Source organism: Melitaea cinxia, chromosome 30 (genome assembly GCF_905220565.1).
Source record: "Melitaea cinxia chromosome 30, ilMelCinx1.1, whole genome shotgun sequence".
In the NCBI taxonomy this organism is placed as follows: domain Eukaryota; kingdom Metazoa; phylum Arthropoda; class Insecta; order Lepidoptera; family Nymphalidae; genus Melitaea; species Melitaea cinxia.
The window spans coordinates 2,466,840-2,604,155 of NC_059423.1; the positions used below are offsets into that span (position 1 = coordinate 2,466,840).

At 34.9% G+C, this 137,316-nt stretch overlaps 2 protein-coding genes across 2 annotated transcripts; one reads left to right on the plus strand and one right to left on the minus strand.

Moving 5' to 3' along the window:
- The first annotated feature begins 1,546 nt into the window (after nt 1–1,546).
- On the plus strand, nt 1,547–3,991 carry LOC123668319 (THAP domain-containing protein 5-like). The gene is made up of 3 exons (XM_045602078.1): nt 1,547–1,729; nt 2,671–2,857; nt 3,619–3,991. The coding sequence occupies exons 1-3, from the start codon at nt 1,653–1,655 to the stop codon at nt 3,976–3,978; spliced, it is 624 nt and encodes a 207-aa protein (XP_045458034.1). The 5' UTR covers nt 1,547–1,652; the 3' UTR covers nt 3,979–3,991.
- Nucleotides 3,992–6,684: 2,693 nt separating this feature from the next.
- On the minus strand, nt 6,685–99,135 carry LOC123668318 (scavenger receptor class B member 1). Its single transcript, XM_045602076.1, has 12 exons — nt 99,015–99,135; nt 58,911–59,002; nt 54,827–54,987; nt 30,644–30,782; nt 29,377–29,504; nt 28,512–28,596; nt 26,720–26,850; nt 13,319–13,440; nt 10,078–10,212; nt 8,532–8,650; nt 8,172–8,303; nt 6,685–7,203 (listed from the first exon to the last, which is right to left on the minus strand). The coding sequence occupies exons 1-12, from the start codon at nt 99,133–99,135 to the stop codon at nt 6,685–6,687; spliced, it is 1,884 nt and encodes a 627-aa protein (XP_045458032.1).
- Nucleotides 99,136–137,316: the final 38,181 nt, after the last annotated feature.

Consider the following 137,316-nt stretch of genomic DNA (forward strand, 5'->3'; position numbering starts at 1 on the left):
AACTCACAATCCACAACACTTGTCAGAAAGTTTACATAAACAGTTGTTCTAGTTCGTACAATATCGTAACTTACGAGGGCATGGCACTCTGATATTGCCAGATTAAAAGATAACGTTAGCAATAAAACCAACTAAGCAGGTAATTTTGTACAAGATTAATTTAGTTTAGTCATTTATTTAGCTTTAAAACATGTTGTATAAACAAAATATATTAATGAAATTAGTCAAATGGTATGGTAATTGTTTTGATATTATTTGAGATCATTAAAACAAAAAAATACAATTGGATTGAAAGTGAATATCTTAGCATGAATTTTGACAAAAAAAAAAAATACAATTTAGTAACTTTTCAAAGTAACAATTATATTTGTATTTTAAATTTGGGGAGAATGTGGTTTTGGCAGATAAGCACTAAGTGCGTAATAAGGAAATTTTAAAAGATTGTTTAAAGTTAAAATATCACAACTTATAGTTATTTTGTACAAAACCTACCCCCTGATGATAAAATATAATTTAATATTGCTGTAAGGATGTAATATATTATGTAAATCGTATAAAACTACACTCAAATTTCAAAATTCCAGTATAGCGCCATCTACTGTTATATATGAAAAACAAAAAAAAAATTATAATTGGAAATGAATTTGAAATAGATATCGGCAAATAACATACACAAGTTAATTAAGTATACATTTAACAATAACACACGAAACGAAACGAAAGAGTACACTTGAAGACTTCCGACTGAGAATGAATGGTTTGTAAATATAGGGATTTTCGAATGTCCATTTTCTTAAATAAATTTAGGTATAACTGCTCCTTTAAGTAAAGTCTTTAAAACGTATAATAATGTTTATAAAGAGGCAGATATTGATTTGTCTAGTTAGAATATAACAGCAAACAATATATATATATATATATATATATATATATATATATATATATATATATATATATATATATATATATATATATATATATATATTATAATAGTTGAAATAAATAAGTAATATACCTAGTCTGTTTCGGTTAATTTTTATTTAATGCTAATTTAAATTTTATTATTCTATCATTATTATATTTTTATTTCCGTATATAGAATAATTAGAATACTTTTTTGTTTTTTTTTTTTCTCCTATTTGACGTAGTGTTTTTTTCTTCTTTTTCTTCTTTGTAATTTCCAAAGATAAGTTGAGTTAGCTTATAATTGCAATGTACCAAAAAAATATTATTTATACAGTCAATTTTTAAGAAAACAAATGATAAATTATGCATGTATTGGCTTGGAAATAAGAGAGCAATATTTTTAAGACATCCTTGTAGCGCCACCTAGCCTAACTCTTCTATACTACAATCTAAATGCCTTTTAGATAAACGCCGATACTGATAGATGTCGCTACTATATAGGAGTGTTTTAAACATCTAAAATAAATTTATTATAGAATTTAAATATTACAAAACATATTATGTTAAATAAAGACAAAAGGGGTTAAATGTTAAAAATCACGCGTTATTATAACATTTTAATTACGTTATAAAAACGTTACCGACCAACATATGATCGCAGCCATATGCCTGCCATTTTACTATCAGTAATGCATTTGACGTCTTATAAGTGACACGTACTTCATAAATCAAAAAAAAAATAAAAGATGGGAAAATGTGTTGTAAAAGAATGCAGTTCTCGATCTCAAAGTCATAACAAAGCAAGTGGTGTCACATTTCACATGTAAGATAATTATATATATACATATATTTCTTTAAAATATGAAATTTTTATCGAGCATTCATTTTGTGTCGAGTGCTGCCAGCTTAGGAGTGTTTAAATTTCCCACTTTTAAGGACATTTGTAGTAAAAATATCAAATAAATTATTTATTATTTATCGTGTATATATATATATATATATATATATATACTTCAGATCCGGGAGCCAGGTGCAAATTTGGTCAATTATTTCCTCCCAGTCAAAAGTTCGTAAAATGCATTAGAGATGCATATGCGGTGTCGTATAGACTATCATCTCATTTGCAGAAGGTTACAATCTTCATAACTTGTGTGACTTATAAGCGGTCACGCGGTTCGTATTAAATATAAATAATATCAAGCTGAATAGTTTGTTTGTTGGTAAGCTCAGGAAATGGCTATTGGTTCAAATTGAAATAATATTTTTATATTGGATACCGATTTTACTGAGAAAGACTTAATTACTTACTTACTCACTTACTTACTGATTACTTACTGGGACTTATTGGTTAAATGGGTTGTCTGGAAGAAATGGCTAATTAGCCATAAGTCCGCCCATTGTACTTCACTGTTTGTAACTATCTTTATGCTTTGTTTGCAATATATTTGTGGCGTACAATAAAGTATAAAATAAATAAATAAATAAGTAACTTGTATATATATATAGCTTCAAGTTAAGCTTGTCTTTACAGTCTTTGTCTTGTCTTTTTGTCCGGGTTTCCTTATCATGGTACCAAACTAGAGATACCCCCTTTCCAACAAAAAAAGAATTATCAAAATCGGTACATCCAGTAGAAAGTTATGTGGTGTAATACAACGTAAACGAGAAAGATATAGCCTTTAAGGCTATATAAAATGTTAGTACATTTTTTCCTCGTGGGTGAAACTGCGAAAAGCAGCTAATGAAATATATTTTATTTTACAGAATCCCAAAAGACCCAGACCGTCAAGAGAAGTGGATAAAAAACATTCGCTTACTAAGAAAGGAAACGGACTGGTTACCGACGAAATCGACAATTATTTGCTCACATCATTTCAAGGAAGACGACAAAATATTTCCTACGAGTGATAAGGGCCGTGTTTATCTCACAGATGATGCTGTTCCCGTGTATGTGAGTATAGATAATCCGCTCTGATTCACACATGTTTTAGCTTAGTACAACAATTTCTGTTTCGTATTCTTTCTGTATTTAAAAGCCAGTGCTTTTCATATAGTGTTATTGAAAAGCCTGTGGTGTATACTTGTAATTGATTGGCAATTATCGCAAATATATTAAGTATCATGTTTATATATATATTTATATATATTATATTTATATATATTTGATATATATATATATATATATATATATATATATATATATATATGTATGTGTGTATGTGTATGTATGTATATATATATATATGTGTGTGTGTGTGTGTGTGTGTGTAATGTGTATATGTATGTATATTCACGTATTATATGTATATATTATGTATGTACACCTCCATGCCGTCTAATTCTTTAGTCATGTCCTTTTCATGCTAGAGGTTGTCTGGAAGAGATCGCTCTTTTAGCGATAAGACCGCCTTTTGTACATGTCTATATTTTCTTTTACGGTGTAAAATTTTTCTCTGATAGTGTACAATAAAGAGTATTTGTATTTGTATTTGTATTTGTATCATACCGTAGATGTAGGTAAAATTGTAACAATCGTTGGTTTACCAAATAAATAAATTTGAATGAGATTTGACGAGCACTTTTTGAATTATGCCTAATTATGCATGTTTAATTACAATGGCTATGTTGATGACTTTCTAATTAAACTATGTTATAACTAGCATTCCTATGTTTAATAAGTAATAATGATATATGTATAATATGTATTTTCAGGAAGACTACAACTATGAGAGGTACTCTCCAATTGACACAAATAAAGCGAATTTATGTGAAAATATAGAAACAGATGACGAAATAGAAGAATTGACCGAATCTCTCAAACTACAGAACATGAGGACGAAAATAGAACGATTACAAACAGTATCTAGAAGGAGGCTTAAGAAGATAAAGTGCTTAGAACAAAGAATTAGGAGGTTGACAGCAAGAAATAAATATTTAAAGGATGTTATCATGGAAATGAGAAAAAATATATATAATGTTAAAATGAAACCAAAGAAAAGACGGTGTATAAGAAATAGTAAAAGTTCTTCAACAGAAGTAAAAAGAGAATACAAAGAAGAAGAGTGTGAGTAAGTGTAATTCCTAATAGGATAAAGTGCTACGAACAAAGAATTAGGAGTTTTAATAAAAGTAACTTTTTCTTATATAGCTTTCTAGTGGTGAAAGAATTTTCAAAATCAGATCAGTAGTTTTCTAAATTAGCACTTAAAATCTGAAAGTCTTACCTGGTTATAAATTAGCGTACACCGTTTTTTATCCGTATTAGTTAAGTACGTACCTCACCAAATGTTTGTCTGAAGAAGAAAATCAATAACAAGTGACTAGCACGTACAAAAGAAGAAAAAAATTACCAATTTCATCGGTTGCCCACTTTGCTGAATTAATAATAATTGTATACGAACAATTTTAGTACATATAAAATAATACAAAACACCTCGATATTATTTTTTTATTATAACAAGGTACACACTGAATACAAAATTTCGACCTTAAAAATTATTTATTTACAAAATTACATTATTTATTTATAATATAATAATTTCCTCAATACCCTCTTTATTACGTACATATTGGAATGTCTTACAAATGGAGGTGAAACCAGGAAAACGAAGGTATGACGAAATAGTTCCTTTTCTATCCAATCGTGGCGCTGGCATCAATGATTACAATTTACGAGTAAGAAATAAACGTTCGGTTTCAACGATTGTGTATAAAGTTTATACATAAGTTAAGAATAAACTTTAAAAGAAGAAGGTAGATGCAATAATTTATTGTAACATATACATAGATTGCGTTTGACAATTTAGTGATGACTATTTTAAGCCCTTGAAATAAGTCTAGACTCGTTTTCCCAGTCTTTAACCTCCATCTTCTCATGTAAACCATTTACATACCTACAATATTAATCTGAAGTCTTTATTCTTAAAGCTTAATGTGAGCTTTCCTATAATATTATAAAGTTTGTGGGAACATGATAAAATTAAGGAGAAATATATATAAATAGAAGAAAAACAATAACTCTTAGAAGTAAAAAATACCCACAAACTATATAATACTTACAAAATTGAGACATTCACAAATACACCTCTATAGGAAAAATACTAAAATTGAGCAAATTTAAGGAAGAACCTAATCGCCTGAATTTTATCGTTTTTTAAACAATTCAATAATATTTAAAATAATTGACAGTAAAAAAAAGTTTTTATATATAAAATTACAAGAACTTTAATGAGGTATTTTAAAAAGAGATTATATACCTTGAAATAAAATTTAAATGTTGTATTGGTCTCTTTACAATCTGTATTTCTATTTATTTTCTATAATAAATAAATGTAAATGGTAACTTTATTTTGTAACATTACGTATTAAATATATAAAGAATAATAAGGAAAATAATAAAAAGGAAGTCAAAATTATTGCCATAACAAATTGTACAATTAAAAAAATCACCATATATTAAGTACACAGAAATACGTCATAAGATATCTATTAAAACCATTAACCCTGGATGCCATAATGTTTTATTTTCCATTTAACAAACCCTCACCAGGCTTATTTGGTAAAAAACTATGAAAATTATTTAAAATTTTTCACACTATCAACATTGGAAAAAGAAACATCCATCTATCTGTCGCTTTCATTTGACAGATATTTGGATGCTAATATATTTTTTTAAATATATATATAAAAAAATTATATTCAGAAAATTGTAAATAGGTTTAATAATCAACAGTTACACTGTTTGAGAATCAGTTAAATATACTAAAATATATATAAAAATATTTCTAATGATTTTTATTAATAAGGCACACTTCAAGGCAAATTTCAAATATGGTTTCAATTTTGACGCACCATTAAATTATTGCTGTTGTATCGTTATAATTATAAAAATGTTGAAATAATTATTTTTTCTGAGTAAAGATAAATGTTAAGAAAATCAGTATAAACATTAAGTAGTAACTGAATTAGAAACTTTACCTAAATCGACTAGTATCGGTCAATTTTCGTATGAGTAAATAATTTTAAAAAATCTATTCATATTTATATATATTTTTTAATGATATTATCGATACTTATACATATTTGTACAACACTATTGTTCTCAATTGTATATATATGTTTATTATTAAACTATGGAGTAATTGTAAAAAGTATCATTTATGCTCTATGACTACAAATATTTATGGTTAGAACAATTTTCATTTATTAAACCACCAAAAAAAATTGAAACATAATTATTGTTCAAAAGTTTGATTACTTTATTTATGTTAGTAAATATGTGCTGTGTCATATACAAACTTTTTTCTCTTATTAAACTTAAAACCTTAAACTTTTTCTTTCTTAATCTTGTTAAATTTTATCTTATACAATAAAATCATGTAGTATTTATGATATACTTATATTCAAATTAATATTTGGTAAATTCTAATCATTTTCCAATTGAGCAAAATTACATGAATATAGATGTAAAAGTTCGCATTTCGAAAATATTAATATTACAATGTTTCCAAATCCATAATGATCTCATAATAAAATTAAAAAGGGAGATTCAAAGATTTATAATTTATATTTAGGTACCTATTGTAAAAATAATCTTCCGCGAGGCTTTGGCCATTGGATACATAATATTAAAAAGGTGTCTTTTTATTGTAACCTTTTTGAAACGTCACGCTGACAGTTGTCAAATGTGACAGTGACATTTACATTCTTTTGCAGATGACAAAGACGCCCAAAGTAAAAAAAAAAATACTAATTCAATTTTTAAAACTAAATTAAACACTAAAAACTGTCTGTTACTTTGTATATCCTACTTCGACGATGTTCCGACATTATGAACGTATTGTCTGACTGTATTAATGATTCCCGTTCCATTTCCGAGAAGTTCGCTTTTACGAAATCTCTATTTAAAATTGATTTCAATTCATCAATGCTTGTACTTAAATTATTTGATTGATTCATAAAATTTAACTCCTGTATGTTTTCTTCTTGACGCCCATTTGGTGTAGAAGAGTTTGATTGGTTCAAAGGTTGGTACGACGTCTCCTTATGGGGCAAGATTTTGTGTGAACTATTTATTATAAGAGTAGAACCACGCCGTATAGTTTCTCGACCAATGTCTACTATTTCTAAAGTGTTTTGACCTATCACGAAGTTTTTGTACGCTTTTATAAAAACACTTATTAAAATACCTACACCTATTGCTATTAAGGAGTAAGATATGATTGGTGCGGCTATTGGACCAAATGTTGTACCCAAGAATATCCATCTCCATATCGACGTGGGTATGCCGTCGATACCCTGAAAAGATAAATCATTAAAATAATAAATAAAAACATTATAATATTTCTTCTACATGGACAAAGAGGCCTATGCCCAGCAGTGGGATGTTAAAGGATGAATCGTGACTATGATAATTTACTACTGCGTTGTGAATGTGGGAACACACTATCCAAAAGCACAAACACCCAGACCGCGGCAAACATCTGTATGGCTGATACAAATATATGCCCTGCACGAAGATGGAACCCGCTAGTTAGTGCTGTGACCGTTGCGCTAAGGCGTCCTACATGAGGAAGGAGGCCTATGCCCAGCAGTAGGACATATTACAGACTGAAGCGAAGCGAATAATTAAAATAAAAAAAAAAATGTTCAATATTGATGGTGGTTATTTCGTATATTATTTATTTATGACGAGAGACCGACGACCTTTCGATAACTTGTGTGTTGAAGGGAGCCAGAAAACAGAGAGTACGCTGTATAGACGCTTGTCTAATAGTCTCCAATAGATGGCGTTTGATAACAGATATTAATCATTGCGTAGCTCGATTATGACGTATTAGTTACTGGTTGTAAATTATATTTATGTAGAATGTGGATAGAAAAATTATATTCATAAATTAATAATAAAGAAAAGGTGTGTGGATTTACCGTCGCTATATTTTATGCAGGATATTACTAATCTATATAAATAAAAATGAACGTTGACAAGCGTATAACTCGAGAATGGCTCGACGAAGAAGTTTATATGTGTCCAGGTATTAAAGTATTACCTAACTACTGGAAAACATTGTTATTATAAATTGACAAAATAATAATATTGTGACCATTTAAACAACGTTTTCCCTAAAAGTATTATGTTTCTTTACGTTTTGTTAAAAATTGTCCAAAACGCGGGAATTAGCACTTGAAAATTCATTATTCAAATTTACGTAGTTTAGAGACATGATAAATCTATACATTTTAAATATTAAGATCAATTTTCTCACCTCTTGTGCCCACATCACAGGGAATATGATGCTCGGAAATTTGTGTATGCTGTTGACTCTGATGTTAGGAGCCTGGTCCACTTTTATGTTGAGCTGCACTCGCACTTGTGCTTCAATGGGTACTCCGATTTTCTGGAAATTTATAAAATGATCTCAAATCATCGCAATTTAAATGAAATTAGAATTTCTTAAAACTTTATTATTATTGTCAACGATAGTCATTTTATTTTCCAAAATTTGTCATTCATTCAATTTATAAATAATTATTTATTTATGTGTTTATTTAATTTTAGACAAAAAACAACAATAATAACTTTTACTATTTCTACAGTAAAATTATAAACACTGAAAGGCAATTACTTGTTGCAGCAGGATATAGCTTTCATGTTTCTTCTGATCTGGCTTGAGGCCTTCAAACTCTTCTAGAAGAGATGGTTCCGCATCGTAGAAATGAGGGTACGAGAGATAGACTGGAGCATCTGAAGGAAAATAGTTTTTTAATGATTTACCACTGCTTTTTTAGCTGTGTGGTTACGGCAGTAAAGAATGTAGCCACCCCTTCTCTTCCAGCGTATGTCTTATGAGGCGACTAGGGGATGGCACAGTTTCACTACCACCTTGGTATTTAAGGGCTTTTAAATACACAGCGTCTTCGGTGCTACAAAGCCAATCCTGCGATCACCAACCCGCCTACCCAGCGTGGTGACTATGGGCAAAACATATGAGTTCGCGCCATTTTTGCCGCAAACTAGGGAAGGCCTATGTTCAGCAGTGGACTGTGATAGGCTGAAGTGAATGATTTACCACATTATAATCATTGGCCTTAGTCCGTCTGTTGCAGACGATTTAGAAAAGTGTCCTCTTCACAGAGAGATACTCTCGCCTAGGACACTCTTCAGGAACACGCAGAATTGCCTAAGCTCTGTGCCACCCTCTCGACCTCACTGACTAGGCCCACAGGAACGAAGAGTCGATAAGTGTGGAGCTAGTCCGGCTGCAGGAGTCTTTCGCATTTTATTGCTATGCCACGAATGCTTGACAGAGACCCCATTCCGGGTTTCAAATGAAATTTTTCCTTCTCTAGGACTCTGATGATTTTGAGCCATGTTTAACCCGCGGTCGCCTTTTACGACCCCCACGGGAAGAAGGAGGGAGGCGCTATTCTACTCGGCCGACATCACATGGCAACACATTATAATAAGGATGCCATAAGGACAAACGAACATCGCAAACACGTGAAACTTCTCCCGAGGAGTTCTGGCCACCTTACTCACCAAAATAACACAACACTGCCTGAAAGTAGTATTATATAGCTGTGACCTTCTGTAAGGTCGAGGTAATTCCCCAGTCAGCTTCAGATTTTGAGCAGAACATATCTTGCTGTGGCCTAGCCTGGCCCTACTTCAATAAAATATTTATATTTATTTATTATATTTTTCTAAATCAACGTCTACGTTGAAATAGAAACATAAAAATAATTGTGTTTGCTCGCAAACGAAAAAAACATCGACAAGTAATACAGCGTAAGTAGACAAAAAAATTAACTAACGTAACTAGTCATCACTACGATTTTCAAAAGTTTCCTTCGATTTCTCTGGGATTACATCATCAGATCCTGGTTTCCTTATCATGGTACAAAACACGGCGTTTTCTCCTTTCCAACAAAAAAAGAATTATCAAAATCGGTTCATAAACGACGAAGTTATCCCCAAACATACATAATATATACGTATATTGAATTCTGTTAAAAATAGAAAAGAAATTCGATACTAGATTCTATGACATCGAATGTAGATAAGAGCAATTTATTTAACCGAAAGGCAACAAAATTGTTACGGAAAATAAAATCGTTCAATAACAGCGCGATCATGACATATGACTTACTGTTACTAAAAGGATTACTTACTATATTGGCACGGGCTTATGTTCTGTATACCTCTCGGAGGACATTTATCGTTTTGACAGTAGCACTTGTTCGCTTCATTGATGTCTGCGTTTTCTAAAAAGTTACTCGGAGGAGTGTAGAGACCCGCTTGGATACCTTAAAAATATAGACAAGGTTTTATTTTAATACCTATATAATAACTAATAATAAAAACTCATCTGCTACTAAGTTATACACGGTCGTAAGAGACGCCATGGACAGAGACCGATGGAGGCACATCATCCGCTCCAGATGCAACCCTGATGCTGACCACGATCCTCAGACATGAGGGACCGACAAGAGAGAGAGATAATAAAAAAAGTCCTGGAAAATTTGCAAATACACTTAACGCCACACATACACACACGCACACACACACACACACACACATACAACACATAATTGTCTTTAGTAGATAGTTATCGTTTGGGTAAAAATATAACAATTAAAGAAAATGAATACGCGTATTCTGTATCATTTATATTAACTACATTTTAGATGTGATCAAAGTAATATTTAATACTAATACTTTATAAGAGATAAAAATTCGTTATTCGCTTATTGTTTGTAATCGACGAACTCTGAAATAAATAAGTTTACTGTTTTATTTACATTTGAAAACCATATTTAAATACAATGTACAAAAACAAACAATTTGAACTCGTACAGATTTTTTTGAACTATTAACTTCAATTACGTAGGCATTAAGCCCAAGAATAATAATAATAATAATTTAACTACGTATATGTTTAAACCGTGTGTATGTGTACTGTATGGCTACGGTACTAAAGAATATAGCCACCCCCTCTCTTCCCGTGGGTGTCGTAAGAGGCGACTAAGGGATAACACAGTTCCGCTACCACTTGGAACTTAAAAAGCCGACCGATGGCGGGATAACCATCCAACTGCTGGCTTTGAAATACACAGACCGAAGACGGGCAGCAGCGTCTTTGGTGCGACAAAGCCAGCCCTACGGTCACCAACCCGCCTGCCCAGCGTGGTGACTATGGGCAAAACACATGAGTTCACGTTATTTTTGACTGTATAGGCTGTAATGATGATGATGTTTAAAGCTTTATGTATAAAATATCGCTTGCAACAGTGTCTATACATCGGGTCCCGTTTTACATACAGTTCCTGGGTGACCGAGCCTAGCTCGGTATTTTTAGTAAATCGTGTTTTTTGGAATTCATATTTAAATTCGAATTACATATTTATAAAATATGAATAATATTTTTTTTTTTAAATAACGAGTGCAATTAAAAAAAAAGGAAAAAAATAATTGATCAGGGACATTGGGATTTGAACCATGATCTCCTCGGTTGATCCCGACCGGCCGATTTCCCACCGAGCTATTACAACTTTAATGACAGTTGCGAAATTTACCTTCGTATTCTAACGATATTGTAGCTATTTTTTCACTCCCTAAAAACAGGGATAAAACGTCATTTTCTAAAAATGAATCCTAGTTAGATGGATTTATCTCCCCCGAAACCTCCTATATACTAAATTTTATGGAAATCGTTGGAGCCGTTTCCGAGATTCAGATTATATATATATATATATATATACAGGGTGTCCCAAAAAGTAGTGATAAGCGGAATTCCAGAGATAGGGCACCCCTTGGGGTATCCGAATCACCCCTATGTATGTTCAGCGATTTTGCATAGTTTTCGAGTTATGAATTTTTTTATATGTTTTTGAGAATTTTCCACCTTAACAACTTTAAAAATTTCTAAAAAAAAAAATTGAATATTTTTTAGAATTTTTGTTTTTGTATCTAAATAATCATGAGTTGTAGCTTCCCGCTTAAAAGATTCAGCTTCTTAACTTTGATGGAAATTGTGAAAATCTAAGTGTAAAGTGAAAATTTTACGTTTTGAGAACTATGACTTCAATTTTCAACTTAGAATTAAAAATCTAAACAGGCAATTTTATGGTTTCTAATTAGGCTTAAAAACTTTTCCAGAGTCTCAGCTTTCATAATCATAAATAAAAAATTGTACTTAATGGGGCTACTTTTGCTAAAATTTGCCTTCAAAGACATCAAGGTGGAAAATTCTTAAAATTACCAATTTGAATAAAAAATTTTTTTTTTGCTCAATTTATTATTCCTTTAAGGTTAAATAGTTTTGTCGGCGCTTTAGCTGGGTCATACGTATAGGATTCGTGCGGAGGAAAATGATAAATCCGTAGACTGAGTGATATGGTTCCAAAACGATGGTGCTCCATGCCACTTTGCAAGAATAGTCAGACAAAATTTAACAGAAAGATTTAGAGACAGATGGATCGGCCGTGGAGGGCCCATTGCATGGCCGCCGCGGTCCCCAGACTTGAATCCAATCGATTTCTTTCTCTGGGGATATTATAAAGAAATAGTTTACGCTAAAAACATAGCGGATAGCAACGTAGCGGAGTTAAGACGAAAATTGAGGCAGGCAGAAGAAACAATTAAAAACAACAGAATAGCAACCAACCAAAAGATTGTAAGAAAACTAAGATCGAAGATTTAATAAACATTTGGAGGTTATTTAGGTTTAATTAATAAAACGAAAAGTAATCGTCTTAAAATTATTTATTATAAAAAGTTTTCAATATGTCGACCTTCGTGCTCGATACATGTTCTAACATCGTCTTAAAAAGTTTTCTTTGTGTCTTACGAAAGCTAAGCGCAAAACTCGAGAACGATTGGACCGATTTCGCTAATTCTTTTTTTAAAATATTCCTTGAAGTACGAGGATGGTTCTTACGGAGAGAAAAATTCTAAAAAAAAAAATTAAATTTCCTGTAAAAGTCTAAAAACAACACTTTTCTATACTACCATACAAAAGATTTGTGATAATACTTAAAAGTCAATTTGAACTTTAATACCATACGATAAAGTTTGTGTTAGGCGATACGAAGTTCGCCGGGTCAGCTAGTAGGTATATATTTTTTAGTAATCAAGCGTAAGGCCTTCTTGATGATAAGCGGTTACCGTAGCTTAGCATTTGCCTGCAACGCCAGAAGCATCCCACGCACATTGCCAACCTTACCGCTGATCCTACCCAGGAGCTCCGGTCCCCTCGTTCTCCACAAGAAGACAACACTATTCAGAGCAGTGTTATTTGGCTGTGATCTTCTGCAAGGTTGAAGTATTTCTCCAGACGTGCTGTTCCCGACTTTGAGCTGGATTTTTCGTGCTATGGCCTATCCTAATTAAACTATTAAGAACAAAACTAACCTTCTTTGTACAGGCTCTTCCTGTATTTGAACGGCATAATCCTGCATAAGTCCTTATCATACACGTATACTATGTCGCTCTTCGCTATCAGCTTCGGTGGAAAGAATGACCCTTCAGATGCCCTGAAAATAAGACAAATTCTTATCAGTTTTGTATTATTCGATTTATTGTGTTCTAAATACAATCAATATATTTGACGATGCCGCCATTGTCAACGAGCAAAAACTACCCTCCTAAAAGTTTATAAAAAGAAGCGCGCCACGTAGGGAGTAGCATTATTTGTTCGGCAGTCGATCGATGCACATGCTGTCTTAATTTATTTCTTAACAATTACATTAATTCATTACTATTTTTTTGGTGTTTTTTAATAATCAAATCAATATGTCGTCCTTTGTGCTTAGATATATATAAAATCTGAGAATCACACTTAGAAAATATGCTATGAACGAGAGATAAATCTGTATTGGTTATTAGAAATATATTTACAAGGAGACTTTTGAATAACTTGTTCCAAAATGGAGACGGGAAAACACCGAAGGCGCTGTTTTATCAACGCACCCGTTTGTTAACAAACTCCTAGAGATGGCGTTTGACTAGCCTGTTGGCGCAGTTCGTAGTGCTTTCTGTTCCGCGGGTTGCAGTTGTTGGGGTAATATTTGTATTTATATTTTTATATATGTATTATGTCTGTGTATGTTTATCAAAAAAAAAAAATAGTTCTAACAGTCGGCTGTTACCTGTAACACAAGTATTAAGTTGCTTAACATAGGAACAGACGACCGTCTTTGTGTGTTATAATTAAATAAAATAAAATAAAATAAAATTATGAAATCTAAATGTACTGTAAGTGTATGTAATTATGAATTTAATGAATGTAGACCATCATTGACAATTGATATACAATAAGTAAAAAAAAATAAGAACATACAAATACGCATTATTAAAAATAATTAGAAACAAGCACCAGCTGTCAATTTAAAAAAAAATCATCACCTTTTTTGAACTCGGTTATCAGCTCCGAGTGAGAATCACAGCTTAAATCGTCAGAACTTACCACCACTACATTAGAACTTTCGTCGACAAACTGATAAGTTTTTCATTTATTATTCTTTTTTATCATCGAATTCCACTGTTTTTTTTTTTGAGATATTTTAGAGTTTACTCCTTAACAATTGACTTTCATTTAAGGCCCCGGTATAAAAAAAAATGAGGAGTAAAATTTACTGAACGAATGACCTCGTTACATTTTTGTCAACGCCATCTATCGGAACCCCATACAACGTTTTAGTATTAATCTTTTTCTTAGACTAGTAAGCCTTTTTTGTGCCTATTTACACAGTCGATCTGAAGGAGTAAACTACAGTCGTGTATCGGAGCTGACAGACACACTTTTTTATCCGCAAAGGCCGCAAATATGAATCTAAAAGTGGTAGTTTATTGATTGAGGTGAGAAAGGTCCTGATGGCCTATTCTACCTCTTGCTTAAAGTCTAAACCAAGTTTGCAGCATAAACTGTATCCACAAATGGTGTAACCAGCCTTAAATATACCCATTTCGCATTCAAAGGACCCTACTTCCTATATATAAAACCATTAACTGAACAAATAAGTTAGCTTTGTTAGTGTTTCTATATACGGAACTAAGCAAGCGACATGTCGTCATTTGTTATCTCTATTGATTTTACTTAATAGAAAACGTATATAATTTTTTAATTATTTTCCTTAAACATTTCCATGGAAATATGATAATGTAGCTCTATTTTTATGACAAGGTTATATTACTTAATGGTCTTGTTATTTTCTATGGATTCTAAATATAAATTAAGCTTCAGTATGTAATATTCCACTGCTGGGCATAGGCCTCTTTCTTCATGTAGGAGAAGGATCAGAGCTTAACCCATGATGCTGCTTCAATGTGGGTTGGCGGATATGTTCCCTACTGAGTAACGATCGCTATCAGGTGTAGATGATAACATCCGGGACCGACAGCTTATCGTGCTCAAATATAGATTACGTCTATACAAATATTATTACGCTAAAAAGTTTGTTTATTTATAATAAAATAAAGAAAGAAATAAATTACCATCCATTACAGTAATTAATATAGTACAAAAAAAATACAACAAAGAAAACTAAAAAACTAAAACTAACTTCTAGAAGGGTTTATCTACATCATCCCTCTTTTTGTTACGGCTATATACTATTATGTTTACTATAATACTAGAATGGCAAAAATGAAACAAGCATACTGCCTACCTGATGGTAAACGGTTACCATAACCTTCGTACACCGGCTTGACGACGAAGCCATGTCCTATAAATTTCCACAATTAATATTACACCGAAATATAGCAAGCCTACTTGATACATGTATTTCGTGTTTGAATTTTACATTTGTGGAGCACTTATACCCTCAACCTTTCCCAGGAGCTCTGGCCACGTTACCCATCACAGGAACACAAAGTTAATTCAGAGTGGCTAAATAAGCTGTAAAGTTCTGTCAGGTTGAAGTACTTTCCCAGACTGGCTGCTCCAGATTTTGAGCAGGATATTTCCTCAATGAAAACTTACTGATCTGTTTGATAACCTTCTTCTGTAAATGTACTGAAGGCTACAGCGAAGATTATTCTCGAAATTGCACCAGTCGAAAATCAATCAAATTTATTAATTTTGTTGAAATAAAAAATCATCAATTTGACCTAACGGAGGTACGTCGCAATAAATAGGAAATAAAATCATCGACTGCAACTCATGACGAAACTCATTTAAGTTAGGTATTTTCATAAACAAATATAAATACGAATCCTCATTTTCACACGAACGAAACAATGCGACAATAACTCAAATTGACTCACTAACTGACTAAACAAATGGTTAGTCGGAGAGTAAATATAATGGTATACTAGCTTTTGGTCCCGACTTTGTCTGAGGGATTACTTGAAAATATTCATTTTATTACTCTGGCATATTCTCAAGGAATTATTATCACTTTCTGTTTAGCTATTTATTCATGTTTTAATATACGCTTTACACTATTATCGCGGCAAATAAGCATGTGGTTCACGCGATGATAAGTGGAATGGCCTATAGATTGTAATACTAAAAGCATTACAAACACATTGCTGACCCTACCCCTGTTCCTCCCCAAGAACTCTGGCCACCTTACTCGCCACAGGAACACAACACTACTCCAGAGCAGTTATAGTTAGCTGTGATCTTCTGTAAGGTAGAGGTACCTCCTCGGACAGGCTGATCCAGATTTTAAGTAGAAGTTTCCTGCTGTGCCCTACCTTAAATTTTATATATCCTATATACAATTATATTGTTACTAAATAAAAACTTTACCTCTTAGAAAGAACTTATAGGGTACTAAATATTTCGTGAAATATGTATCAGGATTATACTAAAATGTTTAAATGACATTTACAGAAGATAGCAGATAAATAAGCGTCCATAAGCTGTGTGGCTACGGCACCAAAGAATATAGCCACCCCCTCTTTTCCCGTGGGTGTCGTAAGAGACGACTAAGGGATAACAAGGTTCCACTGCCACCTTGGAACTTAAGAAGCCGACCGATGGCGGGATAACCATCTAACCGCTGGCTTTGAAACACACAGGCCGAAGACGGGCAGCAGCGTCTTCGATGCGACAAAGCCAGCCCTGCGGTCACCAACCCGCCTGCCCAGCGTGGTGACTATGGGCAACACACATGAGTTCACGCATTTTTGGCGTGAACTTGTGGAGGCATATGTCCAACAGTGGACTGCAATAGGCTGGAATGATGAAGCGTCCATAGGATACTTCAACCGTTTACTATCTGGCAGACTGTACGCTCATTTGCCACTATAGTGACATAAAAAATTGCAGATTAAACCGTGGAAGTTTGGTCGTCTAAACGAATATCTTAAAACAATTTCAAGTTTTGCATTTACTATATCTGATCTGACATCAACATCCTGTACAGCTCGAGAATTTTAAAAACTTCATTATCACTGGTCCAATCACTTAGCACCACATTGAAAGATAAGCATAACTTTTAATATTCCGCAATGTTAATATTGAGACGTTCTGAGCAAGGTTAAGATGAAAAAAAAATCCAAAAAGTTTCTCCTTAAACCTTGGTTAAGTACGTAGAATGGGCTCGTCACGATATCTTTGTGTATCGATCTGTTTGTGTGAAGAATCCAAATTCTTTTCATAATTCTGTCTACACTTTTAAAAACCATTTTGAAGCTCCCGAGTTTCGGCGACTCACCCGTTACCATAGCGTCTGCAACGTCACTAATATCTGGAGTTTGAGCCATGGGTCCCGTAGAATCAAATGCCCATAGTGATCGTGAATTAAAGAAATTATATCATTCTGCCTTTCGTTTGTCTGTCTAAGATTAAGAACAAAGATTCTTAGTTGAAATAAGCTGGAATTTAGTATGTATATGATTATTACTAGCTGTGCCCGCGGCTTCGCCCGCGTTTAAATCAGTGAGTCACAAAGATTTCCCGGCAAACTTCCAGTGAAACTCAAAATCTCATCAAAATCGGCTTAGTCGTTCCGTAAACCTTCCTCTTGAAGCCCTCTCTCCATTGGTAAAACCGCATGAAAAGCCGTTCAGTAAATTTTGAGGGAATCGATCACATACACTTTTGGGGACTTATTGTTATAATACACGAACTGTTGCCCGCGATTACATTCGCGTGGTTATGAAGATATGCATTACTATCAAGATGTTTAAGCAAATTATTTTTTTATTTCAGTCACTTGAAATGCTTATCACGCTGAGTAATTTTTTAAAAGGCACAATTTAGTATAATTTATTAGTTATTTTTATAAAACCTCTCTATACACCATATTTTTAGTTTTATTTTCAGGCTGCAGTATAAATAACCTAGCAGGCGAACTTATAGCTGCTGTATATGTTTCATACAAACTATCAACCCCAATCAAACGCCCTTAGCAGTGGAATATCAAAAAATCCGTTCTTAGCGGACGTTTACTAACTAGAATCTACCTCCCTGCTAAATTTCATCTTTGTCCATCCTGGATGGATGGACCATCCAGCGGTTTTTGAGTTCTCGTGATGAGTGAGTCAGTGACCTTTCTCTTTTATATATATAGACTATGATGCATTATTTGGACTCCTTTTCACCATCTATAGAGTACATTTTAAATTTCGTCTCTCACTTTAAAAACATAGGCCTTTCATACAAACTTCCGAACCCCGTTTTATCCTCTTAGGTGTCGAGTTTCGTAAAATTCGTTCTTAGCGGATGTTTACGTACTATACAAAACCTACTTGCCAAATTTCAAGTATGTAGGTGTTATAGTTTCGGAGATTTTTTGATGAGTGAGTCAACCTACCATCTCCCGTTTTAACCCCAAAAGGGAGTTGGTTTCTAAAGATACATTATTTGGACATCTTCTCACCATCTATAGACCATACATTTTAAATTTCAAGTCTCTTACTTCAAAAACATAGAACTTTCATACAAACTTCCAACCCCCGTTTTACCCCTTTAGGGGTCGAGTTTCGTAAAATCCGTTCTTAACGGATGTCTACGCTTTATAAAAAACCTACCTGCCAAATTTCAAGTTTCTAGGTGTTATAGTTTCGGATATTTCGTGATGAGTGGGTCAACCTACCATCCCCCGTTTTAACCCAAAAAGGGAGTTGATTTCTAAATATACATTATTTGAACACCTTCTCATCATTTATAGAGCATACATTATAAATATTAAGCATCTTTCTTCAAAAACATAGAACTTTCATACAAACTTCCAACCCCTGTTTTACCCCCTTAGGGGTCAAGTTTCGTAAAATTCGTTCTTAGCGGATGTCTACGCTCTATAAGGAACCTATCTGCCAAAAACATAGAACTTTCATACAAACTTCCAACCCCTGTTTTACCCCCTTAGGGGTCAAGTTTCGTAAAATTCGTTCTTAGCGGATGTCTACGCTCTATAAGGAACCTATCTGCCAAATTTCAAGTTTCTAGGTGTTATAGTTTCGGAGATTTCGTGATGAATGACCTTTCGCTTTTATATATATTATAGATTAAGGCCGACCTGATAAAATAAAAACCACATAAATAGGAGGATTTTTAGTGCATCGAATGTGCAAAGGTGGGAAAAAGGCGTTCGTTCCGCATATGGAACCATCTAGGAGCACTCCAAGCGCGTTTCTACTCTATTTTTTTTTATATATGTAGGCAAACGAGCTCACCTGATGGTAAGTGTTTACCGTAGCTTATAGACGCCTGCAACACCAGAAGAATCGCAAGCGCGTTGCCTACCCTATCCCTAATCCGTCAAGGATCTCTGGTCACCTTATTCACCAATAGGAAGAAAAGACTGCTTGAAAATAGTATCATTTAGCTGTGGTCTTCTGTAAGGTTGAGATACTACCCCCCCCCTAACCCTGACCTTTCCCCAGGAGCTCTTGTTATATTATTTACCATAGTAACTCTGCTAATTAAGAGCACTTTTATTTAGCTGTGATCTTCTGTTAGACTGAGTTACCACCAGTTAGGCTGTTACAAATTTTGAACAAGAAGTTTCCTGCTGTGCACTACCTCAAAAAAGGCAGTTTATCAAGGACATTATTGATAAGTGAAAATCTATCCAAAAAACCTCTTCTTATAATGGATCTAGATAAAGAATAACTTTACGAATACCTATTTAAAAAGGTTTATTTCGAAACAAACCTTTTTAAATAAACATAACTTTTAACGAATACTTGATTTAAATTCTAAATTGAAATTCTGTAAATGCAACTACACTGCAAAAAGATAATCTAATCTATCTCTTAATTAGCAGTATAACCTTTAAAAGGGATTTTTACAATTTTGTAGTACCTACGGTTGATTACCTATTCAACTATAGTATTTCTAAAGAATATAAAAGATCTCATTTGAAGTAAATAGTTCATTAATTGAGCAAAACTAAGGCAATTTTTTTTTCGCTAAAGGAAAAACCTGAGTTGATCTTGATGAGATGAGATGAATTTTAAAATAAGTATGTACGTGACTACAAATTATACACACATAAAAAGGTTAAAACAAAACATTGTTGCTATGTCAGCAGATTGAACGCGTTACTTGATATCGTAGTTTTAACACCGTAGATACAAACTATCATCCTTTTTCTCCCCCCTGACCCTCTCCAGGAGCTTTGGCCACATTGCCCACCACAGAAACACAATAACTTGAAAAATAACTTGAAAGATTTATTATTTAGCTGTGATCGTCCATAACGGTGAGGTGTTTTCCAATCGGGCTGTCCCAGATTTTGAGCAAGATGTATCACTAAGGGTTGGGTTCTTTAAGACGCTAGAATACGTGTTTATATATACCCAATTGAAATTCTAAAAATAACGTTTAATGCTTCTTAGATTTATTAATAATCAGTTTACCGAGCGATAAATTAAAATAAGTTGACTGAAGACTTTTAATGATTTAAGCTTTTTGTACAACAAAACTAATGTTAATTAATTTTAGACAAATTATAAATATTTTATCAGTGCACGTATCCGTTTTATTTAAAAAGTGCATCGAAACACATTAAGAGCGGATGTCGATAATAATTTATTAAGGTCATTACCATGTTGACAATTTATATTTAACGAATTTATCATCTACTAGCTGTGGCCGCGACTTCGTCCACGTGGAATTAAAAAAAATTCAGTTCGTAGAGTTTCAAAATAAATAAATTTCTAAAATAAAAGTAGCCTAAATCAATCTTTACTTCATCAGCTGTCTGCCAGTGAAAGTCCTGTCAAAATCGATCAAGCCGATTCAGAGATTAATAGCAAATTGCTGGTAGGATGATGATGAAACAATTTCCAAAATCGTGTTAGCACAGTGGTAAAGCAATAAGTTCAAAATCAAAATTAACTGCACTCAAATAGGCTCCAAAAGCCCTTTAGAATCGTAATTTTACAAATTAAAATTTTAAAGTAATTAAATTGGGTGGACGAAGGAGTATGAAATTTCGTACATTTACAGTTTATATAGAGAAGGAGAGCAGAATGCTATTTTTTCTTAAATTATACATAAAATGTATTAAACCAATAAAAAAAAATATTACACACTGCCATGTATTTGACATACACACACACATATACTCTTTTGTTTATTTTTAGTCTATGGTTAATTTCTTTTTGTTATGTTTTAATCTGCAATCAGTCCTTGGACTATAAGCGGATAGCTGGTGCGATAGTTGGCGCGATGAGTGAGCCCTCTATCGAGAGCACTTCTCGGGTTATGAGGGTGCTACACCCTCTCGTGCAGCTGTAGTACATCATGCCCCTTTAGGCGCCCAAGATGTTTTTGGCTTTTCAGCTGGGTTGCCAATTGATTAGGTTGTAGGGCAAGCCGTTATTGGTATATTTTTGAGGCAGCTCTTATTTTCTCCTTCACTGTGGTCATTTACAAGGTGGCATGGATTTCACTGTTTGTGATGAACCAAGGAATATTGGAAATGTTGCGCAAGATGATATTTTGTGATCTTTGTATCATAGCAATATTTTAGTTACTGGCCCTTCCCCAGAGCTGTATCCCATACGTTCACACTGGTTTCAGGAGCGTTTTGTAGATTAGGAGTTTATTGTCCGTTGACAATTTGTTGTTTTGTCCTAGCAGCCAGAGCATGGTTATATTTTATGTTCAACTCATCTCTTTTGGTTTTAACATGATTTTTCCATGTTAGTCTGCGGTCCAAATGGAGACCAAGGTATTTAACTCCGTCCGAGTGGGGAAGTATGTTATCTCCGAGGTGTACTGGAGGGAAATCTCTTTTTTTAACCGACTTACAAAAAAGGAGGAGGTTCTCAATTCGACTGTATTTTTTTTTTATGTATGTTACATCAGAACTTTTGACCGGGTAGACCGATTTCAACAAATTTTGTTTTAATCGAAAGGTGGTGTGTGCCGATTGGTCACAGTTGGTTTTTTGTTGGAAAGGGGATATCCCTAGTTTGGTACCGTGATAAGGAAACCAGGATCTGATGATGGGATCCCGGAGAAATCGAGGGAACCTCTCGAAAATCCGTAATAACTTTTTACTGGGTGTACCGATTTTGATAATTTTTAATTTAATCGAAAGCTGATGTTTATCATGTAGTCACATATAAATTTTATCGAGATCTGATAACTACTTTTTGCGTAATCTTTGATAACGCGTAGTTGCTTGACTATTTTTTCGTCGATCTACGTTGTATTACTTGTCGATGTAATTGAAGTCGGTTTTTTTTTCGTTTGCGAGCAAACACAATTATTCAGAGTGAACGTTATGTGAGTCGATTGTGGTTAAATTATGGCCGAATTTTGACCACTGGCCGACAACTAGTAAGGAGTTATATACATATCGATGTAGATATAATTGACGATTCTTTTACTCCATAATAAGGAAACTATTTTGTATTGATACACGTGACGCACGGACAGATTAATTCAAATCGTAAGTTAAAGATGAAAAGATAAAATCTTTACGACTCGTTTATGAGGAAAACGTGATTATATTGTGACATAAATCAGGTTTGCTTGATGTTTTAGATGAACGTATCATCTATATTAATGTGTGTTGAAGAGTTTGTACGTATTAACGTAAACCGCAAGAAATAAATAAAACCCATGTGTTTGTCGTGGTTTGATAGTTTCTGTTCAAGTAAAAACTTAATCGGAATCAAAAAAAATTCTATTCAAAGTTCAAAATCGCTTTTGAATCGCCAGGCTGTAGAAAGAATCAGCACGAAGCTCGAAAGTTTTTAAAAACAACAATCAATAAGATATTCAAAGATTAAATGTCGTCATATACATCATATACACACGCATCAGCCTATCGCAGTCCACTGCAAAATGGTGTGAACTCATGTGTTTTGCTCATAGTCACCACGCTAGGTAGGCGGGTTAGTAAATAATAAATAATGATAAATTCTTTATTTGACCACATACTGTACAATTTTATAATCCGCCAAACTGCGTGACATTTTATTGGCGGAATTAATGGTTGGTGACCGCAGGTTAGTCGCATCGAAGACGCTGCTGCCCGTCTTCGGCCTGTGTTGTTGTTTTTTATTTTTATTTAACAATTAACACCTACGGGCTCAAAATGCCTATACCTTTTGTTAAATATGCATGCATTACATATCAAAGGCGATTTTGCAGTACAATTACAAATCGACAGTCCTATCACTGCCTAGTAAAACTAGGACGTGGTCCGACGCTGACGGTTTTTTTCCCTTACAAGTACTCTTTGATCACTCATCATTCATCCATTCATAATTTTTGAACATTTTATTATTTTTCTTATCTATGTCTATATTTACACTTATTTGCTAGTTACCATATATGTACACTTACGTTCTACTTACAATATACACTTAGCCTATGTTACTGTTAGTAGGGGATTTTTTAAATATATGTATTTATTTATATCTGTTATTTACTTACATTCCACTACATTAAAAAGGCCTGTGTAGTTTATAGCCAGCGGTTGGATGTTTATCCCGCCAACGGTCGACTTTATAAGTTCCAAGTTGGTAGTGGAACTGTGTTATCCCTTAGTCACCTCGTATCCTTAGTCGCCTCTTACGACACCCACGGGAAGAGAGGGGGTGGCTAAATTCTTTAGTGCCGTAGCCACACAGCATTTGATGAATATAAAATTTTTAGTAAATTAATGTTGATCATTGAGGTAGTGCGCAGCGGGACATATCCTGCTCAAAATCTGGAGCAGGATGCCTGGGAAGTCCCTCAATCTTATCACTATCACAAATCAGATCACTGCTCCTGAATAACACTGGTATCAAGGTGTGTTGTGCTCGAGTGGTGAGTAAAGTGGCCAGAGCTTCAGGACAGGGTTAGTACGGCGCTTCCAATGCTTCTAATGTTGCAGACGTCCACAGTATACGGTAACCGCTGCACGTTTGTGTGCCATCGTAGTTGTATAAAAATAATCTATACTAATACAGTAATACCCCGGACTTACGCGATTGGTGGGACTGAGCGCTTTCCGCGTAAGTCGAATTCGCGTAAGTCGGGGTACAGTTTTGCGGGGTATTTTTCGTAATTGATCTGACTGTCGATTCCCAAAAAACACAAAATCGTAACTTATGTACCTACGCGCCAATTCCGCACTACGCGTCTGTGCCTGTTGTAAACTGAACGAATAATAATACGGGTGGGGGGAGTCAAACAAAAAAGGAATAGACGAGAAAATTAAATCGCGTAACTCCGAATTCGCGTAAGTCGAGGTAGCGTAAGTCGGAGTATTACTGTATTATAAAGAGGTAAAGTTTCTAACTTTGTTCGTTTACTTCGCAAATACTTATCTGATCACGAAAATTCTTTCACTAACAGAAAGCTACACTATGCAGGAGTGCATACGCTATATTTTATTGTGATTGAAAAAAAAAATTCAGTGAAAAATCTTTGTATATAAAATTCTCGTGTCACAATGTTAGTTACAATACTCCTCGGAAATGGCTGGACTCATTTTTATGAAATTTTGTGTGCATATCGGGTAGGTCTGTAAATCGGCCACCATCTAATTTTCATACAGCTAAGTTATAAGGGGGAGGGGATTATGGGGGGTTAATAACATATATGGCAAAACAACGTTTGCGGGGTCAGCTAGTGTGATATAAGCCAATATAGTCTCATCTCTCATTGGCCTTACTCCGTCTTTTGCAGACGATTTAGACAGTGTCAGACAGACACTGTGTCGCCTAGGTCACTCTTCAGGAAAACGCAGAGTTACCTAAGCTCTGCGCCACCCTCTCAACCTCACTGGCTAGGCCCACAGGAACGACGAGTCGATACGTGTGGAGCCAGTTCGGTTGCATGAGTCTTTCGCATTTTAGAGCTATTCCACGAATGCTTGACGGAGACCCCATTCCGGGTTTCAAATGAAGTTTTCCTTCTCCAGGAGTCTGATGATTTTGGGCCAGGTTTATCCTTCGGTCGCCTTTTACGACCCCCACGGGAAGAAAGGGGGTGGTGCTATTCTACTCGACCGACCACACGGCATGTATGAACAAAAGCCAATACAGTAATAAACTAATATTATGACTAATCGAAGGTTTCCTAGTTCTTGTCCAAAAGTTGCTGTGGTCCATAACCATGTATAATTGCCACATTTTACCTTGGGAAAATTAAGGTTTTTGGATGCCAACCACTATGGGCTAGCAGCGTCGTGATAAGACCTTCCAAGGACGAGGGAGCTTAGCTTAACAATGGGATATTTATTCATTTAATAAATTCAACGCATTATTGCAAATTTAGAATTAAATTAAATAACAATATTTTAATATAAAAAGGCCAAAGGCGGTCTTGTCGCTTATAGTGATTTCTTACAGACAACCTCTGACAATAGATTTATAAAATATAAATTAAAACAATATTTCTTATCGTTAATAAAAATAAACATTAAATAATATTGTTCAACTTAAATCACCCCGTGTGTATCCTCAAGCTAATGCGACTGCATTATCGTGTTGTGTATGTTCTCACAAACTGACACACAGTGTGTATAAAACTTGGAGGGTAGTTATGTAAAAATGTTGATTGTATTATCATTTTATTGTCATTATTAACTTGTTATATGCTATTAACTTATTTCGATATTGTAAGCATACAATGTGGAATGCTGGTGTGCGGGTAAAACAACAATGATTTTTTAACCGACTTCAAAAAATGAGGTTTCTCGATTGGACCGTATATGTATTTTTTATGTGTATTCGAAGATTACTTCGTTGTTTGTGAACCGATTTTCTTAATTCTTTTTTGTTGGAAAGGAGATATCCCAAGGGATTTACTGATGGCATACCAGAGAAATTGAGGCTAACCTTCTTAAATCTTAGTAGCGACTAGTGCGTTTGTTAATTTTGTTCGTCTTCTTACGCTGTATTAGTCGATGTAATTGAAGTCGGTTTTTTTCGTTTGCATACAAACACAATTATGGTACATGGTAATCTTTTTAGTTAAGATCTTTTATATTTTAAATAAATAAATAGAGAAAAAATTGATAACATGACACAACTATGTAAATGGACAAATGACTTAGAATTTTAGTTATCGTAAACAAATAAAATATGAAAATTAATTATTCAAAATTACATATTATGTACAGTAATATTTATAGTTGTTAGAGTTGTTTATCCGTTGCTTATTATAATAATTTTATTATGGATTATTTATTTTTCAGGAAAATCGATTTGGCTGTGTAATAAGCGGTCCATCTGATGGTAACTGACTACTGTAGCTTATAGACGCCTGGCAACACCACAGAAGCATCTCAAGCGCTTTGCTGACATTACCCCCGACCTCCCCCAGGAGTTTTAGGTACCTTGCTCAACACAGGAACACAACACTGCTTGAGAGCAGTATTTAGCTTTCAAAACGGTTCTTACCTTATATCATTGCAAGGACTCTCAGGCCAGTAGGGCAGGTGATCCAGTCCATTCAACTTGTCCAGATAGCCGAACTTCTCCATATCTTGACCCGCGTAGATTGTCGATACCTCTTCTAGTGTTCCGTTTCTCTTGAAACAAATATCAAAGTACATAAACTTATTTTTATTATTTGATATAAAACTTTAAATAAAGTAATTAATGATGTTTCAACCATTTATCTCTTATTTAGCTGACATTGTGTTTTATTAGTCCCGTAGCAGCTGGATATCCAGTGATTAATATCAGGCTGAATCTAGTGAGTTGGTTTGATGAAGAGACACCCAGTTTTTTCCGTCGTGAAAATTATCGATACGGGTTATTATTGCCGCTACACATTTATCTAGGTCAGTGCTTAGAAGTGTTGTTCTAGTTCATAAAGTTACAGCTCGTTAATAATCACTGAAAAAAATATTCGGTAGCTACTGGACTACATTATTCGTTTCAGCCAGTAATATCTCACTGCTGGGCATAGGCGTTTTTCCTCATGTAGGAAAAGAAAAATGCGGGTTGGCGGATATATTCCCTAATATGAGTAACGATATCTATCAAGTTTACATGATGACAACCGGGACCGACGGCTTAACGTGCTCTCCGAGACACGATCGGGGGGACCAAAAAGGACTGTACAAACCCAGACCACGGTAAACATCTGTATGGCCTATGCAAATGTCTGTCATGTGCAGGGATCGAACCCGCAACTGTCAGCGCAACAGCCACAAACCAGTGCTGTGACCGTTGCGCCAACGCGTTATCAATTATACTACATTTTTTTAAATTTTATTTTATTTGACCAAATAATATGTTTTTTTTTTATCTTTTTTAACAAATCTCTGAAGCTATGCTAGTAAGACATAAATTTTTGTCATAATTCTTGCGAAACAATAAAAACTTTTTACAGCGCATCGCAAGCATAGCCTGCTTGCGGTTCAGCGTGTTATTAGAATTTTAGAAGAAAAAAAAAACCAGTACGGTTTTTTCATTCAAACTACTAACTAGCACGAAGGAATTTGACTATGTTTTTTCTGTATAGTAATCTTTTTTTTTTTTTTTCTTTAAGAAAATGTAACTATTTTTTATCAATAAATCAGATTGTTAAGCTCGCTAGGCACCGACCTAATAAATGGAATGGTGAATGACAAAGCTAACTGTCGAAATACAAGTAGCCCTAGCAGTAGCGTATTTATCAGTAGGGTGAGTATGGATGTGGATGAGCGAATTTTCGGGTTTGCGGTAAATTTGGTTTAGTTTTTTTGTGTTACAAAAAAAAAAAAATATTCAGAAAATGGGTCTCGAAAATTTGACAAAAATATCAATATTCCAGATACACACTGTCCAGAGTACTTACCACTCACAATCTCCGAATTACCACACGCTCTGTAAAATATACTTTTGGGACGATGAATTATAAAAACAATTTTTAAAGATCAGGGATTCGTCTTTTAAATGCACATTAAATATAACATCTAAGTCTAAACGCTTTTAACGCCGAGCGAGAGAGAGAAAGAGAGAGAAAGAAAGAGAAAGAGAGAGAAAGAGGAAGAGAGAGAAAGAGAGAGAGATACTAGAAGCTGGAGAAAGTTTTTCTCCTATAATTTTCTCCTATAATGTTGGAATAAGAAACATTGGATATAAATATTGAAGAGCGTTGAATTATTTCACTCTTCGGTAGTTACAAGATGCCCTTTAAAATATCATATTACGTACATGAGCATAATATGTAAATCAAATTATTTAAAGTATCTATACTTACGGCGAGCAAAAGTCCCATCTGACTGTTTGGTCTCTTTCCTTTAGGGTAGAAGTAGTGTGCAAGAGTCACTAGAGGGTCGTTGTACCTGTAAAAATATTTTATGTTAATCAAAAATAATGAAGTGATTTCGGTTTATTAATTTTCATTGCAGTATTAAGTGAAGTCCAGAATTTCAAAAAGAAATCAATGAGGTAGGACACAGGAGGAAGTTTCCTGCTAAAAATATGGAGCAGCCCGACTGGGGTACCTCGACCTTACAGAAGATCACAGCTAAATAATACTGCTTTTAAGCAGTGTTTTATTCCTATTGGTGAGTACGGTAAACAAAGCTTCCGGGGGGAATTAGGGATAGGGTCGGCAAAGCGCTTGCTTCTGGTGTTGCAGACGTCTATAAGCTATGGTGATCGCTTACAATTAGGTGAGCCGTACGCTTGTTTGCTGACTTAGTTATACATTCAAAAAAATTGCCACATTGTCACGTTATTTAACAGTAACTCAGATCGATCATAGATTTTTTTAAACAAATGTATTATGAACTAGTAAAGGATTTGATTTTAATTTTGGTTTTATGAAATTTTCATAGACTAAAATGTAGTTTTCTAGTCTATCGCATTATATTAAAAATCTTTTGACGCAAAAAAAATCAAAAAGAAAGAAAAAAGCCTTCTGCCTTTTGGCTATTCCACTAGTTAGCTAGTTATGGGTTCGATCGTCACGCATGACAATGTTACATGATAATGTAATACAAATATTTGCCATGGTCTGGGCGTTTGTTCTTGTGTATGTTTCTGGACACCAACACAGAAGTATATCCTAGTTAGCGCCGTTGAATGTGAGCCGTTAGTTTATTAATGTTATAACTTACCCAAAGACCAATTCTTCAGCGGTAACATGAACAAATGGTTTAGCTCTTTCTCTGTACGTAATTGCTAAGCCAGAAACGAGCAAGTTGAACAGCCAGCCCGCGAGGTTTGGTGAGAATGAGGTGACTGTCTGAGGAGAAAGTATTTTTGAAAAAACTATGGAAGTTATATATACTTTATTTCACCAATGAAACGAACCAACTAAAATGGGTCTTCAGGAAATTTTTATAAAGGTTATTTACATTTTTTTAATGCAAAGTTGGTATTCTTTGTACTGACTTCAAAAAGAGTACAAGGAAAATTCGACAATTTTTTTTATTTTTGTTGTCTCATAACTTTGTACTGGGTGTACCGATTTTGATGATTCATTTTTATAATCGAAAACTGGTTCTTGTCATGTGGTTCCATCTAAATTAGAGCGAGTTCTGACGAGTACTTCTTGAGTTATCCCTAACAATACGAAGGATCAGAGCTTAATCCACCACGCTGCTCCAATGCGGATTGGCGGATATATTCCCTACTATGAGTAACGATCGCTATCAGGTGTACATGATAACAACCGGGATCGACGGCTTAACATGCTTTCTGAGGCACGGTGGGGAGACCCACAAGGACTGCACAAACACCCAGACCACGGCAAACACCTGTATGGCCAATACAAATGTTTGTCATGTGCGGGGATCGAACCCGCAACCGCCAGCGCAACAGGTAAAATCCATGGCTGTAACCCTTGCGCCAACGCGGCAGAGATTTAGCTCCCTTCCATTAAAAAGAATTTTATAGCTAAAGTATTCGGTTCAAGATAACATTAACGGTGAAGATGTACTGAGGTAAAGCACAGTAGGAATTACCTGCTCAAAATATGGAGCAGCCCTACTGGGGTAGACCTTACAGAAGACCACAGCTAAATAATACTGTTTTCAAGTAGTAATGTGTTTCTGTTGGTGAGTAAGGCGATCAGAACCTTGGAGAGGGGGGTGGGATTGGGTCGGCAACGCGCTTATTATATATTAAAACACAATTTTTAAAAGAGTACATGCGAAGTTACATTCCGATTTTTCTCTGCAGAATCTACATTCAGAGTCGTAACTTCAGTTCGAACGATAATTAATTCATTGAAACAAATATAATTTATTTTGTAAAATGATGATTCGAAAGAGCTCTTATGGACTACTTAAATAATGTAATTTTTCATTTCGATTTTGACTTCTATATGGAGCAGCTCGTGCCCAACGGTGGGACGTTATATACACACGTGTACGTACTTACCAAAAGCGGTATGTTTGGTACGACGAGTTTTTGATTCTTGTCGACAGATAGTTCAGGAACGAATCGCAATATTTTGTTGTGTTGGTACGTAACCGTGTCGTTATCGTGGAATTTGATGTTGACCTTCTCCATATCTTCTCTGTGAACAAAAATAATTTATATAAATAAAAAAGTAATTTTATTTATTTATTAATTTATTAAACTTTACTCCACACACAAAAAAGATACATTTCAGAACGATTAGATATAAAAACAAGTAATGTATGCAAAGGCGGCCTTATCGCTTATAGCGATTTCTTCCAGGCAACCTTTAATAAAAGCAGTATATGAAAAATATGTCGGTAATAATAAAGTAATCGCTAAATGTGTCATAATTTCACGAGCACCGAACTAAACGCAGTTAAAACCATGAAAGTAATATACTAAATATAATAAAGTATATTATTAACGACAATAAATACACTAAAATAAATGTAGGCTATAAAACATACCAGTATAAAATCCGACGTTAATAGCTTATCACTCTTGTAAGTATACCTTGTATCCCTTTTATATGGAATTCCTCAGATTAAATAGATATTATTTAGCAAAAACTAATAAATATTTTTAAAAACAAAACTTAGCCGAATCGCTGCTGTTCTGAGGATTTTATATTCTTTTATTTATTCGATTACAAACATAAGATACCTCACAAGACATTCTAAAAGTACGAAAAAAAATAGGTTTTATTTATCTAACTGTTCAGGTGATCAAAGCATGCGTGATAAGCCTGTACCTTGTTGCTGACGTTGCAATTAAACACAAATAACAGAAATAATGCTGTGTGGTTACGGCATTAAAGAATATAGCCACCCCTCTCCTCTCGTGGGTGTCGTATAAGGAGACTAAGGGATACAGAATTCCACTACCACCTTGGAACTTATAAAGCCGACCGATGGCGGGATAACCATCCGACTGCTGGCTTTGAAATACACAGGTCGAAGACGAGCAGCAGCGTCTTCGGTGCGACAAAGCCAACCCTGCGGTCACCAACCCGCCTAGCGCTTGCCCAGTGTGGTGACTTTGGGCAACACACATAAGTTCACGCCATTTTTTTTTGGCGCGAACTTGTGGAGGCCAATGTCCAACAGTGGACTGCGATAGGCTGAAGTGAGTGGCACAGTAGTCACAGTGGTGAGCTGATGAGCTAGTGGCCGAGAGTTCCATCCTCATTCTTTGTCGTTGTCTGTGTGTTTGTGTTTATTTTATGTGTTTCTGGACTCAAGACACAGAATTTAAATTCGTGTTTGATGTTTGATATTAATTTATTGATTTATAAAGAAACTAGCTGTACCCGCGACTTCTTCCGCGTCTAATTGACACCACTTACCCAATTTAGATACTAAGTTTCCTTTCTATGTATGGGTTGTCTGGAAGAAATGGCTAATTAGCCATAAGTCCGCCCATTGTACTTCACTGTCTGTAACTATTATATATTTGTGGTGTACAATAAAGTATAAAATAAAATAAATAAAAAATTTAACAAAAAAGTTGTTGTTCAGTTCGCAGAGTTCTTATAATTGTGTTTGCTCGCAAACGAAAAAAAACCGACTTCAATTACATCGACGAGTAATACAACGTAAGGTGACGAAAATAATGTCAAGTAACTACGCGTTATTAAAGATTACTCAGAAAGTAGTTATCAGATCTCAATAAAATTTATATGTGACCACATGACAAACATCAGCTTTCGATTAAATTAAAAATTATTAAAATGACCGATTTTCATAATTCTTTTTTTGTTGGAAAGAAGATATCCCTAGTTTAGTACCATGATAAGGAAACCAGGATCTGATGATGGGTCCCAGAGAAAACGAGGGAACTTTTTGAAAATCCGCAATAACTTTTTACTGGGTGTACCGATTTTGATAATTTTTAATTTAATCGATAGCTGATGTTTGTCATGTGGTCACATATAAATTTTATTGAGATCTGATTAATACTTTTTGAGTAATCTTTGATAACGCGTAGTTACTTGACTATTTTTGCGTCGATCTACGTTGTATTACTCGTCGATGTAATTGAAGTCGGTTTTTTTTTTGTCATATGTTCCGTAAAACTAAAACTTGTTTGTAAACTAAACTATAATTAATACTTATTTAAATTTAAGATTGAACACGGAAAATTTTTTCTTTGATATATTAAGGTGGTGATAGACGTGCGAACTTTAAGTACGCGGTTTTAAGGATCGCCTACTTACTCGGCTCGACGTCGGTGACACGCGTGAAGCTTACTCATTCTGTATTGCGATATCGTCGACAGAAGAAGCTTTGTGTTACTTAGGAATTGTATCGTATTACATTATAAAAACCAAAAAAAGATGAAGTTCTGAAATAATTCATTTTGAGTAATTTCTCAATCAAAATTAACAAAAATTACAAATACCTATACTACAAGCGTTGCGCGTCCACGGACTAGCGAAACATAATTGTGTTTAAAAAAAACCGACTTCAATTACATCGACAAGTAACACATCGTAGGTAGACGAAAAAACAGTCACGTAAATACGCATTATTAGATATAACTCAAAAACTACTTATTAGATCGCAATAAAATTTAAATGGGAACACACGATGTAGAAAACCTTTTGATTAAAATAAAAATCATGGAAATCAGTCCACCTAGTCAAAAGTTCTAAAGTTCTTAATCGAATTGAGAACCTCCTCCTTTTTTGAAAGTCAGTTAAAATTGGCGGCTTGCGGCTCGCAGTGCTGCCACACGTACGAGCGGAGGCGGGTTACGAGCAAAATTTCAAACTTGTCGGATCGCCAACGAACTTACTCGGCGGTTTTAAAGTACGCGTACTTAGGGTGACACACTAACGAAAAAAATCGTCGAGTCACAAGTTCGCGAACTTACTCGCACGTCTATCACCCCCTTTATAGATCAAACAATATATAAATATTTATCACTTTACGTCATTAGTTGAGTTCTTCAAAACAAATTTTTAAATTTTATTTAAAACTAGGTTTTTGCTTGCGGCTTCGCCTGTTTAGACTACACGATTTAGTCTGTTCTGTTATCACCCGTATGTTATAACGTAATCTCCTGGTGAAAGAATTTTTAAAATACGTTTAATTATTATTTGAGTCTATGTATTACAAAGACACTTACAAATTTTTATACTACAAAGATGGCTAACAAGCCTACTGTCAGCTCAATGTCTCCTCAGGTGATCTGATCACCTTACTCACCACAGGAACACAACACTGCTTGAAAGTAGTATAATTTAGCTGTGATCTTCTGTAAGGTTTAAGATACTTCCCCAGTCGGGCTGCTTCAGACTTTGAGCCGGATACTTCTTGCTCTCATCATCATCAGTTCAGCCTATTACAGTCCACTGCTGGACATAGGCCTCCACAAGTTCGCGCCAAAAAAGGAATGAACTCATGTGTTTTGCCCATAGTCACCACGCTGGGCAGGCGGGTTGGTGACCGTAGGACTGGCTTTGTCGTGTCGAAGATGCTGCTGCCTGTCTTCGACCTGTGTATTTCAAAGCCAGCAGTTGGATGGTTATTCCGCCATCGGTCGGCTTTATAAGTTCCAAGGTGGTAGTGGAACTTTTTTATCCCTTAGTCGCCTCTTACGACACCCACAGGAAGACCCACAGGCATCAATGCTCTACCCTACCTCAATACTTTATATTATTTAAGGTGGGTTTTTAAAACAAGTAATTTGATAATAAGCGCAACGAAAAAAAATATAATTAATTACTTTAAGCACTTTCGCGAATTTTAACGTCCGTTTTTAAAATAATTGTTTATGTTAATTATAATTTCTCTTTTTAATGATTTTATATAATTAGTTCTTATTATTATTGACATACAGTAACAGTAACATTGCTGTTCAACCAACAACAACCCTGTTGTTGGTTTGATTTCAGGGCTCAGGATTGATGCGATATTTATATACATTGTAAGCGACGCAATATTATCTGTGACCCATGTACAATATAATCTGTAATGTGGTACAAATTGGTATGTTGGTAAAATGTTAATATAGTGTAAGGTATATTATAAGACATTATGGTAGTCGTCCAGTAACCGTCGCTGCGATCGGCACGTTTAAATTAAGTCATTTGTAAAAGCTTCCATCTATCCTCAATAAATATATCCTCACCACAAGTGTTTTCTATCCGTCCAAGATCGACCTTCTACATACATATATACCATGAATTTACAAAAAAATTATATTAACCAGCTATTATTACCTAAGGCGTTAAGCTGTCTATATTTGATAATTATTTTTCTCATGATCATTCATAATTTTCATAAAATCAGCGTTACGAAGTTCGTCCTGTCATTTACTAAGTAATATAAATTGCCAATATTTTTTTTTTTTTGTAAACAGGAATTAAAATTAGCGTTTACCTGAGTTATAGAAATATGGTTATTTATTTTATTTAAAAAATTATAACCGTTGACTTTATAAAATAAAATTCACACGTATCACTTTACCTGCTTCAAGACAAGGAGGTGAAGTGACAGATGGTATGGGTACTAAATGTTTGAAATCAAATTTATAAATTAGCGCTTGATTATAATCCTATAACACACATTTTTTTTAATTAGGCCATACAGATGTTTATCGTAGTCTGGGCGCTTGTGCTTATGATAGATGGATTTACATCTCAGTACCTGTTTTAATGAAGAGATGGACCTACAATACCACCATATGGAGAGGACCACAAGGAAAAAGAAAGAGAGAAAGACACTCTCACCCGATGAAAGGATGAAATAAAAAAAGTTGCTGGCCCAAAGTGGTGGCTAATCGCACAGGACAGAGAGAAGTGGGCATCATTGGAGGAGGCCTTTACCCAACCTGGGGACCTTGTTTAACCTAAGTAATTTAGTATAAGTAAAAGTAAATAATTATAAGCAACTAGTAAAACTTTATAATAATATATTAATAATAGTTTCTCTTGTACTATAGCACGGTCAAATAAAGACTTTTATTTATTTATTTATTTTTAATTTATTTTTTATTTTTTTATTTTATTTATTTATTTACCTGTTTTAATAAAGAATAAAAATAAACGCTTCACATTCTACGGCCCTCGGTAGGATTTTTCCTATGTCAGGGGTCCGGAAACACAACATCTATATGGCCAATACAAATGTCTGTCGTGAGCGGGGATCGAACCCGCGATCGCCACCGCAACAGCCAGTGCTGTGACTTCTGCGCTAACGCGTCGTCACGGTTCAATGGTTATTATAAACGCTATTTGACGGATGACTGTATCCACCGGATATAAGTTTATAATATATTTTTGTTTTTTAACATCGAATTCTATTATACGTATGAGATAAGCTTGAGCGACTACAAAATCTCGCTATCCGGTTGTCTGGGTGTTTGTGCAGTCCTTGTGGGTCTCCAGCCGTCGGTCCCGGTTGTTATCATGTACACCTGATAGCGATCGTTACTCATAGTAGGGAATATATCCGCCAACCCGCATTGGAGCAGCGTGGTGGATTAAGCTCTGATTCCTCTCCTACATGGGAAAAAAGGCCTATGCCCAGTAGTGGGATATTACAAGCTGAAGCGTAAATTTAACCATGTTTCTGAATTTCACTTAAAGCTCAAGTGGCTTTTTTTACGCTCTCGCCGGAACCTGCATAATCTTCCTCTACTGTACTGTGTTATTTGATACTAAGGCTCCGTCTTACTTAAAGAAAAATTTGAATATTTGAGGAATGCTTCGGTATCAAGGACATTGCGAAGTCATGTAGTGAAGATGCCGATGCACAAAAGTAAGTTTTTCAGTCAGTCCTTTACTGTTGAAGCTATAAGTTTATGAAATAGTCTGCCGTTGTATATAAAAGAGGTTGAGCCACTACAGGCATTTAGTATGTAAAAATTTACTATGTTAAACGGACGACATAAAATGAGTTTTTAGCCTACTTCAAAAAAGGAGGATGTTACTCAATTCGACCGTATATATTTTTTTTATGTATGTTCGGGGATAACTCCGTCGTTTATGAATCGATTTTGATAATTCTTTTTTTGTCGGAAAGGAGATATCTCTAGTTTAGTACCATGATAAGGAAACCAGGATCTGATGATGGGATCCTAGAGAAATCGAGGGAAACCCTCGAAAATCCGCATAACTTTTTACTGAGTGTACCGATTTTAATGATTTAATCGAAAGCCGATGTTTATCATGTAGTCACATTTAAATTTCATCGAGATCTGACGACAATTTTTTTGAGTAATCTTTGACAATGCGTATTTACTTGACTAATTTTTCGTCTACCTACGTTGTATTACTTGTCGATATAATTGAAGTCGGTTTTTCTTCGTTTGCCTGCAAACACAATTATGTTCTAATATGTTTTCCCTCAGAGTTTAATATGTTTATTATTAATTTTGTCAATTATAATAATAAGATTGTTTTTTATTTATTTATTAGTTTATAATAAGGTTATGTATTATTAATGTATGTGTGTAAGTATGTATGTATTCATGTGTGTATGTATGCATTTATAAAAGTATAGTCTGTAGTAATGTGTATGTATTAGCATGTAAGTTTATCATATAACTACACCACCTACCCTGTCTCGAGATTATATTAAATTTATCCTTCCTTTACTTGGGTTGTCTGGAAGAAATGGGTAAATAGTCATAAGTCCGCTCATTGTACTTCACAGTCTGTAAATGTTTTTCAATGTGTTTAATGTTTAAAATGTAGTTGTGGTGTACAATAAAGTATAAATAAATAAATAAATATTTCTATTCTTAATTGTGAATCAGGAAGTTGTAGTTTCTTTATTGAGACAAAAAACGTTTATCACTTCTACAGGTGAGTCTATTCGTAACTTATGTGCAAGATTAACTTGCATGCATAACGGGTGAAAAAGGCCCTTGGTGGGGGCCTTTGAGTTAATTATGTATACCAGTGGTCGCCCGGTGGTCGAAAATTCGAGAAATATTTAATTCAAATTATAATTTTGACCATTGTTACCGTTCTGTTGTCAAAAACTTTAAATAATAAACAAAAGGGTATATTTGTGTGTGTGGTAGTGTGTGTCATGTTTTTATTTTTTATTGATTTAGTGTATTTTTTATTCATAATTGTAAAAAAATATTAGCATTCATCACTCCTTCTTTATATAAATATGCTTTTTTACCACTATAGAAACGACGCCGCGTTGGCGCAACGGTTACAGCCATGGATTGTACCTGTTGCGCTTGTTTGTTTGTTGCGGGTTCGATCCCCACACATGACAAACATTTGTATTGGCCATACAGGTGTTTTCCGTGATCTGAGTGTTTGTGCAGTCCTTGTGGGTCTCCCCACGTGCCTTGTATAGCACGTTAGGCCGTTGGTCCCGGTTGTTATCATGTACACCTGATAGCGATCGTTACTCTTAGTAGGCAATATATCCGCTAACTCGCATTGGAGTAGCGCGGTGAATCATCATCGCTCTGATCCTTCTCCTACATGGGGAAAAAAGCCTATGCCCAGTAGTGGGATATTACAGGATGAAGCGAATAACTTGCTAAGTATTCGTCAATTTTTATTTTAAGGGCAATTTAAGTGTATCAACAATTACCATAATCAATCATCAACCAAATACATTTACGTAAAACTAAATTGAAATAGAACAAATTCGCATGTCTGCATTACTGTGTATTAAAATAAATAACAAATTAAATATGAATTTTAACCTTTCCAAGTCCTAATTGTGGAGTTTCTTATATATGCGCACACTTACTCGCATACACACAAATAAACAGATACCCAGACACTCACACACATACAAATACACACGCACAAAATTAGTATTTTTATATTATCTACCATAAAAAAAAAATTGGCCTCGCAGCCTATGCTGAAATCCGACCCCTAAAGTTGATTAATTTTCAGTGACCTCCAGATAAGTATTCTAGGTATTATAAGCGTGAAGTTTGGGTGGAGGTGTGTTTTATTGTTATTGTTAATACGATTATAATAAACGATAGATATATTGTATGATTTCGATTTCTTTTAAAATATTGTATCTGCGCGGTCTCGCTTATCTGTTGACTGGCGACAAAAAATCAATCAAAAAAAGTAACAAACGCACTAGACGCCACTACGATTTTCGAAGGTTCCCCTCGATTTCTCTGAGATGCCATCTTCAGATTCTGGTTTCCAACCAAATCCACTCCAACCAACACAATCCAAACCAATCGGTTCATAAACGACAAAGTTATCCGCGAAATAAATAAACAAAGAATGATCAAAATCGCTATGTGCACATAAAAACTACAGGCAATTTGGGAGCCCCCTCCCTATTTTAAAAAACGATTCGTTTTACATACGAACCGTTAAATTAAATTAGGAACTGGGCTATAGGGCACTCGAACAAGGCCCGTCAAAATATTATGATATGATATCAACGTCCGCTAAATCAGGTGATATTTTTTGACGCTTCCGTTTAAACTATAGATAAAAATTCCTGTGAAGTGTGGAAAGTTGCATTTACGCTGATGGCAGCGTATTCTAGTTCCGTTCTAAGTAAATTTATTTATATAAATAATATCTAGCTAAGCGAACTTCGTTACGCTTCAGCCTGTATTATCCCTCTTCTGAGCATTGGCCTCTTTCCCCGTGTAGGAGAAGGATCAGAGCTTAATTGACAACACTGCTCCAATGCGGGTTGGCGGATACATTCCCTGCTATGAGTAACGATCTCTATCATATATTTATGATAACAACCGGAACCGGCTTAACGTGCTCTCCGAGGCACGGTGGGGAGATCTACAAGGGCAGACATCCAAACCGGAAAGACATATTTGCATAAATACAAATACCCACCCCGAGCGGGCATCGAACCCGTAAACCGTCGGTGTTCTAGGCGATTACTCGCGCCGCTACACTAGAACGGTTGATGTTACATTGTTCAGTTTAATATAATTTGACGTAAGGATTTGTATACTAATACTTTGTTTAATGAAGGTATTATAATGAAACAACTTTTTCAGGGAGGACTTCTCGTGACCATGGTTGCATGGTTTCATTATAATGAATAATTCATTATTTATTTATAAATACTGTATATCTTAATATATATAAATCTCGTGTCACAATGTTTGTCCTCAATGGACTCCTAAACTACTTAACCGATTTTAGTCAAATTTGCACACCGTGTGCAGTTTGATCCAACTTAAAAGATAGGCTATATTTTATTTTGATATATTATGTTATTATTATATTTCAGAAAAAAATAAGGTGATACGAAGTTCGCCAGGTCAGCTAGTAACTGTATATGTTTATGTTATGTTTACTGTACTGTTATGTTTTTGATAATTAATTTTCATATTATATTGTTAATTTAATTTTATCATTTTTTATACATTTTTTATACAACTATGTCCGCAATCAAACGTACGGCTCGATGATGGTAAGCAATTACTGCAGCTTACAGACGCCAGAAGCATAGCAAGCGCGTTGCCGACCTTACCCCCAGTCCCCCCAGGAGCTCTGGTCACCAACAGGAACACAACATGTCTTGAAAAATATCCAATTCATATTTAAATAAATACTAGACGATACAAACTGTAAAGTCATTGTTTTTACTGAATATTTGGAGCAGGAATTTCCTGCTGTGCCTTATCTCAGTTTAAATTATTATCTCTATTGATAGGGGTTGTATGTAGTCTAACTTTAGGAGCGTAGAATCACGTCGGCCATCGAAAAGGGAGGATCCTCCGACCAGACGGTTGTTGTGTCTGGCGGGCTAACGCCCCGACGGTTGTTGTCGGGATTTTGTATATATACTTATTCACTTTGAAAACTCTGATAGCGCGATGTAGCATACGTCAGTTTTCTCTAATTACGTAGTTTGTAGTCGTTCGTATTTCGCGCGATAGATGTCGCCACATAACTAATAACTAATAAGATCTGTATCTAATATCTAATCTAACTAATAAGAAGACCGCCTTTTTACTTTCATAAAAGAAAATTTAATGTAAACCTTAATATAAAGAATTAAATAAAATAATAAATAATTTGATGAATGAAAAAACTAACACGCAAAAAATATATTTTAGTGATTATTAATTTGAAGATAACGCAGGGTATTTGATGTAAAAAGGTTTGAAACGTATCATTAATTATAAAGATAAACTTGACAAATACGTAAGCAATTACACGAGTTTCTTAGAAATTGCTAAAAAGGTCCTCGTAAAGGCATACACTGGGGTCAAGGGCATATCACATTGGTATTTGTATAAAGAACACAATTATAAAAACAGAAAATGATTTTAATTCCGAAAATCGAAGATTTGATTGTACATGAATAATTGTATTTGCGCGCAGTGAAAAAAAAACCGACTTCAACACAACGAACTATATAACGTAGGTGTGTAGCCACAAAAATAGTCAATTAAATGCGCATTATTATTTAACTCAAAAAGTACTTATCAGATCTCAATCAAATTCAACTGGGATCACACTACAAGCGCAAGCTTTAAAAAAAATAATCATCTAAATCGGTACTCTCAGTTAAAGTCTAAATTAGATTTATCACTACACATTTTTTTTATAAAACTAAGTCGGCAAACAAGCGTACGGCTCACCTGATGGTAAGCGATTACCGTAGCTTATAGACGCCTGCAACACCAGAAGCATCGCAAGCGCGTTGCCGACCCAATCCCCAATCCCCCAGGAGCTCTGGTCACCTTACTCACCAACAGGAATACAATACTGCTTGAAAACAGTATTATTTAGCTGTGATCTTCTGTAAGGTCGAGGTACTTCCCCGGGCGGACTACTTCATATTTTGAGCAGAAAATTTCCTGCTGTCTGAGTAAACATATGTATAATTTAATACGCGACATAGGGAAATTCTAATACTTTGTATTTGCATACGAATTATTCTGCTAGTTAGATACGTTTGTTGTGCGTTCGTGCGTATGTCAGAACGAAACAAAAAATTTCAAAATGTTTAACAGTTTTTTGGTAGCCATAATGTCATATATATAAATAACTACATATGCCTGTTTCTGAAGGACATCCTCATGAATAAATACGAACGAATATTGTATATTTATTTGTCGTTTATATTATAATTAGGTGAACATTCTCGAAAAATACAAAACACGTCTTTGCAATAGTTCAAAATTTGTTAGTTAAATTTTTTTTAACAAATTGCTATTTTAGTAGTTTATGTGAGGTCATAATTAAAATATTAACTGGTATTATTCAATTTAAATAGACTTTTGAATATTTGAATAAATCGTAATTCAGATTTCTTAAATTTACTTAATGTTTATGTAGGGCTCAGCACGAGAGATTTTTTTTTTAAATCTGGAATGGTCCATTTGGCAAGTAACTCAATTTTATAGAAGATCACAGCTAAATAGCGCTGCTCTTAAGTATTCTTGTGTTCTTGTAGTGAGTAAGGTGGCCAGAGCTCCTGGGAAGGGTTGGGGATAGGGGTCGGTAATGCGCTAGAAATGCTCCTGGTCTTGCGGGCGTCAATACTATCTATCAGAGAGACCGTACGCTTGCCAAAGAAGCAAGCTTTTAAATTGTCATTTTACAAATTAAAATTATATATATTTTTTTATTAATTAATTATAGTTATAGTAAACAAAATGAAAAAAAAATAGTTAAGGTGAAACTACTACCGGTTCGGAATGTAGAAGCTCCAGAAAAACTCCGCAATTACTATTTTAGAATCTTTTGTTTAATCTACAAAGTATCTATGTATGTATGTATGTTGCATGTAAGCTGTAAATACCTAAAATTCTAATCTGAGCATTATTAACAACTGTAGTCGATTCTTTGGATTATCTGTTTATTCCAGCAAGTCACAACTCTCTGTTTTAGGATTGTTTTGCGTTGAATTGGTCGCGTTTTAAATTATTCCAACGTGGTTAAAAATCTTGGCGTCCACAGCTCTTTTTCTAGGTGACCATAAATGACTGAAATTAATCGCAGAATTTTTGCAACCTGAAATCTACGGCAACTAGATTCTTACGCCATTTCCTGCCTCGCACGACCACTATATGGAGTCAGCTGCGACCAACGGTATTTCCGAACCGATACGACTTAAAGACCTTCAAAAGAAGAGTATACTCCTATTTTAATGGCCAGCGACGCGCCTGCTAATCCGATACCGGTCTTGGTATGACTTTGTTGTTAAACATTTAAAGATAATATTCAAACTAGTCGCATCCAGAGGAACAAAAGTTCTAATAGGCCCCAAGAGCACTTTCAAATCGTCATTTTACAAATTAAAACTTTAAATATCAATAATTATATTTGTAGATGTAAAGTTACCACCGATCCGGAATGTAGATTCTGCAGAGAAGAATCGGCAAGAAACTCCGCAGTTACTCTTTTGAAAAATAATATATAAACTGTGTTTTACTACAAAATTAGTAACATGTTGCATAAAATGCAGCGTCACTAAGTCCACACATCTTTGTATGTGTATTATCTTAAAATACTTATAGAATTTCGAAATCCACACAATTGAATGCATCACTAAAGTCTAGTAACACACTACATCGTAGGCTTTCGACTCTCCATGGCATATCTAATATCCTCGTAACCCTTAGGAGCGTGATCACAGTGCTATCTCCGGTTCTGAATCCGGAGTGCCAAGGACTTAATAGACATTTAGACGCCAAGTACTGAGATAATTGGTCTTCCAAAATATGTTCTAGAACTTGCTTGAACTTTGTTGGAAAGACTGTGGGGATGGTGAAGTAGGTTTGTTGACTTTAGACATTGAAACAACGTAAGCTTTTGTCCATATAGAGGGTAATGAGCAAGTAGATATGGAACAGTTAAACAAGTGAATTAATAAAGAAAGCAATTCTGGGAGTATGAGGTGAATCATCGTGGAACATATCTCATCATAACTTCACGAGTATATGTTTCACAACTTCCTTCTGAGTAACCGATTGCAAGACAAAGGAATAACGCGACCGTAACATAATTTTAGACAAATTGGAGATAGTATTTGATGTTACGAGCACGTCCAATGCCATAGGAGAAGTTGAGAAATGATTGTTTAAGGCGTTCAAATCTACTGAATTGTCACCAGAATTTGATGATACGATTCATTCGTTTCAGTAGTGCTGTGGGTATAACGATGCTTCGCTACACGACACATTTTATAGAATCAGTTATGCTGGGACCTGTACTGATCAAAGTTGGCGTCAGTTAGGTATTTCCTCACATGAGACCTTGCTTTATCACACTTACTCATACACTGCTTTATTTCTGCTGAAATCCACGACGCTGGACTATTTTTTATTTTAACATGTTTTAAAGGAACGTGTTTATTGAACAAATTAAATACTGTAGATTTAGGCCTGGAAACCTTTGCGTCGGTGAGTACCTCATTAAAAACGGTTCGCAATCGAAGTCTAATGAAATCAGATTTTAACAAATGAAAACTGAACAAGTCTTCGCCTATAAGAACACCCAACCTTACGCTTTGAGCGGTGAGTCTGAGTTATTTGTGCTGTTCTTTTTCCAAATATTAAACGAATAAATAAATATCATGTAAATTGTGTAATGACGTTATACATTGGTATTAAAAGTTACAAAGGAATAGTTTAATTTATTGTTTTTAGCGCATTTTAAATAAAAGCTTGTTTTTTAGTCTTTTTATTTTTAATTTATTTAATAAATAAAAACGACGATAATCGAAGAATTCAAAATTTAACTTAAAATAAAATTCACATAGAAATTTTTTTACTTGCATTGCTTTATACTCGTAATTAGCTTAATATATGCTTCATTAAAATTTAATTAATCATTTATTTTAATTAAAAGACGTTGGCACTTAATTTATACTTATCTTATTACAATCTAAGTGATCATAACAAAAACACCATTTTCGAATCAGATTTTATCAGAATCTTACATACTTTAATTTAATTTATTTTAAAACAAATACGTACTAAATAATTAAATTATTTTTCATGAGAAATTTTTCATAAAACCACAAGAATAACTCTAAAAATTAAATCAACTAAAAATCATTTATATCATTGAGTAGAGTATAACGTTAAAATAAATAGTTATATAACACTAGCTGACTCGGCAAGTTGTCTTGCCGCTAAACGCTATTTAAAAATAGGGGTTGGTGTTAGAGGGGTTAAAATTTAGGGTAATTTGTATTTTTCAATACCAAATCATAATAAAATAAAAAATAAATAATTTATCTAAAAATTAACCCTTAATATTTAAGGGACATCTATATGGGATGGGGGGAAGGGGATATGGAGGAAATAGATGTTGTTCGATTCTCAGACCTACCCAATATGCACACAAAATTTCATGAGAATCGCTCAAGCCGTTTCGGAGGATTTTAGCTACAAACACCGCGACACGAGAATTTTATATACTCGTATTAGATTTTATATACGTTTTTTTATACAACTTAGTCGGCAAACAAGCGCTCACCTGATGGTAAGCGATTACTGTAGCTTATAGACGCCTGCAACACCAAAAGCATCGCAAGCGCGTTACCGACCCAATCCCCAATCCCCCCAGGAGCTCTGGTCACCTTACTCACCAACAGGAACACAATACTGCTTGAAAACAGCATTATTTAGCTGTGATCTTCTGTGATGTCGAGGTACTACCCCAGTCGGGCTGCTCCATATTTTGAGCAGGAATTCCTACCTCAGTTAAAAAGTTACCGTACCATGGCGTTTAGGCGAATGCAACACCAGAATCATCGCAAGTCCGACTGTTGCCAACTTTACCTCCGACTATGCGAGTAGTCGCATAAGACACGGCGGGCTCGACGTTTTAGACGGGATGGATATTTTGTATGTGTACAAATGTTACTTTCGGGTTTGGATGTTAATCTTTGTGAGTCTCCCCACCGTGCCTCGGAAAGCACGTTAAGCCGTCGGATCCGTTTGTTATCATAAATACCTCATAGCGCTCCTTACTTATAATAGGTAACATATCCACCAACCCGCACTGGAACAGTGTGGTGGATTAAGCTCCAATCATTTTTCTTCATGGAGAAAGAGACCTATGCCCAACAGTGGGATAAGCTATATGATATTATTATTTCACTACGATTTTTCCTTAAATTAACCTGAAGCCACGTATGTACCTTGTAATTGATAACATTGTTTTGTATTTTCACATCGAACGCGGAAGTTAGACACGCGGAACCAATTAATTTTTTAATTTAAATTTTAAATATTTATTTAATTTTAAGAATTATTTAAATACCCACGACAGATCTCCGACCAGATTTTTTGATTATTCATATTTCGAAAAAAAAACCTCAATATTTTGTATTATATTAACTAGAATAGGATACGCCAGTTCTTAGTTCGTTTGTTGCGAGATAGATGTCGCTACATAGTTATCCGTCAGATAGCTTTATTCTCAATCGGCGAAACAGAAAGGCACTTGAAACGTCTGTTTTAGATTAAATGAAATATATAAAATATAAGAATATGCATTTAATATTTTATTAATTTATTGAAACAACTAAAATTAAATATCAATATTCATAAAATATTAATAAAGCATTATAATAAATTAATATTTATACACTAAAATACGACAACCGTCTGTGTAGTGCTGCGTGTTCCGTGTGGCCGCCGGTGCTTATCGCCGGTTATGTTTTCGATTGCCCCTCGGAGTATTTGTATGAATATTTCTTGTCGATCTCGCTATCTGTCTTTGTTAGTCTTCAGAGAGCACGTTATGCCATCGGTCCCGGTTGTTATCATGTACACCTGATAGCGATCGTTACTCATAGTAGGGAATATTTTCGCCAACCCGCATTGGATCAGCGTGGCCTTCTCCTACATGGGGAAAGAGGCCTATGCCCAGCAAGCGGATATTACAGGTTGAAACGTTATTATCTATACATATAATAAAATGGTAGGAAAGTCAAAACTGTACATTAAATATTTTTTTAAAAGAATACTTGGGGTGTGATCTATAATCGATACCGAAGCCAAAAATATAGTTTTTAGAATCTTTGTCTGTTTGTCTGTATGTATGTCCGGGATAAACTTAAAAAGTATCGCATGGATTTACTTCAAATTAGGCACGAATATTATTAAGAAGTCGGGTCAACATAATTATAGGCTACATATTATCATGCTTATCACCTACCGGGAACGAGCAGTGAACCTTTATTTCCTCAACGCATTCTGTAACAACGTATAATCTAAGGACGCATATTTGAATATTGTTGTTATTATGTTAATAACCATGCTATATAAGCTAGCTTCATACTATAAAAATCACGCAATATAAGTAACAAGCCGATAAACATAATTAAATGAATATAAGTAGATAAGACAATTTTAAAGCAGCGCCATCTATGAGATTTTTCTGTAGATATGAAATGTAAAGAAGAAACGGGTAAATGAATGTTATTTTAAAAGGTATAATCGTAGGTATTTTTGATGCTATATAACGATCACGCAGACGACGTCGCGGGCAGCAGCTAGTATTATATAAAAATAATCGATATTTTTTTGAATACACGTTGTAAATCATCAACATTAGACTAATATTATTGATCAACAAATTTTGTCCTTAAAGAAAGGGTATCTTTACACCTGTTATAATATACACCTGATAGCGATCGTTACTTCTGCTGCGCCAACCCGCATTGGAGCAGCGTGGTGACTTGAGCTTTGATTCTTCTCCTATATGGGGAAAAAGGCTTATGCCCAGCAGTGGGATATTACAGGCTGAAGCGTCAAGCGTCATGTAAACTTGAAGTAAAAAATATTATCTTGTTTACCATTTCCTTGCGTTAATATGATATAAATTAAATCTACTGTTATAATTATAATAGTGTAAGAAATAATAATGTCATAAAGAAGAGAAATAATAAAAGAGAAAGAGAGAAATAATAATGTCAATAATCTTATCTTATGTATAAATAAAAATGAATGTAGCTAAGCGCATAACTCGAGAATGCCTCGACCAATTCGGCTAATTTATTTTTTGTGTGTTCCTTAAAGACTACTGTGTTCCTTAAGGAAGGAAGGAAGGTTTTAATACCACAATAAAAAAAAAATACTTTTAACAGAACGAAGTCCCGGGCAGCTAGTTTATTAATAATAATACGGAACTATTTTTAATTTGATTGACGTAAATTTTATTTTTAAAAGTGACTAAATGTTGACGAGACCAGTTACATTGATTCTATCTAATTATTTTTAACCGACTTCCAAAAAAGGAGGAGGTTCTCAATTCGACTGTTTTTTTTTTTATATAAACAGATACCACGTGTGCTATCATATCATTCACGTTGTTAATATGGGTATTAATTTACCAGCTGCTTCTACTGAGTAGTCAAAAAATTGACATTCTCTAGTAATACCCTTAGTACTACTTCTAGTAATAATAATTTGAATCAATTGATCAGAGGACAGAGGAACAAGGCTCTAGCTATCAATTACACAAAACAAGTTATATACCTATTAAGTAATCAATATTTAAGTAACAAGCGTTGTTAATAATGAACGGTTCACACTTAACGGTTCCCCCAGTAGGGTTTTCTCATGTGTTGATCCGGAAATGCATACAATACACAAACACAACGCCCAGACCACGACCAACATCTATATGGACGATACAAATCGAACTCGCGACCGCCAGCGCAACAGCCAGTGCGCCGCTGCGCTAAAATAATACAAAGCCTTTTTGGTAAGGAATTTGAACATGCATAACCGAACACTGGCTTAAAATAAATAAATAAAATCACTATCAGTTTGTTTTTAATTTTGATATGCATCAAGTTGCCAGTTTCTTTTGTAGGAATATAGCCATACATTATGACTCATTCATCACAATATTCAAAAATATTTAAGCTTGTTTATGCCCCGGATAACATTAGAAATAAAATTAAGTTTATTAAAAACAAAATTAAAATGTCTTTAAATATTATAATGCCAAAACTGGAAGAGCTAAAGATCGTAATAGTGTTAGTGAGCTGATCATTGACAATCGCTGTATTAAATCAGATAATCAGTTGACAATAGCTTTGGAAAAAGCAGTTTGTAATGACCCTGCTTTCTGTTCCGTGGGATGCAAGTTCGATTCCCGCTTGAATCTGGGTGTAATATTTGTATTTATAAAATATATGTATTATTTGTGTCTATATTTAAAAAAAAAAATAGTTCTAACAGTTGGATATTACCTGTAACACAAGCATTAAGTTGCTTATCATAGGAACAGACGACTGTGTGTGTATGTTATAAGATATTTATTTATATTTATTTAATACTCTCTGAAGTGGTGCGCTAGTTTAGCGTTAATACCTTATTTCTAAATAGTAAAAAAAAATATCAAATTTCAGCTCCAAATGTAAGATAAGCCGTTGACCACTCAGTGGTGATAACTTAGTTAACCGTTTTTTTTGGGATCACCATTGATTTAAAGTTACAGTTTTACCCCATATTTGTCGATAATGGATGGATTGGGGATTGGGTCGACAACGCGCTTGCGATGCTTCTGGTGTTGCAGACGTCTATAAGCTACAGTAATCGCTTACCATCAGGTGAACCATACGCTTGTTTGCCGACCTAGTGGCATAAAAAAAAGATTGATTTCTGCAGCTTATGCGGTTAAGAGAATACGATTATTAACGGATGTCGATACCGCTAGATTGGTTTATTTAAGCTAGCTCCATAGTATAATGTTCTATGGCATTTTGCTATGAGGTAATGCGTCTGATATTAATGCTATTTATATTGTGGAGAAAAGAGTTATTCGTTACGTATATAAAATGGGATGTAAAAAATCACCGAGAGTAATGAAAGCGATCAACATCCTGACCTTTGCATCGCAGTATATCTATGAAAATACAATGTATATACGTAAAATTAGGTATTTGTTTGTTAGTCGTAGTAATCGACATGCCTCAAATAATGTAATACTCAGGAACGGCCACAAATTAAAATTTATTAAATGCCAGCTTAGGAAAGAAAGTTTTAAGAATGTCTATTATAAAATATTTATTTATTTATTTATTAAGGATAACCAAGAGAAGATACAATATAAATGTTTTAATACGTACTTAATAGATACACAAAGATCGCTTCAGCCTGTAATATACACTACTGGGCATAGACCTCTTTCCCCATGTAGAAGAAGGATCAGAGCTTAATTCACCACGCTGCTCCAATGCGGGTTGGCGGATATATTCCCTACTATGAGTAACGATCGCTATCAGGTGTACATGATAACAACCGGGACCGACGGCTTAACGTGCTCTCCGAGGCACGGTGGGGAGACCCACTAGGACTGCACAAACACCCAGACCACGGCAAACACCTGTATGACCAGTACAAATGTTTGTCATGTTCGGGGATCGAACCCGCAACCGCCAGCGCAACAGGTACAATCCATGACTGTGACCGCTGCGCCAACGCGGCGTCACAAAGTACAAAGTACAAAGATCATTGTACTCTTTTTTATAGGCAGTTACTATATGCTATATTGCTCAGTGTAAATTAAATTTAATATATAAAATCACAAAAAAAATATTTATAAGGAAAATAAAGATAATATAAGAATAACATTAAAAACAAGTAAAAAATTTTAAACAGCGCAGCTAGTTTAACCAAGACCATAAGCGTAAAATGAAATAAATTTACATTCCAAATTTAAATGTAAAAAAATTTAAATGAAAAAAAAAACAGGCACATCAGTTCAAAAAGATAATCACAAAAAATATATACACAGAAGATCATATCATAAAATAAAAAAAAGGAAAAATACCAAAATACTAACATGAATAAAATTGATATAATAATATTCCGGTTACGGTTCAATCTCTGTAAAGTTTATTCTGACATCCATAACTACCTTAATGATGAAAAGGCATAAGGTTGAAGGAAGCTCATCCAGGCTATGTCTATGACTCGCCTTGAAATAGATACAGTTACAAATATTTTAAGCAGGTGACATGTGGTGATTTCTACGCACACAATTGGCTGTCTCGTGTTTGTCGGGAACGTTTTAGGTCCATACTGTTGCAATTTCAATTTTTTGTATATGATTTTAAAATTAAAAGTGTACCGAGAGTTTTTTTTCCTCCGGTTTTTTGTTCCCAATCAATCAATTTGTTAATCAATTTATCGTAATACTTAATAAAGCCTACCGAACAATGTCTACCGAGGAAGGTGATGTCCAATGAGACATTATGATTTAATGTAAAATAATTCTGTGACGAAGATATTAAGATTGCTGGATAACACTCGGTACATTATCTAAGTTTGTAATGTACTTAATGTCAAGATATAGATATTTTTTAAATTGTTTGTTCTTTTGCTGCCTTGACCTTTTGTTTTTTTTTTTTTATGTTTGTGTAACTATGTTTTTGAGGATGTAGATGATTTTGTAACATTCGCTAAGTGTGTATAATCACATTATGGCAAAACTTTTTTTTGACTTTTGACTTTTGGCTTGACTGAAACTTTTGATTGCCGTAGCTTATAGACGCCTGCAACACCAGAAGCATTGCAAGCGCGTTGCCGACTACCCCAATTCTCCCAGGAGCTTTGGTCACCTTACTCTTTAATTTGTAAAATGACGATTCGAAAGTGCTTTTGAAGCATTTTTGAATAAATTTGTTTTTGATTTGATTTGATATGAACCAAGGCCACTTACGGTCAGTTTCAATGTTCTATCTCTGAATTTGCCAGAGATAGAATTCGGTCGTAAGCTCCATACAAATTTTGCCAAAGCTCAATCGCTAGTAGGCAAAACCAGATAAAGATCGACCATTCAAAACGGCCGTCAGTTCACGAACAAGAATTTTTTAAAATCTTGTTTTTTGCTCTCCTTTAAAATGATGATTTTCGACTTGTGTCACTTGTCACAGGAGGCACAGTATTTATTTTCTGACGACTGCAAATATATGCGAATACCATTGCTTTGTGACTATGCAAAACTATGGAAACTTGGGGTTACGATTTTATCATTCCTTATGGTGTTTATACTGCGTTTATTATATTGGTCCAACAGTCGCAGCACTGGTTTGTGGCTGCTGAGCTGGCGGTTACGAATTCGATCCCCGCACATGACAAACTTGTATTGGCCTGTCTGGGTGTTTGTGCAGTCCTTGTGGGTCTTCCTAACGTGTCTCGGAGAGCACGTTAAGCCGTCGGTCCCAGTCGTTATCATGTACACCTGATAGCGATTGTTATTCGTAGTAGAGAATTTATCCGCCAACCCGCATTGGAGCTCTAATCGTTCTCCTGCACGGGGTAAGAGGCCTATGCCCAGCAGTGGGGTATTATAGACTGAAGCGTTATTATATTATATCGAAATAATTGATATTTATTTGAATACGCATACGCATTCAACATTACACTAATATTACTGATTAATTGTAATTGTAAAACTTTTTTAAATAGTCTGTTTTATACTTTTGCTGATGAGCTAATTTGTCATAAGATAGATATTTATTGTTACTATAAGTTTCGAAAAAACTGTTTAAAGTGTATTGCATGCTGAATTAGCCTTTAAGCGTGGTACATATTCTGTTTAACTATGTACGAATGATAGAAACAAGTCTATACTACGTTGGCTTCCTATATAAATAAATAAATTAATTAATCAACAAATTTTTATTAATTTATTTAAACTTTATTGCACAACTCAAAAAAAAAACAACATAACACATCGAGAATAACAGGTTGCGCAAAAGGCGGACTTAAGGCCGTATAGCCTTATCCTTAAAGAAAAAAAAAATAGTTCTCCTTAAGTGAATAGAATATTTTTACCACTGTCACGAACGTGGTTTTAATTACAATTATTCATTTGCATGTTGTCGTCAACTGTAATTATGCTGGCACTTGATATACTACTGTGGATTATTATATTACTAGCTGCTGCCCGCGACGTCGTCTGCGTGAACGCTAAACAACACCAAAAAATACCTAGGATTATACCTTTTAAAATAACATTCATTTACCCGTTTCTTCTTTACATTTCATATCTACAGAAAAATCTAATAGTTGGCGCTGCTTTAAAATCGTCTTGTCTACTTATAATCATTTAATTATGTTTATCGGCCTAAGTTACTTATATTGCGTGATATTTATAGTGTGAAGCTAGCTTATAGCATGGTTATTATTAACATAATAACAACAACATTCAAATATGCGTCGTTAGATTACGCGTTGTTACAGAATGCGTTGAGGAAATAAAGGTTCACTGCTCGTTCCCCGTAAGTGATAGCGTGATAATATGTAGCCTATATGTTGACCCGACTTAATAATATTCCTGCCAAATTTGAAGTAAATCCATGCAGTACTTTTTGAGTTTATCCCGGACATACATACAGACAAACAGATAAGCAGACAAACAGACAAAAATTCTAAAAACCATATTTTTGGTTTCGGTATCGATTGTAGATCACACCCCAAGTATTCTTTTAAAAAAAATATTCAATGTACAGTTTTGACTTTCCTACCATTGTATTATATGTATAGAAGATATGTAGCAACAGTGTACAGTATGTTGATGATCTTATAAATAACTAGCTGACCCCGCAAACTTTGTTTTGCCATATATTTTATTCATCTTCTCAATCCCCCCCCCCCTTATAACGTAGGGGAATGAAAAATAGATGTTGGCCGATTCTTAGACCTACCCGATATGCACACAAAATTTCACAATATTTTATTAACCCTCTAACCTCCCCCCATAAATTAGGGGTATGAAAAATAGATGTTGTTCGATTGTCAGACCTACCCGATATGCACACAAAATTTCATGAGAATCGGTCAAGCCGTTTCGGAGGAGTTTAACTACAAACACTGCGACACGAGAATTTTATATATTAGATAAGAAAGGCTATCTTTGTAATTTATCTTATTATCATTATTATAATTTATTATTATTATATTTATTATTTTATTTATCTTGTTATCATTATTATAATAATATTACACACCTTTCATCTTTGTGTAATATATAATATGTAAATATAATACGTAATACACTCTGGTGATTTCATATACTCTAAAACACGTTTCCAGACCGTAAAACGAAAAAACAAAATTCCATTATTCGGTCAGTATTTATAGCCTCAATAATAAATAAACAGGCGTGGAAAATTTGGCAAGCAAAATAATTATAAAATATTTTATTTACATAAAGCGTATGGTACATCTGATGGTAGGCGGTTACCGTAGGCTATGGTTTGACTGTTTAACTACGGTATTGATGCCTGCAACACGAGGACTTTACCCTAGCTCACCACAGGAGCTCTGACAAACCTTACAACAGGAACACAATAATATTTGAAAGAAGTGCTATTTAGCTGTTGTTTTAGGATATGTTGGACTTCATTACATAATAAAAAAAAGTCGCTTCCCGCTGTCTGTATGCTTAGATCTTTAAAACTACGCAACGGATTTTGATGCGGTTTTCTTTAGTAAATAAAATGATTCTAGGGGAAGGTTTATATGTATAATACATGCATAATATAGTAGAAGAACAGTGATAGTTTTTGAAACCGTGCGAAGCCAGGGCGGGTCGCTAGTTTTTTTATTAATGAAATAAAATTACGTAATAACGTAATAACCAAAAGAAGCAGATTAATATATATATTTTTTAAATATATAGATTAGCGCTTGACTGCGATCTCACCTGATGGCAAGTGAAGATGCAGCCCAAAGTGGTGCGCGCCTGCCTAGAAGATGCCTATTCACTCTTGATACCCAAGTTATAGTCTGTTGGAAAAACGGAAGCCGGAAGGGCATTCCAAATTTTTGCGGTGCGTATTAGGAACGAGGAAGCAAACCGTTTAGTTAATTACAAACGGATGTCGTGTTGTGACGTTTTGTTCACGTCTGATTAAAAACAATTATTTGTAATTAAAAATAATCAATATTTTTATGTATCATACATAAAACACTGAATCATAACTAATTTAATGAAGCTATTTACTTATTTACTAATGCGTTAGCTATCAAATATTTGCATTTGTCATACAGACCTATGTTTTCGCGCTCGTGCTTTTCTGTTGTGTGTTTTTCGACTCCCGACACATGTGTGTAATTTCTTGACGCCGTTCAGTAAGAGAGTTATTGATTTATTAATTTTCTATTTATTTTTTACTTAAAAATATTGATAGGTCAATAAAATCAATGTGCCCAATGAAAAAGAGTTAAATTTCTTACCTATAAACGAAAGGGCCAACTTCATTCAACTTGGGCTTCTCCCCATTCTCCAGAAACCCTTGAGGGTTTGTGACGTTAAAGATATACACTTTGGTTAATCTGATGACACCCGGACGCTGCCAGTAGCTGTAGCTCAGTGAACCATTCCATAACCTTAATTCCTGTTGACAAAAATTATAAGTTATGGCAAAATCACACTTTCACTGTACAATATATTAGAATACAATAATTCTTTGTTGTACACTAGAAAAAAAACCAAAAAAAAACCGACAAAGTGCGAAATGGACTCGCGCACCGAGGGTTCGGTACTAACATAATTATTAAAAATACTTTTATTATATGATGTAACTAAAATTTTATGCTTATCGCAATTGTTCTTTTATCTGTGCTATAAGACATGGCTTCGTACCAAATTTCAATATTCCGAGTTCATAGAAAGTAGCCTGTAGGTTTTGATTCCCTTGCGAGTGTCGAAAATTTGCAGCATATACGGCTGTATCTTTTGATTGCGTTGGCTAGAGACTTGAGTATTCGATATATATTTAATCCAGCAAGATGCAAAATCATGGACGAAATTGAATGAAATTAAAGCTATGATACTAGACATCTTAAAATCCGGTGTAGGTTTCGTCCCTCCACATCGTCTGGAACTGCAACTATTACTCTATAAGAAGCGACTCTCTGTGCGTACGTGTGTATTTGAGGACAAACCGTACAACAATATTCCATAACCTATATAGCCTATAATGTGTGTGTACGCGGTAAATGGACTATCTGATACAAATAATTTTACAACTCGTACCAGTAGTTTCTGAGATTAATGCGTTCAAACAAACAACCAAACAGAACTTCAGATTTATGATGGATTGTAGTGAAATCATCATAAAGCAGTTTTGTATATTTAGCACGGGTGAAACTGCGTGGAACGTGTAGTTAAGTATTCTCTCATTAAACAATACATAAATGGTTTTATATTTGCGTTAAATTGTTAAAATGGCTCAATGATCTTTAATATAGCCTATAACCTGCCTCAACAACAAGGCAGGCTAGGCTATAATGTTAAAAATATGTTAATAATATAAGACCGGTATTTCCGATATATGTATATATATAAGTATTTAATAATTTATGTAAGATCTTAAACATCGATAAAATTAAACAAAATAATAAATGTACCTATTCTTTATTCTCTATATAATTAAAAGAAATATACAAAAAAATTTAGTAGAATATACGCAATATATTTACGCAATCAAAATTTTCAGAGCTAAGCAAGTACCTCTTTTCCTGCGAAGAAAAGAGTTTCGATGTTTATTTAAATCACACTAGTACAAACTACTTTATGCGATGAGGCCATCTTTTGTACTTTTTTTTGTTTTTATAATTTATTAAAAAAAAACTGGCCTATAATAATGAATATATTAGAATAATTATAATCACTTAGTAAACACATGATCTGCGTATGTGGGAATTTTATTAAATTTCCACACATCTCGTCTGATCATCACGTCATCGGAAAAATTATATCGTAGTCGTACCTATTTCCATGGAGTTTACGTGAAATTGAGCTGGTGTCCACCAATGGAATTCCACATTAACTCATGACACATGAGGTGCGATTAAAACTCTCCAAAATTACGTACCGTTTCATGCGTAATTACCTTTTTTTTTATATTTTTTCCTAATGAGTTTTTAATATAAACTTTGTGGTTCCAAATTTAAAAAGATGCTGGCAAAAAGGTGAAAAACGAAAAAAAAAAGTCGTTTGTGACTTCCTGTTTGCGAACTAACGTCATACCCATAACATTTTATTTTTATTTTTTTGTTTACTGCCATAATAAAGACATATTTTTTTCGTGGGATAAACTGATTATTTAAAGAGTAGTCTTAAGAGAATGGAATTTTTGCGTTATTACATGTGTGATCATATCATCAATACATATAATAAAAATGTAACAGGTCGCTGTCTGTACATGGAAGATATATAAAAAAAATATGATTAGGACTTTTATCAACACAAATAGCATCCAAAACAATGATTGTTAGAATTTTTGTCTGTTTGTTTGTTTCTCTGTACGTTTGTACGCGCTATACTCAGAAACGGCTTATCCGATTTAGATGTGGTTTTCACTAATATATTTTAGTAAACTTCACTTAACATTTAGTATTTTTTTTTTTGTTAATAGGTTCTTAAATAAAAAAAAATATGTCAATTTAAAGAATCACGTTGGACATGTAAATACCCAAAAGACGGTATTTATAATCCATATAATAATACTGTGTACTGGTGCGTGTCCCATGTATGCACTTAAACATCGGCGTTTCCAATTCGATTCTCACTCGGAAAGGATATTTCAATTTGTACAAATATTTCTTTCTGGTCTCAGTTGTTATAATAAGCACCTAATAGCAATCGTTACACATAACTGGGAATACATCCGCCAATCCGCAGTGGAGCAGTGTGGTGGATTCAGATCCGATCCTTGTCAAATACAGGTTGAATAAGTGAAAAAAAAAACAAGTTTAAGTGATAGCTGTTACAGACATGTCATCAAAATGCAACTATTATAGTGTCAATCAGTTTTTAGTACGTTATTGTACTCCTACAATATATCAACATTTGCCGTGTTATCAAAATACAAAGGCAACACTTCTGTTCTTTGCTGTTCCACATTTATTATAACCCAAATCGGTAATACGATTGATAAATAGTTATAATTAATCTCTATTTTTCCTAGTTCTGCCACATCTTGAGGAATTTTTTTTACTTCTGTTCTTGACCTTTTCTTATACGTAGAAGGAGATTAATACGGAATGGAAAATTATGAAAATCGCGCAGAAAATTGTAAAAATCCTGCTAAATTAACCATTATTTAATCGTAACGTGTGGAGCGTTTGACTGTTACCAAAACAGAATATCTTTCGGTTCATACTCCATAATATAATCATATTTATTTGAATTAATCAAATCTTTCATATGCATATTTATTACGTAGAGGTTAAGAACCTGGACTTTTTTGTTTCCGATGCGAGAGGGCAGTAACCCAAGAGCAGGATGACGCAAATATTCATCGTGAACGTCATCTCCAAAGTTCCATTAAATTTTAATAAGGGTTTAGTTATTTTATTTAATTTATTTTTAATTATTTTTATTTGAAATCGCACATAAAGCTGTAGGTCCCGGTTGTTATAATAGTTACATGGTAGCGATCGTCACTTGTGATAGGGATATGTCCGCCAACCCGTAGTGGAGGACATGGCGGATTACGCTCCATTGCTTCTTTTATGTTAAGTATATTCAGTAAAAAATAACAATAATTTATATTGCATATCACATAAAGAAACTTAAGTAACACTGTTACACAGATAAACTTAAAACCTAGATTCAGAATAAGGCGTTCTTATCACTTAGTAGCGACATCTTCCATCTCCAGACAACCTTATATGTGTTTGGAAACAACGTTTATAAATTTACATAAATCAAAAGTGAGTTTATCCAACTAGCTTTAAACGCACCTTTGAATCGTCATTTTTACAAATAAATAGTCTAAGGATATGACAAAATTTTGGCGCAAATTATCCGGTTCAACTTCTTTCTTATTACTCAAATATTTAAATGTCATATCACGTAAAAACATGAATTAGATAAGTGCGTCACAATATTATTAACGCTGTCAGAAATGACTTTTTGTTCCTTATGCATTAGTTTTACGAGGGTATAAGTAAGATAAAAAATAAATCATCATATATATTAAAACGCTAAGGTTAAGATGTTTGCCTCCCTTTTAAGAAATAACCTCACAATTACTCCACATAAATTACATCGTTTTATAGATAACTGCCTGCTCTACCAGCATCAACAACTAAAAAAAATATTATTGCTTTTGTTTTATTCTTATAGTTATTTAGTGCGAATTTTTCGCACGGGTATTGCTAGTTTTTACAAATAATAATTATATTAGTTTTCAAATACAGTTACAGTGAAACTACCGCCGATTCGGAATGTTAATTTTGCTGAGATGAATAACCAAGAAACTCTACAGATAATCATTAAAAAAATAAGTGATTACATTTATATACATACCCTAAATATAATATAGTCCAGCCAAGGCACAAATGATAGTATGACACCCAGGACGACAGTGCATATACTGAACGTGATAACTGCGAGGTGACCTGCAACAAAATATACATGTTACATATAAAAATATATACATAGTATATTATACTTATTGTTTTCTAATGTTTACGCGAATTTTACTAATGATAATGTAACAACTTTTTCGGATTTTATTGCGCTTTATTAGGTTTTTTACATGCCTGATATTTCGGATACTTTACAGCAACCGTGATCGCCTTTGGACTGTACTTTTTTTACCCACTTCCTTCTTCTTAAAGGCGGAGGTTCTCAATTCAATTGTATTTTTTTATGTATCAGAACTTTTGATCACCCAGTCCAATCCAGGACCAATTTCGATGATTTTTTTTTAAATCGAAAGGTGATGCGTGTCATGTGCTCCTATTTAAATTTAATTGAGGTCTGACAAGTACTTTCGAGTTATATAGCATGAGTAATTAGGCATTATTATGCGTATTTATTTGACTATTTCTTCGTCGAACTACGTTGTATTACCGCATAACTTTTTACTGGGTGTACCGATTTTGATGATCTTTAATTAAATCGAAAGCTAATATTTGTCCTGTGATGCCATTTTGAATGAGATTTGATGCCTACTTTTTGAGTAATCTTTGATAACGCGTATTTACTTGATTATGTTTTCGTTGTATTACTTGTTGATGTAATTGAAGCCGGTTTTTTTTTCGTCAAACAATTATTATTATACGTGTATGTCTTTACTTGACGTTGTCTCCGAGGCATGGTAGGAGACCACGACCACAAAGACAGACCGGAAAGAAATATTTGTACAAATCCAAATATCTGAAATCTTATAGTATGATTTTCGAAATTGTTACTTAATTATACATTCTAATCTTTTTACTTGACGAACCATAAAATTTGACAAAATTGTTGATATTAATTTTAAATACTTTGTAATAAATGTTTACATGTCATATTGTTGACTAAAAATGTATATGTATTAACAATATTGTATAATGTATGTTATTTTTAATGTAAATAATATTATTATTATTATCAATCCCAAGGAGGAACCGAATCTTTAAACCATCGGTGTTTTAGACGACTACTCGCAGCACTACACCAGAGCGGTTATTATTAAATAAAAAGTAATAACAAATTATACAAAGATATAATTATTTCTCAGGCAATTAAAGCAATGAATGAAAATCAGATAGCTTCTCATTATGTTGTCAGATAAGGATATAATAAGAAGAAAAATCCTTCCATTACACTAACATTGCGACATAAAAACTAATATTACCATTATTATACAAAATTTGTTTAAAGTTTTTTACGTATTCTTAAATAGCTCTTGAAGTCCCATTTAAGAGATATTTAAGAATAATTTTTTGGGTGTATTTCTTATACTATTAAATCAAAATCAAAATCAAAATCAAAAATAGCTTTATTCAAATACGCTCCAAGAGCACTTTCGAATCGTCATTTTACAAATTAAAACTTTAAAAATTAATTATTATTTTTGTAAAAGTGAAGCTACCACCGATTCGGAATGTAGATTCTGCAGAGAAGAATCGGCAAGAAACTCCGCCTTAGGGTGGTCCACTTAGGGTGGTCAACAAACTTTCGGTCCATCTGGTGGCCGTCGAGAGCATTACAAGCTAGTTGACGACCCAACGCCAACCCTCTCCAAGATTTCTCCTTACTTTACACACCACAGGAACATAATACTACTTGTGAACAGATTATCTAATATACAAAATCCTCGTGTCGCGGTGTTTGTAGTTAAACTCCTCCGAAACGGCTTGACCGATTCTCATGAAATTTCGCGTGCATATCGGACATCATTTTTCATCATCCCCCATCTATTCTTCATCTATTTTTCATCTATTTTTCATTCCCCTAAGTTATAAGGGGGGGGGGGGGATTGAGAAGGTTAATAGAATATATGGCAAAACAACGTTTGCGGGGTCAGCTAGTCTTCTATAATATTTAAAGCGCATAATTCGAGAATGGCTCGACCAATTCGGCTCATTTTTTTTTGTATGCTCCTTAAGGTTATGTTCCTTAATAGAAGGTTTTAATACAAAAAAAAAATAAAAAAATCTATATATATATATATATATATATATATAATTAACTTTTGACAGAACGAAGTCTGTCCGGTCATCTAGTCTTATATATAAAATTCTCGTGTCACAATACTTAGTTACAATATTCCTCCGAAACGCCTACACCGATTTTTATGAAATTTTGTGTGTCGGGTGCTGAGAATCGGTTAACATCTATTTTTCAAAAACTATTCAAAAAAGGAATGTTTACCATGTTTTTTATTTTCATATGGCGGAGCTCGATATTTCGACATTGCGAATGCGAATGTCTTGTTCACGAGACTGAAATTTGCGGGTAGATTTTGAAGGCTTTGCCAGTGTCCATACTGGACTACCTCCTTTCTCACACGTTTGCTACGTAATTACTGGTCACCACTACCATTATTACTTTTACCCCTATCATTGTCCCCTGATTATATGTGTGTGTGTGTGTGTGTGTGTGTGTGTGTGTGTGTGTGTATGTGTGTGTGTGTACACTCGACTGCAAAGAAAAATGGTTGGTTGGAAAGTCTTCAATATCTTCAAAAGTACATGACCTAGCTTCATGAAATAAAGACTAAATTAAAGAATATTTTAATGTGCTTAAACGAAAGCAAAAAATTCAAGATTTTTATTTTTAGTAAATATAAAATAAATAAAAATGTTGTTGTTATTTTTCCAATATTTTCGTAAATATAGATTGGTTACGGATCTGCCGTTTTCACGCTTTTTAGTAGTTTGTGTTGCCTCCGCGAGCTCGTAATATTTACTGATGTTATGCTATTCGGCTTAGTTTCTATTAGGTTTGTGAGACTCTATTAGAGCTTCTTTCATTTTACGTAGCGTGATTGGCGGCGGATTCTCCCGACGTACACGTCAAGTACAAGTCGGGGCTGTGCACTGGTCACTCCATGTGTCAGATACCGAATTATTGAAAATAGGCAAACACTATCTGAGCTGTATGCGGGCAAACATTGTCTTACATAAAGTATGTGTATATATTTTTGAATATCATATCAAAAATTGATCGCTCCAGCGGGATCGAACCTGCATCTCCGACTGACCGTGTCGGACCTAGCCAATTAAGCTATGGAACGATGTACCCGCTAGATCGAAATTTATGATATGATGATTTTATATTCGGTTTAAGCGAACCGTGGCGCCGTCTATAGTATATATATGTATATATATACACATATTATACTATACTATCTAGTCAACTCTATATATCTAGTATATAGAGGGTAATATACATATAGAGCAGACGCTCCCCACTAGGATTTACTCCTATGTCGGTAGTATGAAAAGACACACAATATTTAAGCACAAACGCCTAAACCAGGCAAGTATGAAACAAATATTTGCCATAAGCGAGAATCGAAGCGGTTACAAGACCGCTGAACCAACGAGACGTCAAATATCAATATCAATAGGTATATATACAAATAACCCGAATGCATTTAATTAATGTAAATGTCATTAAACTTTTAAAACTTAAAAGCTTTATAGAGATAACATTTTCATGTGATATCAATAAAAATGCATTCAAATTTAAAACACAAATAATTACTGACAAATATAAAAACGTTAAGTTTGTTTGCGTCAATGAATCTCCTAACTAAACCCTTTGTTGTGAAATGCGCAATTTATTTTTGATTTAAGTAGAATAGTTATTAAATAAAGGTTGAGGGTGAAAAATCTTTCTTTTATAGTATAGAGGAGCCTGTAGGAGTCCACCCGATGGTAAGCGGATACCATAGCTTACGAACCCTGTCCAAGAGCTCTCTTACTAACTCACACAGGTGATTTTTTACTACGCAATAATCACAACTAAATAATATTGCTATCAAGTAATATTGTATTCCTATATGGGCAAATGGACTATGGGCAAAAAACATGAGTTCACACCATTTTTGGCGCAATCTTGTGGAAGCCTATATCCAGCAGTGGACTGCGATAGGCTGATGTGTGTGTGTGTGTGTGTGTGTAATATTGTGTTCCTGTGGTGAGTAAGGTGAACAGAACTCCTGGAGAGTGTCGGGGGTAGGGACCGTATCCCTGACCCTCCCCAGGACAAAAAATTAAAATTATCATATAAATATTTACATCAAATTAAATCTATTTTTAGTAAAGATAGTTTTAGTACGTTATTGTATTGTCTATTTCTTTGTTGACATTACATCTCAATAAACATCAAGTCATCTCTTCTTTTCAAGTTTATGTTCATCATCATCATCATCATTACTTCAGCCTATCGCAGTCTACTGCTGGATATAGACCTCCACAAGTTCGCGCCAAAAATGGTGTGAACTCATATCTTTCTGTTCATTTTTTTTTTCATAACTTCACAGTTCTTAAAACGTTTTTATGGCGACGGTATATCACGTACTTACTTGGTATAAATCTATACTTTCATCCATTAAATAATATATATAATGAAAAGGTGTACAAAAATGACATAAATGACACATTGTGTTTTCTATAAAACTATAGATACATATAATAATTCTTATTAAATCAAATTACCTTTAGAGGTCGGCAAATGATAAGTGATGCAGAAACTTGATTAGCTAGCTAGCTAGAGAATGTACACACATAGATATTATTTCTTTGCAAAAATATTAAAATAACTATTTTTTCTACATTCATATCAATTTACTATCGTTAATTTATTGTATAACTAGCTTTTGCCCGCGGCTTCACTCGTGTTGAATTTTTTTTTTAATAAAAAGAACCCTATGTTACTTCTAATACCTCCAAGAATATGTGTGTGCTTCAGCCTGTAATATCCCACAATTGGGTATAGGCCTCTTTCCCCATGTAGGAGAAGGATCACAGCTGAATCCACCACGCTGCTCTAATGCGGGTTGGCGGATATATTCCCTACAACGAGTAACGATCGCTATCAGGTGTACATGATAACAACCAGGACCGACAGCTTAACGTGCTCTCCGAGGCTCGCTGGGGAGACCCACAAGGACTGCACAAACACCCAGGCCACAACAAACACCTGTATGGCCAATATGAATGTTTGTCATTTGCGAACCCGCAATCGCTAGCACAACAGGCACAATCCATGGCTGTGTATATATATATAGTTAAAAATGACAAAGATATTATGACTCATTTATAACTAGTATGTCATTTTGTACGCGTTCCCCTAACTCTTAAACAATAATAAATAACTCAAAAAAAAATTGCTCGTTGAATTTCAATCAAATTTAAATAAAACTATATGATAGTATCAGCTATCGACTAAAAAAAAGAATCATCAATGTCGTTACACCCAGTAACAAGTTATAAGTTAACACGCATATTAAGCTATTAAACGTCTAATCTATCGGATGTCTATTCGGCGTTTAAAACTATAAATATTAATTCCTTAATTTAGCAGCCGGTTATTACCTCTTCAGATGAGGCTATTTCTGTTGACGGCTATTTACTTTTTGTATTTTTCAATTTTTTTTCAACATTGCATTGAAATGCATAGTAATTGGAAATACCCAAAGGCTTGAACCCCGGGTCATTGCCCGTTACAATCGTCACTTGTAACTTTTTTTAAATAAAAGTCAATTGTTATATGCCATTGACACGTAATTATTTTAAAAATGTATATTTTTGACAGGTTGTTAACATTAGTATTGTCATGCATTTAATTTAACTTCTTACATATAAACAAAGATTAATTACCAAGCTTTCATTAAAATATTGCTTTCGTCTCTACTTAGATTTCTTAAAGCTAACCTTCTTGACAAATAAAAATTAATCGCTATATGCATCGCTAAGAGAAAAACTTGAGATCGGCTTGACCGTATCGATAATTTAGAAACATAAAGTTTAAAAATTATTAAAGTGATACTTCTTACGTTTGATTTGGGGTGTAAGCTGGTGAATGCATGACGAGAGCGTTACGAAAAGTATGATCGGGTGAGGCGAACGGAAGTTATAATTTAGTAAAGATAGAAACAGGGAGAGCTAACTTTCGTAAGTTTAACTTCAGTTGTGTGGTCTAAAGCATACTCGTTTTTTGTATTAATAATTGTGTTTGCAGGCAAACGAAGAAAAACCGACTTCAATTACATCGACAAGTAATACAACGTAGGTACACAAAAAAACTGTGTGGCTACGGTACTAAAGAATATAGCCACCCCCTCTCTTCCCGTGGGTGTTGTAAGAGGCGACTAAGGGATAGCACAGTTCCGCTACCACCTTGGAACTTAAAAAGCCGACCGGTGGCGGGATAGCCATCCAACTGCTGGCTTTGAAATACACAGGCCAAAGACGGGCAGCAGCGTCTTCGGTGCGATAAAGCCAGTACTGCGGTCACCAACCCGCCTGCCCAGCGTGGTGACTATGGGCAAAACACATGAGTTCACGTTATTTTTACCCGACTGCCAAGGAAGGGTTATGTTTTTCGCGCGTATCTTGTATGTATGTATGTATGTAATATTCTTTACTACCTCATATTTCCAGAACCACTGAACGGATTTACATAATTAAGGTATCGTTAGGTTCGTCTTAGCTGCCCAAGTGTTCTTAGATAGGTGACATTAAAAAAATCAAACATGGCGGCTGCGCGAAGCCATTGTAGTTAATGAAAAAAAAATTTTTTTTTCTCGAATACTACAATATGGGTATCAAATTGAAGGGCACAATACAAGGATTTTAAAAAGGTATATCATAATTATTATTACTGTAATTCTAATACAGAAATACAATATTAAAGTTTAAAAAATGTGGACTTTGCTCTTTCCCACGCCTATGCCATGTCAAACTCGCCTCTTAGGCGACGATCAAATCGGGTTGTAGCATTTCTAATAAAATACAATGGTTAAAAAAAATATACAATTAAAATTACAAATAAAAATTAATAAATGTCACACCAATTTACAATTACATTAATAAAATCAATAACAAATACATAATACCAAATACAAAGAAATAATTTTAATAATAATTTCATTATATTAAAACTAATAGTTGTTGACTTAAGCAGTCACCTATTTGCTAAAGGTCAGGCTTACGTTGCTTTGAGCAGAGTGAGATCTTTCTCCGGGCTTGCCATCAGTTCTCTTGACCCTAAAAAATTACTTAATCAACCACATGATGTAAACTGTTTTAATGAATTGAACCGATTACGTAATTTGTCTGACTAAAAAGACATAAATAAAATAATAATTAAAAATAAACAAAAAACCCGCCTGCGTGAAGAATAACTAATAGAAAATCAACTGAAATAGCTGGAACAAGATAAAAATTCAATATGCACACAAAGTCAGCGAAATAAATAGAAACAATATTAAACATTTTGTGCTGTACATTTAAAATATATTAATACGGTAGTCCTTCGAAACTTTATGCAACGTCGTAGATAATATGCAGTCGGAGGCATGAAATTGAAGGATAAGTCAAAGCATTCTCTCTTTGTGCAACATTTTCCAGTGGACCAAATTGTGAATCTAAACCATCATCGAATCCCCTTGAACTCACACAAAAAATGTCATCAAAATTCGTCCAGCCGTCTAGGAGGAGTTCAGTGATATACACACACAAGAAATATATATATATATATATATATATATATATAAAATAAATAAATAAATAAATATCTATACAATACACACACGGTCGTCTGAAAGACGGCAGAAAATTAGAAAACATAAACAAACGTAACGATTTAAACATCACGTGTATAAGTTCGCTAGACATTACAACATCTGTGGACATTTTTTAATATCATATCAAAAATCGACCGTTCCAGCGGGGATCGAACCTGCATCGACTCACCGTGTCGATGCTCTAGCCAATTAAGCTATGGAACGATGTACCCGTTAAATAAAAAACATATGTGGGGCTACTAATAGATAAAGCTTTTATATAGTAATAAATAATAAATAATTTATTTGTAACGTAGTTTTTTTTTCTTTTCTTTTCCATAGATACGTTGAGTTAGCTTAATGTAGTAATATATAATGATAATTTATAATATTATTAATTTTACTAAAAAAAAAAACAGGTTTACGTTGTGCATTGTGTTGGCTTCTTATGTAATAAAAAAAAAAATAAAAAAAAAATTTGACATTCAAAATTTTTTCTGAGAATTGTTCGTAGTCCATAATTTTTTTTATCTTAAGTTGAAGGTTACGAAAATGTGACAAGAAAATATGTACAAGCGTTTGTATGTGTGTACGTTTAAATTAGTTTTATTATGGTCTAAGTCATGAGCGATATCATTAAAATGTACATAATCAGAATTATTTCGAATGTGTGTCATTTATACAGCCGCCGATTTTTATTTATTTATGTAACAAACTTTATAAAATGAAGTATGATAGTGTTGAGTAACGCAATCGTCACTAGATGGCGCTGTCGTCAGTTATATCATACTAATATTGTTATACGGGGGATATAATTTCCCCACTATCAGTTGTCAATATGGAAAGATACTATAGTATAATACAAATCTGGTGGTACATTAGTCTCTAGCGCTTTGTTTGTGCATGCTCTTCATTGAGTGTCCTACTGCACCTATGGACCAGGTGCTCTCAGAAAGTCTCAGGTTCAATACAACTCTGTATTTAACTCGATTGAATAAATATTATTTTATGCAATAGCCTCTTTATTGCCTCATCTCTGTCCGTTCGTCACGTCATCGTGTCTTCGTGTCATCCTGCAGCATTGCATCGCTGGCGTCATACGTTGCTACACTTTGTTAAATTTATATATGAGAACAAAACACAAATCAACACAAAAACACAAATTTATGTTTCAAAATAAATCCGTTCCAATCTTACAAAAATAACATAATTGAGTCAGTTATTTGAATGAAGCAAAAAAAAATGTCTGAGCACTTGATTCTCGTTAGAAAGGTTTAAAATTTTGATGAAATATGAACATCAAGGTCCTTGAATAGTAAATTAAAATTTCTACACATGCATATCAATGGGATTTTATGTGAAACATTATTTCTTATTAAACGTGGCATAATATTATACAAATCAATGGTGGAATTGACTATTTTGTATAATATCGCGAGGTTGTACAGCCGCCAACACGTGACAAGAGATTCAAAATTAAACTTAGTTGATCTATCATCGTATGTTGTCAGAAATAAAACTATATTATATTATTTAATGTGCAAATATATTTAGGCAACTCTTTTATACGACTAGATTGGCAAACAAACGTATGGCAGACCTGATGGTAAGCGGTCACCGTAGTCTGTAGACGCCTGCTACACTAGAAACATCGCAAGCGCGTTGACAACCCTACCCCTGACCTTCACTAGCTACCTTACTCACACAGAAAGACAACACTACTCTATCTCTAAGGTTGAGGTACTACCCCAGTCGAGCTGCTCCAGATTTTGAGCAAGATATTTCCTGATGTGCTCTACTTCGATAGTTTTTTTTTTTATAAAATTTACTTGTAAGATATACTATATAACTAGCTGTGTGTGCGATTTCAAAAAAAGTGTTAAGTTCACATAGTTATAAAATAAATAAATTTCTAAATACAAGTATCTACCACTGAAAGTCCCATCAAAATCGGTCTAGCCGTTTTAGAGATTAGCCGGAACAAACAGATAGATAGACAGACAAAAATTGTAAAAAAATTTTAGTGTGAAGTGTTGTGTGTTGTGTAAAAGCGGTTATTTTAATATTACAAACAGACACTCCGATTTTATTTATTTGTATAGATAATTGTATTTCGTAGCGAGTACGACCGACAACCGACCCGTAATGGCTACATTTGGTAATTATTGTTGGGACGGAAATATTTCGTCTTGATGACAGTTATAATTCACTACTGTAATGTTTGGTTCAAATCACAGGAGGGTGTCGTATATATAAAACTCGGATCACGCTATTAGTCCTGGCTAGTCTCCGAAACGATTGGACCGATTTAATGAACTCCTGCACAGATAAAACTTTGCTTAACTTAAAATATAGCTTCATCCTGTAATATCCCACTACTGGGCATAGGCCTCTTTCCCCATGTAGGAGAAAGATCAGAGCTTAATCCACCACGCTGCTCCAATGCGAGTTGGTGGATATATTCCTTACTATGAGTAACGATCGCTATCAGGTGTACATGATAACAACCGGGACCGACGGCTTAACGTGCTCTCCGAGGCACGGTGAGGAGACCCACAAGGACTGCACAAACACCCACCGGCAAACACCTGTATGGCCAATACAGGCGGCTGGCGGTTGCGGATTCGATCCCCGCACATCATAAACATTTATATACAATATATAAATGTTTATGATGTGCGGGGATCGAATCCGCAACCGCCAGCGCAACAGGTATAATCCATAGCTGTAACCGTTGCGCCAACGCGGCGTAACTTAAAATATAGGCATTTTTTATTTTGAATAATTACAGCGATATTTTTATTTGAAAATTAAAAAAAGGGTGGTACAAAGTTCGCCAGGTCAGCTAATATTTATATATATTTTTTACGAGTAGCACCGCTCTGGGATGTAATGCGTGTGTCACGTAGGCGAATAAACATCGGCGGTTGCGAGTTCGAGTTCTGCTCGGGATGGATATTTCAATTCCTTACCTTAATTACAATCTATTTTAAAGACTATAACTGGCACAGCTGAACCGACTGTCGTCATCCGATTGTTACGTTTTTGTTTGTATAAAGTTGTTAAGAAAAGAAAAAAATTGAAAATTGCTCAAAAAATTTAAAAATTTCAGAACGATTATCTTAATTTCACGCGTTTGACAGATCGTAAGATTGGTCGTCTGTCGGGTCAGCTGTTTGTATAAATCGTGTATCTTAGAGACGGCGAAGCTATATATATATATATATATATATATAACGCCTCACACTCAAAGGCCCCCGCTAGGATTCACTCCTGTGTCGGGGCTCCGGATATATACACAAGCACAAACGCCCACACAACGGCAAACATTTGTATGGTCAATACAAATTTTTACCCGCAACAGCCATAAGCCATAAGCCACTCCTGTCACCGTTGCAGTTACTCGTTTTCAAGGATCTCAGAAAAATCTAGACTTTTGATGTATAGACATTTTAAGTTGTCGAGCTAGCCAGGTTTTAATAATAATGTTAGCAGTTCAACGTCACGTGATTACGAAATTATTTCGCGTGTACTTTCACGAAATATTTTTTCATTTCGTAATTTCAAGTGAAAGTCATAAACTTTCAATGTTCACCTATTTAGTGATATACTATTGTTTATTGTATCAATTCGTATTTATTTACTAACTAGCTGTCCGGACAGACTTCGTTCTGTCAAAGGCTTATTTTTTTTTTTTTGTATTAAAGCCTTTCGTGGGCCTTAAGGAATTAGCCGAATTGGTCGAGCCATTCTCGAGTTATGCGCATAGCAACATTCATTTTTATTGATATTATAGATAGAAGATTTACTTAAAATGTTTTTTAAACCTTTACGACTTCAAAAAAAGGAGGGGGCTCTCAATTCATATGAATATATCTTTTTAAAAGTGTTACCGCATAACTTTTTACTGGGTGTACTGATTTTGATGATTATTTTTTATCGAACGCTTATCGTGTGTTCTCATTCGAATCGAGCACTTTTTGAGTTAGTTATAATAATGCATATTTAATTGATAATTTTGTCTACTGCGCAAGTTATATTACGTGTTGACGTCAATATAAGTCGGTTTTCGTATGTCAGCAAAGACAATTATTCTACTTTATTTACTTACTATACTTTATTTACTTTAATTCGTTTGTTCAAAGGTCTGGAAGAGATCGCTCTTTTACCGATAAGACCGCCTTTGTACAGCACTATTTTTTGTAATAATTATGTAATTATATTATTATGTAGATATTATTATCGGGTTCAATCCCCGCACATGACAAACATTTGTGTTGGCCGTACGGGTGTTTGCCGTGGTCTGGGTGTTTGTGCAGTCCTTGTGGGTCTCCCCACCTTGCCTCGGAGAGCACTTTAAGCCGTCGGGCCCGGTTGTTATCATGTACACCTGACAGCAATCGGTACTCATAGTAGGGAATATATCCGCCAACCCACATTGAAGCAGCGTGGTGGATTAAGCTCTGATCCTTCTCCCACATGTAGAAACCGAGCGGAGGAGCGGTCCCTCAACGTGATGTATTTTTTTTAGAATTATTAATACTCGTACATACTTAGGTCTGGGTGTTTGTGCAGTCCTTGTAGGTCTCCCCACCGTGCCTCGGAGAGCACGTTAAGGCGTCGTTCCCGGTTGTTATCATGTACACCTGATAGCGATCGTTTCTCATAGTAGGGAATATATCCGCCAATCTGCATTGGAGCAGCGTGGTAGATTAAGCTCTAATCTTTCTCCTATATGGGGAAAGAGGCCTATGCCCAGTAGTGAGATATTACAGGCTGAAGCGTATAGATATAATTATATAATAATAGTGTGCATTATTTATTTTCGTTGTTTTATGAATCTTTTCGCGTACAGTAAAAAGATTTTGTATGTTTGTAGCTGCTAGATTATCCGAGTAGCTAGTAATGTCTCAAAGTAGGTGATTTTGTGATATATCAACAAATTTATTGTAACTCGGTCAACGAACAAGCGTACGGTTCACCTAATAGTAAGCGATTACCGTAGCTTAAAGACGTCAGCAACACCAGAAGCATCGCAAACGCGTTGCCGACGCTATCCCCAATTCCAAACTGGTGCTCTGGTCACCTTACTCACCAACCGGAACACAACACTGCTTTACAACAGTATTATTTAGCTGCGAACTTCTGTAAGGTCGAGGTACTAATATATTTCGAGCAGGAAATTTCCTGCTGTAAAACTTACAAACTTTTCGTACCTGTCAAATGTCAACGCACCCTGCGTTCAGAAGTTGTAAATTAGCATGTACATGTATTTTTCTTAGATGACGTCCTTGCGTATTTTTATTCATCTTTCTTCTAATTTTAGTTATTGAATTTTGACAAATTATTTAATTCTGAGTCTGAGTAATTCGCCCGGGCAGGTGGTCCGGCATATACATATATGCACTAAGACAAGTACTGTTGGATAAAGTTTATCCGGCAAATAACTTACGATTAGACTTTAACATTAAGAGTTAAAATAGGCCATTAGGTATTACCTTAAATAATAGATTACCACTTTTAGATTCATTTTTGCGAATAGAAGAATCTCACAAATATAGTGAACATTTTTGAATATCATATCAAAAATTGACCGCTCCAGCGGGATTCGAACCCGCGTCTTCGACATACCGTGTCGACGCTCTAGCCAATTAAGCTATGGAACGATATACCCGCTAGAGCGAAACTTTTGATATGATAATTTTTACTTTCGGTTTTAAGCGAACCGTGGCGCCGTCTATAGTGAGTTCTTTACAGAGACTCGTAACTATTCAAAGTTTCATATTACACAATATATATATATATATTGTGTAATATGAAACATATAATATAATAATACAATTTTTGATATGATATTCAAAAATGTTTAGAATTCCTAATTGTGGGTAACACAAAAATAAAAATCGTACATATTAAATATAGTGAAATTTAATGGTGAAAAAAAAATGTTTATATAATCTTTTATCTGTTGGTTACCGTCATCCGTTAAATAGCGTTATCCAAAGCCCGTGAAACAGGTCCTTAGCTCTGGATTCGCCTTTGATTACGGTCAAGGCACCCAATCTGTCTAAACGTAAACAATAGAGCGAACAATCGTATAAGTGTGAACGTACGCTGACATGAAGTACGATAATTTTATTACTAACTGACTTCAAAAAAAGAGGAGGTTCTCTATTGGACTGTGTTTTTTTTTTATGTGTGTTAACTCAAAGCATTATGAAAATCTAAAAGCGTTATGAAAGAATACTATGATAAAATATTAAATTTAATTTATTTAACGACTAACTTACTTTTAACGCCAACTATAAAACCAAATATAAAATAGAAAAAAATGTTCGTTGTCTATCTGATCATCGTATTATGAAGCACACAAGCATTAGTCATTAAAAGTAAAACGGAAACCGATAATCTTCTGACAAAATTATTAGCAGCCCAACTTTGTTTCAAGAGTTCGACTAGCCCCATGGCGCATTTCGCAGTGACGCTGCTTACTGCACCAGGGATCGTAAGCTCAATTCCCGCCTCGACTCTGGGTGTTATTTATGTATTATATTATATTAATATATAAGTATTATTTATTTGTATTTATAAAAAAAGAAAAATATATAGCGTAGCCATACCAATTAGCTGTTACCGCAAGCATTAAGTTACTTATCTTAGAAATAGAGAACCGCGTGCGTATGTTATAGACAAAAAAAAGGACAGCGCTTTAGACCACACAACTGAAGTAAAACTTTTTCCACAATAGGCCTGTACTGTGTCTTAGATATACGAAAGGTAACTGGCTATGAGAGAAAGAGAAAAACAAAATGTGTGCTCGCACCTCTCTCTTGCTCCGTTCGCCTCACCCGATCACACTTTTCGTTACGCTCTCGTCACGCATTCACCAGCTTATTCCCCAAGTCAAGCGTTCGTAAATAATTGTTATTTCAAAAATATTACTTAATTACAGTACTATGCTGCTCCACGCTGCGTATAGCATACGCTGAGCTTTAACATTGGCCCTGACTTTGAACCGTGACGAACGAATACTCGTAAAGCATATTTGATAGTGTTTGTAAACAAAAGTGCTTTAACGGTCAAGTACTTGGATTTATTTATAAGATTATTGAAAAGATTTTTTTTAAGTAGGGTAGTTGAAAAAATAGTCAATTAAATACATACTATGAGAGATAACTCAAAAAGTACCCGTCAGATCTCAGTCAACATTAAATGGGTCACAGAACAACTGTCATCGACGCCACGGCCGTCGATTTAAACAAGTGGTCGCCCAGTGGTCGAAATTCGACCATAATTAATTTAAATTATAACTTTTAACATTATTAAGGTTCTTTTGTCAAAGACTGTACTTCTATAATAATAAACAAAACAGTATATATGCGTGTGTGTGTGTGTGTGTGTGTGTGTGTGTGTGTGTGTGTGTGTGTGTGTGTGTGTGTGTGTGTGTGTGTGTGTGTGTGTGTGTCAGATACATGGTAGTGTATGTAATTTTTTTTTAACACGCTTTTATTAGCTTGGGTTGTATGTATGTATGTATGTAATAGAATCTTTGTGCATTCTTCAACAATTTCCAGAAGTTTAATTAATTTGAAACTTTGCACACGTATCAAGGACCGATGACAATGCAATAATTCACTAACAGTTTCCCAATATCCTTATTAGGACCGCCAGGATTAGTAAATTCTTTCGTGGATCCTCTGTATGGAAGTAAGAGAGATGAAGGTAGCGCGCGATCTGCGCATGCCTGCTGTTTCGGACTTACTCTTTCGCTCGGGCACTCGGTACAGTACAACGGAGGCAGATACTTTTTCAGGCTAGTTGCATTTTTACCTTTTTTATTCCTTACTAGCTGTTTCCCGCCCGCTTCGCGTGGCGTAAGTCGCAGGTTAGAACAGTAACTGCAGCTTCACGTATATATACTTCACGTAATACATAGACTATCAATATCGATACACCTAGTTAAAAGTTATGAGGTAAAAGAAAACAGTCGGAGTGGATTAAAATAAATACACAAATATTAGTCTCGCGCGGAAATCTTATCCCATGACTGTTGATATTAAGACAACTACTCTCGTGGCTAAATTTTGAGGGACAGTTTTTTTCAAAAGGTAACTGCGGAATTTTTTTTCGATTCATTTCAACAGAATCTACATTCCGAATTGGCAGAACTTTCGGGTTAACTATAATTAATACAGTGAAAACAAATATAAGTTTAATTTGTAAAAAGACAATGCCAAATTTCTTTTATGGCCTAATGAAATAGAGAAAATATTGATTTTTAAGTAAATCTCGTATTAATTGCATCATTAATATATAAAATTAAACGAGACATAGCACTTTAAGTTAGTCACACTATGTTATATGTTCTAGTGAAATGATCATCACTTTCGGAAACGTTAGTCATCGAAGGTCAAGAGCAATAAACAAAGAAACAAACATACAGCCTTACTCATACCTTGGCGTGATTCCAGTTGATTTATTGCAAGGACAGACAAAACAATTGTTTTGTCAATTATAATCGATTGTAAAAAAATGTAATTAAATTGATATTTATAGAGCTAAGGCACAGCATGAAATATCCTGCGCAAAATCTGAAGCAGCAGGATTGGGGAAGTACCTCGACCTTACAGAAGATCACAGCTAAATAATACTGCTTTCAAGCAGTGTTGTGTTCCTGTGTGAGTAAGGTAGAGAGTTCCTGAGGAGAATTGGGGGTAGGTTCGGCAACGCGCTTGCGATGCTTCAGGTGTTGCAGGCGTCTATAAGCTACGGTAATCGCTTACCATCAGGTGAGCCGTACGCTTGTTTGCCGATCCAGTAGTTCTAGTATCAATAAATTAAAAGCGAAATATGCTGAAACTGGGACTATATTCGAGTATTGTATGATCTGTGATCAAATGTTTGAGAGAGAAAATCGTAAATTACATGTGAACAGCGACCTCCATGGTCAAAAATTATATCAAAAATCGCTAGTCAAGAACTGCGTTCGTAAGGTATGGTTTAATTTTATTAACTATCCAAAACGACAGATGTAACCGTGTCTTGCAGACTGCCAAACGCAAGAAGTTTAAATAATTGTTAATTTAAAAAAAAATACTACTAATTACTATAAGAACCTTTTACATAGACTACATTTTCATTGTAATAATATTAGTTTAGATATACTCATAGGCTATTCTGATTTTGGTTTCAGATAAACAGCTCCCATCACCACTGCATACTATGTAATGACTATTTTACTGAATATAACATACATGTAAATAGTATGAAGCATTTAACTAACTTACGAAACCAGTTAATATATAAATGCAAGAAAACAGCTCAAGGTATTGATAAAGATAAGCAATCTGATACTTGTAAAGAATACAGTGATGTTTTAAAGAGTGCTGAAAATAAAAGTTCAAAAGACACAAATGAGAACACAGCTCCAGTAAATAAAGAAACTAGAAACAGTTCTGTGCCGAGTACCAGCTCCATCGTCGCCACAGATGAAACGGCTGAAAATAATGTCAAAACAGTAAAACTCGACCCATATTTGTGTAATGTATGTCAAGTTAAAGTTACAAATAATTTGAATAACATCGCGGATCATAACAGAGATAGATCACATATGCTTAAAGAAAAGAAACAAATAGCTGAAAAAATTAAGGAAGTAGACAAAAATGTAGAAGCTAGTAACAGTCTTGTATCAAGTATCAACTCATCCATCGACACACATCCAAAACTATTTTGTGATTCTTGAATGTGATTCTACAAGAAGTTTAATACCTGTTCGTTATTATGATCACGATTTGAAAAATTAAGACGACGACACTAAAATACGACTTATGGAGATTCGACCACATTATAATGTTCGCGTTGGAGTTTGATACTTTGCCGTAAACATATTTTTATAAATAGCATTGACTAAACTTCGAATTAATTTATACAAGTCCATTAAGTCAAGACAACAATTGTTTAAACCGGTAATCTCGCTTCAGCCTGTAACATCCCACTGCTGGGCATAGGCATGTTTCCCCATGTAAGAAAAGCATCAGAGCTTTATCCACTACGCTAATCCAATGCGTTTTGGCGGATATATTCCCTATTATGAGTATCGATCGCTATCAGGTGTACACGATAACAACCAGAACCGACAGTTTAACGTGCTCTCCGAGACACGGTGGGGAGACCCACAAGGATGACACAAACACCCAGACCACGGCAAACATCTGTATGGCTAATATGAATGTTTCCATTTGCGGGGATTGAACCTGCAACCGCCAGAACAACAGCCACAACCGAGTGCTGTGACAATTGCGTCAACACGTCGTCCATCGTAAAAGAGATTTAATTAATCTTTAAAATTCTATCAAGACTGTAATATTGAACGACTAATCAATTGTCTTCGTGTCATCACTATCGTCTCATTGGCGACATCATCCGCGCAATTGACAATTGTGAAAGCCATCGCAATGAACGGATAATTGATAATTGTGTTGGCTCATAAATGAAAAAAAAACTGCTGATAATAATGCTGTTTGGTTACGGCAGTAAGAATATAGCCACCCCCTCTCTTCCAGAGGTTGTCGTATAAGGCGACTAAGGGATAACTCAGTTCCACTACCATCTTGTAACTTAAAAAGCCGACCGATGGCGGCATAACCATCCAACTGCTGGCTTTGAAAACACAGGCCGAAGACAAGCAGCAGCGTCTTCGGTGTGACAAAGCCTGTGATCACCAACCCGCCTGCCCAGCATGGTGACTTTGGGCAAAACCCATGAGTTCACGCCATTTTTCAGCAGTGGAATTTATTAGGCTGAAGTGATATGATGGTGATGATAATGAAAAAAAAAACCGACTACAAGTTACAGTAAGTATAACAACATAGGTGCTTGAAAAATAGTTTATTAACCCGCCTATACCCGCGTGAAAAAGTGTAACAAGTATACCCGAGTACGGTCTATGGGACCGAAAGTATTAAAGTCGTTTTAATAGTTTATTTAGTAAAATATTATCATGAAATTATGTTTAGACATAGACATAAAAATATTTTCTTTTATTACTAAAAAACAGTATTTTATTACAACCTTAGAAAAAATTACAGCAATTTCAGAGTCTACGAAAACTCAATGAAAATATATTTAAAATGTAATTTACAGAAGTAAGATAAAAATAATTAATACCGACTTAAATCACTTAACAGGGCAATCAGAACATGTCATAATAGCGTGATCCATACAAATATGTATATTTTTAAATGGATGCGATTATAATTAATAAATTTATCACGACTTAAACTATGTTGTTGTTATTTGCTGTCAGTATTGTCTCATGGCCATTAAATTTGCAAATTTCATCATTTATTTCTTCGCAAATATAAATCTAAAAGTTCTCTTTCAATTCGTTTTTCATCCATATTTAGACTATAAAACAATACAACGTAAGGAAACGAAGAAAATTAACAAACGCACTAGTCGTCACTACAATTTTCGAGGGTTTCCATCGATTTCTCTGGGATTCCATCATCAGATCCTGGTTTCCTTATCATGGTACCACTCTTGGGATATCTCCTTTATAAAAAAAATAGTTGACAAAATCGGTTCATAAACGACATAGTTATCCGCGAACATATATAAAAAAAATATATATTCACGATCGAATTAATAAACCTCCTCCTTTTTTGAAGTCCGTTAAAAATGAAACGCAAGATATAATTAATAATTATATATTGTGCTTCAATGAAAAAATTTATATTTTTTTATTTGACATACGATATTTGTTGTGAATACAGACATGTGTTGCATTCCGAGCGATTGCTTTTCCCTAATTTGAAGTTAGTCACGAATGATGAAGCCACCAGCTACCAATAAGTCCATAGCGCTAACGCTTTTCGTTTAAAAAAGAAAGCAAGTATATCGTCGGTGTGACAGACCAACGCGGGTAAAGGAAGGTTAAATACGTATTATCAAGGAATAGCCTAAAAAGTACTCGTTAGATCGTGGTCAAATGAAAATGGGAGCATATAACAAGCACAAGCTATTGATTAAAAACTAAATATAATAATAAAAATATATGAGGTATCACACACATAAAAAAATACAGTCGAAATTGAGTACCTCCTCCTTTTAAAGTCGAATAAAAAATAATAAAATTTCAGACTTTTACATCCACGTAATTAGTATCTTTCTATTACATTAATTAAATAAAGTTACGTATATCGTTGTATAATAGTTACATTTAGACCATCTCTTGATATGTGTGTCAGTGTGTTATGCTCAGTGAACACACCGGTTGAACAAATGTGTATATATGGAATAAAAAAAATAATCTTTTTTATACCGAAGAGTGATTTTGGGAAAGAACAGTTCAAGAAGACCTTTCATTGCGAAAAAAACAAAACTTTAAGGGGTTAAGATAAGGGATGAAAGTTTGTATTAAAATTCGTCGTATTCGACTTATTTTGTATTTAGGCACTCGGATTGTATTACAGCTCACAAAGTATAAAAGAGAAATTAAAATTACAACCGAAATAACTATTCCACTCAAAGGAAGTCACGCCAAGCTTGTTGTACTTAAAATTATGACGAAGAACGATTTGTATTTTAAATTTTTCTATTGGATAAATATAAAAATGATGCAGGAAAATAGTACATTATCACTAGGTTATATAAGGCTTTATTTTAACAGGAGAAATCAAAACAGTCATAATCTTTTAATCCGGGCAGGCGAAGCCGCGAGCAGAAACTATATATATATATATATATATACTATATATACTGTAGTCATGTATTATAGCTGCTATGTACTACAGTTTAATATAAAAATGATATGTGTTAACTATGCATATTTATTTTTATGTTTTTGGTAAAATAAATAAAGATATGAATAAGGTTATTATTATTTAATTACTATAATTAATTTAACGAACGTAGATATTGTTTACGGTTTATTTGTTTAAATTTTTTTTACGTTTTTTATAAACAGGTTTTAGTGGAGTTTTAAGGTAATCAAATTCTAAAAACTTTTAAAATAATTTCAAGTGAGTCCAAATTTAAAGTCATTGGACTCTGGACCAAATATAGAAGTTGTTTCTACAGAGGATTGGAACTCATTTTATTTGTCTCAAACCGAGTACAATATTATGTAACTTCCTTAAAATTATTAAAGTGAAATTTCGAAAGAATCGTTGTGATTTGAAACTCGATGAAACGAAAATGCGTCACGATAAAAAGACAAACAAATAAGTGTATAGGAGTGAATAAGATGTAATACATTACTGCTCAAAACGCGATCCGACTATTAACCGACTTAAAATAATTGTGTTTGATCACAAAGGAAAAAAACAGACTTCAATTACATCGATAAGTAAAAAACGTAGGTAGATAAAAATACAGTGAAGTAAAAAAGCTTTATCAAAGATTACTCAAAAACTAATGATCGGATCTCTAACAAATTTAAATGTGAGTACATGACTCTTGTACTACTCGGCTGTTACCTATAACACAAGCATTAAGTTGCTTATCTTAAGAGCAGTCGGTGTGTGTAAAAAAGTGCCAAATTCAAAAAAAATACGGAAAAATAGTGTTAATATATTTTTCAATTTTTTTATAGTTTTTATATATTTTTTAATTATTCTTTGTTTTGCACGTTAAGGAAAAATAGTGAAAGTAAATTTTTACGATTTGCGCGCACACCGTCATAAAAAAACCGACACCCTAAGTTAGCTAGTCAACGAAGAAGTTAGCAACGTGAAGTTAGCTAGCCAATGAAGTATAACTTCTTACGAGCGGACATAAGTACACACACACTTTTTTCTTTTATATTTAGTAGAACCTTTTCGTATTGTATGTTATATGAAATGTGCTTTTAGACTTTTATCCAATGTTTTATCATTCTGAAACCTATGTTATGCTCAAATAATTGTGTTTGCAGCAAACGAAAAAAAAAACCGACTTCAATTACATCGACGAGTAATACAACATAGATCGACGAAAAAATAGTCAAGTAACTACGTATTATCAAAGATTACTCAAAAAGTAGTTATCAGATCTCGATAAAATTTATATGTGACCACATGATAAACATCAGCTTTCGATTAAATTAAAAATCATCAAAATCGGTAAACCCAGTAAAAAGTTATTGTAAATTTTCGAGAGTTTCCTCCGATTTCTCTAGGATCCCATCATCAGATCCTGGTTTTCTTATCATGGTTATTAAATTAGGGATATCACCTTTCCAACAAAAAAGAATTATAAAAATCGGTACATCTAGTAGAAAGTTATGCGGTATAATACAACGTAGGTCGACGAAAAAAGCGTCAAGTAAAAACGCATTATTAGATATAACTCGAAAAGTTATGGTTAAATCTCAAATAAATTTAAATGGGACCAAATGACACACACCACCTTTCGATCAAAAGAAAATTTGTCGAAATCGCTCCACCTAGTCAAAAGTTCTGAAGTAACATACATAAAAAAAATATAGTCGAATTGAGAACCTCCTCCTTTTTTGGAAGTCGGTTAACAAATGCTTCTATTTGAACAATTTCTTGTAACATATGTGATTAATTACACGTCCCTCGCTTGTTTACATTCTTTATATATTTACTTCAGTCAGTCAGTTCAGCCTATTGCAGTCCACTGCTGGACATAGCCCTCCCCAAGTTCGCGCCAGACATCCCGGTTTTCCGCAATCCTCATCCAGCCTACACCGGCAATCTTACGTAGATCGTCGGTCCAACGGGCCGGAGGACGTCCCAAACTGCGTTTGCTAAGACATATTTACTTAGTCTTGAGAATATTGGGAACCCTGTATAAGCATCAACAAAAAAATCTAAATTCTTAGTTACTATTGCGGTATGTCACAGCAGGATGTGTTGCAAAAATTCGGGACAGTCCGACCGGGAAATTCCACCTTACAGAAGATCAAAACTAAATACTACTGCTTTTAAATAGCGTTATGTACCTGTGGTGAGTAAGGTGACCAGAGGTCCTATGGAAGGTCGGTGTCAGTGAAAGATGATGCTCCTAATATTGAAGATGTCCACAATCTACGATAACCGTTTATTATCAGGCGGAACGTATTCGTGTTCACCATTGAAATGTAGTATATAATAATTCTCCGTTTTACATATAATGTAACAATTATATGTGTATTTTATATAGATATATATGTAATTCTTATCTGTATAATCTTATATATGAATATTGTATAATTTTATGAATATTATTTAATTAGCTTTTTATTTTCAAGAATCTGTATATTATCTACATTACCGCACTTTCTTAGCCTGCTATGTAACATTAGTTCTTACTATCACAGGTTGGCTGGAAGAGGTCTCTTCTAGAGATAAGTCCACCGTTGCTAACTAAATTTGTATATAAATAACTATACAAAAATTTTAAGTATATATATATCGCAATTTAAAAAATGTTAATACGTTATAAAACCTTGTACGATGACGTGGAGCTATAAATCAATAAAAAAAATATAGATGTGTCTGACAAGAAGCTGGTCCGATGACGCAGGTCGTAGTTTCTAAGGAACAACAACATTAAAATCATAATGTGTCAGGCTCGAAATTTCCTGCGCAATAAATTAAATGTTTCGAATTCGTTAAACCCTCCAAGCGTATATCAAGGATTTAAATATGAATTAATTAGACTTGTTTATTAATCACGGACATTTATAATATACTAGAGACCGCGCGCGGATCCATTCGAGTTATTTTTCGATTCTTTTCATATTATTATTTATGTATAAGGCTGTGTGGTTACGGCAATAAAGAATAAAGCCGCGCCCTCTCTTCCCGTGGGTGTCGTAAGCGGCGACTGAGGGATAGCACAGCTCCACTACCACCTTGGAACTTAAAAAGTCGACCGATGGCGGGATAACCATCCAACTGCTGGCTTTGAAATACACAGGCCGAAGATGGGCAGCAGCGTCTTCGGTGCGACAAAGCCAGCCTTGCGGTCACCAACCCGCGTACGGCGTGGTGACTATGGGCAAAACACACGAGTTCACGCCATTTTTGGAGCGAGCTTGAGGTGGCCTATGTCTAGCAGTGGACTGCGATGGGCTGAATTGATGGTATTTATTTGTAAACCGACAGGAGGAGGTTACTTAATTCGACCGTATATTTTTTTATGTATGTTCGGTGATAACTTCGTCGTTTATGAACGGATTTTGATATTTTTTTTTAAATATATAGACTAGCGCTTGACTGCGATCTCACCTGATGGCAAGTGAAGATGCAGCCTAAGGTTGTGCGCGCTTGCCTAGAAGATGCCTATTTACTCTTGATTTAAAGATACCTAAGTTATAGTTCGTTGGACAAACGGAAGCCGGAACGGCATTCCAAATTTTTGCGGTGCGTATTAGGAACGAGGAAGCAAATCGTTTAGTGCGAGATCGTGGGATTTCAACCACATAGCGGTGCAGATTCATGCGATGCCTTGCGGTTCGGTGGTAGAAAGGTGATGGTGGAACCAAATTGTATAGTTCTAGAGCACACTCTCCGAAATATAACCTGTAAAATACCGACAAACAGGCAACCTTGCGCCGATGTTCGAGACTTTGAAGTCTAAAGCGAACCAGCGATTTGTCACCGATGAGTGTTCTGGCGCGTCGATCCACAGAATCCAAAGCAGCGAGCTGGTACTTGGCAGAGCCATCCCATAAGTGGCTGCAGTACTCCATACACGATCGAACTTGTGCTTGGTAGAGAGTAAGAAGCTGTTCCGGTGTGAAGTACTGCCTGACTTTATTGAGGATACCAAGTTTCTTACCAGCAATCTTTGCCTTGGATTCTATGCATTGTCCAAAGTTCATATTAGACGAAATATTTATGCCTAGAAGATCAATACTGTCGGTGATCGGTACAGATACACCCCGGAAAGTCGGAGCTAATGGGAATGGACTCCGTTTAGCAGTGGAAAGACACGCTTGCGTTTTGGAAGCATTAAATTTGACTAGGTTGGCGTCACCCCAATCGGATACCTCTTTCAAAGCCAAATTCATGCGTTCAACCAGAGTCTCTCTATGCTCAGGAGTTTCAGCCCCACCAGCTCGGGGACCGGACACGTATCTCTCCGTAACAGTGCTGTCCTCCGCGTATCCAAAGATACCGGGGCTGAGGAGGTCATTAATGTGAATCAAGAAGAGGGTTACAGAGAGAACTGATCCCTGAGGGACACCGGCATTAACCGCCATCAAGTCAGACGAGGAGCCATCTAAGACCACCCGAAATGATCGCCCACTCAGGAAATCTGATATCCAGTCACACAAGCTCGGGGGTATTCCGTAAGCTGAAAGCTTGTTTAATAGGCTCTCATGCCAGACCCGGTCAAATGCCTTTGATACATCAAGTGAGACAGCTAGCGCCTCTCCGTGCTTTTCCAAGGCTTCGCCCCAGATGTGCGAGGCGTACACTAAAAGATCCCCCGTGGACCTGTTACGGCGGAAACCGTATTGCTAGTCCGACAGGAGGTCATTCAACTCGAGGTATGCTAGGAGCTTATCATTCAGTATACGCTCCAAACTTTTACACAGTATGGAGGTGATCGCGATAGGTCTATAGTTAGCCGGGTCGGCACGACTACCTTTTTTAGGTACAGGTTGTACGTTGGCAATCTTCCATGCTTTAAGAACTTGAGCGGATTTTAGAGAGAGGCGGTACAAGCGCGTGAGAATAGGAGACAACTCAGGAGCACAGTGCTTAAGTACTCTTGCTGGTATCCCGTCAGGGCCACTAGCCTTATTCACATCCAAGTTACGGAGTACTCTCAAAACCTCAGTTTGGCGAATGCGCAGTTTTGACATAACAGAGTCGCAAGGTGGATGTCTGGGCGGTGAGGCACTCCCCACATCAAGGAGCGAATTTTCTGCAAACAGATTCGCTGAAAGGTTAGCCTTGTCTGTCGCAGTAAAGGCCAGCGATCCATCTGGTTTAAGCAGAGGAGGCAGCGAGGGACGGCAGAAGCCTGATAATTATTTTTTATTGGAAAGGAGATATCCCAAGTGTGGTACCATGATAAGGAAACTAGGATATAATGACGGGATCCCAGAGAAATCGAGGGAAACCCTGGAAAATCGTAGTGACAACTAGTGCGTTTGTTAATTTTTTTCGTCTACTTACGTTGTATTAGTTGTATATGTAATTGAAGTCAGTTTTCGTTTGCGAGCAAACACAATTATTTATACTTTAATGTACACCACAGCTACAGGATACGCGTTAAACTGACAGCCTATTTCGTCTTAAAACTCTGCATTAAATTATGAGCGCGTTAAGGAACAGTAACCGATGGCACGGGAGCTTATTGCACTCAAAAGAAGAAGTCAAAATTATAAAATTGTTTTAATGTGTTGACTATTTATGAAATAAAACATTTTTATTTATACATGGTGTCCGGTAATTAATGGATAACCCCGCAGGTGCTTATGGAGGGGCAATGGTTAGGTAGGGCACAGCGGGAAATTTCCTGCTCAAAATATGGAGCAGCCCGACTGGGGTAGTACCTCGGTCTTACAGAAGATCACAGCTAAATAAAATTGTTTTCAAGCAGTGTTGTGTTCCTGTTGGTGAATAAGGTGACCAGAGCTCCTGGGGGGAATTGAGGGTAAGGTCCGCAATGTGCTTGCGATGAATCTGGTGTTGCAGACGTCTATAAGCTACGGTAATCGCTTACCATCAGGTGAGCCGTACGCTTGTTTGCCGACTTAGTTTTAAAGTAATATATAAAGTAAATTTTAATTTTGGTCAGGCATTTCATCGAAACAACCCATTATTTTTAAATTCCCTTTTGAGTTTTGAAATAAACTCGATATCCGGAATACGCTCCTGATGTGTGATAAAACTAAAATGAAAAAATATATCAACGTAACTTCCCCCATGTTATCATTACTGGCGGAAAGGGATATCTTAGGCATATTGAACTTGAGAGATATGTTGTCATTAACCCTTTATAATTTTATACCAAGGCTATTTTACATACAAATGTACACAATCGTGTTTGCTCGCAAAAGAAAAAGAAGACGATACCAATTCACATTGACAAGTAATACAACTGGTGGTCGAAAAAATAAACAATTAAATACGAATTATTGAGAATATTGAAAAATAAAAAAGCGATTTTTTTTGTTACAAGTAATCACTATAGTTAAAAAAAGTAAATAAAGTCTGAATATAATATGTATTTACAGACACACACATGTATATATATATATAAGGTTTTAAAGTTAGTCGTGTCAATTCAAAAGTTCCAAGCTCACAATATCAAATCTTCTCAAAAAACCCGGCAAGAAACTCAACTGTAAAGATTTTTGCAAAGATTTTATATTAGTACTAGCTGACCCCGCAAACGTTGTTTTGTTATATATGCTATTAACCCCCTTAATACTCTACTCCCCCCTTAAGTTTATGTATTTTATAACTCGCAATCTGAACAATAACTTTTTGTTAAATTCCACGCGTACGAAGTCGCGTGCACAGCTAGTATATATAGTATTTTTTATCGTTTGCTTTCGATAATTACGTGGACATCGATGTTGATCTCACAAGAAATATGACAAGTAATTTGTAAATTAAAATATATTATAAGACTGTTTTTTGTTCCAAATAAAGTTAAAAATACTAAATTAATTAATGACATAGATGTAATCCCGTTCATCCACTACAATCTATAACAATATTATAAAGCTGAAAAGTTTGTTTGTTTGTTTAAACGCGCTAATCTCAGGAACAACTAGTTAGAATTGCATTATTTTTGTATTGGATAGTCCATTTATCGAAGAAGGCTATAAGGCTATACAAATTCACACTTTGACTAAGAGGAGCTGAGGTTTATTATTTTTTTATTACTTCTTGTATAAATATAATCAAACACTTTTACGTAGTAAAAAAAACAGCATTACAGAAATAAAAATTAAAAGTAGTTACAATGACAGCAAGCAAAGGCGGTCTTATTGCTTTAAGCAATCTCTACCAGACAACCCCAAGTAAAGGGAGATTATTAGTAACAGTGGGGTTAAATAAGAAATGTTACGAAAACGAGAAAAAAATTTTTTATTGAAAGCTTTCGCTGCATAAACGGTCAAAGTTATGTATGACAAAATTGATTGGCATTAAAAGTTCTACTAAAAAACGTCCGCGACAGCATATATCTATCTTCTAAGTTTTTTCATGGTAATAAGTTTGTTCCAAAATAATGTATTATATGCGAAGATGGTTCAACAGACATAATATAAATCCTTATCCTAATATCCGCCAATCCGCATTGGAACAGGGTGTTGGATTAAGCTCTGATCCTTCTCCTACATGGGGAAAGAGGCCTACGGCCAGCAGTGGGATAGTACCGCTTTATTTTTGTCTTAATTATAATAATTATATATATCGAAATAAAATATAGCCTATCTTTCAAGTTGAATCAAACTGCAGACAGTTTGCAAATTTCATTAAAATCGGTTAAGTAATTTAGGAGTCCATTCTGGACAGACAACGTGACGCGTAATTTATATATAGTTATTAAACTTATAAGCCAGGCATACGAATCCTTACCCATGAAAAATTCATGATCAAGGAAATTTTATGAAAATAAATCTTAATATCTTTTATACAATCCAATTTGGTAGCATTTTATTTTTATTTTTATAGAACTAAGTCGGCAAACAAGCGTACGGCTCACCTGATGGTAAGCGATTACCGTAGCTTATAGACGCCTGCAACACCAGAAGCATCGCAAGCGCGTTGCGACCTTATCCTGAATTCCCGCCAGGAGCTCTGATCATGTTACTAACCAACAGGAACACAACACAGCTTGAAAGCAGCAGTATTTAGCTGTGATCTTCTGGAAGGTCGAGGTACTATCCCAGTCGGTGAAACAACGTCCAGTAATGAAACGACGCGACGCCACATTGCACCGTGCGCCGATGTAAGACGCCCGAGTTGCACAGGAGGCTTAAAAATATTTTAGTACGTGTTCCCTCAAATAAATGTGGTTAAAACCGCGAAAAACAGCTAGTAATATAATATAACTATAAATTAAAACAGTTTTTTTTTTTGCGTTTAATAATAATGTGAATAAATCAGCAATTAGTTATTTTACCAGTTCCGTACGAGCTACAAGTTAACAACTTCGTTAAAAAATCCCATCGATTTAAATTGATGAATTACTAGCGAATTTTATTACTAATAATTAAGTGATTTATATGTATATTATATCATATAATAAAATATTAACCGGCCGATGTTTGTCCATGAGAGATTAATCAGCAAAATCGAAATATAGGAATACTAATGAAAGCGGTATGTTTTACACACACATAATTGTAGTGACATCGTAAGTTTTGTACACATAATAATGCAGATGAAATCGCGTGTAGGTAAAGGCGAGCAATTTAAACCGGTTAAAAAATTAAAAAAATTTTTTAATTCAATTTACTATTCAAAAGTTTTTGAAGTTATACTACTCTTGGTGCCTTAGGGAAAAATGATAAGAGTATAATTTTACGATTAGCGCGCACGCCGTCACACGAAACCATCACCCTGAAGTTAGCTAGTCAACGAAGAAGAAGTTAGCAACGTGAAGTTAGCTAGCCAAATAATTCTCAGTGATACTTGTTACCTAAAGAATATTAATATTTAAATATATGCGATTATTTTTCAAAATTAAGATTATGAATTCTAATTATAGTTTAAGTGACTAATAGAAATATTTTAAATTGTAGATTTAGTAAGGATCGTTAAGACATATATCTCTAACTGGTTACATAAGCCAAGATGCAGTTACAAGCGTTCTGTGGAAGTAGTGCGTGAACATTTTGTAAGATTTCTATGCATTTGTTAATTTGCCAACGAGTAGTCAGGTTAGCTGGTGGCGATCACCAATCTGATCTTGACGACAATCTATACTAATATTATAAAGCTGAAGAGCTTGTTTGTTTGCTTGAACGCGCTTATCTTAGGAACTACTGGCCCGATTGGAAAAGTTCTTTCAGTGTTAGTTATCCCATTTATTGAGGAAGGCTATAGCCTATATCATCACGCTAAGACCAATGAAGAATATTTCAAAATCGGGTTTTATTTCCTTTTGAGAGCTTGCCCAGTTAGCCCAAAGTAACTATTCCACGCAAACGAAGCCGCGAGCAGATGCTAGTAAAATATATAATTGTTTTTGTTCGAAAACGAAAAAAAAACCGAATAAAATCTACACGGACAAACTATACAACGTATGTAGTCGAAAAAATAGTCAATTAAATAATAATAATAATAATGATAAATATTCTTTATTGTACATCAAAGACATACAATATATTCAGATTCACAACATAGTCTTAGCTTCTTATAACATATAGAATAATGTTATTGTATATTTATATATAAAATATAAATAAATAATAATAAGAAAATAGACCTTACGTACACTTAACTAAAGGTAATATAATATGCCTTAATAAGTGAGACAAATGGATAGGTTGTTAAATTAATGATTAAATCATCTAGGATTACGTTGATCAAGGATAGTTTAAGGAGGAAAAAGTGTGCTTTTACTAGCTTTTGATTAAATTTAAATGGAAACACAGGACATTTTTTTACGCGGGAAAAATCCATCATAGTCAGGCTCCTACTGACTACAAAACCATCGCATGTGAGCAGTCGTCCGCCTGGGGGGGGGGGGTTTAATTCGTTTAAAATTAACCTATAAAACTACTACTAAAGGTTGACTGGAAGAGATCGCTCTTTCAGCGATAAGACCGCCTTTGTACATCTTTCATCTAATGTTATTATTATGTTTCTTTTTTAATGGTGTACAATAAAGGGTATTATTATTATTGTAATTAATTTTAATACGTGAAGCAAAAACTTTGTACCCCTTTTTACGAAAATTGCGCGGATGGACAAGTATGAAATTTATAATATTTATTTATTTATTTATTCTTATAATATAATTATAATATAATAATATAATATATATATATATTTTTTATACTTATAGTTTATATAGAGAAGGAGTACAGAATACTAATATATTTTTAAATTAGGCATACAAATATATTAAATCAATAAAAAAACACTACACACACTCATATCATCATTACATAGTATAAAACAAAGTCACTTCCCGCTGTCTGTATGGTTAGATCTACGGATTTTGATGCGGTTTTCTTTAGTAAATAAAGTGATTCAAGAGGAAGGTTTATATGTACAACGTTTCTCTACTATATTAATAGTAGAGGAACAATAATAGTTTATGCAAACGTGCGAAGCCGGGGTGGGTCGCTAGTATTACATAAATGCTAGTAAATACCAAGATGACAATTTCTTTATTATTTTTTCATCGACGGTTTTTTTTTCGGACAGACGGACTTTCAAACAATTTGCTAATCACTACAAAAATGCACAGAGATCGGATTTCGGAAATGTACTAAAATACGTTTATTGTCTTATTATATGATTTTTTTTTTAAATTATTATTACATTTTTTTAAATCACAGACCTTGTGTTTAATGTTATTGTTAGCGTAATATTTGTGGGAATTTAGTAATATTTTGGAAATAAAACTTCTTTACGCACGCTTGACAGGGGATTAAGCTGGTGAACGTGTGACAAGAACGTTACGAAAAGTGTGATCGAGCGAGGCGAACGAAGCAAGAGAGGGAGGTGCGAGCAGACATATTCCTTCTCTCATAGCCGGGTGCAGAAGTTTTACTTCAGTTGTGTAGTCTAAAGCACAATCCTTTTTTTAACCGACTTCAAAAAAGGAGGAGGTTATTCAATTTGACCGTATATATATATATATATATATATATATATTGTGTATGTTCGTCGTTTATGAACCAATTTTGATAATTCTTTTTTTGTTGGAAAAGAGATATCTTAAGTGTGGTACCATGATAAGGAAACCAGGATTTGATGATAGGATCCCAGAGAAGTCGAGGGAAACCCTCGAAAATCCGCATAACTTTTTACTGGGTGTACCGATTGTGATAATTTTTAATTTAATCGAAAGCCGATGTTTATCTTGTGGTCACATTTAACATTTATCGAGATCTGATTACAACTTTTGGAGTAATCTTTGATAATGCGTATTTACTTGACTATTTTTTCGTCTACCTACGTTGTGATACTTGTAGATGTAATTGAAGTCGGGTTTTTTTCATTTGCCAGGAATCACAAATATTATTTTGTATTCTATGTAGGTGCTACAGAATGCTACAGAAATTTTCTAAAAAAAATACACCAAAAAATCTAAAAACAAACCTCAATAACAAAGATTTAAAAATATAAACAGAGATTAATATTTAAAAATGAAGAATTATAATTGTCTTTATTAACAAACCAAAAAAAAAAATTAATCAAAAACTGGCTTCAATTTCCATCGACAAGAAATAAAATAAGATAATCATTAACATAGTCGAAGTCAATTTAATACGCATCATTAGAGATCACTCAAGACTACTCGTCAGATCTCGCTCAGCTTTCGAATAAAAAAGAATTATCAAAATCGATACACGCGATAAAAAGTAATGAAGTAACACACAAAAAATACAGTCGAATTTAGAACCTCCTTTTTGAAGTCTAGTTTACACAGATTAAAAAAAAACATGTATCGCTGTCAGAAAATTAAACGGACACGTTTGTCAAAAATTACATGATGTCATTTTAATGATTACTTCAAGAAAGGAACCACGTAAAGCTGTCATTTTGTCACGTAACTTCCGGTCGCATCTGTGTCAAGTGTAAGACCCTGGAACGCCTTTCGTGGCTCGAAAGTGGCGGAGTAGCATTCTTACTGGATGCGCCGCTAGTGATGTATAATATCGATATATATATATATATTTTTTTTCTTATCGACTTTATTGCTATACTAATACCGTTATTTCTATATTTGACGCCTGCAGTATTGCAAACAAGTTACTTTATCGCCGAAACTGCCCGGGAGCTCTGGTCACTTTAACACAACACTACTTGAAAAACTTCCCAAGTAGGTATGCTCTAAATTTCAAACAAGATATATTTTACTTTACCCTACTTCAATACTATATGCACAAAAAAAAACACAAAGCTCATTGTTTTCTTAATACAACTAGATACGATAAATAAATAAAAAAATACGTAAGCGATAGCCGTAGCTTATAAGACGTCTAAAACACCAGAAGCATACCAAGCGTATTGCCGAATCTTGCCCCTGATTCCCAGGAGCTTCGGTCACCTTAGTCACTTACAGGAACACAAACCAGCTTGAAGATAGTAGGTATTATTTAGCTGTGATCTTCTGTAAGGTCGAGGTACTACCCCAGTCGGGATGCTCCATATTCTGAACAGGTAATTTCCTGCCCCGCATACCTCAGTTAGCGTTTAGACTTTGTTTTCATTTTGGCTTTCGTTTCAAATCCTAGTAATATTATAAACGCGAAAGTTTGCGAGAACGGATGTTTGTAACTCTTTCACGCAAATACTACAAACATGTACATAGTTGAAGATCTGAATAACACATAGGCTATATATTATCCTGATGTTCACATGAGATCTACAGTTACGCGGGTAAAACCGAGGGGCGCAGCAGGTCCAACATATTTGTAATCTGTTAAATTCTCGAGATTGAATAGTTAAGACCTAAATATTTGTATAATAATAATCGCTTAACGAGAAGTGTCAGTATAGACTGTGTGAAAATCAATTGTGTTATTGTTATTGTTTTATTTTTTTTAACCAGAAAAGGAGAGACTTCACACCAGAGCTCATTTATAGTTCAAAATTAAAAGGAAGTAAATAATTTCTTAATATTTCCAATGTAGACCTACAAGATAGTATTAATGAGTAATACAATGTCTTAGCAAATAATAGCGCGATAATTGCGCAATTAAATTCAATTGGGTTTTAAAGTGAAAAATTATTTTTCAAAATAATAAAACCTCTGACGCTGATTCGTGTGAATTTGATTAATTAAATTATTATTAAAAAGGATTTTATTAAATTTTGTTATTTATTTTTTATTCAGTATTTTTTCTGTATTTTTTTTAATTGACGTCGATTGCGTCACATCACTACACTCATCTTTATGTTAAATGTCGACATTGTCCAAAAAGTTAATACGTATTATAATTATAATGTACCCTTATAGAGATAATTCATGACCTAGTCTGACCTAGATGCAAAATAATTTCATCTCCGAGTCAGGGCCAGTTAATAACCTAGATACCTAGATTCTGGCAATGTTTACATTATATAATAGAACTAAGACCTGGTGAGACATATTTATTTACTTTTCTTCATTCTAAGCGCCAAATAGATTATCAAACTTAGTTCTAAGATAGTTACTGATTGCGTAGTACAATTGGCGGATTTATGGCTATTTAGCTTTTCCTTTTAGACAACCAAAGTAAGAGTAGAAAAATTTCATATAGTAACTGAATAAGTATTAATAATATAGGGTATAAAACGAGTGTTCTTTAGACCACACGAATACAAGAACACAGAAGTAAAATTTATGTACGATCGCTACCAGGTAGGTGAAACATGTACACGCCTAAACATTTCCCACATTTTTACATATTCCTGCTGTGTGGTTACGGTATAAAAGAATCTAGCCACCCCCTCTCTTTTCGTGGGTGTCGTAAAAGGCGTCTAAATGATAACACAGTTCCACTACCACGATGAAATTTAAAAAAGCCGACCGATAGCGGGATAACCATCCAAGTGCTGGCTTTGAAATACACAGGCTGAAGACGGGTAGCTGCGTCTTCGGTGCGACAAAGCCAGCACTGCGGTTACCAACCCGCCTGCCCATCGTGGTGACTATGGATATAACATATGAGTTTGCGCCATTTTTGGCGCGAACTTGTGGAGGCCTATGTCCAGCAGTGGTTTGCGTTTGGCTGAAGTGATATATTTATTTTCGTCAAGGTGTCTGGCCTTGTGGGTCTCCCCACCGTACCTTAGAGAGCACGTTACACTATCGAACCCGTTTGATATCATAGACCCCTGATAGGGAATGTTATTCTGAGTAGGGAATATATCCGCAATCAGAGGAGCAGCGTAGTGGATTAAGCCTTATTGCACACGGACAAAGAGGCTCTGCCCAGAAGTGGTATGTTGTAGGCTGAATCAATCAACAGTAAACAGGTTACAATGTCATGTTTATATTAGATCATTTACTAAGATGTTTATATCGAAACATTATATTTATGTAAATTATTTTAATTTTTATTTGCGGGTAATATAATTAATACATCCATGTGTATTAAATTATGCCATGGAAAATTTTATTATATTTTAAAAATTGTTGTTGAACGCTTGTTATTTTTATACTAGACCAGCTCTGCCTCAAGTTTTTGCCCGCGCAATTTCTAATTCTGTGTGAATATGGCGTTAGAAAGTAGCATGTGCGTGTTTTTGGTATTCAGCGTTAGTAGCACACTGCAGGATATATCCTACTCAAAATCTGGAGCAGCCCGACTGAAGAAGTACCTCGAACTTACAGAAGATCACAGCCAAATAATACTCTCAAGCAGTGGTGTCTTCCTGTGGTAAGTAAGGTACAGAACTCCTAGGGAGAGTCAAGGGTAGCGTCGGCAAGGCGCCTGCGATACCTCTGCTGTTACATGCGTCGAAAGGCTGCATTAACCGCTTACCATTATTAATGGCTTCCAATAATACCAATACAGCACGGATTATTTCGCGAATGTCACGTAGAACAAAGAAGTCACGAAGGAGACTGATCGGTGTGATCGAGATTGCAATCTCGATATAATTTTGGGGACCGTATAATATAGTTTTATTAATAAACATTTTTTGACAGTTTAAGTGTTCATTTAATCTCTTGCTTCCGCCAATGTCAAGTAGAGAAGACACGAAAGATACGACAGGTGCGGTTGAGGTCAACACCTTAATAGAATTTGGAAAACTATTGAGATATCAGTATTTTATGATTATTTCAAAACTGACAGAGTTATATTTACAGTTTCGAATCAGAAATTTATTTATTTGCTGATTACACAAGATAATATTGTAAGCGCTACAGATATTAAAATAATTCTATATATACTTCTATAACTAGAAACCTCAAAAAGATATTAGCCGTTCTCGAGTTTGGCGCTTATTAACAACAGTTAGGGTCGGTAAGCATCTATAGGTTACGGTAACCGCTTACTATTATGTGGGCCGTATGCTACCTAGTCGTATAAAAAAATTCGTAGGCTATTTTTTCTATCCCTAGGTGATAATCGTCTCCTTATAGAGATAGCAGATTAACGTTTGACGGGTCATCTAGTAATTATATAAAACACATAATATAATAAAGTACATAATTAATCGTGTATTACGATCACGTAGACCGCAAGCAATTAATTCCGTTTCTTATGAAAAATAGCTTTATAAGATTTTTCCTATGATATTTACAATGTTTACAATTACTCTCAAGTATAATAAACACGTGTTTGACTAATATAGCTTTCCGACTTTGTCCGTAAAAGACGTGAAGAGAAATAAAAAGTGATATTTCTAAAACCATACCAAAAAGGAGGAGGTTCTTAATTCGGCTGTACGTGTGTGTTACATCATCGTGTTCAAATATTAGTCCAACACAAACTAGTCTATGTGTTATAGTAACTTTTTTAAAAAGTGTATGTATCAGCTCCGACGCACGGGTGGAGTTTACTTCTTCGGGTCGACTGTCTAAATAGGCACAAAAAGGCTTACTACTAAGAAAAAGATTAGTAAATAACGCCATCTATCGGAACTCAATATGTTTCAGATGGTTTCACGAGAAACGTGAAGAGAACATTACCTGCTTTATTTGAAAATTAATTCTTAAGGGGTAAATTCTAAAGAAGAAAATATTATTATATTTTGATTACAGACATTTTGGTACAAAATTGTGAGTAAAACTATTGTCAATAATAAAAAATTACTTAAAACAATAAATAAATATTTTTTTTAATATCACTAGGTCGGCAAACAAGCGTACGGCTCTCCTGATGGTAAGAGATTACCGTAGCTTATAGACGCCTGCAACACCAGAAGCATCGCAAGCGCGTTGCCGACCCTATCCTCGATTCCCCCGGGAGCTCTGGTCACCTTACTCACCAACAGGAACACAACACTGCTTGAAAACAGTATTATTAACTGTGATCTTCTATATAATACTATATGTACAAAAACACACAAAGCTTATTGTTTTCTTAATACAACTAGGTACGATAGTAAGCGATAGCCGTAGCTTATAGACGTCTAAAACACCAGAAGCATTCCAAGCGTATTGCCGAATCTTACCCCTGATTCCCAGGAGCTTCGGTCACCTTAGTCACTTACAGGAACACAAACCACCTTGAAGATAGTAGGTATTATTTAGCTGTGATCTTCTGTAAGGTCGCGGTACTACCCCAGTCGGGCTGCTCCATACTTTGAGCGGGAAATTCCTGTTGTGCCCTACCTCAGTTAAAATAATAAAATCTCTCGTCATAAATTAAATTATTTGTTCGAGATCCGTCGAGTACTTCTTGATTTATTCCTAACTAGCCGATCCGTGCCCACTTCGCACAACGCAGACATGAAAAGGAGACTTATTATCGAAATTGGGTAGGCAGTGTAGCTATATAATAAACTAGCCGACCCGTGCCCACTTTATTGGCCGTTAATTATTTTTATAATGCAAATATATAGTAAAGTTTTTATCTCGCTCGCAAATTCTTCGACATTATTTCCATATATGATTAGTTTTCACAGAATTTTTTTGTTTAATAATAATAAAATATAGCCTATATCACTCCTGAATAGTGTAATTTTTCGTTAGTGAAAGAATTTTCATGTTCGGATCAGTATTTGTGAAGATTACCCCCTACATACAAACAAACTTAGAAACTTTATTACCTCTTAATAATATTGGTATAAATAATGTGTATTTAATTCATTACTTTGTGGACTACTTACTTACGTTGTATTACTTGTCGATGTAACATCATGAAAATCTCAGTAAGAGTATACCGATTATTATGATCCTTTTTATTCGGAAGCTGGTTGTTGTGATGTGGTCTTATCATAGCCGTATTTACCCTAGGGCCAAAAAGGCCATAGCTAGAGGCGGCAGCCTGCGAGAGGCGGCCCAAGTGTAGCAAACGTTCTAGGGATATGAAAAAATAATCGATATTTCAGTATAAGACTCATTATTTATTTACTATAATAATTTGGCTTTGTTAGGTTCATTGAGTATTACATGACAATTATAATTTTCATTGAATTCATTTCATTGAAACAGGCGGCCTAAAAACTTTGCTGCTGGGGTAAGTGCTCAAACAATAACACACCACACCGATGTATTATTTAAATTTGAGACGACATCTAATGAATAGTTTTTGAATTATTTCTAATAACATTTAGTTCGAAGTAGGTTTTCTTGTTTATGAACAAACGTAACTATACTAGTTGTGCAATATTAGTTTTATTTCTACACGTTTAGCGTGCAAAATGTTTAAACGTAAAAAAAAATTGTCAAATCAGTTATTTCAACAAAATGTATACACTGTAATTTTTTGTAATAAACTGGCTTAATTAGTCAATGTAAATAGTTACGAAATATTAGTTTTTAAAAAACCCTGTCAACGTAATATGATTCTTCGTACAACGGGTTTGAATATTTTAAACAATCGCGTGTTTTCATAGCTTGGTTTATTTTATAAGCGGTAGCGGGTAGTTTATAACACGCTAACGCTTATGTTACAATACCTGGTGTAGTGGTGTAGAAAAATATATTAGGTGTTTTCAAACCTGCGATCACTACTGCATCAGCCAGTGGTTATAACCACTGCACGAAAGCATCATCGGCTAAAGAGAGTAATGTAGTCAAAATAGCTATGTATGTCACCAAGAATATAATAAAAATAAAACTGTATTTAATTCCCTACACATATATCAATTACAGTTTACAATAATAAAAAAATCTAATATTTAAAAATATTACAAAAAGAATATATAAGACACCACTGAAAAAAGTGATCATTATATTAAATTAAATTTTAATTACGATTTATTATTATTTATAATTTTTTTTGTAGTGTACAATGAAGCTTTTTTTATATTTTATTCAGTAACTATATTTCGAAAGTATACAATATCATACATACTTACAATTCACAACTTAACAACTAAATATTTATAGAAAATTCCGGTATAAATATTGTACGCGAAAAACGGTGTCAAGAACGCTGGCAACATTTGCCAGTTGAATCGCAATTCTAATTCTCTGGGTAAATACACAAGCCTTTCTGTCGCCAATGGATGCAATAAGAGGTGTCATTAATAATAATAAATAATAAATGCTTCACATTCAACGGTCCCCAGTTAGATTTTCTCCTGTGTTGGGGGTCCGGAACCATACACAATACACAAGCACAAACACCCAGACAACGACAATATATATAATTGTGTTTGTTCGTAAACAAAGAAAAACTAACTTTTATTTACATCGACAAGTGTTAACGTGGGTAGTCGAACAAATATTCAGTTAATAACGCATTATTAGAGATAACTAAAAAATAACTCGTCAGATCTAAATCAAATTTTAATGTGACTACATGACAAGCACCGACTTTCGATTTAAAAATGAATCATCAAAATCGGTATACCCAGTAAATAGTAATGAGGTAACACATTTAACTGGGGTAGATCACACCAGGAAATTTCCTGCTTAAAAATGGAGCGACTGGGGTAGTACATCAACCTTATAGAAGATCACAGCTAAATAATACTGCTTTCAAATAGTGTTGTGTTCCTACTGGTAAGTAAAGCGACCAGAGCTCTTGGGGGAAATAGGGAATAGGGTCGGCAACACGCTTGCGATGCTTCTAGTGTTGCAGACGTCTATAAGCTACGGTAATCGCTTACCATCAGGTGAGCCGTACGCTTGTTTGCCAACTTAGTTATATACAAAAAAACAAACACACACACACACACACACACACACATAAAACAGTTGAATTGAGAACCTCTTCCTTTTTTGAAATTATTTAAAAATGTTAAACAAAAATAATACCTTTAAAACGCTTTATCTTTTAACTTAGTACGTATAATGATAAATTACAAATACGCATTATTATGAAGCAATGCACAAAAATTGCATGCTCGACCGTTAATATTTCATGCGGTGTTAGTAGGTCGAGTGTTTATGCTTTCTACATTATTCTATTTACTCACTAGATCACCGACCCGACTTCGTCTGTAAAACTTTAGTACTAAAAGCCGAATTTTAATTAAAAAAAAAACTCTAAAAATCGATATCGTAAATTAAAACTTAAATTCTTCAATTCTATTCTAATTAGAAAATAATTGTGTTTGCTCGCAAACGAAAAATAACCAACTTAAATTAACTCTCGATCAAATTTGAACAGTGATCGTGAGAGCTTAAACATAATCTACTAGTTTACTTACCATGGTTTAATTTGCCCTGCTGCGATATCAGCATGTTCAGTGGCACTGGCTTCTTGTTGGGTATCCCGAAGAGCCGGTTCCGGGCCGACTGGCTCACGGCCAAGTATTGCTTGTGGCCCATTCTCAACACATTCGGTGAAACTGTCAACAAAATAAAATAAAAAATAAGAAATTTGGCGTTATTTTTTTTTATTTTTATTATTATTATTATTATTTTTTTTTTTTTTTTGTTTACACGCAGTGGGATATTACAGACTGAATCGATTGATTACATATTTAACCGACTTCAAAAAAGGAGGAGGTTATCAAACCAACTGTATTTTTGGAACGAAGTTCCTTATCGTGCGGTACACGAACTGAGCGGGATGGTAGAAAGATCGAAAAAAGCGTAACAAGACTTTTTCTCGACCCTTCTTGCTATAGTACGTTACAGCCTTGTAGAAAATCAGTTATTACTATGATTGAAAATAGTAATATAATGAATAATAATAATAATATTTATTTCTAAAATTAAATAATAATAATAAAATAAAATTTATACAGTTCCAAAATTTTTATTTGTTATTAACTTAATTATCTTTCATCATTCAGTGCTTAATTTTTTTTATTCCATGTTTTCTATGCTTTATGGTTTTTATATATACCTTTTATTCCTAACATTAAATCATTATATAGAAATAAATACATTTAATTGGAAATTTTTCAATTTAAATCTGTTGACTTGATATTTTACAATATATATTATGGCTGTACAGCAAACGATGGTGCGCCTACCAAAAAGCGAAAGGAACTTCAGGAACTTGAACATTGTCCTATCTTGCGAAATGTCAAACATGTGAAATTTAATTGAACGTTGATTTATTAAATTTTTGAAATATTTTTTTTCTTTTTTGGAACGAAGTTTCTTACGGCATGCTTGACATTTGGCTGGGCGACCGAACTGAAAAAATTTGATACTAAAACCGTAAGAAAAATATATAACGGAAGTGACGTAATATCAGTCACACGACTGTATAATATAAAATAAATAAAACAATATTTCTTTTCGTTAAAACCTTCTTCTTTGTATTAGATAACTTTAAAAAAATTAAAACCGAATTTGTTTAGCCGTTTTGAATGTTTAGCGATTCATTTTCATTTGTATAGACCGATGGTTGCCCAATGATCGAAATTCGTCCATAATTAATTTAAATTATAAGTTTCAACATTATCAAGGTTCTGTTGTCAAAGACTTCTATAAAAATAAACAAAAGAGTATTTATGCATGTTTGTATCAAATACATGGTAGTGTGTGTAATTTTTTTTTTATTGATTTAATGTATTTTTTATGCATAATTAAAAAAAAAATATTAGCATTATGTACTCCTTCTCTATATAAACTATAAGTATACGAAATTTCATACTCAAATCAGGGTCCAAAGTTTTTGCTTCTTGTACTAATACATAGATTTCACGTTTACTACTTAAAAATTAAACAAAAAGCTAAAACAAACATTAAATTATCTTAGCATCAGACGACCGTGTGTGTTCGTAAAACGCATTTATTTCTTATTGAAGAAAGACTTCTTTACGCACGCATGACTTGGGAAGTAAGCTGGTGTAAGCGTGATGAGAGCGTTACGAAAAGTGTGATCGGGTGAGGCGAACGAAGTAAGAGGGAGAGGTGCGAGCACACATTCTCTTCCTCTCTTTCTCTCATAGCCAGTTACGTTCCGTATATCTAAGACACAGCGCAGGCCTATTGTGCAGGTTTTTTCTTCAGTCGTGTGGTCACATATAAATATATATATATATTCGGTTTTTTTATAGGTTTTACATTATGCATTCTATTTATATAACTACTTATTGTATAATTATTCTACTAATTTGCAATTTAAATTAAACGAAGGTTATATAATAATAAGGCTTCTGGGCGTTGGAATACTGTAATATATTTTTTTAATTCACAAACACATTACACGTATATACATATTATTCTGTATCATTTGTATTTGTGGGTCTATATATCGTTTTATAAGCCTATAGTTTGATAACATAAAAATTGAGTTATGATAATAATTTATGCTTTTCTATGCGCTGTCCTATACCCAAAGGTTGTCTGGAAGAAATCGCTCTTTTAGCGATAAGACCGCCTTTGTACATCATTATTACAGCCTATACAGTCCACTGCTGGACATAGGCCTCCACAAGTTTACGCCAAAATTAACGTGAACTCATGTGTTTTGCCCATAGTCACCACGCTGGGCAGGCGGGTTGGTGACCGCAGTACTGGCTTTGTCGCACCGAAGACGCTGCTGCCCGACTTCGGCCTGTGTATTTCAAAGCCAGCAGTTAGATGGTTATCCCGCCATCGGTCGGCTTTTAAAGTTCCAAGGTGGTAGTGGAACCTTGTTATCCCTTAGTCGCCTCTTACGACACCCACGGGAAGAGAGGGGGTGGCTATATTCCTTAGTACCGTAGCCACACAGTACATACGCCTTTGTACATCTTCCTCTAATTGTACTACTTTTGTTTGTATCTTTTAATGGTGTGCAATAAAAAATATTATTATTATTAATAATTTATGTGCACTAATAACAACCGCTCTGGTTTAGTGGTGCCAGTAATCGCCTTAAACACCGACGGTTTGCGGGTTCGATTCCCGCTGGGCATTGATATTTGATTTCTACAAATATTTCAATCCGGTTTGGATGTCTGGCTTATGAGTCTCTCCACCGTGCCTCAGAGAGCACGTTAAGCCCCCGGTTGTTATCATGATATTGATCGATCATCGTTACTCATAGTAAAGAACATATCCACCATCCCGCTGTGGAGCAGCATGGTGGATAAGCTCCAATCCTTCTCCTCCATGGAGAAAGAGGCCTGTGCCCAGCATTCGGATGTTTTTTTTTTGATACATAAATAAACGCTTTACACTCAAGGGCCCACAGTATGGATTATCACCTACGTCGGGAGTCTGGAACCACACAAAATACACAAGCATAAACACCCAGACCACCCAGTATTTCCTAAACAAATAGCCCGTTGGCGCAGTTTGTAGTGACCCTGCTTTCTGCTCCGAGGGTTGTGGGTTCGATTCCCACCCCGAGTCTGGGTGTAATATAAATATTTCTTTATATATTTATATATGTATTATTTATAAGTATGTTTATCGAAACAAAAATGCATATATACCTGTCGGCTGTTACCTATAACACAAGCATTAAGTTGCTTACTTTAGGAACAGACGACCGTGTGTGTATTGTTTAGATATTTATTTATTTTTTATTATTATTATAAATTTTCGTCACGAGCGGGGATCAAACACGGGACTGCAAGTGTAACAACCGATGCTGAGCCCACTGTTCCAACGCGTGGTCTTAAAAACCATAACAAATCATAAAGATATGTTACATTGATGAAATAATTAACACTAACAAAATTAGCAAATATGGCGTATATAATAACACATATTATTACTTATTATTTAGAGCGTGACTTTTTACAGTAATGATTGTTTAAAATGCGTTTGTTTTTATAATCTATGTACCAGAAAACCCTTTGAGTGTTCTATTTCATAACATTGACCTTCTTCTTTGTAACAATTGTCCGTTTTATTTGTTATTATGGTGTAATATAAGTACATAATTATACTATTTACCGCATAGTAAATTCGTAATAGAATGGGAGTAAGTATTAGTTAAAACTAAATTCAATTTCGACAATTGTGTTTGCAGGCAAACGAAAAAAAAACCGACTTCAATCATATCGACAAGTAATACAACGTAGGTAGACGAAAAATTAGTCAAGTAAATACGCATTATCAAAGACTACTCCAAAAGTTGTAATCAGATCTCGATGAAATTTAAATGTGACCACATGATAAACATCGGCTTTCGATTAAATTAAAAATTATCAAAATCGGTACATCCAGTAAAATGTTATGTGGATTTTCCTTCGATTCCTCTAGGATCCCGTCATCAGTTCCAAGTTTCCTTATCATGGTACCACACCAGGAATATCTCCTTTCCAACAAAAAAATAATTATCAAAATCGGTTCATAAACGACGAAGTTATCCCCGATCACTGTGAAATTCTCCTATAATCTTTGAAATCAATATCACTCAAAAGCCTGATAAAATCATACGACAATTACTCTAATAATGTCTCTTAAATCCTATGTTTACTACACAAAAGTTTTTAAGGCCCCTAATTGGGGCCCCTTAAGATTAAATACGGCCCTGGTGAAAATAAGTACAGTTTTAAAAAATAAGTATTTGCGCGTTATAAAGATACTTATTACCATTTATAACGTAACTAATATTTACATGACATGTCGGTCAAGGGCAACTCATTCTTGTTACTCCTAAGTACATAAGTACAAAGATGTAGATCCTTAGAGTTACGTACTACTAAATGATTATTTCATCTGTGTTTATTCGCGATGTTCAGAGATAAACTAAGCCTTTGGCGCATTTGCAGCGACTCTGCTTTCTGCTCCAGGGGTTCCCTCCCTGAGTTTGGGTGCAATATATTTATTAGTATAAAAGAGTAATATTCCATGATATTGAAAAATTCTAAACAATTTTTCAATATCATATATTACTGTACGGTATCTTATATCACTATAGACGGCGCCACGGTCGCTTAGACCAAATATAAAATCATCATTATCATTAATTGGCTAGAGCGCCGACACGGTCAGTCGGAGATGCAGGTTCGATCCCCGCTGGAACGGTCGATTTTTGATATGATATTAATAAATTGTTTAGTAATATTTATCATTAAAAATTGTAGCTATATATGTTACCTATAGTTTTCTAATGTTTACGCGAATTTCACTCATTATAATGAAACAACTTTTTCGGATTTTCGGATACTTTACAGCAACGGTCACGAAAGGAGTTCAAGGCATTTAAAAAACTTTATAAACAGCGATAAAAGTTTTATGTATGTACCTATGTATGTAGATGTGTGTGGGTATGTTTTTGTATGTTTATGTTTGTGTGTGTGTATGTATTTTATGTTTTTTTTTTATTCTTCTATTCCTGTCCTACTTTGTCCCACGTTCACATCATCTCTCACTACCATGGGTGTACTGGAAGAGATCTATTTTAGAGATAAGTACGTCCTTGTTAACTTTCTATATTATAATTAGTATTGTAAAATTATTTAGTGCAATAAAGAATATAATATAAAATCCGAAAAAGCTGTTTTAATGTAATGAGTGAAATTCGCGTAAACATTAGAAAATAATAGGTAAGGTGTTTTTCAATGTGAAGATTTTACTCATGTTTATTTCTTTAAAGGTATATTTATTTTACACAAGCTGACCCGGCAAATGTTGTATTACCGCTAAATGCTGTTAAATAATAGTGGCCGAAGGGTGAAAGTTTTGCGTTGTATGTATTTTTCAATGCCAAATCGTAATAAAATACAAATATTTTTTTTAAATAATAATTATAAATATTTAGGGGTATGAAAAATAGATGTCGGTCAATTCTCAAACCTAACCGATATGCAACCATATAAAAATCGGTCGAGCCGTTTCGGTGGAGTTTGGTAACAAACACCGCGACACAAGATTTTATATAATAGATCTTCTTATATAATACTAGCTGACCTGGCAAACTTCGTATCGCCTAACAGTGACTTTTAAGTATTATCACAAATCTTTTGTATGGGAGTATAGAAAAGTGTTGTTTTTAGACTTTTTCAGGAAATTTAATTTTTTTTTTAGAATTTTTCTCTCCGTAAGAACCATCCTCGTACTTCAAGGAATATTTTAAAAAGAGAATTAGCGAAATCGGTCCAACCGTTCTCGAGTTTTGCGCTTAGCAACACATTCAGCGACTCATTTTTATATTATAGATAATTAAGAATGTATATTGTTAGGAAGTCTAATAATTTAAATTATAGGCTATAGAATATCCCTTATAGAACCAAAGCTGAAAACATTTATACATATTAAATAATAGGTGACAATGTGATGGTATGTATACAAACAGTATTAAAATTTTGTATTATCCTACAATAAATACATCGTGATGTAATAATAGGTCTTATTTAAATATTTTGTTAATTTTAAACTCTAACCACATATTGTGGAGTGTAACGTCAATATTATGTAAACGGTTTAAGAACAGAAAACAGTAAAAACAATTTTGTAATAACAATAACTGAGAAAAAAAATTTAATAATAATAAAAAACGAGTGTGCTTTAGACCACACGACAAGTAAAACTTCCTAAGCAATAGACCTACACTGAGTCTTAAATATACGAAACGTAACCGGCTATGAGAGAAAGAAAATGTGTAACATCTCTCTCTAGCTCCGTTCGCCTCGCCCGATCACACTTTTCGTAACGCTTTCGTCACGCATTCATCAGCTTAATCACCAAGTCAAGCGTGCGTAAAGAATTTCTGCTTCGATAATACAGACCTCACATTTAGCGACCCCCAAAACGGCTACTGTGTTGGGGGTATGGAAACAAGCAACACAAACTCAAAACCCCAGACGACCTTTTTTACGTGGCGAAAATCCATCAAGGATACCTTCCGGCGCGGGGACGCCAGAGGGTTATGTCGGACTTCTACTGACTAAAAAAACCACCACGTGTTAGCAGTCGTCCGCCTGAGTGGGGCGAGATGGGGTCGCGCTAGCCTTCGCCACCTCGCCCCGGTGGTAGGTCCGGACAAAACCTCCGGGCCCCGGTACAATGGTGAGGTGGCCTCGCTCACAACAAGGCCGCCCCTCAGACGTGTGGGGTCGTGTCAAAAACCCCCAGACAACTTGCTCTAGGTATCCAACACGCGACCGCCAAAATTGAAGATCATTCGTACCCCTTAATCGAAACAGCTGTTATCATGCCGTGTTAAAAACATAATAAAATGATCCATAAATAAGTAAATAAAATTTTACATATTTTTTTTATTAAGTACCTTCGTGAACAATTACATTTATTACTTTTTTGTGATTCAATAGATATTACCGTCGACATTACATAGTATAAAAAAAGTCGTTACCCGCTATCTGTCCCTATGTATGCTTAGATATTTAAAACTATGCGACGGATTTTGATGTGGTTTTTGGATTGTTCGCCCATTGTACTTCACTGTCTGTAACTATCTTTATGCTTTGTTTGTAATATATTTGTGGTATAGAATAAAGTATAAAGTTATAAGTAAAATAAATAATAGTTTTTTTAACCGACTTAAAAAAAGGAGGAGGTTACTCAATTCAACCGTATATGTGTATATATTTTTATGTATGTTCGGGGATAACTTCGTCGTTTTTGAACCGATTTTGATAATACTTTTATGGTTGGAAAGGAATCTTTGATAATGCGTATTTACTTAACAATTTTTTCGTGTACCTAAGTTGTGTTACATGTCGATGTAATTGAAGTTGGTTTTTTTCGTTTGCCAGCAAACAATTATTGTACATATTTTTTGCATATTTTTATGTTACATTTATTGTTTCTGGTTGTAAAATAAAGGAAGCCAGCAAATATAATTATAGTAAATAGAGTGATTCAAGAGAAAGGTTTACATGAATTTTTATTTATTATTATTATTATTACAGCCTATATAGTCCACTGCTGGACATAGGCCTCCACAAGTTCACGCCAAAAATAACGTGAACTCATGTGTTTTGCCCATAGTCACCACGCTGGGCAGGCGGGTTGGTGACCGCAGTACTGGCTTTGTCGCACCGAAGACGCTGCTGCCCGTCTTCGGCCTGTGTATTTCAAAGCCAGCAGTTGGATGGTTATCCCGCCATCGGTCGGCTTCTTAAGTTCCAAGGTGGTTGTGGAACCTTGTTATCCCTTAGTCGCCTCTTACGACACCCACGGGAAGAGAGGGGGTGGCTAAATTCTTTAGTGCCGTAGCCACACAGCACATTATTGAATATTACATGAATAATACGTCCATATTATGGTAGGGTAACACTGCTAATTTTAGAAGTTTCTAACGTGTCTTTTATTGTTGATAGTATCAGCATTGCACCCGTGCGAAGCTGGGCGGGTCGCTAGTTTATTGTGAGGAAAACATAAATAGACGGATTTAATAAGTTTGCATTCAATATTTCGTTACGAGTGAAACACGTATTACTAAACGAGGAAGACTGTCTTGACGTTGCAACAGAAGGTCGTAATTGTTAGTGGAAAATAGTTTAATTAGTAGAATAACAAAACTAATTAACCCGATGGCGCTGTTTAGACCCTGCTTTCTGATCCGCGGGTTGTGGGTTCAATTCCCGATCCGAGTCTAGATGCAACATACGTAATATATTTGTCAAAAATATGTAGCTGTCAATAATATATTATAATATACAAATGCAATTGCCCCTAGATATATTAATAGTGTCTTCTTTATATTAATATGTGCAAAAACTTTGTACCCCTTTTTACGAAAATAGCGAGTACGGAAGAGTATGAAATTTTGCAGAAATGAATTTTTTTTTAAATAATGCATAAAAATATATTAAATCAATAAAACAATACAATGTATTTGACACACACACACACACGCATATTATACACTTTTGTTGTTTGTCAAAGTCTGTAGTGAAATTGAAAATTTTAAAAAAGATTCCTTATTTTCATAATTTTTTTAGTTTTCTTCAATTTAAATATTTAGTTATGGTCGAACAGAACAATGACTGTTGGCGTAGTTGGAATCAGTATCAAAGTAAAGTATTATTGAATAATTAAACACTGTTTTAGAGTAAATGCGGAGTTTTAATTGTTATAATTAATTAATTAATTAAAACAAATACAATTATAATGAAACAACTTTTTCGATCGCGATTCGCGATTTCTTAAGTTTCTTAAATGTGTCCTCACGTGACCACGGTCGATGTAATACGCATACATGTAAAATCCTAATAAACTGCGTCACTCAGACTCAATGTAAAAAAAATAATTTTGTTATAAATACATATATTTTTAAAAAAAAGATATATATCATTGGACTAGCCCGTTGGTGCAGTTTGTAGTGGCCCTGCTTTTTGTTCCGCGGGTTGCGGGTTCGATTCTCACCTGATTCTGGGTGTAATATTTGTATTTATATATTTATATATCTATTGTTTGTATGTATATTTAAAAAAAATTCTAACAGTCGGATGTTACCTGTAACACAAGCATTAAGTTGCTTATCATAGGAACAGACGACCGCGTGTTTCTGTTATAAGATATTTATTTATTTATTATTATTTATCATAATCTTCAAAGGAAAAGTGGCAAAAGAATGAAATTAGAATTTTTTTTAACGTGATTTTATGTTACGAAAACATTTAAAATATTTATGGAATTTATTTCTATTACATTAAAGATTAAAATTGCACGCATGTGAGGTATTTTTTCGTCATTTTCATGTAATATTGACAGAGCATCGCGGTCAAGGCATCGGACGATCATAACGAACGATTTGCCTTTCGTGAGACATTACTTAGGCAAATTTGTGTAATAATTATTAATATTTTTTAAACGACTCGGTCGATAAACAAGCATACAGACAACTGGATGGTAAGCGGTTAACATAGCTTATAGACACCTGCAACACCAGAACCTTCGCAGGTGCATTCCTGGCCCTTTCCTCGACCCTCTCCATTAGCCAACTTACTAACAACAGAAACACAGCACACTTCTTGAGATTATTACTTAGCCGTATCTGTAAGGTTGAGTTTTTGAATATTAATATTTTTTTTTTCATTTAACTAGCTGACCGCACAAACGTTGTTTTACCATATATGTTATTAACCCCCTTAATCCCACTTCCTTATAACTTAGGGGTGTGAAAAATAGATGTTGGCCGATTCTGAGACCTACCTGATATGCACACAAAATTTCATAAAAATCGGTTCAGCCGTATCGGAGGACTTTGTTAAGTAACATTGTGACACGAGAATTTTAGATATAAGATTAGCTGACTCAACGAACTTTGTACCATCATACTTTTTTCGTGAGTAACTTAGTTTTAGTAGCTTTTCTTTCATTCAAACCCCTGACACTAACGACGATGTACCAAAATTGTAAACCCAAATTTCCGACTGCGCAAAGTAAAGGCCTCCTTTCTGGGTTATAGTATTCTCATGTATAATTAAATCCAACAAATAATTTTGCAATTGTCACAACATAAATTTAAAGTGTTTATTAAAAATAAATTAACAGATAAAGCGTATTATTCGATACGCTGATTATATAGATGGTAAAGATAGAATAATTTTACATCAAAAAAGTTTTTAATGACAAATGGTAGACTATTAAATAATAATAATTTTATTTCAGACAAAGTCCATACAATTAAACAGCAGTATACAAACATAATTAAGAAACAGAGAAAAAACCAAAATAAAACATAGGAAAATAATAAAACATAGGATAATTATATCAAAATACACACAAATATACAATATTCATAACCGATTAAATAGAATTCATGTCAATAATTTATTAATGCCAATAATAAGCAAAGTCAATCTTCAAATTAAATAATTAATTAACAAACAAAAAAAAAATATTTTTTAAAATTGTACTATTACACATAATAAGCGACATAATAAGCGACATAATAAGCGTTCAATCTGATAAAAAGATGAAGTGAAGTGGCAGTGGAGCCGATGAGACGTCCTCCGACCCGCTTGACCGACGATCTACGTAAGATTGCCGGTGTACGCTTGATGAAGATTGTGGAAAACCGGTATATCTGGCGTGAAGTTAGAAAGGCCTATGTCCAGCAGAGGACTGCAATAGACTGAATTGACTGATTTACTGACTGACTGACTGATATATGATCAAAAAATATACGCAAACAACAAAAAACAAGTGTACATTTATCAAGCAAATTTAAATATGTTTCATTCTATTTTTCTTATTTTAAAAATGTTGGAATAATGGCAAAATGTAGTTAATGATGCAACAGACTATTTCATTTGATTAATATTTAATTTTTAGGGTTCCGTAACTCAAAAGGAAAAAACGAAACCCTTATAGGATCACTCTGTTGTCCGTCTGTCTGTCAAGACCCTTTTTCTCAGGGACGTGTATCAGTTTCAAGCTGAAATTCATATCAAATACTCAGATTTACTGTTTCTTAAAACTGTGAAAAAATCAAACTCTTAAGCCAACGCAATCAAAAGATACAGCCATTTATTTTGCAAATTTTCGACACTCGCAAGGGAATCAAAACCTACAGGATACTTTGGTACAAAAGAACGTCTTATGGCACAGATAAAGGAAAAATTGCGGAAGGCAAAATTTTTTAGTTACACGATATAATAAAAATATATTTAATAATTTTTTGTACGGAACCCTCGGTAGGCGAGTCCGACTCGCACTTAGCCGGTTTATTTATATTATGTTTAGACAAACAAATTAAATGTCTAGGTCATCTAATACATTAGTTTTAAAGTTTTAATTTCTTTGTGACAACATACATTTTAGATTTTGGCAGCAATTATTAAGTTATATTTATCAATACTTGTTTTATAATTATTTATGTTTGACAATCATTTTAATGATACTTATATATATTATACTAGCTTTTATCCGCAGCTTCGCTCGCATTGATTTTTTTTTGTTATCCTATGTTACTTCTAATACCTCCAAGAATATGTATACAAAGTTTCATGATGATCGGTTAAGTAGTTATTGCGTGAAAGCATAACAAACAGACTTACATTCACATTTGTAATATTACTAGCTGACCCCGCAAACGTTATTTTTCCATATATGTTATTAACCTCTTAATCCCCCCCTCCCTTCTTACTTAAGGGTATGAAAAATAGATGTTGGTGGATTCTCAGACCTACCCAATAATGCACACAAAATTTCATAAAAATCGGTCCAGCCGCATTTTTGCGCCCCATCCCACACTCCTTATTTATTCCTCTGCCAAAAGGTTACCTGGAAGAGATCGCTGTATTAGCGATAAGGCCGCCTGTTGCAACTGATGCAAATTCTATTTTTATATATCATTTGTAATATTGTTAAAACATTGTATTAGTGTGCGAAAGTGTAAATAAATAAATAAAATCGGTCCAGCCGTTTCGGACACGAAAAATTTATATATAACATAAGATTAGGGATTAGGGATTATAGAATTGAATTGATGTTACTTGGTAGTACTGTACGTCAGTTATAAGCAACCGTGCCTCAATTTTACAGCCGCGTAATTTCCGAGTTCTCGGGAACGTCGGTATAAAAATTAGCTCAAGCGTAACTCTGAATCTTCAGATATCTACGTACTAAGTTTCGTTACAATCAGTTTTATAGTTTTTTAATGAATGAGTTACAAACATACATCCATCCATTCATTTTTTCAATCTCTCATCGAGTATTTTATTCAAATTGGCTACGAAAGCAACTTTGAAGCTATCCCCAATTCAGAAAACTAGCTGTCGCCCAATGTTCGAGATTCGACCATAATTAATTTAAATTATAAGTTTGAAGTGTACTGTGGCTACGGTACTAAAGAATATAGCCACCCCACGGGAAGAAAAGTATTCCCGTGGGTGTCGTAAGAGGCGACTAAGGGATAACACAGTTCCACTACCATCTTGGAACTTTAAAAGCCGATCAATGGTGGGATAATCATCCAACTGCTGGCTTTGAAATACACAGGCCGAAGGCGAGCAGCAGCGACTTCGGTGCGACAATGCCAGCTCCGCGATCACTAACCCGCCTGCCCAGTGTATAGTGACTATGGGCAACACACATGAGTTCACGCCATCTTTGGCTTTAAAATACACGGGCAGAAGAGCAGCGTCTTCGGTGCGACAAAGCCAGCCCTGCGGTCTCCAACCCGCCTGTCTAGCGTGGTGACTATGGGCAGAACACATGAGTTCACGTTATTTTCGGCGTAAACTTGTGGATGCCTATGTCCAGCAGTGGACTGTATAATGAATGAATAAGTTTGGACATTATTAAGGTTCTGTTGTCAAGTCTATACTTCTATAATAATAAACAAAAGAGTATATACGCGTGTGTGTGTCAAATACATGGTAGTGTGTATTTTTTTTATTGATTTATGTATTTTTTATGCATATTTAAAAAAAATAGTATTCTGTACTCCTTCTCTATTAAACTATAAGTGTGCGAAATTTGATACTCCTCTGTCCAATTTTCGTAAAAAGGGGTACAAATATTTCGCTTCACGTATTAATATAGAGAAGATTAGATTCCAACGAAACGAAGCGGCTAATGAACAACGCATTTACTGTAATAAAAAATTAAAAAAAAAAAAACTTTAATTCATCAACTACAAATATAGCAAATGCCCCGTTTAACATATGAACACATATACATAAAGAAATACATTGTAAGCGACTGTATTAAATTATGTATACTATGCAAGTTTTTATGTGTTCTTATAATGCTTGACCGACTTTTTATAGCAGTCAATTATCTAACAATGTTTGCTTTATAAAAAACTAGCCGTGTCCCGCGGATTCATGCGGTTAATTTGAGGGAAAAAATAACCTATAGCGAAAATAACCTGTACTGTGTGAATGTCATAAAATGTCATAAAATCTTATTAATATAATTGTGTTCGTCAAAAAACAAAAAAAAAACAAATTCAGTTTGTATCGACAAGTTCTAAAATATTATCAACGTAGCCGAAAAAAATAGACAGTTAAATATTTTATATATATGTATATATATATATATACTAGCTGTGCCCGCGGCTTCGCCCGCGTTGAAATTAGTGTGCCACAAAGTTTTCCCAGCAACCTTCCAGTGAAACTCTCATCAAAATCGGCTTAGCCGTTCCGTAAACCTTCCTCTTGCTAATGGCGGAGCCCTCTCTCCAATGGTGAAACCGCATGAAAATTCGTTCAGTAGATTTTGAGCGAATCAATCACATACACTTTTGGGGACTTTGTTTTATAATACACTAACTGTCGTCCGCGACTATGTGCGCGTGGTTATGAAGATATGCATTACTATTAAGATGTTTAACGCAAATTATTTTTTTATTTCAGTCACTTGAAATGCTTATCAAACTGAGTAACTTTTTAAAAGGCACAATTTCGTTATTTTTATAAAACCTCTCTATACACCACATTTTTAGTTTTATTTTCAGGCTGTACATGTTTTATACAAACTATCAACCCCAATTGAACCCCCTTAGGGGTGGAATATCGTAAAATCCGTTCTTAGCGGACGTCTGCTAACTATAATCTAACTCCCTGCCAAATTTTATTTTTGTCCAACCTGGATGGATAGACCATCCAGCGGTTTTTGAGTTCTCGTGATGAGTGAGTTAGTGACATTTCTCTTTTATATGTATATAGATTACGATACATTATTTGGTCACCTTTCTACCATCTATAGAGCATACATTTTAAATTTCAAGTCTCTTACGTCAAAAACATAAGACTTTCATACAAACTTCCGACACCCGTTTAATCCCTTTAGGGGTCGATTTTCGTAAAATCAGTTCTTAGCGAATGTCTACGCCCTATAAGGAACCTACTTGCCAAATTTCAAGTTTGTAGCTGTTATAGTTTCGGAGATTTCGTGATGAGTGAGTCAATCTACCATCCCCCGTTTTAACCCCAGAAGGTAGTTGCTTTCTAAAGATACATTATTTGGACACCTTCTCACCATCTATAAGGTATACATTTTAAATTTCAATCTCTTAGTTCATAAACATGGGACTTTCACACAAACTTCCAACCCCCGTTTTACCCCCCTTAAGGGTCGAATTTCGTAAAATTCGTTCTTATCGGATGTCTACGCCCTATAAGAAGCCTTTCTGCCAAATTTCAAGTTTGTAACTGTTATAATTTCGGAGATTTCGTGATCAGTGAGCCAACCTACTATCCCCCGTTTTAACCCCAAAAAGGGGTAGATTTCTAAAGATACATTATTTGGACACCTTTTCACCATCTATAGAGCTTACATTTAAATTTCAAGTCTGTTACTTCAAAAACATAGGACTCTCATACAAACTTCCAACCCCCGTTTTACCCCCTTAGAGGTCGTTTTTCATAAAATCCGTTCTTAGCGGATGCCTACGTCTTATAAGGAGCTTACCTGCCAAATTTCAAGTTTTTAGGTGTTATAGTTTTGGAGATTTCGTGATGAGTGACCTTTATATATATATATATATATATATATATATATATATATATATATATATATATATATATATATATATATATATATATATATATATATATATATATATAACTTGGCCGGCAAACAAGCGTACGGCTCACCTGATGTTAAGCGATTACCGTAGTTTATAGACGTCTGCAACCTATGCTATCCTCAATTCCCCCCAAGAGATCTGGTCACCTTACTCACCAACAGAAACACAACACTGCTTTAAAGCAGTATCATTTAGCTGTGATCTTCTGTAGGGTCGAGGTAACCCCAATCGGGCTGCTCCATATTTTGAGCAGGAAATTTCCTGCTGTGCCTTACCTCAGTTAACCACACCCAGTAGGATGTGAATCCTGTGTCGGGGGTCCGATAATCCGGAATTACAAACACACACGGTCAGACCACGACTAACATCTATGCAAGTAGTTCATAACTTGTGGTCTACAGATCACAAGTGGTCCTTGGAAGCACCCGATTTGGTGTGTGAGTCCGGTCGTAGAATGAGCAAGACTTACTAGGCTTATTTGTCCCATTCGACTTCTTTTTTTTTTTTTTGCTTATATTCAACTGTCAAGTTCGATAGTAAAGAGTAAAACATAAAGTACTGCCTGCTTGGAGGAGTGAAAATAAAAATTTGAGAATATTTCAGCCTTCATATTCAATAGATTTCTAAAATGATATTTTTCTGACATAATAAAAAAAAGATCTTATTTCATCCAATGGTTATCGCGTTTTTTTTGCTAACATTTGTACATCCGAAACGTTGACTTCCAAAATAATATTTATTAATCGTTTTTTTTTTTCTATAATAGTATCTATTAAAAAAAAACAAATTATATTCAGTTTATAGTCTGTTTAATATGTATTCTTACATTAATGTGTCGTTACCTTTACCTATGTTTCATTCTGTGAAAATAAAGCACAACCTCTTTGGAGGCGTGCAATATCATCGGTTTCGTACTAACACCTGGCAAAATCGTTATAGTTAAACAAATTAACTACGCACTCCAGATTTTAAACTCAAACAGTTGGTGGTTCGTGACAAAACAGACATATTGTCAAATGATTAGAACCACTGATGTCAACAAATATTCGTAATCAAGCAAAAAATTTGCCATTTTCAAGTGGCTTAGTCACTTGAATTTCTAATCACGCTAAAACACACAACACATATTTCGTGTTCAAGATCGTGATTTGTGGCGATGTGAATACAGAATTACAATTGTGAATCTATATGATATTATGCAGAAGGCTAGGGCGTCTGTCTCGAAACCAAGATTTTTTTTAAACCTTATTTATAAAATTTGACAAAAAGGTATGACTTTTTAACATACTACTGTTTGAGACTACGCGTTGGCGCAACGGTCACAGCACTGGTTTGTGGTTTTTGCCCTGGCGGTTGCGGGTTCGATCCCCGCACATGATAAACATTTGTATTGGCCATACAGATGTTTGCCGTGGTCTGGGTGTTTATGCAGTCCTTGTGGGTCTCCCCACCATGCCTTGGAGAGCACGTTAAGCCGTTGGTCCGAGTTGTTATCATGTACACCTGATAGCGATCGTTACTTATAGTAGAGAATATATCGGTCAACCCGCATCTACGTTTCAGCCTGTAATATCCCACTACTGGGCATAGGCCTCTTTCCCCATGTAGGAGAAGGTTCAGAGCTTAATCCACCACGCTGCTCCAATGCGGGTCGCATCTGAGCAGCGTGATTAAGCTCTGATCCTTCTCCTATATATGGAAAGACGCCTATGCCAAACACTGGGATATTACAGGCTGAAGCAAAAGCAAAAAAAATAATTTAAAGTTTCGTATAATTTCTACTGATATATTGAATGTGTGTAATGTTAATAGAAGAGTGATGTCCCCAGATACAAGCAATAACTTGCTTAAAAGGCGGCTTCAATCACAAGGTGGTATTGTTTGAAACTTTTTTAATAAGTACATGATTATTCAATGCCTACTGAACTTACCATCCGCTATAAATCATGCAAGCATAAGTCGGATTTAGTCTAATTATGATCTATACTACTCAAATGAGAAAAATATTAAAAAAAAAAAAACAAAAATATTCATGAAATGATAATGACTCACATAATGGACTGGAGAAGTACCTCGACCTTACTGTAAACGCTCAGTATACGCTCAGAATTTGGAGCAACCGAATGGGAAAGTACCACACCGTTGCAGAAGATTATTTTTAAATAGTACTGAGCTCAAGTAGTGTTCTGTGTTGTGCTCTGTGAGTAAGGTGACCAGAGCTCTTGGGGATTGAGGGTAAGGTCGGCAACGCGCTGGTAATACGGCTGGTATTCCTGGCGTTCATATGTTACGGTAGCGGTTCGTACGCTTGTATCTACCTTTATAGTGTAAAGGATTTTATTTTATTATATACTTTATTGTACACCACATACATAATGATAGTTATAGATTCTAAAGTACAATGGGCGGACTTATGGCTAATTGACTAGCCCGTTGGCGCAGTTTGTAGTGACCCTGCTTTCTGCTCCGGGGGTTGTGGGTTCGATTCCCACCCTGAATCTGGATGTAATGTATATACTTATTTATATATTTATTATTAATAAGTATGCTTATCAAAAAAAAATGTAGCTATATACCAGTCGGCTGCTACCTATAATACAAGCATTAAGTTGCTTACTTTAGGAACAGACGACCGTGTGTGTATTGTTATTTATTTATTTATTTATAAAAAAAAAATAGTCATTTCTTTCTGACAACGCAGCCATGAAAAGGAGGACTTATTATCGAAATTGGGTAGGCAGCGTAGCTGTATCATAAACTAACCGACCCGTGCCAACTTCATTGGGCGTTAATTATTTTTATTATGCAAATATATAGTAAAGTTTTCATCTCGCTCGCATTTCTCCGACTTGATTTACATATACTATTACTTTTTATAGAACTTTTTGTTCAATAACAATAAAATATAGCCTATAACACTCCTGAATAGTGTAGCTTTCTGTTAGTGACAGAATTTTCACAATCGGATCAGTATTTGCAAAGATTACAACTTACAAACAAACAAAATTAGAAACTTCACCTCTTTATAATATTAGTATAGACTTACAAACAAATGTCTACGTTCTAATACATAAATAAATAAAATTTAGATTTTATTGTATAATTTAATTTTTTATTATTATTATTATTATTTTCCGCTTAAATCTTTAATAAATTTATGTCTTGAACGAGCGAGAAATTATTCTGCTTGACAATCACCTTGAAATTAAATTCATCAATGAAACTTCCAAGCACAGACAGTTAAGTATATTATTATTTCAACGTCAAAAACTGTATATTACGAAAGGACAGACCTCCGTTACGTTCATTGAAGTTGAAAGAAAAAATTACAATTGTGTAATGCGGAATGTCCACTTTAGTACCTACTATTTCGCGGTAACTTGGCCTCGATGTTACTTATAAATGTTTGATTTATATACTTTTTCATATATTTGATATGCTGTGACAGGTTGTGAGGAGATTAATAATAATTAGTTGCTGTATTTAACTTATGCATTTACTTCACATTATCTGTCGATCTTAAGGGCCGTTCATTGATCTCGTGATTACTATTCGGCCTGTGACATCCCACTGAAGGTTTATTTTTAAAGCACACGTCTAGCGCGGATGGAAGATGGGAATGAGACTGACTGTGGCGGATAAGTAACAACACCTGCTAAAGGATAAAAGTACTAAATAGATAGAATAAGAGTGCTGAATAGGGAATAAGGTTAACTGATCAGGGTTATAACAGATCTCTATCAGATATTTATGACAACAACCTGGACCGACAACTTATCGTGCTCACCGAGGCATGGTGGGGAGACCCACAAGGACAGACATCCAAATTGGAAAGAAATATATATACAAATACAAATATATATTCCGATGGGGAATCGATCCCCAAACCGTCAGTGTTTTAGGCGCCTACACGCACCACTACACATTTTTTAATAACTTCCCTACCTGCCGTTGGCGATATATAAAAATTATTGATACGCCCCTAATCCCTTTTTATAATATTATAAATGTGAATGTGAGTTTGATTATTACGCTTTCACGCAAAAACTACTTAACCTAACTAACATATGTCAAATTCTTGGAGGCATTGGAAGTTAACACACGACTACACGAATGAAATCAAACTTCTGCGCAATACATTGTATCTTAAATAATATTATACGAAACGTAGCTGGCTATGAGAGAAAGAGAAAAAGAAAATGTGTGCTGGCACCTCTCTCTTGCTCCGTTCGCCTCGCCCGATCACACTTTTTGTAACGCTCTCGTCACACATTGACCAGCTTACTCCCAAATTCAAGGGTGCGTAAAGAAACTTCAAACATATCTCAATATAAATGAGTTTACCGTTGAAGTTGTTTGAGTTGGCAACTCACGAGACTTGTAAGACGCCGCGTTGGCGCAACGGTTACAGCCATGGATTGTATCTGTTGCGCTGACGGCTGCGGGTTCGATCCCCGCACATGACAAACATTTGTATTGGCCATACAGGTGTTTGCCGTGGTCGGGGTGTTTCTGCAGTCCTTGTGGGTCTCTCCACCGTGCCTCGGAGAGCACGTTAAGCCGTCGGTACCGGTTGTTATCATGTACACCTGATAGCATCGTTATTCATAGTAGGGAATATATCCGCCAACCCCCATTGGAGCAGCGTGGTGGATTAAGCTCTGATCCTGCTCATACATGGAGAAAGAGGCCTAAGCCCAGTAGTAGGATATTACAGGCTGAAGCGAGACTTGTAAGTTACGTTCTGACAAACTCTCATTATGATATTAGTAAAGATTGCGTAAAAAGCTTAAGTAACAAAATATGAAAACAAGAGCATGACTACAATTTCATTACACAGTACTTGGACGCTAACCGACATAGAAATAAAGGTAATGGTTCTACTTATTGCGTAAAATTCAAAGTTACTGCAAAGTTAGGGAAATTGCTATTATGATTTTATTTTGTACTCGCTTTCTGTCCGGTTTCTGCCATATGATTTTCATAATTTTGGCTGTTCAGTTTTCTCCTACTGAAATATAGCCTATGGCAGTCAATGATAACGTGGGTCATGGTCAAAGATTTTCTGAGTTTGTCCAGTAGTTTTTGGTATGTGAGGAACCTAGAAGTGATTTCCTATTTATTTTATTACTATAGATATATCACTCGTTTACCAATCAAGACCCAAACAAAAAATCAACAGCAACTTTATTCAAATAGGCTTAAAAAACACTTTCGAATCGTTATTTTAGAAATTAAAATTTTGAAAGTGATTATAATTTTTCAAATCGAAGCTACCACCGATTTGGAATGTATATTCTGCAGCAGAGAATCAGCAAGGAACTTCGCAGTTACTTTTTTGAAAATAATAATCATCATCATCATCATTTCAGCCTATAACAGTCCACTGCTGGACATAGACCTCCACAAGTTTACGCCAAAAATAGCGCGAACTCATGTCTGTTGCCCATAGTCACCACGCTGGGCAGGCGGGTTGGTGACCGCAGGGCTGGCTTGTCGCACCGAAGACGCTGCTGCCCGTCTTCGGCCTGTGTATTTCAAAACCAGCAGTTTGAAAATAATATATACATATATATATGTACACTGTGTTTTACTACAAAATTAGTAATATCTTGCATGAAATACAGCGTCGCTAAGTCCACACGTCTTTATCAACTATTTATTCCTGTACCGAAATTTATGCTTTACCTATTAATTTCTTTTTATTAAACACTTCAAATTTACGTTGAGTCAAATGCAAAATTGTTTGTGTAATTTTACTATACATGCGAATATCATAACCCAGAAAGGAGACGTTTACTTTGCGCAGTCGGAAACTTGCGAGTTACAATTTTGTTATTCCCTCTCGTGTTTACATTGCGATTATTACTATTTATATCAAAACAATCAATATTCTTATGAATATACATAATGTTGTTATAAATATATTGCGACGCAATTGTTAACATGTCTGTCTACCTTATAAAAAAACATCGCGCAGGGAGACTCGAGCTCCAAGATCGTAAATGCCATGAAAATCTCTTTTTTTGTACAATAAATAGTCTCAACATCTATAGCATATATCCGTACGATTAAATAAAATTGGAGTGTCTGTTTGTAATATTAAAATAACTGCTTTTTAACAAATGCATATTGATGTATACACAATACACATACAAAAATTTTTTTTACAATTTTTCGTCTGCCTGTCTGTCTGTTTGTTCTAACTTATCTCTGAAACGGCTGGACCGATTTTGACGGGACTTTCACTGGCGGATAGCTGATGTAATAAGGAGTAACTAAGGCTACTTTTATTTTAGAAATTTATTTATTTTATAACTCCGCGAACTGAAAAATAACTTACTCTTAAATTCCACGCCGACGAAGTCGCGGGCACAGCTAGTATATATATATATATATATAGTAAACAACATTAAAAGTTTGAAGACAAATCACTTTGTATAATTTACATCAAGATTAATTTCAATATATATTCGATTATAATTAAATTATGTTTGAATTAATCACGTCGATAAGATTATGACGTAAATATATTTTAATACTATAAAAAAAAACCAGTAATTATATGCTAGATAACAAGGTCTGTATCGATGTTTCCATTATTATTTATTAGCCTAGGTTAGCAAACTGGCGTAGAGTTCACTTTATGGTGATTTTGACGCTACTTATGGTAAGTTTAACGCTGACACTCCTCAGGAAGCTCAGGGAAACTTACTCACATATCCATGACACTACTGAGAATATTCTTTGCCTGTTATTATAGGGTAAATAATAGAATGATTTATTGAATGTCCTGCGACTCAAATGACCAGCCCACTGCCACTTCAACTTATTAATCTGTGGGCTATGTCAGTAAATTTCGTTCTCTCGCGGTTAGTCTAAATAAATAATTAATAGGTATTTACGCTAAAGCAGTAATCGAATCGATTGCTATGTAGCGATCTCTCTCTCGTCGGTCCCTCATGTCTGAGGATCGTGGTCAACATCAGGGTTGCATCTGGAGCGGATGATGTGCCTCCACCGGTCTCTGTCCATGGCGTCTCTTACGACCGTGTATAACTTAGTGGCAGATGAGTTTTTGACCTGGTCTGCCCATCTCGTTGGTGAACGACCGCGCGATCTTTTGCCTTCCGTGTTCCCAACCACAATCGGTCTCTCCAGATTTTCATCGCCTCTGCGCATCGTGTGGCCGAAGTACGACAAAATACGCCGTCGGCATATGGTGGACAACCTGGTTTTGATATGGAGCTGGGCCAGGATCGACGCATTAGTGCGTTTCGCAGTCCAAGGTATTCTCAGCATTCGCCTCCAGCACCACATTTCGAATGCATCAATCCTTTGCCTTTCTCGGGTCAGGATTGTCCATGTCTCAACTCCATACAGGAAGATAGGGAATACAAGGGCTCGTACCAGCCTGGTCTTGGTTCTGATACCGATTCTCCTTTTCTTCCAGATGTTGTTCAGACGCGCCATAGCATCCTTTGCCATCCCAATACGCCTTCTTATTTCGGGGACACAACTGCCGTCATTGCAGATTTGGGCACCTAGGTAAATGTAGCGATCGACTGTGTCAATGCCCGGAATGTTGAGAGTATCTTTTGATAGGTTTCCGGCTCGATCCACTATCATAACCTTGGTTTTCGTTCGATTTACTGCAAGCCCCATATTTAGACTTTCCAACTCCAGCCTATGGAACAGCTCTCTCATATCTTCTACGGATGTTGCGAGAAGAATGGTGTCGTCAGCATACCTAAGATTTGATAGTCTTTTTCCACCTATAGGAAAACCTTTCCTCCAATTTTCAATCGTCTTTCTAATAATGTACTCTCCGTATATGTTAAAAAGTGCAGGGGACAGAATACAACCCTGTCTATGTAGCGATAATATCACCTTTTTTTGCACATTTTTGTTTCTTTCTTGCATATTTCTATGGCTACGTGTACGTGTTTCTGGTTGTAAAATAAAATATATTTGTATGTATTGTATTGTATTGTATTGTATTGTGTTGTTTTGTATTGTATTGCATTGTATTGTATTGTATTGTATTGTGTTGTGTTGTGTTGTGTTTTGTTGTTTTGTGTTGTGTTATGTAATAGTTGCAAATACTATAAGATTAAATCCAAACAGTTTTTCCCCACTTCCAACTCTCTCCCACTCCTCGATACTGAGGCCTAGTAACGTATTTATGAATCCACTTTAATTGCAAGTATTGTGAACGCGAAACACCAGAAGACAGAAGGAAATTAGCACATTTACCTTCTACAATAAAAAAAAAAACGTTACAAACAGACTACATTGCTCAACATTAATTAATATGTACATTGTTGGTCGATAATTAATTAATAACAGCTCCGAGTTAATGTCGTCAAGGAATTAGAAGACTAACAATACGCCACTTACACACGCAAGAGATAATTACTCAGAGAACGTTTAGCTAGCCGGTAATTCCAGGACCTATTGCTCGGAGACTATTTAAAATCTAAGGTACCAATTTTTATAAAACAAAGGGACATACAGGTTGTTTGGTGGAGGTTTGGACAAACGGTCAGTGTAGTGAGAGAGGGTCATTGCCAATATATCTGGCTACTTAAGTCATTGCCCTTTTAAGCGTAAGCTAATCGTAAGCGTACGCTTTTAAGCGTACTGCTCTCTTGGTGGTAAACGATTACCGTAGCTTATAGAGGCCTACAATACCAGAAGTAATTCAAGGACGACGGTTCGTCGCGACCCTATCCCCAATCTCCCCAGGAGCTCTGGTCACCTTGCTTACCAGTGAAACACAATACTGATCTTGAGATCTTCTAGAAGGTCAGCACTTCCTCAGTCTGGCTGCTCCAGATTTTGAGGAGGATGTTACCTGCTGTGTTCTAACTCAGTTAAAACTCTAAGACTTGTAACACGAACTATTATAGCTTACGTTTATTGTTAATAAAGTAACTATTATATTCAAATTCTTATTAAAGTGGATTCCAATGATTATGGATGTGCTTATTATAAACAACTGAAAACTGACAATGTTTTCCCTTTATTAACCCCCGACGCAAAAAGAGGGGTGTCTCCTGTCGGACCAGCAATACGGTTTCCGCCGTAACAGGTCCACGGGGGATCTTTTAGTGTACGCCTCGCACATCTGGGGCGAAGCCTTGGACAAGCACGGAGAGCCGCTAGCTGTCTCACTAGATGTATCGAAGGCATTTGACCGGGTCTGGCATGAGAGCCTATTGAGCAAGCTTTCAGCTTACGGAATACCCCCGAGCCTGTGTGATTCGATATCAGATTTCCTGAGTGGGCGATCATTTCGGGTGGTCTTAGATGGCTCCTCGTCTGACTTGATGGCGGTTAATGCCGGTGTCCCTCAGGGATCAGTTCTCTCTGCAACCCTCTTCTTGATTCACATTAATGACCTCCTTAGGCCCGGTATCTTTGGATACGCGGATGACAGCACTGTTACGGAGAGATATGTGTCCGGTCCTCGAGCTGGTGGGGTCGAAACTCTTGAGCATAGAGAGGCTCTGGTAGAACACATGAATTTGGCTTTGAAAGAGGTATCCGATTGGGGTGACGCCAACCTAGTCAAATTTAATGCCTCCAAAACGCAAGCATGTCTCTTCACCACCAAGCGGAGTCCATTCCCATTGACTCCTACTTTCCGAGGTGTATCTGTACCGATCACCGATAGTATTGATCTTCTAGGCATAAATATTTCGACTAATATGAACTTCGGACAATGCATAGAATCCAAGGCGAAAATTGCTGGTAAGAAGCTTGGTATCCTCAATAAAGTCAGACAGTACTTCACACCGGAACAGCTCCTAACTCTGTACCAAGCACAAGTTCGGTCGTTTTTGGAGTACTGCAGCCATTTATGGAATGGCTCTGCCAAGTACCAGCTCGCTGCTTTGGATTCTGTGGATCGACGTGCCAGAAGACCCATCGGTGACGAATCGCTGGTTTTTTCTAGACTTCAAAGTCTCGAACATCGGCGCAAGGTTGCCTGTTTGTCGGTATTTTACAGGTTATATTTCGGGGAGTGTGTTCTACAACTATACAATTTGGTTCCACCATCACCTTTCTACCACCGAACCGCAAGGCATCGCATGAATCTGCACCGCTACGTGGTTGAAATTCCACGACCTCGCACTAAACGGTTTGCTTCCTCGTTCCTAATACGCACCGCAAAAATTTGGAATGCCCTTCTGGTTTCCGTTTTTCCAACAGACTATAACTTGGGTTATATGGTTGGTTGGGTTGGGTTGGGCAAAACACATGAGTTCACGTTATTTTTGGCGTAAACTTGTGGAGGCCTATGTCCAGCAGTGGACTGTATAGGCTGTAATGATGATAACTTGGGTATCTTTAAATCAAGAGCGAATAGGCATCTCCTAGGCAAGCGCGCACCACCTTAGCCTGCATCTTCACTTGCCATCAGGTGAGATCGCAGTCAAGCGCTAGTCTATATATTTAAAAAAAATATATAAGTTTGACGTGTCTGTCTGTCTGTCTGTCTGTGGCTCCGTAGCTCGCGAACGGATGAAGCGATTTCAATTATTTTTTTTTGTATGAAAGGTGAGTTACGGGCGAGTGTTTTTAGATATGTTTGATGAAAATCGGTCGAGCCGTTTAAAGGTTGTGGGGGTGAAAGTGGGGAAGAATAACCGAATGTCTGCAAATATAATCTAGTGGGGTCTCGTATGAAAGCGCATCACGTGAACATTACAAAATAATGTGTTCAATGAAAATCAGTTGAGCCCTGAAAAAACTCTGGGGGTAAAAGTGGGGAAAATACCCAATATCTGCAAATATATGTGGTGGGGAGAAAATGAGAATGGAAATCCGAATGTCAGTAAATTTACCCAAGTACCAAATTAAATAGCATCATATGCACTTTACCAAATTAATAACAAAAAAAAATGAAATATATTAAAAAAATCGGTTGAGCCGTTTGAAGTTAATGGGGCTAAAAGTGGGGATGGAAAACAGAATGCCTGTGAATCTATCCTAATGTTGTATCAAATGAAAGAGCACTGAAAAAGAATATTAATGACTTAATCGAGAGTGTTCTTAGTTTCGTTCGATGAGAAAATTGGTGAAAAGCTGTTTTAAAGTTATGGTTATGGTGTCAGAAAATTGGGACATGGAAATACAAGTCAAGTGAAAGTATCAATTACTACATCCCAGTCTTTGTAATTTTGCTAAAGATACAAAATCTACATTATAATAATTGTACCTATAAAAAGTATAAAATAAAAATTAAATTAAAAATAAAAAAAAAAACCGACACAATTAACCTGAGTTGCCTTTAAAAAGTAAAAAATAATAAAAGAAGCTCTGTACTGTGTGGCTACAGTACTAAAGAATATAGCCACCCCCTCTCTTCCCGTGGGTGTCGTAAGAGGCGACTAAGGGATAACATAGTTCCGCTACCACTTTGGAACTTAAAAAGCCGACCGGTGGCGAGATCACCACCCAACTGCTGGCTTTGAAATACACAGGCCGAAGACGGGCAGCAGCGTCTTCGGTGCAACAAAGCCAGTACTGCGGTCACCAACCCGCCTGCCCAGCGTGGTGACTATGGGCAAAACATATGAGTTCACGTTATTTTTGGCGTAAACTTGTGGAGGCCTATGTCCAGCAGTGGACTGTATGGGCTGTAATGATGAATAAAAGAAACTCAATCTTAAAGTACCTAAGTATGTACGAGTACTAATAATTCTAAAAAAAATACATCGTGTTGGGGGACCGTTCCAAACCTAACAATTCAATGACAAATAGTCTAAACTAACCTAACTTAACTAAGCAACATAGGTGAATTTAAAAATAAAATTAAGAATTTTTTTTTATAAAATTACTTCAAAATATTGCGTTTCAGATACGACCGTCAACGACATCTGCCCAAATAATAAGACTCGGGTAAAAGATATATAAATATATACATATATATATATATATATATATATATATATATACATTAGTATCACATGCTACTAACTAAGTCTATACCTACTATATATATATAGTAGGTAATAAATAAGAAGGAGTGGTCCCTCAACGTGATATATTTTTTTTAGAATTATTAATACTCGTACATACTTAGATCTGGGTGTTTGTGCAGTCCTTGTAGGTCTCCCCACCGTGCCTCGGAGAGCACGTTAAGGCGTCGTTCCCGGTTGTTTTCATGTACACCTGATAGCGATCGTTTCTCATAGTAGGGAATATATTCGCCAACCTGCATTGGAGCAGCGTGGTGGATTAAGCTCTGATCCTTCTCCTACATGGGGAAAGAGGCCTATTAGTGAGATATTACAGCCTGAAGCCGTATATTTAGGTACTTTATATTTACAATAAATTCGAAATTACGGAAATAATATTAGATATTAAAAAAAAAACAGATAAACACATAAATAAATATTTGAATACTCATTTTATATTAATGCAAATACTTCCTACATTTTTAAATCGAATAAATAAATGTAATTTTATTTATGTAAATATGATGGAAAAGTTCCACAATTTTTATAAAGCCTGACATTATTTCGAGGTATGTGTTTAAAAATTTATTTTCTAAATTTGAATTCAAGATTGAAATTAAAAAAAGGCTTCAAAGTTAACGAACCCCAGAAGGATATGAGTATTGTGTAGGGGATCCGGAAACGTAAACAACAAATACAAATACTCAGCCCTCAACACAAGTTAACATTAGCGCAGAACAGAAGATTACAGCTAAAGCTTCTTTCTGCAGTATTGTGTTCCTATTGTGAGTAAGGTTGAAAGCTCCTGGGTAGGGTCGAAAGTAGGGTCGGCAAAGCGCTTATGATGCATCTGGTGTTGCAGGCGACAGCCACGATAATCGCTTACCATAAGGTCAGTCGTACGCATGTTTGCTGACATTGTTGTGTAAAAAAAAAACTTGATTCAAGTTTCGAAGCTTTCATGGCCACTATTAACGCTTTTATTTATGCTTAACTTCGTTATTGTCATTGTAAAACTTCCGAACCACCACAAAAGCGGAGTTATTGGAGGGTGGGGGGGGGGGCGACTTGGTTACATCTACAAATAATACAACACAGCGACAAAAAAAGTCAAGTCAATAGGCATTATTAGTGATAATGGAAAAATTACCTGTCAGACCTCAATCAAAATGATATAGAATGATAATTGGAACCACATGACTTCTACGTGACATTGGCGAAATCATCTGTGCTCATTTGTCACTTTTGAAAGCCATTAACCCTGAAGAAGAAGAATAAGGAACCACATGAAAAGCACCAGCTAGCCAGCTAATAATTTATGAGATACTAGCTGGCCTGGCAAACGTCGTACCGCCTTATTTTTATTTTTTATTTTTTGTAAGTATAATAATTATTTATATCAAATTAAAATATAGAATATCTTTCAAGTCGGATCAAACAGCACACGGTGTGCCAATTTAATTAAATTCGGTTAAGTAGTTTAGGACTCCATCGCGGACAAACAACGTGATGCGTAATTTGTGTAATTGGCGCGTATATTAAAATAATACCTAAAAAACATTGAAGTTTAATGTCAATCTAAACTAAGCAAAATCTTGATTTATAATACTTTAAATTTGAAAAAAAAATCTTTAATCTTTTAACGTTTTTTGTTATGATGTAAGTGTAGTGTACTTTTAAATTATGAGATGATTTATTTGATGGAGCTTAAGTAAAACTTTATTTTCTTCATTTAACATATATCTCCCTCTCAACTTCCGTTCGCTTCACCCGATCACACTTTTCGTAACGCTCTGGTCAAGTATTCACTAGCTTAATTCTCAAGCCAAGCGTGCATAGTTATACTTCAATAAAATAAATAAATACCAATGAAAAATATAAACCATACGATTGTCATAATGTGTTTTACAAAAGCACCAGGAACGACTAGAATCAACACAACTATAAAAATCCAGAGCAGAAACTTTACATAAACAGACATTATTGACGATTTTATCACCACTGTACGTTCTAAAACAGTTTTCATATTAGCAAAGTAATCAATCAATACATATAATAAAAATGTAAATGTAATATGTTTGTGCATGCTAATCTCACAAACGGCTTATCAGATTTAGACACGGTTATCGTAAATATATTGTAGTAAGCTTCACTTAATATTTAGTGTTTGTTTCATATCAATCGGCTCATAAATAAAAATGTTATGCCTATTTAAAGAATCACGTTGAACATGTGCCCAAACGACGGTGCTTATAATCGAATATAAACCAAAAGATGTATCCAAAAAATGCTGTCCAAACTCACTATTCCACGCGGACGAAGTCGTCGCCACAGCTAGTTCTTTATGTATTCCAAAAACAATAAAAATATACATCTTAAAAGTTCGCCAACAACTGTGTATACCACATTGTAAATTTTTTGTAACGCGTTAAACATTTAGCGACAAACATCTAAACCAAATATTGTTTGAGACACAAGTCTAGAGCAAATACAATGAATATTTATTAATCTATACAAATAAATAAAATTGGAGTGTCTGTCTGTTTTTACTAAGCGCATGTATACATGGTACATAAACCAAAATAACATCGATTCCGATTTTTGTATGTCTATCTGTTTGTTCCGGCTAATCTCTGAAACGGCTGGACCGATTTCAACGGGACTTTCACTAACAGATAGCTTATGTAATAAGGAGTAACTTAGGCTATTTTTAATTAGACATTTATTTAGTTTTATAGCTCTAAGAACTGAACAAAAACTTTTTTGTAAAATTCCACGGTAATGAAATAGCGGGTACAGCTAGTTTATCAATAATGTATACAACATTAGGTCACCAGTGACAGTCTGTAATAAATGTGGCAAAGTGTTTATCTTTGCGAAATAATGGAATTAAAATTATCTTAATGATGTATTTTTATTCAGAGGAATAAAATAAGTATTATACAGCCACATAATTAAATATAAATGTCTTTTTGCATGCTTTGCACCCAACTGCTTCTGTGTCGGGGGTTCGGAACACAAAACACAAGCACAAACGCGCAGAGCATGACAAATACTTGCACAACCGTATGTATGTGCGTTACTTTTGAACGACGACCAAATTGGATAATTATTTTTTTCTTGCGTTGGTTTTCGTCTGCTTTGTATAATAGTGCGTGCTGTGTCAGCGGCGTCTAAAACACCAACGGTCGCGTGTTCGATTCCTGCTCGGAGTGGATATTTGTGTTTATACAAATATTTATTTCCGGTCTGGTCGTTAGTCCTAGCGGGTCTCTCCGCCGTGCTTCGGAGAGCACGTTAAGCCGTCGGTCCCGGTTTTTTTATTATGTACACTTGATAACGATCGTAGATCCTTCTCCTACGGAAAGAGGCCTATGCCCAGCTGTGGGATATTACAACACAAAGCGAGCTTTATATAGAAGTAAATTAAGGAAAGAAAATTTACAAAAAATGCTGTACGAAGTTCTAGTAAACTAGTTGGTAATAATGTATTTCATCATAATTTTTCATCTTATTTTCATTAATATTTTTGCCATGTGTATGTTATATAAGTATGTTATTCGTGTATGTTAGTCATGTATAATGCAGTTATCACATATAATTAAAGCAACACTTAGACTTTACTATAATTGTATGACGGACTTAAAATATAGTGTATACTTTGTTAGTGTTACATAAATAATTAAATAATACAACTGCTATGCCAAATCGCTATCAAAAAGTTTATTAAACATTTTGTTAACTTAACAACATATGTTGTCGCATTATAATAAGCCATAATTTGTTTTCAATTTCTATATTAAAATTCTATAATTCTCACGTCAAGTTTACCCGTTCTTTTTAGGTAATTATTTGCTAATTAGTCACAGTAGAAACACTTGGACCTTGGAGTAGCAGTGCTAAAAAATTTTTAAATGAGATAACTCCTCGCCATATTGCCTCCACCGGTGACAAGAGGGCTGGTGCATTTTTGCCCAGAGAATTGGCATAGCGATTCAACGGGGAAATGCTGCCAGCATTATTGGCACAATTCCACGCGGACATGATTTATACCAAAAGTATCTGTAAATATTTAGTTCTTAAGTTGTGAATTGTAAATATGTATAATATTTAATAAACTATTGTTGATAATAAACATTCGTTTTAAGTTTCATAATATATCTAATTACATAAACTGTAGAGTTTGTTGCCTTGTTATTAAGTTATTGCAGTAATTTAATAGATCTGTTTAGATTAATCTGACGCAGCTTGTATACATTACTCCGCTGCTTCTCCTTTACATAGGAGCTTGATCCACCACGCTGGATCACTATGGCTGTACGGCTAATTTCCATGCTAAAAATAAAAGTCAGAGTTTAGGATGGTCAACGTACTCTCCTAGACAAGGTATGGAGACCCATATGGTCAAATAACCAGACCAAACACAAATATTTGCACAAATCAATACATTGCAACGCCATACCATATTGTCTAGCCGAGCCTTATGACGCCATGCCATAGCCAAGCGGAGCTAAGCCAAAGCCATACGGTTCGATAATGGTCTTCCGGTTGTGAGTGACGTTACGTCCAACCGCCAAATAATATAAAGAAATGCCCCGATTGTCGATTTATGATATTATTCTTGTGTTAGCATTGAAACAATTGGAAACGCTGCCAGTTTGTATAGTGTTTATTAATAAAGTAATAGTTGCATAAAGTGCGTACATGTTTGTTTTTCCTCTGCCGTTTTACTCAGAAGCGGGATAATGAAACGTAATCGCCCCAATGAAGCCGGCAACGGTGTCCGTCCGCCTCAGCGCGAGCAAGAACAATATCATAGCAACGAAGAAGAAGAAATATACTTTATTGTGCATAAAAGTTAAAGTACATAGGTACCTTAAAGAAATAAAAACTTACAAAATAATAATATGCACAAAGGCGGTCTTATCGCTAGGTAAGCGATTTCTTCCAGACAACCTTGGGGTAGAGGAGATTTTAAAACAAAACAGAGTAGGGTCTTCAAAAGGGCAAAAAAAAGGCGAATCCTACTATCTAATAATATAATAATAATATAAAATAAATAAATAAATTAATTAATTAATTAATTAATAAATACACAAATAAATTCATACCCACATAAAAACAGTGAACAACAAATAAATACAGCGAAGATGAAGAATGTCCGTCACCACCAACGAGAAAATTACTAAAGTGCTTGCTAGAGAACAAAGTTGAGAGGGCAATAAGCGAACTTAATGAAGAAAGCGTATCCCTTCATTTTAAAGGTCATCGCGCAGCGTCCCTCATACCAGAATTTGACCCCGATGGAGAAGATTGCAAAGTATCAGCATGGTTAAAGAAGATTGATCAGTTGGGTGACATAAATGGCTGGGACGATAAGGTAAAAGCCTTTCACCTACAAGACAAACTTCGCGGGCAAACATACGTGGGATGAGTGTAAATATTTGTTGGTACGAGCTTTTCCCAAAGACCGCGATTATAGTGCTTTATCAGACGAAATAATGCATAGGAAGAAATTACCTAACAAGACAACGACGAAATACTATCAAGATAAAATCGCCATGTGTTTTCGCTGCAATCTATCTGATGCTGCCAGTGTCTCGTGCATAATCAGAGGGTTACCGATTTCACTATAGCCGAATGCACGTGCTTTCCAATGCCAGAGTCCGGATTTTATTTATTTATTTCAACCACAACTTACAACTATCATTACAGGTACTACCCAATTCGATAGTGAAGTTCACATTATTTTATCCTTGTGAATTCATTCAGAATTAATCTAGTTCAAAATTTGTATGTACTATTTCTTTTAGAAGAATTTTATTTCCGGTACTAATATCAGATACCAGTGATAGCCCAAAATTCAAACATCATTTTGATTCATATGAGACGACTTTAGTTGCGATATTCGTGAAATCGTTCAGTGTGCAACTGAATAAATCAATCCTGTCGGCCACTATTTAAGCATGCGTATAGCTCGCGTGAGCGAGATGTCACGCAACAAGTTGGTGCGCGCCTGGGGTAGTGCCAGGAGGCTGGGGCGTCGCCTCCGCTGCACCGCGTTGTCCGCCGCGCACAGCCTGAGTTCTTTAAGAATAGCTGGATTGTCTGTTTCATCGCGTAGAACCTTCAACATGTACGTAGCAAGGGAGACTTCGCGCCTGGTTTCCAATCTGCTGTACCCCGCCATGCCTAAAACGAACAAGGTAGGGTACAGCAACGGATAACTGGGGTATACCCTATATAACTTCCGGTACAGAACTCGAGCAAATTTGTTCTGTATCCGCTCTACCATGGCTTTACTTTTGATCTCACTTGGGGCCCATACAATCGAGCGACACTCCAAATGACTCTTCACCAAGGCCTCATACAAGGCCCGGAGAGCTTTAAAGTTATCAAAGTTGACCGATTGCCGTAATATGAAGCCAAGGTTTCGGTACGCTTTTTTGCATACCCCGACTATATGTTCCCGAAATTTGAGATCAGCGGTGAACCGGACGCCCAGATCTTTTACCTCGGAGACGCGCTGCAGTGGCTCGTCCTCGATGTGGTGTGGTGGCGTGTCCTACGTGTTACCAGCGACCTTGCTCCGAGGTGGCGAGGGCTACATTAAGGTTGTCAACACTGGAGCCGTCAATGTTGAATGAGAAGCCGGCGAGATTTTAGCTCGAGCCGAGAGCTATGACGAATTAGCCAGCCAGCCTAGCCAGGTGAATTAAGCCAAGCCATTTTAATTCAACTCGCCTACTACCTCGTTAAATAATAAAAAATGCTTAATGACTTCTACTTACAATATAAATAACGTAAATTTGTCTGCCTCCATCTTTACGGTGAACCAAATCTCTATTATCCACATAGGCGGTGTACCTATTTACGAAATAAAAAAAGGAAGTTTAAATGAAAACGGGCGTAATAGTTTAATAAATTTATTGCTACAATATAAACATACCTTTGCAAATAATACGAAACATTTTGGTTGCACAAACTTATTACAAATGAAAATAAAACTTACTACGCAGCAACCAATATATCGTCAACCTTATAGGTTATCGCACACTGAGCAACAAATAGTTAATTCCAAAGTTCATGAGCTATTAGATGCTGGTATAATAAAAGAGTCCGAGTCAAATTATGCCTCTCCGGTTATCTTAGTCACGAAAAAGAATGGTGATAATAGATTATGTATTGATTATCTTGCTCTTAACGCTATCACTATAAAAGACAGGTATCCATTGCCTTACATTGACGATCATATTTCTCAATTAGCCGGTAGGAAATATTTTACTAATCGTGATATGGCCCAAAGTTATCATCAGTTATTGATCGCAGCAGAGGACACTCACAAAACTGCTTTTATTACTACACCTCAGGGTCAGTATGAATATTTACGTGTTCCATTTGGCTTAGCAAATGCACCATCTGTTTTTATGCGTGTGGTTAGCAAAATTGTTAATTGGATCCGTTGCACACAAAGTGACAGTTCACGTTATGAGATTCTCGCCTTTTTTAGATGATTTATTTCTACTCTCAATTGACTTTATTTCGGGTGTAAAAATGTTAAAAGCGGTTTTACAAAAATTCCAATCTTCTAAAAGCTTAGCTAAACATTTAGTGTTTTTAATATCAATCGCTTCATAAATAAAAAAGTTATGCCAATTTAAAGAATCAAATTGAACATGTAGTCACTAATCCGCGCTGACGAAGTCGCGAGCACAGCTAGTACTTAATAAAATCTTTGGCTCTTGATATGGATATGACTTTCTTGACCATCACAAAAAAAGGGTCATCGTTGGAGCGTTTGACACTGAGGTCGCTGTACTTAGACGTTATTTTATCTGGTAATACGTATACTTCCAACAAGTGGTTTTAGGAATGTTTATACAAAAACTTTCTCTTAGCTATTATTAAACTATTAACGGTAAAAAATTTACGGTTGTTTTAACATTTGAATTTTTTTAAAAAAGAAGTAAAGCACATAGTGTGCAATGTATATACACAACTACATCTCAGAAAATCAGAGAAAGACCCGCAGCGTCAGACCGCGTCCTAGCTTTACCTACTCTGCAGTCACAGTTTTAGTGGCCCTGCTATGTGTTCCGCTGGTTGCGGGTCTGGGTGTAATATTTGTATTTGTATTTATATATTTATTTATGTTTTATTTCTATGTATATATTTTGTCAAAAAAAATAGTTATAACAGTCGGTTGTTACCTATACGCAAGCATTAAGTTGCTTACAATAGGAACAGACGACCGCGTGTGTATGTTATAAGATATTTATTTATTTAATTATCTGTGGTCTCACGTTATACGTCGCGCCTAAGATAATCGTCAGATCGTCGTTATGAGTAATGCTTAAAAAAGGCGTGGGCAATAAAGAGCCCGTGGATATTGTTAATTTGAATAAACATACCTTAGTGGATACAAATAATATAAACAATCAGCAGACGCTTAGCAAAGGCCATTATTACTATAAAGATTTGCAATTTTATTGACACAGAGCAAGCGATCGCAAGGTTATTGAGCGAATCACACACAATATCGGTGCTGTCAGTGTAGTCTGTCGAAGTGAACAAGTTTAGTGCATCCGTGTGCCGCAACTAGTCGTCCAGAACTAGGAAGAAAGAGTGTAGACAGATTTTTCTGATTTGACGCCATCTACAAGCATCGTCCATCGGTCTCCCCATGATCATGGCGTTTGAAACATTGCCGAAATATAGGGATCTCATCAAAACAATAAACGTGGTAAGCAGCCGAACAAATATAAATTTAAATATGAAAAATAAAAATTGGTTGTCTGTGAAGTTGGTTTACGGACGATAGTTTAACGTGACAACGACGTCATAACAAAACATCGCCTCGGACGCATAGGCCAATCGAGAGGAGAGAGATAGATGCGGTGCAAGCGTACAATGAGCGTAACGGAGCAATGACTCATCGTTTTTCATACATGCAGCCGGCGTTCATCGATTTATTAGACGTTATCACATCAAAAGTGATCGCGTCAGTTTAAAACAATAAAATTATATCTTTGTGTGTTTGTGTATGTGTTGTGTTTTCTTTCTTATGTATCTCTTTCTTATGTTATAGGATCTACTGCTGGAAACCGTTACCAATGAAGTGCTTACCGCTGAGTGTGAAAGTAAGAATATTTAAAACAAAAAATTAAATAATATATAGTCAATTAATGTTTCCATTTCTCTCGTACACAACTAAAAATAAATAATATTAGTTTAATTACCTTTACTTTACTTTTTTTTTTTTTGAATTTTCCTAAAATCTGAAACATGTGCTTACGCAGTTTTTTGTCAGTACTCCAAAATTAAAATTTGATATTTCCAACTTCAAAAATGACAATCTTTTCATTAAAACGATCAAGTCCTATTTCAAACCCTTAGGTATAATTTTTTTATCTCCATTTGTGTATAATGTTCCCTAGATTGTCCACAAATGCTGAAATACGTATTTATTCATTTTTAACCGACTTCAAAAAAGGAGAAGGTTACTCAATTCGACCGTATGTATGTTCGGGGATAACGTCGTCATTTATGAACCGATTTTGATAATTCTTTTTTTGTTAGGAAACCAGGATCTGATAATGGAATTCTAGAGCAATTTATTTATTTTAAAAAAATACTTGTCTATGTAATTGAAGTCGATTTTTTCGTTTGCGAGCAAACACAATTATCAATCAGTAGTCGAAAAATAAAGTTTAGTGCTTCTAATTTAAAATTGATCTCCTTAAGGGGAATTGAGGATAGGGACGGCAACGCGCTTGCGATGCTTCTGATGTTGTAACCATCTATAAACTACGGTAATCGCTTACCATCAGGTGAGCCGTACGCTTGTTTGCCGACCAAGTTACATATAAAAAAAATATTGACTTGTGAGAGCCCTTAGACCACCTTGGATCGATCTTTATCGAAAAAATATATTTAATAGTAAAAATTGAAAACGATACTTTTAAATTTAGCGCCATTACTTTTAAATATTTCTGTTAAGATGCTCCACTAGGTCAAAGACTCTGCGATGTCAGTCTGTAAGTCAGATATGATTGATTATATTTATTTTACGCTTGCTTGTGTCTCGCTTTTGAACGTTATTTTAACTGTAAACGATTTTTACTATTACTATTACTGTACTGTTACATTCTAATTACATAAAGATGACCATTCATTACAATACGGTCGTGCGGCGACTGTCGTTAATATTATATATATTTTTAGCCGATTTTCTGAAAAAGTGGAGCTCTCGACTGAATTATTTTCGAGTATTACCTCTTAACTTTTTACTGCATATATCTTGGGTTGGCGGGTACATTTCCTTCTATAAGTAACGATTGATCAGGCGTGTATGATAACAACTGGGACCGAAAGCATAACGTACTCTCCGAGGTGGGAATATCCAGAAGAACAGATAACTAGACTGGACAGAAATATTTGCACAAATCACACCATCCCGAACGGGAATCGTACTCGGAACCACCTTTGATTAGACGACAAAACGGTACGCGAATCATTTCAGCAGAATGGTCAGCAATGGAACATTTTGTCCATGACTATTAAAAACGTCGGATGTGAAAAACAGCAACTTTACAGGAGAGCGATTCAAAGTGTAAATTGCGTGTATCTTTTTACTTATTTTAAGCAGAATCATGAAATTTTAAAGTAATGCTGTACAGGCTATTTATGTTTAATATTATTACTAGCCGGTATTTAATGTGCAAATATGAGAAAAGGCACTTGTTACATTTTTAACGGGTTAAGACTAATGGGTACTGATTTATCAGAAGTACCACAACTAAATAATATAGGCATAAAATAAAAAAATTCTTTTCAGCTGATGATAGACTTGGTTATTTGGGAACCTTTTATGAAATAAACAAAAAAAAAATGCAATTTTGCAGTTCCGACGATGTTAATAGTCACTAGCGATTTAATCATTTATTATATACATTTTATAATATAAGCAGATACATCGTAAAATGAAATATTTGCGCGGATTTGTAGAGAGGTATTACCTCGTTATTTTATCGCATCATAATTATGACTTAATTTATACATATATTGTTAGACTGAAAATTTTGTTTGTCTGTTTGAACACGCCAAACTATTTGTTCGAATTAAAAAAAAATGTTTTGAATAGATTTAATACATTTTTTCCTCAAATTAACACGGGTGGAACCGCGGTGCACA

What these genes read in the sequence shown, in the direction of transcription:
- LOC123668318 (XM_045602076.1), bottom strand. Translation starts at nt 99,135, where the DNA reads ATGGGCCACAAGCAATACTTGGCCGTGAGCCAGTCGGCCCGGAACCGG. An exon ending in GTTGGCCCTTTCGTTTATAG is followed by an intron (nt 30,783 to 54,826) that starts GTAAGAAATTTA and finishes TTTTGTTCACAG; the next exon opens with AGAAGATATGGAGAAGGTCA. An exon ending in AGATGGGACTTTTGCTCGCC is followed by an intron (nt 26,851 to 28,511) that starts GTAAGTATAGAT and finishes ATTTGTTTCAAG; the next exon opens with AGAAACGGAACACTAGAAGA.
- LOC123668319 (XM_045602078.1), top strand. Translation starts at nt 1,653, where the DNA reads ATGGGAAAATGTGTTGTAAAAGAATGCAGTTCTCGATCTCAAAGTCAT. An exon ending in AGTGGTGTCACATTTCACAT is followed by an intron (nt 1,730 to 2,670) that starts GTAAGATAATTA and finishes TTTATTTTACAG; the next exon opens with AATCCCAAAAGACCCAGACC. An exon ending in ATGATGCTGTTCCCGTGTAT is followed by an intron (nt 2,858 to 3,618) that starts GTGAGTATAGAT and finishes ATGTATTTTCAG; the next exon opens with GAAGACTACAACTATGAGAG.